The sequence below is a fragment of the Rutidosis leptorrhynchoides genome, chromosome 7 (assembly GCF_046630445.1).
Source record: "Rutidosis leptorrhynchoides isolate AG116_Rl617_1_P2 chromosome 7, CSIRO_AGI_Rlap_v1, whole genome shotgun sequence".
Lineage (NCBI taxonomy): Eukaryota > Viridiplantae > Streptophyta > Magnoliopsida > Asterales > Asteraceae > Rutidosis > Rutidosis leptorrhynchoides.
Genome location: NC_092339.1, coordinates 114,162,204 through 114,306,382, shown reverse-complemented (window position 1 = coordinate 114,306,382; position 144,179 = coordinate 114,162,204). Strand labels below are relative to the sequence as shown.

General features: G+C 35.3%; 1 long non-coding RNA gene across 2 annotated transcripts; it reads left to right on the top strand.

Moving 5' to 3' along the window:
- The first annotated feature begins 127,683 nt into the window (after positions 1–127,683).
- LOC139858421 (uncharacterized) lies at positions 127,684–130,622 on the top strand. Of its 2 annotated transcripts, none has more exons than XR_011762945.1 (3): positions 127,684–127,706; positions 129,801–129,858; positions 130,377–130,622. It is a non-coding gene; the product is annotated as an uncharacterized lncRNA (long non-coding RNA). The 2 variants fall into 2 exon arrangements; XR_011762944.1 differs by lacking the exon at positions 127,684–127,706 and adding an exon at positions 128,767–128,912.
- Positions 130,623–144,179: the final 13,557 nt, after the last annotated feature.

Here is a 144,179-nt window from a genome sequence, read left to right as displayed (position 1 = left end):
GTACAACGAGAAATAAAAATGTACAATGAGAGTTTGGTGGCATTTGGAATCTAGAGAGAGAGAGTGTTTTTGTTAACCAAAAAATACATACAATAAACTCTAACTCAACACACCTATTTATACTCAAAAAAATATACTATGCAATATCTATAATAATAATAAAATTATCATCCAATTATTACTTTTATAACATGAACTAATAATTTGTTAATATTTATTTGTAACATATGAGATTATCTCATCAATGTAACCTTTTACACAATTGGAAAATATCATCAACTTTAAAGATCTGTATTACATTGACACTATCATCAATTAACAATCTCATCATCTGTACACTATTATTTTTAATACACTTACTGGTACGATTGCATATATAACATTCACAGTATCTGTTGTATATATGAGTTTCGAAATCGAATTTCTGAGAGTCGTGTAATCACTTTCAGATCAAAGTATTTCGATGATACTATCGAAATCTTCAATCGGATAAAACTCAGAATTTTGAACAATGAATCTTTATTTTTGTGTGTGTGTGTGTGTGTGTGAATTTGAAAACATACCAGATATTAAATAACCAAAAACGGGGTTTATAACTGTCGAATAGCAGTTCCTTCTACAACTGCCGAATGGCAGTTTCAATAACTGCTAAAAAGAGGTTCAAAACCGGGCTTTTTATTTTGGGTCAAACTGGGTCAAAAACGAATTTTAACACATTTTTAATAAAGCAATGTTAACTCAAATAAAAAATTTCCAAGCTGACCCAGCCAGGGGCTCTGCCCCTTGGACCCCGCCAGGGGTTGCCACCCCTTGGACCACGCTATCGGGGGCGCTGCTCCCGAACCCCCGTCATAATCAAGATAAGTTCAAACAAGTGTGCACTCTACATTTTCCCGAACTTGTTCGATATTTATCAAGATTATATTGGTTAACAAATTAATTCTATTACACTTAAATCATATTGGTGACACAAATCACCAAGACTATCTTCATTATAAAATAAGAACATCAGATGAACAATAATTAAGTATTCAAATTCTTCAACATGAAGGAAATATTATTACGACATAAGTTAGGGTATAACTAATTATATTATTTAAAATAGTGGACAACACTAAATCAATGCTAGATACGTAAGTGAAATACAGAATAGTCCGTTAGCATGAAACGAAAACGAAGGCCTTATGGTGTTGATCTCACTTCAGTTTGGTAACAGATATTAACATTAGTGATCATGCATATTTTTACCACAGGGTTAAATATGCCTGCTCAATAAGTAGAGGGGTTTAAGGATCTTAGAACGTGGCTCTCTGGTCTAACTACCGTGAATAACCCTGGCCGACATGATGATGTCGGCGGGGTGGCCAAGTGATTAAGTCCACCTCCGATAACGGTCGTCGATCAAGAGGCCCCAAATAAGGTCGTAGGTACTAGCTTACGAAAGACTAACCTGTTAATCTTGAAAAAATGCCGAATGATGCTTTTGTATCGTAGGTGATGGTTACGTAATATGCTGTGTCTCGTAGGTGATGATTAGGGTTTGTATTTATAGGCAAACCCTAATTCTAGAACCGTCCCAGATCATAATAACCTCATCCATAACTGACTCTCCCGAATCACGGATATAATTATGGAAAAGGTATTTACTTGACAGCTAAGCAACCGCTGTACCGAGAACAAAGGAATCAGATACAATCCGCATACCGCATAGCGCACACAAGCACACGCATACGCACACTATTAAGCGCCCGCATGCATATGAGGTGCGCATGCGGGTTGCGGGATCATAATGTCCCTCCAGTTTGATGTTATATGACGCAAGACACATGACATCAAACTTTTAAGCGGAAAAAACAAGAAAACGGCTAGCATTCAATGTTCCGCGTGCGTTTCGAGGTCATTTAATGCCTGTCACTGTCGCAGAAGACCATTCGGCTGACAAGACATAAAGTGGCAGTTGGCATGTGCGTGTCAGCCACGCCCTCATAGGTAACCATACCCATCTGACATCCTCACGCGCACTCAAAATGCTAACCGTTGATCGCTGAACACGTGTACAGCCACGATAAACCCATTCCAACCCATGGCTCCAAATCGTCTCTATAAATAGCCCCAAATCACACACATTTCCATTTTTCTGCTTCAAGCTTCCTCAATACGCTGCTACATTCAATTCCGATCAAATCCTAAATACTCCGGCCACCGTCTAAAGGTTAGTGATTCTCCAACCATTCTATAGAAAATGACTAAGGCTAACGAAACTTATGTAGATAGTGTCAGATCGATTATAGAGCAGAAACATATTAACCACTTAGTTAAACAATACCCGCCGTTAGCAAAATACAATCCGGTGCCACCCTTGCCCAATCAGCGTGCTCACGAGCCACCGGAGAAAAAGGTGGACATCTACGAACATGCGTTCAAGCATGGTAACTTTAGGGTTCCCCCATCCGACTTCTTCCTAGGCGTATTAGATCACTTCAGAGTGGGATTAGGACAACTACACCCTTATGCCATAGGCAAAATATTTCTGTTTGAAATGTGGTGCGCCGCACTCGATAGGGTTCCGTTGGTTAAAGTTTTCTGTCATCTATACCGCTTAGCCAATCACCACAAATCCTGGTTCACCTTCTTTGCCCGTCAAAATTTCACCAAAACCCCAAAGTCAAATGCGGGTAACTGGAAAGAAACTTTCTTTTTCATTGACCAAACTGTAGTTGGTACCGCTTTTCCGCAAACGCTTATATGGTGCGAGAAGGTGAAAAAGGATGTGAACAAAACCCCGGTCCTCGATGACGAGGAAACAAAGCTGTTAGCGGAGTGCGCTAACGCACAGCTGGTGCACCGGTCATACGGGAACGTGATGTTGCGGCTAGGGAAGATATCCGCACATTGGCCATGGGAGGATGTGCGTCCAGCCATAGTCGGACCGGATGGAAAGGGTAGGAATAGTATAATCACGTACTAACAACAGTTTGCTATTTATGTATTCTAACGCATGCGTGCATGTTTGCAGAGATGAAGATGAAGAGAGTACTGACTGCGGAGGAGATTGCGGGCATCGCCTTCCGCAAACAGAATGTGAACCAGCCGTTAGAGCAGGAGAAGACTGGCGAGAATGCACCTGCCACCTCCGGCAATAAGCGCAAGGCCGCCGAAGCCTCCCAATCCCAACAGAAGAAGAAGAAACTCACTCCCAAACAGAGGGAGGACAAGCGGAACGACAACTTCGTTCCCATCGAACCCCGTTCTGCGGATCTACCTCCCCCATCTTCTGGCAAGAGTTCTGCTTGCGCGCATACCGCACATTTAAGTTTGCATTTATTTAACCATTTATGAATACGCAGGGCATGCTGAAGAGACTCATCACACCCCATCGCGGGTCATTCCGGACCTCGAAGCTACTGCCGAGTCAAAGGATAAGACGATAGACCTGGACTCCGAGTCTACACCAACCCCGCCACACGGTAGCTTTCGATTGACGAACCTGGCGCAACTCACCCAGTCATCTGCGGAAAACGCCGCAGAGCAATCCGCCTTCCTCCAACAAATCTTCCCTGCTGAGTTCCGCAACCAACTAGCCGCACTGCCTTTTAATCAGGCGCTCAACGCCTTCATCCAAAACGGCCTCGTCTTTTTTGGCATGGTTGCGAATCAAGCCCGCCGTTCCACTAACTTGTATCAAGTGACCGTGCGGAAAGAAACAGAGCTAGGGCTGCTGCAAGTGGGGGTTGATCAGGTGAAGAAAGACAGGGACGCCGCAGAAGAAGCGCGCAAGGCGGTGGAGTTAACCGCGGCGGAAACCAAAACTGCACTGATTGAAGAGGGAAAGAAAAGCCGCGAGCTGGTTGGGGCGGTTGACCAGTCCAAGGGGGAGGCGGAGCGCCTGCGGGTGGAGCTAGAAAGGGTGACGAGGGAAAAGAATGACGCGGTTACAGGTCGCGAGCTAGCGGAGGCGGACTTGACAAAACTCCGCACCGCTCTTCCTACCATTGCGCAGAAGGTAATGGATTTCGAGCCTGTGTCCGACAAGTTCAACGCCTATGTTGACGCGGTTAAAGACCACGAAATCAACAAGGCAGTGCTAGAGGTGATCCAAGCCTGCGGGCTCACACCGCCGTACCCCGACGTCGTGCAGAAAAAATTGAAGGAGGGTACGGCTGCGGTGCTTATGGAAGCGGAAGAAGCCATCACTGCCATCCCGATCCCCCTAATTAATGCATTTGCCACGGACCCTAATATGTCGATTGATAGGTTCCTCAAGGAGGAGTTTTAGTTTGTTGTAATAGTTTTCGCCGTAAGTCCTATGCTTAGGCAGGCAATTGTAAATACAATTTTTGAGCCATAGGTCCCGTGATGGGCAGGCGTTTAAAACAATTACCATTTGTGTAACAACTTAATTTGATGTATATATATATTTCTGTTATGCATGCGTAGTGTGTTTATTTGTTTATATATCGCGAATCAAAACAAAAGGTGAACCGCATGCCCATGCGCATAGTTAACCAAAACTCATGCGTATGCGGATGGTACTGCGTAAAATAAACCAATACTTTAACAATTTACCTTTAACAATTTAGACTCAGAAGCTACTGCGTTTTTGCTTTGTCATGTACTAGAGGTGCACGGTAGCTGTATGGTAAGCAACGCAACCAAAAAATAAGCCAATGTCTTTATGCTTAAGAGTTCCTCAAGCAAACCAATGCGAGAGTAATTACACACAAGCAAACCAATGTTTGTAATTTTTTAAGTCGACTTTGCAGCCATCTAGTCTGCGTGGCGCTTGGCTAGGGGAAAACCAATTCCCTTTGCCTGTCGTTAGCGTCTAGCCTTGTAACCAAACATGCTTCTGCCGCATGGGGGCTAGAGGACACCCCTTAAGTAGGCAGGAACCGCATACAAAAAAGATTTAAACAACAAAAGTATGCGCGAGTAAATATTTAATTGGCATTAATCACAATTACAACCGCGACACATCCAAACGGTCGGAAATTACATAGAAAAAATAATGTGCTACAATAAACTGGAGTGATCAGGTCCACCTAGCTACATATAACATTTTTTCAATAACGTCGCATGCCAAGTGCGTTTTACAGGTTTTCCATCTAATGTCTCGAGATGGTACGCCCCGGTATTGTTTGCCTTCGCTACCCTGTATGGACCTTCCCAACGGGGGCCCAGTTTCCCAGTATCCTCGGCATGACTTGCGTCGTTCTGACGCCAAACCAAGTCACCGCACTTGTAAGAGCGCGAACGCACACGCTGATTATAGTACTTTGCAATTTTTTGCTTTTTATTTGCTTCGTTGACAGCCGCAGAGAGTCTGCGCTCTTCCAGCAAATTAAGATTTTCCCGCAAAGCTTCAGAGTTATTTTGCTCATCAAAATTTTGTATGCGGAACGTTGGTACACCAATTTCTACGGGTACAAAAGCTTCTGATCCATAGACCAAACTGAACGGGGTCTCACCAGTGCTTGCTTTGGGTGTTGTTCTATGCGCCCATAAAACCTTCGGTAGTTCATCCACCCAACTAACGCGACCATGACCCAACCTAGCTTTGATTCCAGCTACTATATCCCGGTTGGTGACTTCGCACTGGCCATTCGCCTGCGGATGCGCAACAGATGTAAAAGTTTGCTTAATATTAAGCTCCGCGCACCAGCTGCGAAAAGGGTCACCCGCGAACTGCGTACCGTTATCACTAACAATTTCGTTTGGTATACCAAATCGACAGACGATGTCTTCCCATACAAAATTTCGTACCCTTTTTCCTGAGATTGCTGCCAGCGGTCTCGCTTCAACCCACTTTGTGAAATAGTCGATTGCAACAATCAAGAATTTGATGTTTCCTGCGTGTGCAGAATGTGCGTAAGGTACTGCTGTGAGTAACATGTTTAGAAAATAAATGATAAAATTACCTCGGCCTTTTGGGAATGGTCCGACTATGTCGATTGCCCATTTACAGAATGGCCACGGTGAGGAGACTGGTATCATTGGATGCGCAGGTGCTCTGCTAATAGGTGCATGTATTTGGCATGATTCACATTGCTTAACTATGCGCGCAGTATCCACGTACATGGTGGGCCAATAATATCCTAGCCGCATTATTTTTGACACAATGGACCTGTGCCCCGAATAGAGTGCGCATGCACCCTCATGCACTTCGCGTACAACTTCCTCCGCCTCTTTCGGGCCAATGCACCTTAAGTGCGGTCCCAAATAATTCTTTCGATATAGGACGTCACCCTCAAGGGCATACAGCGGTGCCTTAACGCGGACTTTCTTTGCATCAGCGGAATCCGCAGGAGAAGTGCCATCCCGCAGAAAAGCCACGATGGGCGTCATCCATGTTGAGCTTGATTCCTCAACTGGTGCCACTAAAGGCATCATAACAATGGATTTCGCATTGAGTTCTTCTATTAGAACTTTCTTCCCCATATGATCAAAAGCCAATGCAGCCAGTTTGCTTAGCGCATCCGCTTTCTTATTTTGCCCACGCATTACGTGGGAGATTTGAAAAGCTTCAAACTGGTCAGCGAGGTTGTGAACAAGCGATAGATATTGCTGCATGGCTATGTCATGCGCTTCGAAATCTCCGCTGACTTGACTGCATACTAGCTTTGAATCCACATATGCGTGCAAAATTTTAACATTTAACTTATGCACAATGCGCATACCTGCTGACAGAGCCTCATACTCTACTTCGTTGTTCGTAACATAAAAATTAAACCGCAGTGCGTATGTATGCTCTTCGCCATCCGGGCCTGTTAAAATTACACCCGCACCTGCACCAGATGTGCTGCACGCACCATCGGTGTACAATTCCCATGGTGACAAAGTTGGTGCAGGTGGATCCAGATGTTCTGCTGATGCCTCGACATCCGCAGGTAATTCTGCTAGGTAATCAGCAAGTATTTGACCCTTAACCGCACTGCTCGAAGAAAAATTTATTTCATGTTCTCCTAATTCAACTGCCCACTTAGCCATTCGGCCAGAAATCTCCGGCTTGTATAACACCTGAAAGAAAATTGATTGCGTTAGTCAATGCGGTAACCCCGGTCATTGCCGCAAAGCAGGTGTTTACCAACCTGTTTGATTGGTTGATCAGTTAGGACCACGATTGGATGTGCTTGAAAATATCGGCGCAAACGCCGCGCCGTATGGACCAGCGCATATACAAGCTTTTCTATCGGTGAGTAGTTTACTTCGCTTGATGTCAGCGTCTTGCTTACGAAGTAGACCGGCATTTTCGTCTGAGAAAAACCTCAGTCATTAAGTTTCTGCGAAATAAATAAAGTATGTAAATTAACGGATTACCTTTTCGCGATCCGCGATGAGAACTGAACTGACAGCTTCCTTCGATGCCGCGAGGTACAACGTTAGCGTTTCTCCTGATACTGGCGCAGTAAGTGTTGGTAATTCCGCAAGTACCTTTTTCATCTCCTGAAAGGCTGATTCTGCTTCCTGAGTCCATACGAAGTCTTTTTTCTTCAAACAATTTTTCAGTGTTGAAGAATGGTAACTGTCGCTCTGCGGCTTTCGACAAAAACCATGTGATAGCCGCAAGCTTCCCAGTTAGACTCTGCACATCTTTCTTTGTCTTCGGAGATGGCAAATTATCAATGGTTTCAATCTTTTTGGGATTGGCCTTGATACCCCGCGCTGTCACCACATGACCTAAAAACTTGCCTTCCTCTTCCCCAAAACTACATTTAAGCGGGTTAAGCTTCATGTTGATCCTGCGCAAAGATGCAAACGTTTCCAGGATGTCCGCGAGCATGTCTTCTTCGGTGTTACTTTTAATTACCAAGTCGTCGACGTACGCTTCAAGATTTCTACCGATTTGGTGCTTGAATGCTGCATCAATTACACGATGATAGGTCGCGCCAGCATTCTATAAACTAAAAGGCATCTTCGTGTAACAATAAATACCCTGCGGCGTATGAAAAGCAGTCTTGTCCTCATCTTCCGCAGCCATTAAGATTTGGTGATAACCCTTGTATGCGTCCAGAAAACACTTGTACCTAAATCCCGATAGTGATTCTACCTTCCAGTCTATCTCCGGGAGAGGGTAGTTGTCCTTAGGACATGCCTTATTAATGTCCTTGAAATCAACGCACATTCGCCAGTTACCGTCAGCCTTTTTTACCAACACAGAATTTGCAACCCACGTCTGATAACGCACTTCCCGCAGAATGTTTGCTTTGACAAGGTTGTCCACCTCTGCGCACAACCAATCACTGCAGTTTAGGGCCATATGCCGCTTCTTTTGCCTAACGGGTGTCAATGATGGATTAACGTTTAACTTATGTTCAGCAATATCCCGCGGAACCCCGGTCATGTCTGACTCGCGCCATGCGAAAATATCTGCGTTAGCTGACAGTATTCCATACAACTTGCCCTTCGTTTCGGCTGACAAGCCTGCGCCGATTTTAATTCGCTTATCCGGATGCAAGTGATTTGCTATTACTGCACAGTTTGCAAGTTACTCTCCTACGCTAGGAGCGCTTACAGACGCGACAGAGCCACACAGCTCGGTTGCTTGATGTGACGCAACTGTGGCAACGCCTCCTACTGTGGGAAACTTAATCAAACCATGCACTACCGATGGGATGATGTTGAAACGCCGTATGAAGTTTCTCCCTAGTAGTGCGTTATATCGTGAAGTTGAACGAACCACATAAAAATCGACCAATTCATGCCTGATCATCTGCGGGTTCCTGTCATCCGCAAGCTCTATCATTAATTCTATCCGGCCTAGCGGCCACGAGTTTTCTCCAGAAAACCCTGATAGCGTAATATCAGGCTGGCGTAACTGCGCGTTGACTTCTGCCGGAAGGAAACAATAACAATGCTCATACATAATATCGACACCGCTGCCAGTGTCAACATGCATGCGCTTAATCTGGATTCCGCAATCAGGGATGAGACACTTGATGATAATGGGCTTATTAATAGAATCAATTGACATTACAGGAGGGAAAGTGATTGGGAGAAGCTCCCAATCCTGGTGATCATTGTACTTTCTCCGCTGGCTGATTTTCTCTGCGTCAACCATGTTAATGGTTAAGTCAGCATTTTTCGCTTTGTCAACTTTCTGCCACGCGAAAGTCTTAGACTTCGAAGCCTCTTCTGCGGCCTTTCCCTTGTCCTTTTTAGGTGGTTTTAGATGATCCAATTTGCCCGCGCGAAGCGCTTCCAGAACCCGTTCCATCAATTTTTTACACCGATTGGTGTCGTGACCATAATCGTCATGAAATTCACAATACTTTGTTTTTCTTATATCGCTTATCAAATTCTGTAAGCGGAGTTGGAACCGCAAAGGTTGCGCATACCGGTTCAGTTGCCAAAATTTCTTTTGGCGTTTTAGACAAACTTTTGAGTAGCGCATAGTTCTGATTATTGATGCCGCGCTGATTGTTGTTTCGATAATTGCCATTTGATTTCCCTTTATCATTCCTGATAGGACCACCGCTAGGATACCTTCCGCGAGAGTTGTTACCGCGATTTTGATCGCGCGAACGATCATCGTCGTCCTTCCTCTCGTTGCGTGAGCTAGCTGTTGGGATGTCATTATCTTCGCCACTCCGCATATAGTCGTGGCATTCATTAAGCGCCTCAGCATAAGTTGTTGGGACTGTATGGCGCAGACGCCTTACCAGTGTTGGATGACGTTCTGAGTTTATACCATGTATGAGTCCGGAAATCTGTTGCTCTGGTTTGAGATCTGGTATGCGCAGACACTCGTTAGTATATCTTGTGAGAAATTCACCCAAAGATTCCTTGGACTTCTGCACGATGTCATGGCATTCAATGTGAGTGAGCTTGCGTGGTCTCTGATTCTGATATTGCAGTAAAAACTTTGTGCGCAGATCCATAAACCCGGCAATACTACCCGCCGGCAACTTATTAAACCACTCACGAGCAATACCCTGTAGTGTCATAGGAAATATCTGACATGCAATCGGATCCACCCAGCCTTGAGTGCGCATTGCGCCTTCGAAACGCTGTAAAAAATCATCTGGATCGGTCAGGCCATTGTAAGTACCCAACGTGCTAGGTATCTTTGGTGCTGATGGAAACGGGTATGCGGATATATGCGGAGAAAACTTGTCAAAGGTAGTTGGTAGCTCGAAGGGTGGTTTAACAGGATCCCCTTTCAAGTTTGCAAAGAAACGCTTCATCATGTCATGAACAAAGTCAGGTTGTGAAAATAAGTGAACCATATCAGGAGGTGCGGCCTACATGAATTGACTTGCAAGATTTGCCTGCCCTTGAACATTTTGCCAAGGTTGACCCTGCATCTGCGGATATAACCAAGGCTGCTGCGTTGGAAAAGAGGGATAACTTGAAGACGCAGAGTACACAGGTGGTTGTAAAGGAAGCGAAACCTGTGACGCGGATATCTGCGAAACCTGGGATACACACTTAAAAGCCCAACTGTATGCGCTGTGCTTTGCTGCTGTGCTGTTATCGGCCCCCAATGAGAGTTTGCATCTGGGATGACACCAAACCCCCAACTATTAAGTAACGCCTGCGCATCCGCAGGAGTTAAAAATTGTGAAACTGGGCGGGGTGGTTGCCAAGGTTGCAACGGTGTAAATGACGAATTCTGCTGAATGCTCTGCGTATGCAGAGGTATTGAAACAGTGGTACTGTAAATAGGTACCTGGCCGCAGCAAACCACATGCGGCCCCGTTGTTCCACCGCTAGTGCTTGCCAAGATGACCCTTGGATCCATTGACGAAAAGTCCAGCTGCGTGGTTGTGACTGGTGAGTTTGCTCTTGGCGGTGTAATCCCGTCTGAATATATCGGCTTGTACCTCTGAAAGGGTTCGCCAGATATAGGTGGAGGGTACATCGTGTACCCCGCCTAAATAGCCGCCTCCGTAGTCATAACCGGTATCTGTTGACTACCAGATGGTGCGTTTTGAATATCTGTTTGGGTATGTTCCGATGATTCCTCGGAAGTCATGAAACTGTTAAAGAAAAAAAATTCAAAAATTTTGTAAATAACGAGTCATACAATTCAAAACCTTAAAAGAAAAAGCAATTAAACAGTCTTGAATTAATTCGGCTCTCAATGAAAGCACCACTTGATCATGCATATTTTTACCATAGGGTTAAATATGCCTGCTCAATACGTAGAGGGGTTTAAGGATCTTAGAACGTGGCTCTCCGGTCCGGCTACCGTGAATAACCCTGGCCGACATGATGATGTCGGTGGGGTGGCCAAGTGATTAAGTCCACCTCCGATAACGGTCGTCGATCAAGAGGCCCCAAATAAGGTCGTAGGTACTAGCTTACGAAAGACTAACCTGTTAACCTTGAAAAGATGCCGAATGATGCTTTTGTATCGTAGGTGATGGTTACGTAATATGCTGTGTCTCGTAGGTGATGATTAGGGTTTGTATTTATAGGCAAACCCTAATTCTAGAACCGTCCCAGATCATAATAACCTCATCCATAACTGACTCCCCCGAATGACGAATATAATTATGGAAAAGATATTTACTTGACAGCTAAGCAACCGCTGTACCGAGAACAAATAAATCAGATACAATCCACATACCGCATAGCGCACACAAGCACACGCATACGCACACTATTAAGCGCCCGCATGCATATGAGGTGCGCATGCGGGTTGCGGTATCATTAATTAGATCATTGATTATGTAGTATATTATGTTTAGAAGTTAGTATAATATTTACCTTCACAATCAAAACGAATGACGATCGTCTAAACATAAACACAGTTCTTGCTTGGTATTGATGTAGGATTAATGTGCAAGGTACAACATATAACTATATGGCCAACCTCATTTGAGCCTTCGGTGAAATGTCCCGTTCATATTGATTATAAACATTCCATATTAATTGATTTCGTCGCGAGGTTTTGACCTCTATATGAGACGTTTTTCAAAGACTGCATTCATTTTTAAAACAACCATAACCTTTATTTTATCGATAAAGGTTTAAAAAGCATTACGTAGATTATCAAATAATGATAATCTAAAATATACCGTTTATACACGACCATTACATAATGGTTTACAATAAGAATATATTACATCGAAAATAAGTTTCTTGAATGCAGTTTTTACATAATATCATACAAGCATGGACTCCAAATTTTGTCCTTATTTTAGTATGCAACAGCGGAAGCTCTTAATAATCACATGAGAATAAACATGCTTAAAACGTCAACAAAAATGTTGGTGAGTTATAGGTTTAACCTATATATTATCAAATCATAATAATAGACCACAAGATTTCATATTTATAACACATCTCATATCAGGCTTTTCGCAAACTGCATAGAGATAAAAATCATTCATATGTTGAACACCTGGTAACCGACCTTAACAAGATGCATATAGAATATCCCCATCAATCCGGGACTCTCATCGGATATGATAAATCGAAGTACTAAAGCATCCGTAACTCGGATGAGGCTTGTTGGGCCAAATAGATCTATCTTTAGGATTCGCGTCAATTAGGGGCCATTTCCCTAATTACTAGGCTACCAAGCTAAAAAGGGTCATATTCGGTTCGATAATCCAACATAGAAAGTATTTTCGATTACTTGGGTCTATTTTGTAAAACATTTATAAAATCGTATGTATTCTCATCCCAAAAAAATAATAGATTTTAAAAGTGGGACTATAACTCACTTTCACAGATTTTTACTTCGTCGGGAAGTAAGACTTGGGCACTGGTCCATTCACGAACCTATAACAAATATATACATATATATTAAAATATGTTCAAAATATATTTACAACATTTTTAATACGTTTTAATGTTTTCAGTTTATTAAGTCAGATGTCCTCGTTAGTAACCTACAACTAGTTGTCCACAGTTAGATGTACAGAAATAAATTGATATATATTATTGATGTTATGCGAGGTGTATAAAAAATAGTTTATATTTTACTAGGAAAAACTATTAAATACGATACAATTTTACACAAGATATTTATTTATTTATAGAATGGATATACTTAAACCTTGCTACAACACTTATAGGCAGTGTACCTAATCGTACAGTAGTGTAGTTTTTAGTAAGTCCGGTTCGTTCCACAGGGAAATCTTTAAACAAAGCTCAACGCTATATTAATTTACTTTTATAAAAATACAAACATATATATAAGTAATATTATTATTATAAAGGGGGGTTTTTACCGTTTAATGACCGGTTTGTCGATTTTAAAACTTTAGTCGCAGTTAAAACCTAATGTAAAATATTAAATAAATAAAAGACTTAATTTAAAGCGTAAAGTAAATAACGATAATGAAATTGCGAATAATAAAAGTGCGATAAAATAAACTTGCGATAATTAAAAAGTACGATAATTAAAAGTGCGATTAAATAACAATAAATAAAAGTGCGATAATTAGAAGTGCAATTAAATATAAAATAAAGGAAATTAAATATGAAATAAAAGAATTATGCTTATTTAAACTTCCGTAATCATGATGTTTGACGTGTTGATTTTAGTTTTATGCCCATGGGTTAATTGTCCTTTGTCCTGGATTATTTAATATGTCCGTCTGGTTTTCGTCCATAACAGTCCATCAGTCATAAATATAAAGTGCGAGTGTCCTCGTCAAATTATTATTATACCCGAAGTTAAATATTCCAACTAATTGGGGATTCGAATTGTAACAAGGTTTTAATACTTTGTTTAATGAATACACCAGGTTATCAACTGCGTGTAAACCAAGGTTTTACTACTTTGTTAACAATTACACCAATTACCCTTGAATGTAATTTCACCCCTGTTTTAATTATTCTAGTGGCTATTAATCCATTCCCGTGTCCGGTTAAATGAACGATTATTCGTACATATAATTACCCCGCCCATCGTGTCCGATTGAGTGTATATGGTAATTTATAGGGACGCCCAATTGTAAATCTTTATATTAACATTAACAAACTATCATTTAGTTAAACAAATATAAAGCCCATTAATAGCCCATAGTCTAATTTCCACAAGTGTCGTTCTTTTGTCCAAACCCCAATTATGGTACAAAGCCCAATTACCCAATTTTAGTAATTAGCCCAACATCATGATTACTTTGTTTTAAATAAGCATAATAATAACTTAGCTACGAGACATTAATGTAAAAAGGTTGAACATAACTTACAATGATTTAAAAATAGCGTAGCGTTACACGGACAGAATTTCGACTTACACCCTTACAATATTCGCTAACATACCCTTATTATTAGAATTATAATTATAATTATAATTCTAATATAAATTATATATATATATATATATATATATATATATATATATATATATATATATATATATATATATATATATATATATATATATATATATCGTATATATGAGAGAAGAGAGAAATAGATTATTGAATTGCGATCAGAATTTGGTTGCTTTTATAGGAAAAGTCGAATTTTGGGGCTCCGCGACTCGCGGCAAAATCCTCTTCAAACTCCGCGAGTCGCGGAGAATGAATTTACAGCTCACACCCTTGGAGTCTTTCTCTGCCGACGGTTTTATAATATATATATATAATATATATATAATTAATATAATTAATTATATATTATATTATATTTATATGCCTAGTTAACTTGTAATTTTTAGTCCGTTGCGTCGAGCGTTAAGAGTTGACTCTGGTCCCGGTTCCGGATTTTCGAACGTCCTTGCGTACAATATTATATTTTGTACTTTGCGTTTTGAATCTTGTACTCTTGTAATTTCGAGACGTTTCTTATCAATAATTGGAACCTTTTTGATTGTCTTTTGTTCTTTTGAGCTTTTTGGTCGTTTGCGTCTTCAATTCGATTAATCTGTCTTTTGTCTTCACCTTTTATTATTTAAACGAATATCACTTGTAAATAGAACAATTGCAACTAAAAGCTTGTCTTTTTTGAGGAATAATGCTATGAAATATATGTTCGTTTTTAGCATTATCAAATATTCCCACACTTGAGCGTTGCTTGTCCTCAAGCAATATTGTCTTGAAATACTAGAATCACTTCTTTATTCTTCACACTTTGTACATCAGTGATTTCTATACGGCGGTATAAACAATGGTAGTAACGATATGGTTTACAGTCCCACATGACTATAAAAAATTTAGATCCATTAAGGAAATTGGATCTTTATGAAAACATTTGATCTTTTGAAAATTAAATCTAGTTTTTTACCCTAGATAAGTTTTCCAGAATAACCCTTTACCGATGTTTGCAAAATATTTTTGTGGGTTTGGTGGGTTTCAGATTTGAAAATTTTAGCTCAAAACTTGCGGTTTTGTGTCACCCACTTGCTAACCTTGTATTTGGAAAGCAACACGTCTAGTTTACTTGTCCCGTATATTTCCTTTCGGTAAACTACCGTCCGGTTGAAAGGAAAGCGTTGAACAAGCAACTGTTAAGGCAATGTCCCCTGACATGCTTTTAATTATGGTCTATAACGTGTCGGACGCAATTACTATCCTTGGTAGGAGCAATAGTAAAGCTCACCCTTATAATTTTTCGGTATGGCACAAGGTCCTGTCTTTGACCACTATGCAACCACCGTTCTTACGGTTGACACCCGATTTAGTTCAGGTGACCTAATGAATTCCAGGTGAATTCCTAGGATTTTACGTTCAATGGTAATGAACGTATTGAAAATAGGGTTTTCAGAAAACAAATCGGTTTGTAATTTTGATCAAAATATTTTCTCGTTCAAGCTCGAGTTTAGATATCATTGAATTCCATGAGTTTGTAATTCTCAATCTTTAAGGTCAATCTCTAGGATTGAGTAATATCAGTCTTAAAAGCTGATTTTTAATCTTTAAGGAGATTATCCTTTCTGGGGATCTGATTCATTAGTCTTATCAAGCTAATTTGCACGGTGCCCCCCCATTGTACGAGATAAATCCTTCTCATGGTTAGGATAAATCTGACCACATGGCGACCCTGTTTAATGCTGAGGTCCGTGGATTTCCTGCTGATTTTAGTGATGACTTTTCTAGATTTTTCGTCAACCTACAGCTGGTCTGGACGACAACTTCATGACCTAAATCAAGAAGCGCGTTTCTTTTTCGGAAGACTTTACTTCCTTTTAATGATGGAATTGATTCATCATGTAGATCCATCTCTTCTTTTCTTTCATTGGGTAAAACAGTTTAGTTTAGTTCAAAGCAAAAGTATTTTCAGTTATTTGTTACAGATATATGTGACATATGTTTAAAATAACTTGGTAAATTTTCTCACACTTGGCTTTTATTTTCCTTTTTATCGTCCTCTATTCCATTTTAAATGAATTTTAACATTTTAGTTTGTTTCTCAATTTATGTCCTTTCCGAGGTAACAATAATTTCGGTGTTAAAACCTAGTTTTATCGTTCATAAATATGTATAAACATAATTTGAATTCATTTAATTGAAAATTTTGAAAAATTTTACTAGAATTGGGTAGTCAGTATATAAGACTAGGGCTGTTCTTTTTTATCAGAGAGCACTAGATTCTAATACAACTACTGCTTTACTAGTATTTTTAATGGTAACCAAGTGTTTAAGATAAAAATTTTAAAATCCGAAAGAATTTAACCCCTTCCCACACTTAAGATCTTGCAATGCCCTCATTTGCAAGAAATCAGTAACAATTTAAATTATTGAGGGTGATTTGTGTGAAAATGATTAAATTTTTACCAAAGTTTCCAAATATATTGGCGTTTGTTTGCTGAATGATAAATGGTGCACATCATTTGTTCATTCCGTCTTGTTGTTATTTTACATATATTTTGCATCTTGTCGTCAAAATTAGTTGCTTTTGCTGAACTTAATGCCAGTCTTTGAAAATGCGTTGTTTTACCCTGTTGTGTACATAAGATAAACTGCAAACATATATACATATTTTTGAAGTTTGGTATATTACCCCACATTCAAAAAATTATTAAAATCTAAGAATAAAAGTTAGATAATTATAAAAATGATTACAATATTAACAAAAGTATTAAACGTATCAATAATTACAAATTACAAAATAAAAAAATAAAAAAAATAATAAGTATACTAAGGATGATATTGGTACCAATAGGGGTTCCAGGCATAACCATAAGTGCTATAGAATGCTTCGGCAGGGTCATACGTAGGATATGGTGGCTGCATCTCTATAGACCAAGGAGGGAAGATGGGTTTCGGTGTAGGAATATAGTTTCTACCTATATGTTGGCAATGAGCTATGATTTGGTTCTTATGAACTTTCCAATCTTCAAATGCTCTCTGTCTAGCATTTTCGTATTCCTGAGAAGCTATAAACCTATGCATTTCTTGCATCTCATTCCCCCCTCCTACATTACCTTGCTGCTGGTTTCTCTCCACCTGTGGATGTCTACCATGGTATCGTACTGCGGCGTTATTTCGCCTCTTCAAAACTTTCGCACCATGGTATACATTTAAACCTATAGTATCGCGGGGTTCTGGTTCTTCTACTAATAATTCCCCCCGACTTATATCCACACCGAGATATTCACCAATCAAAGTAATAAAAATACCACCTCCTATTATGCTATGTGGTCGCATCCCCCGAACCATAGCTGATAAATAATAACCCACACAATATGGTATACTTACAGCGCTTTGTGGGTCTCGAATACACATATGGTAAAACAAATCCTGTTCATTTACTTTTTCCTTGTTCTTACCCCTTTGTGTAATCGAATTAGCTAAAAACCTATGTATCACTCTTAATTCGGCTCTATCTATATCCAAATAAGAGTAATTTACCCCTTTGAAACGGTGATGGCTTGTCATTTGACTCCACACACCGTGTGTATCAAAATTTTCATCTATCTTTCTACCGTTTAGTATCAATCCTCTACAATCGGCAGACGCTAACTCCTCAGGCGTATATATACGTAAAGCCTGAGCCATGTCCAGTAAAGACATGTGGCGCATCGAACCGCCTAACAAAAATCTAATAAAAGAACGATCGGTTAAACTAGCTACCCGATCATTCAACTCTATACTACATAACAATTCTTCACACCATACTTTATATACAGGTCTACGTATGGTGAATAAATGTACCCAGTCATTAAAAGAAGAATTACCATACCTCTGTACAAGTAATTCCCTAATTGGCCCGGCCAATTCTACAGCTTCTAAGGGTCCCCATTCTATGACCCTCGGTACCTCAACAACCTTAGAATGAAGAGTATGCAAACCCCTTTGATATTTTGGATAATCTATCCAAAGTCTGTCAAATCTCAGGTTCGGGTGCAACTCTTCCAAGTGCAAATCGGAAAAGGTCATGACTGGATGAGGTATATCCTGCTTGTAGTAGTTATCCACCTCCTGTTGTTCCAAATTCTCAGCAGGAGCATTGCGGGCTTGGGATGAAGATTCACCCCTTTCATTCTGCAAAACGCATCAAACACAATTTTTGTGCATCCAAATATGCATTAGTGTCAGCAAAATCATCAATCAAAATAATTACAATGACATTATCAATTTATATCAAACTTAAGCTCATTTTCACATTTTTATCAAATCTACACTTTTTCAAATAAGCATATACGAAAATGTTCGCCAAGTTCATAAGCATTCAACTCAAATAACATGTCAAAATAATCATTACTAGCAATCAAACAAGTCTCAAATGGCATTATCTTTCAAAAATCAAGTTCATGAATTTTAGACTTGAAAAAGTCCACTTTATTTCTCAAAATCATGTTTAGGCTCAAAGTTTGGATCATTTAACTACCTAGACATGTTACACTACTTATTTTAGCAACAATTCATGATAAAAATCGGCCATAACCTGTTTATATCAAAAAGCCCCAAATTTGCTCAAGAACACAAACCCTAGATTATTTAAAATTTGAAGTTTAAGGCTTCTAATCATGTTAAACAGCATCAATCTAGGTTATACAAGCATAATACATAAACAATTTAAGTCTAATTAAACTAAAAAGCATCAAAATCAATTTGGGGAAAAAATAGCTCAAGAACACCAAATTTCGGATTAAATGGTGTTTAGGTGTAGAAATTTACCGTTTTTCTTGAGTAATTCTTAGATAGCATCCTTCTCAAAAAAATTTGGTGATTAACGGTTAAAAATTGTGATTTTGGGGGTGTTTTTGGATGGTTTTTCGGAGTCTTTTTTCGCTGTGTTTTTGAGTTTGTGGAGTGTGAAACTGAGCTGTTGCAGCTCTTATTTTTTTTTCTGTAATCCGACTCCTCCACGAGTCGCGGGGATTTACCCTCCAAACTCCGCGAGTCGCGGAGTTTGGTATATATATATATATATATTTTTTTTTATAATCATTAACTTATTAAAACAATTAAGTAATTAATTTTAAAATTTTGTTTCCCTTGTTATTTAGGACGAGGTCGTTTCGGATCGATGTCCTAGTCCGTCCTTCGACAAAATTTTAAAATTTGTCTTTTTGTAGCGATTGTTTTAAAAGCTAAGATTTTTGGGTTTTTTCAATGTTTTTGGCATACTTTAATTCAATAAGATTAAAAATAATGATAATAAAAGTTCTCGTCCCTCCCTCGGGTAAAGCAATTTCGGTTCAAAGACCTAGTCTTCAACTTACGACGAATTTTAAAAATCATATTCTTAACTTAATGAGATAAAGTAAATTTTTGTTTTTAAATTCACACAACTTAAATATAAAATTCAAAATTATTATTAAAAATTCACACCAAACTTAAAATTTAAAATGCATAAAATTAAGAATTTATATTTTAAAAATTAAAAGTTCACACCAAACTTAATTTAAAAATTCAAAAATTCATATCAAACTTATATTAATTTTTCAAATATTTACAATTTTAAATATATTGTTTTTATAAAGTTTACAATATTAATTTAAGATTGAAATATTAATTTTAAAAACATGGTAAAAATAAAATTAAAAATCTTTTTGTCTTTTTATCCCACTTTAATCAATCAAATATTATCAAAAATATGCGCCCCTCTTTTCGGTAAAGTAATTTCGGTTCCAAGACCTAATTTAACTCATGACGAATTTTTGAAATATTTTGGGTTGATTGATTAAAGATATTTATACCTTAAGAATAAACGTTAAATTTCGCAGTGATGTAATAAATTTTTGAATGATATCAATAATTTCGGTCGCCAAACCTAATTTTATTCAATACCAATTTAATACTTTTTAGCGAACAAATTAGCGTTTATTATCAAAAGGTTAAAAATAAAAATAAAAATAAAAACTGTACAGACATACCTGTGAAATAGATTTCTTAGTTATATGATCTATCCCATTCATAAGATAGTCGGTTTAATTGGTTTTCCATGGCTACATAGGCGTAACCTCGAGCATTCAGTATCTTTTCTTCTAAACATATGAACGGCCCGTCTCTGCATAAAGTAACAAATTCGGTATTTGAATAGGTTTGATTATTTGAACATTTACCTCCATGTGACCATTTTCCGCATTTGTGACATCGTTCTAGGTGTCGTGCTCTTCTTTTCGCTGCGGATTTTGATTTTCCTTTACCAAATTGTAACTTATTATCTTCGCATCTGGATTCTTTTCTAACTCCGTCCATTCTTTCTCTTATTACTGATACTATTTCACTCGGGAGTATGTCATTATTACGTTTAGTGATCAAAGCGTGTAGCATTAGACCATGGTTTAGTTCACAGGCAGTCTTCATTTTGTAAAAACCTAAAAAAAATAAAAATTCAGAATGGGGGGAGAAGACTAGTTCTTTAGGGTCTGCTAGGGAAAGACCATTCAGGTTCCATTTTCGAGAACTACACGAAAACAGACAATCTAACTCTAACAGAAATACATATTATCCTTTAAAGACTTGGTTCTCCCCACACTTAGTTAGCTGTGGTGTCGAAATTGTGATTAACTTCGTTGTCGACTTCCATCGGACCATGTATGTAATGTTTAACTCTGTGACCATTAACTTTAAATTCAATCCCATTTGAATTTATTAATTCTATCGTTCCGTATGGGAAAACTCTTTTGACTATGAATGGTCCAGACCATCTTGATTTCAATTTTCCAGGAAATAGCTTGAATCGTGAATTGAAAAGAAGAACTCTGTCTCCTTCTTTAAATTCTTTTGAACTTCTGATTCTTTTATCATGCCATTTCTTCGTTCTTTCTTTATAGATTAACGAATTTTCGTATGCTTCATGTCTTAATTCTTCTAATTCGTTTAGTTGACTTAATCGTAGACGTCCAGCTTCATGTAAATCAAGATTACATGTCTTCAAAGCCCAAAATGCTTTGTGTTCAATTTCTACTGGAAGATGACATGCTTTTCCATAAACAAGTCTAAAAGGTGTGGTTCCAATTGGAGTTTTGTAGGCTGTTCTAAAAGCCCAGAGTGCATCCTCCAATTTAATGGACCATTTCTTCGGATTTGATCCTACGGTTTTCTCTAGAATACGTTTTAAAGCTCGGTTGGTATTTTCAACTTGTCCACTTGTTTGTGGATGATATGCGGTGGAGATTTTATGAGTTACTCCATATCTTTTAAGAACTTTCTCAAGTTGATTATTACAGAAATGAGTACCCCGATCACTTATTAAAGCTTTCGGTGTTCCAAACCTTGCAAAAAGACGTTTTAAAAAGTTGACTACAACTCGTGCATCGTTAGTTGGGAGAGCTTGTGCTTCCGCCCATTTAGATACATAATCAATGGCTACGAGTATATATAGATTATTATGAGATTTTGGAAATGGACCCATAAAGTCAATACCCCAAATGTCAAATACTTCACATACTTGGATGACATTTTGTGGCATTTCATCACGTTGACTTATTTTTCCGGCCCTTTGACATGCATCACAGGATTTGCAAAGAAGGTGTGCGTCTTTGTAAATTGTAGGCCAATAGAATCCAGCTTCATAAACTTTTCTTGCTGTTAGTTGAGGCCCATAATGCCCTCCTGTTGGTCCTGTGTGACAATGGTTTAAAATTTTACTAGCTTCATCTCCAAATACACATCGGCGTATTATTCCATCGGGACAACTTTTAAACAGATGTGGATCTTCCCAGAAATAGTGTTTTATATCACTGAAGAATTTCTTTCGTCTTTGGTACGATAATCCTTTTTCAAGGAATCCACAAACTAAGTAGTTTGCATAGTCTGCAAACCATGGGATTTCTTTATAATCTATCTTCAATAGATATTCATCAGGAAAGTTGTCTTGTATGGCCGATTCATTTAGAACTTCTAACTCAGGATTTTCAAGACGAGAAAGATGATCAGCGGCGAGATTTTCTGCTCCTCTTTTATCTCGGATTTCAATATCAAACTCTTGTAAGAGTAAGATCCAACGGATTAATCTTGGTTTAGCATCTTGTTTTGAAAATAGGTATCTAAGAGCAGAATGGTCGGTATAGACCACCGATTTTGCTAGAACGAGATATGATCGAAATTTGTCAAAAGCAAAGACAATAGAAAGGAGTTCTTTTTCAGTAGTTGTATAGTTTGTTTGTGCTCCTTGTAACGTCTTACTAGCATAATATATAGGTTGAAATCGTTTTTCAATCCTTTGTCCTAAAACGGCTCCCATTGCAAAATCACTTGCATCGCACATTAGTTCAAATGGTAGATTCCAATTTGGTGTTATCATGATTGGTGCATTAGTGAGTTTCTCTTTAAGAATATTAAAAGATTTGATACACTCATCTGAAAAGATGAATGGCGCATCCTTTTCTAGGAGTTTATTCATAGGAGTGGCAATTTTAGAAAAATATTTTATGAAACGTCGGTAAAAACCGGCATGCCCTAGAAAACTCCTAACTCCTCTAATATTGGTGGGATGTGGAAGTTTAGCAATTACATCTACTTTAGCTCTATCCACTTCAATTCCTTCTTTTGAAATTTTATGTCCAAGAACGATGCCTTCTTTGACCATGAAATGGCATTTCTCCCAATTAAGTACTAGATTTGATTTTTCGCATCTAATTAGCATTCGTTCCAGATTAACTAGACATGATTTAAATGTATCACCGAAGACTGAAAAGTCATCCATGAATACTTCCATGCATTCTTCTATCATGTCGTGAAAAATCGCCATCATACACCTTTGAAAGGTTGCAGGGGCGTTGCAAAGTCCAAATGGCATGCGTTTGTAAGCAAAAGTACCATAAGGGCACGTGAATGTGGTTTTCTCTTGATCTTCGGGTGCTATTGAAATTTGAAAATATCCGGAAAATCCATCTAGAAAACAATAGTAACTATTTCCGGCTAATCTTTCCAACATTTGATCTATGAAAGGTAAGGGAAAGTGATCTTTTCTGGTGGCGTCATTTAATTTTCTATAATCAATACATACACGCCATCCTGTTACAGTCCTAGTAGGAATAAGCTCATTTTTCTCATTTGTAATGACAGTCATGCCACCCTTCTTAGGTACGCATTGAACTGGGCTTACCCATGGACTATCAGAGATTGGATAAATTAAACCTGCATCTAGCAGTTTAATAATCTCTTTCTTAACTACATCTTGCATATTAGGATTTAGTCTTCGTTGGCGTTGCACATACGTTTTATGACCTTCTTCCATAAGGATTTTATGTGTGCAATACGAAGGACTTATTCCTTTAATATCATGAATCTTCCATGCAATGGCTGGTTTATGAGCTTTCAACACAGAAATGAGTTGTGATTTCTCATTTTCAGTAAGAGAAGACGATATTATTACAGGTAATTCAGATTCACCATGTAAATAAGCGTATTCCAAATGGTTTGGAAGTGGTTTTAACTCTAATTTCGGAGGTTCTTCTATCGATGATTTATATCGATATCTGTCTTCTTCTTTTAGCATTTGAATTTCTTCTGTTGTTGGTTCATATCCATTAGCTATAAGTGTAGCTAACATTTCAGCTTCATCAATTGGTTCATTACCTTCTCCTAAAGAACATTCTCCTGTTCCTTGTAATTCTGGAAATTCTTCTAATAATTCTGCATGTGCATCTATAGTTTGAATATAATAACATGTATCATCTGCAGATTGTGGTTGTTGCATTGCTCTATCAACTGAAAAGGTAACACTCTCATCCTCTATACTTAGGGTCAGTTTCTTACCGAACACGTCTATCATTGCTTTAGCCGTGTTTAAGAATGGTCTTCCTAATATGAGAGGAACTTGAGAATCTTCTTCCATGTCCAAAACAACAAAATCTACTGGAAATACTAAAGTACCAACTTTAACTAGCATGTTCTCCATTATCCCTCTAGGATATTTTATTGATCTATCGGCTAGTTGTATGCTTATTCTGGTTGGTTTCAATTCTCCAAGGTCTAGTTTAGCGTATAGTGAATACGGCATTAGATTTATACTAGCACCTAAGTCTGCCAATGCTTCTATTGAACTAAGACTACCCAGAAAACATGGAATTGTGAAACTTCCTGGATCAGATAATTTTTCTGGTATCTTATTCAACAGCACTGCTGAACAATTAGCATTCATAGTAACAGCCGAGAGTTCTTCCATTTTCTTTCTATTTGAGATTAGATCTTTCAAGAATTTAGCATATCTTGGCATTCCTGAAATCACATCAATGAAAGGAAGATTTACATTTATCTGTTTAAACATATCCAAGAATTTGGATTGCTCGGCTTCAAGTTTCTCTTTCTTCATTTTACTCGGGTAAGGAAGTGGTGGTTGGTATGGTTTAACATAAGGTTTATCCTTAACTGTGTTATTTTCATTAACCTTTTCAACTACCGGTTCTTTTTCCTTATCTTGATCAGGTTGTGGTTCTTGTGGAGTAGGAATAGTTTCATCAGAAGTTACAGGTATTTCAGGTGGTTTAAGTGTTGTACCACTTCTTGTGGTAATAGCTTTAGCTGTTTCATTCCTGGGGTTAGCATTTGTATCACTAGGTAGACTTCCCGGTTTTCTTTCACCTATTAACCTTGCTAGGTTACTCACTTCTTGTTCCAGATTTTGAATAGAAGCTTGTTGATTTCTAAATGCTTGAGCATTTTGTTCATTGGTTTGTTTCTGAGATGTGAAAAACTGCGTTTGAGTTTCAACTAGCTTCGTCATCATATCTTCTAAATTCGGCTTTTTATCATCGGTTTGTTGTGGTGGTTTGTTTTGAAAATTAGGTCTTTGCTGATTATAAGTATTATTGGATACTTGTTGATTGCTAGGACCTTGTTGGTTGTTGTATGGAATATTTCGGTTATAATTCTGGTTTTGATTGTAAATCGGTCTTGGCGGTTGATAATTATTCTGATAATTATTTCCAGGCCTTTGGTTTATGTATGAAATATTCTCTCTTTGTTCCATTGTTAATTCAATACTGAGACAATCTTTTGTCAAATGTGGTCCTCCACACTGCTCACAACTAATTCGTATTGAGTGAATATCTTTAGTCATCTTTTCCATTCGTCTCTCCACAGCATCTATCTTTGCGGAAATGGAATCTAAGTCATGGCTAGAATCGGCTCTAGCTGCTTTAGATGATCTAATGATGTCTTTTTCTTGGTGCCACTCATGTGAGTGGGAAGCAGTATTATCAATAATTTTGTAAGCATCAGTTTCGGTTTTCTTCATAATAGAACCACCAGCTGCTATATCTATGTCTTTTCTTGTAGTGATGTCGCATCCTTGGTAGAATATTTGTACTATTTGACAGGTGTCTAAACCATGTTGCGGACATCCTCTTAACAACTTTCCATATCTTGTCCACGCCTCATATAGAGTTTCATTTGGTTTATGTGTGAACGTAACAATTTCTGCTTGAAGTCTTACGGCTTTAGATGCAGGAAAGAATTGTTTAAGAAATTTGTCAACTAAAATGTCCCATGTATCGATCGCCCCTTCAGGCAACGATTCCAACCAATCTTTGGCTTCTCCCTTTAAAGTCCAGGGAAATAACATGAGATATATCTGTTCATCCTCCACTTCTCGGATTTTAAATAGTGTGCAGATCCTATTAAAGGTACGTAGATGTTCATTTGGATCTTCCTTCGGCGTACCACTAAATTGGCATTGATTAGTCACCATGTGTAAAATTTGTCCTTTGATTTCATAATCTGGCGCATTAATGTCTGGATGAGTAATTGCGTGACCTTGGCCAGTGCGTTTAGCTCTCATTCGGTCTTCCATACTTAAAGGTTCCAGATTCTCCATAATTGAATTTGTTGAATCGGTATCACTAGATGATTCTGATTTAATGGTTCGTTCCTCAACAATCTCTGTTTGAATGATTGGTGGTTCCGGAGGAAAGTTTAGTGGTTCAGGATCTACGAACCGTTCCTGAATATTCTCCGGATTCTCAATTGTGATGTTGGGTTCAAAAAATGGATTATCGGAAATTTGAACTGAAGTACTTGGTCTACTGGATGACGATTCTAAAGAAAAATCAACGGCGGTTATATTTGCTAAATGTCTTGATCTAGTTACAGGTGGTGAACGTACAAAAGGTGGTGAACGTCTTGCTCGGTGCATTCACTGAATATCCTATTAGTTTTTAAAAGGAAAGAAAAATTATAATAAGTTATCCAATTAATAGACTTTTCTGATTTTGCCCACGTTTCGAATAGCCAAAAGATGCAGCAGAGGGGCAGGATTCGTTTGGTCTCAATATAATTGAGGACTGTTTGGCTCCAATAACCCGGTCCACGTACAAATCCAACTATTACTACGAACCAGAAAATTTTGATGTCTATCAATTTAACCACTTAAAATAAATTTTCGTAATTTTAAGAAATTTAGATAAGAAGTAGAATAAAAATCTATGTCCTAAAAACTAGAATAGCGAGAAATAAGAGAGAAAAAAAAGTTCGTCGAAAAAGGTCGAAAAACGAAAAAAAATGGTTGAAAAATAAAAGGTGACGGAAAAAATAAAAGAAACTTATAAAAACTTAAAAATAGTTGACTAACCTAACCTTATTACTACAACTAACTTAAAATTATAATCGCAAATTGAAATTACTAATTGGAATGATAATTGATACATAGTAAAAGGTGTCTAAAAAAAATATTAAAGCTTACAGGAAAAATTAAATACCAAATGGAAATAACTTAAAAAGAAACTAAAACTTAAAAAGGCGTCGCAAAATTCTAAAGCACCTAAATCTTAGTCTAAAGAAAAAGCACTTAAGGAATTCTACGGCAAAGCCTAAAAATCTAGGAGTAAAAATAACTATAGCAAAAACTAAGTTTAAAATTAATTATGAGCTAAAAATACAAATATTACGCTACAATGATTAAAAAGGGACAAAATATAAAAATATATAAAAAGTTGTAAAAAGTACAATTTTTATAAAAATATTATTTTTATATTATTTATTTAATAAAACTACTAATTTTACAATTTAATTGAACTTATTAATACTAAATACATAAATTAAATAAAAAGTAAAAGTTAAAGTAAAATTAATTATAATAATAATAATAATAATAATTGGGGTTTAATAATAATTAATTAATAATTACCGTAATAAATGCTGAATTAGGGCTTCTGTTCGTGTGTCAGGTACCCTCCGCGAGTCGCGGTATTTATTGCATCAAACTCCGCGAGTCGCGGGGTTTCAAATTTCAGCTGACAGCTTATAATTTCAACGCGTTTTTTTTCTTTATTTATTTATTTTTTTTTTATTTTCTGTTTTCTGTTTTTTCTATATATAAAAGATATTTAATAAAACTTATATTTTTATAAATTAAAATAAGAATAAAGAAACTTATAAAACTTAAATATTTAAAAAAAATACTTATATTTTTGTTTTTCTTTTTATATTTTTGAATAATTAACACGTATTTTTACAAAAACGAATTTTTAATAGAAGTAAGCTAAATTTTTTTTTTTTTTTTTTATATTAGCGTTCCGCTTCCGGCTTTTAAGAGATTTCCCCGGCAGCGGCGCCAAAAATACTTGATGTTATGCGAGGTGTATAAAAAATAGTTTATATTTTACTAGGAAAAACTATTAAATACGATACAATTTTACACAAGATATTTATTTATTTATAGAATGGATATACTTAAACCTTGCTACAACACTTATAGGCAGTGTACCTAATCGTACAGTAGTGTAGTTTTTAGTAAGTCCGGTTCGTTCCACAGGGAAATCTTTAAACAAAGCTCAACGCTATATTAATTTACTTTTATAAAAATACAAACATATATATAAGTAATATTATTATTATAAAGGGGGGTTTTTACCGTTTAATGACCGGTTTGTCGATTTTAAAACTTTAGTCGCAGTTAAAACCTAATGTAAAATATTAAATAAATAAAAGACTTAATTTAAAGCGTAAAGTAAATAACGATAATGAAATTGCGAATAATAAAAGTGCGATAAAATAAACTTGCGATAATTAAAAAGTACGATAATTAAAAGTGCGATTAAATAACAATAAATAAAAGTGCGATAATTAGAAGTGCAATTAAATATAAAATAAAGGAAATTAAATATGAAATAAAAGAATTATGCTTATTTAAACTTCCGTAATCATGATGTTTGACGTGTTGATTTTAGTTTTATGCCCATGGGTTAATTGTCCTTTGTCCTGGATTATTTAATATGTCCGTCTGGTTTTCGTCCATAACAGTCCATCAGTCATAAATATAAATTGCGAGTGTCCTCGTCAAATTATTATTATACCCGAAGTTAAATATTCCAACTAATTGGGGATTCGAATTGTAACAAGGTTTTAATACTTTGTTTAATGAATACACTAGGTTATCAACTGCGTGTAAACCAAGGTTTTACTACTTTGTTAACAATTACACCAATTACCCTTGAATGTAATTTCACCCCTGTTTTAATTATTCTAGTGGCTATTAATCCATTCCCGTGTCCGGTTAAATGAACGATTATTCGTACATATAATTACCCCGCCCATCGTGTCCGATTGAGTGTATATGGTAATTTATAGGGATGCCCAATTGTAAATCTTTATATTAACATTAACAAACTATCATTTAGTTAAACAAATATAAAGCCCATTAATAGCCCATAGTCTAATTTCCACAAGTGTCGTTCTTTTGTCCAAACCCCAATTATGGTACAAAGTCCAATTACCCAATTTTAGTAATTAGCCCAACATCATGATTACTTTGTTTTAAATAAGCATAATAATAACTTAGCTACGAGACATTAATGTAAAAAGGTTGAACATAACTTACAATGATTTAAAAATAGCGTAGCGTTACACGGACAGAATTTCGACTTACACCCTTACAATATTCGCTAACATACCCTTATTATTAGAATTATAATTATAATTATAATTCTAATATAAATTATATATATATATATATATCGTATATATGAGAGAAGAGAGAAATAGATTATTGAATTGCGATCAGAATTCGTTGCTTTTATAGGAAAATTCGAATTTTGGGGCTCCGCGACTCGCGGCAAAATCCTCTTCAAACTCCGCGAGTCGCGGAGAATGAATTTACAGCTCACACCCTTGGAGTCTTTCTCTGCCGACGGTTTTATAATATATATATAATATATATATAATTAATTATATATTATATTATATTTATATGCCTAGTTAACTTGTAATTTTTAGTCCGTTGCGTCGAGCGTTAAGAGTTGACTCTGGTCCCGGTTCCGGATTTTCGAACGTCCTTGCGTACAATTTTATATTTTGTACTTTGCGTTTTGAATCTTGTACTCTTGTAATTTCGAGACGTTTCTTATCAATAATTGGAACCTTTTTGATTGTCTTTTGTTCTTTTGAGCTTTTTGGTCGTTTGCGTCTTCAATTCGTCGAATCTGTCTTTTGTCTTCACCTTTTATTATTTAAACGAATATCACTTGTAAATAGAACAATTGCAACTAAAAGCTTGTCTTTTTTGAGGAATAATGCTATGAAATATATGTTCGTTTTTAGCATTATCAATTATCTTGAATCAATCCACGACCCAGTGTATACACGTCTCAGGCTAGATCACAACTCAAAGTATATATATTTTTTGGAATCAACCTCAACCCTGTATAGCTAACTCCAACATTACTGCATATAGAGTGTCTATGGTTGTTCCAAATAATATATATACATGGGTCGATATGATATGTCAAAACATTTGCATACGTGTCTATGGTATCCCAAGATTACATAATATATTAGAATACATGTAATATAATATAAGTTAGCTAGGATATGATTAATATAGATTTGTTACCAATTTTCACGTAGCTACAACAACAAAAATTATCCAATCTTGTTTTACCCATAACTTCTTCGTTTTAAATTCGTTTTGAGTGTTTCAAGTCGCTATGGTTTCATATTGAACTTAAGTTTATGAATCTAAACAGAAAAAGTATAAGTTTATAGTCGGAAATACAGGTTACAAGTCGTTTTTGTAAAGGTAGTCATTTCAGTCGAAAGAACGACGTCTAGATGACCATTTTGGAAAACATACTTCTACTTTGAGTTTAACCATGATTTTTGGATATAGTTTCATGTTCATAAGAAAAATCATTTTTCCAGAAGAACAACTTTTAAATCAAAGTTTATCATAGTTTTTAATTAACTAACCCAAAACAGCCCGCGGTGTTACTACGACGGCGTATATCCGGTTTTACGGTGTTTTTCGTGTTTCTCGGTTTTAAATCATTAAGTTAGCATATCATATAGATATAGAACATGTGTTTAGTTTATTTTAAAAGTCAAGTTAGAAGGATTATGTAACGACCCTGGATTTTCCAACGTTAATTTATTAATAATTGTTATTATTAATACGTGAGATAAAACGAATGTATGTTATTACATTTACATGTCGCCATGATTGCCCGAACTTGACTTTAATTGCTCGAAACGTCTTTGTGACACCCGAGACTTACACGAATAATATTTTTAAATATTATTTACATTCATGATTGATTTTATTAATCATTTTAATTAACTAAGGTTATTAGTTAATTACTTGGGCCTTTACTAGTACTAATGGACTTTTATTGGATTCATTTGTTAATTACATACAACTTGGGCTTTTAATTGAACATGGGCTTATAAAGCCCACCCTACACCCTTAAGTGGACTAGTTAGCCCATACATACATGTAAGTATCATTTTAAGAATGAACTAGTTGTTTAAGGAGACTTGGAATCTAGTTACTCCTTAATCCCCATGCATGCACCTCATTTAACTAACTTTTGTAAGCTTTTCATGCTAGTAACCAACAAACATTTCCCTCCCTCTCCCCTCTCCCAATGCCGTCGGCCTTTGTGGCCATTTAGTGGTGTTTTATTTTTTATTTTACACTACATACTCACTAGTATTCATTTTACTCTTTCATTCAAACACACACACAAACACTTACACCATTTTCTCTCAAACTTTCTCTCATTTTCTCTCATCTTGTAAGTAATATGAACAACTTTTCTCTCTTCTTTCCCTTGCTTAAAACCGAACCAAACACACTCATCATCATCATTTTTGTTTGTTGTTTTGTTACTTGATCTTAATTGTAGCTTACTTACTTATTATTGTTGTCATTACTTACATGTCTTCAAGAATCAAACTTACTAGTTTCATTCTTCAATTATCTTGTTCTTGCAAGACATACAAGAACAAAACTCTTTAGTTTATGTTCTACATTTAATGCTTCCAAAGATTTAGAGTTCATGTGTTGCAAATCATACTTGTATATCATGTTAGTAAACTTTAAAGTTTACTTTCTTAAAGATCAAACTTTGGTTTGAATCTTTAAAGTATGAACAAACCATGAACTAATTACTTGTTTACTTAGTTTATTTCTTCATAGTATACACTTTAATTTCTTGTTTGTTGGTTGTGATTGGTCAAATGTTACTAGTTAACTTTGATCTCATTAATCTTGAACTAAAAGTAACTTTAAAAGTTCAAGAACATGACTTTTTAATTATAACTTTGTACACTTATATTAGATCTAGACTTTTGAGTCTTGGATCTTCAAGATCAAACTAAGAACGATGTTCTACAACTTAAGATCTTGATTTTATAAGTTCATTTTCAAGTTTGTAACTTATTATTAGTTTTAAAGTTCATGTATGTGTTAGATCTAAGACTTTGATGTAACTTTGGTTCAACAAACTTCATACAACTCTTAAGTGAGTTGTGCTTCATGTCTTAGACTTACACTTGGGTTATGATGGTCAAACCATGGTAAAGATGATGTAAACACATCAATGAGTTGTACACGTGAAGCTATAGGCATCAAGGATGAGAACCATGATGAACATCAAGCACCAAACTCACCGGAACCCATTTTTATTCTACTTACTTTCCGAGTCATACTATACCGCTACTTTATCATTGTGAGTTATAGCATTCCCTTTTTACTTTAACTTATTTTGGGAACTGAGAATACATGCGGATTTTATGTTTTACATACTAGGCACGAGTACTTAAATTTATATATGTGTGGGTTATACAACGGCATAAACATTCCCTTTAGCTCGGTAACGTTTAATCATTGGTTTTTGAACCGTGAACATGAATCTTAGATATGGATCCATAGGGTTTGACATCCCCACTCGGGCTAGTAGCGCTAGCATTTAACGAGTGTTTAATACTTCGTAGACATACGCACTTGCCAAGTGTACTTTCAGGGGGTATAAACGTTAAGTTAGTTACCAAGTGCCCACGGTTAACATATACTTTATCATACTGTTTTGAAACGCTCTTTGTAGCACTAAAATCTCGTGGCCTACCTTACATACTGTTATACTTAAACTATAGCTCACCAACATTTGTGTTGATGTTTTTAAGCATGTTTTTCTCAGGTGCTTGAGGTTAGCTTCCGCTGTGTACTATTTGTGCTGTAGACACCCGCTGCTTAGAGTTGTTATCACATGAACTACTTTATTTTGCATTCAAACATTAGTACTTTTGAACTATAACTTGTAACGACCGTTGTGGTCACATACACTTATTATTTGCTTCTACGTAGTGAAGCATGCTTTTGGATTGTAAAACATTCGATGTTGGTTTAGATATCACTTTATTTATGAATGCAAACTCTTTTTGAAATCGCATATAGTACTTAACCTTGTAATGATCCTGTTGTTGATGATTCGTACACGATGGTTTTGTACGGGGCATCACATTTGGTATCAGAGCATTGGTTGTAGGGAATTAGGTTGCATTAGTGAGTCTAAGACCGACCCGAGTATGATTCACTAATAGGACTAATCTACAACTTGCTAGTTTACGTGTTTCTGCTGAACTTACTGCATGCTGCTGTTTACTTTTACTGCTATATGCCGTATACTATTACATGATTTCACTACTGCATGCTATTATCTGCTTTCGATTGCATGATACTTGTCGTTATTGCCATGCTACTTATTGTTATACATGATTTAAACTGTTGGCCTAATACGTGCTTGCTTTATGACTTACTGACATGGAAAATTTATTTTTCCTTGTTCAGATGTCAGATGTTCCACCTGCTATCATTTTGGGCAGTTTAGACTCTTCAGCTACCCCACCTACCACCGTTGCCGATCCACCGATCCCGATACGCACGAGTGACCCCGGCGCTTCATCTTCCGGGACTAGTAGCCAGCCGCCTGCACCAGTGGCTACTATTGACGAACACGTGGACCCTACAGAGATTCCAGCTCCGTCTGCTCCCGGATTCTCGGAGTCACAGTCCCGCATCGGTGGTGTTGTGATTCCTGCGGAGTTCGGGGAAGGGCCATTCCGTAACCATATGTGCATGCCGTGCCGACGCGCTCCAGATGGACGTTTAGTGCCGATTCCGCCATTCAGATACAGACAGATTGAAATGTCCCGTTCTTATTGATTAAAAACGTTCCATATTAATTGATTTCGTTGCGAGGTTTTGACCTCTATATGAGACGTTTTTCAAAGACTGCATTCATTTTAAAACAAACCATAACCTTTATTTCATCAATAAAGGTTTAAAAAGCTTTACGTAGATTATCAAATAATGATAATCTAAAATATCCTGTTTACACACGACCATTACATAATGGTTTACAATACAAATATGTTACAACAAAATAAGTTTCTTGAATGCAGTTTTTACACAATATCATACAAGCATGGACTCCAAATCTCGTCCTTATTTAAGTATGCGACAGCGGAAGCTCTTAATAATCACCTGAGAATAAACATGCTTAAAACGTCAACAAAAATGTTGGTGAGTTATAGGTTTAACCTATATATATCAAATCATAATAATAGACCACAAGATTTCATATTTCAATACACATCCCATACATAGAGATAAAAATCATTCATATGGTGAACACCTGGTAACCGACATTAACAAAATGCATATATAAGAATATCCCCATCATTCCGGGACACCCTTCGGATATGATATATATTTCGAAGTACTAAAGCATCCGGTACTTTGGATGGGGTTTGTTAGGCCCAATAGATCTATCTTTAGGATTCGCGTCAATTAGGGTGTCTGTTCCCTGATTCTTAGATTACCAGACTTAATAAAAAGGGGCATATTCGATTTCAATAATTCAACCATAGAATGTAGTTTCACGTACTTGTGTCTATTTTGTAAATCATTTAAAAAACCTGCATGTATTCTCATCCCAAAAATATTAGATTTTAAAAGTGGGACTATAACTCACTTTCACAGATTTTTACTTCGTCGGGAAGTAAGACTTGGCTACTGGTTGATTCACGAACCTATAACAATATATACATATATATCAAAGTATGTTCAAAATATATTTACAACACTTTTAATATATTTTGATGTTTTAAGTTTATTAAGTCAGCTGTCCTCGTTAGTAACCTACAACTAGTTGTCCACAGTTAGATGTACAGAAATAAATCGATAAATATTATCTTGAATCAATCCACGACCCAGTGTATACGTATCTCAGTATTGATCACAACTCAAATTATATATATTTTGGAATCAACCTCAACCCTGTATAGCTAACTCCAACATTCACATATAGAGTGTCTATGGTTGTTCCGAAATATATATAGATGTGTCGACATGATAGGTCGAAACATTGTATACGTGTCTATGGTATCTCAAGATTACATAATATACAATACAAGTTGATTAAGTTATGGTTGGAATAGATTTGTTACCAATTTTCACGTAGCTAAAATGAGAAAAATTATCCAATCTTGTTTTACCCATAACTTCTTCATTTTAAATCCGTTTTGAGTGAATCAAATTGCTATGGTTTCATATTGAACTCTATTTTATGAATCTAGACAGAAAAAGTATAGGTTTATAGTCGGAAAAATAAGTTACAAGTCGTTTTTGTAAAGGTAGTCATTTCAGTCGAAAGAACGACGTCTAGATGACCATTTTAGAAAACATAATTCCACTTTGAGTTTAACCATAATTTTTGGATATAGTTTCATGTTAATAATAAAAATCATTTTCTCAAAATAACAACTTTTAAATCAAAGTTTATCATAGTTTTTAATTAACTAACCCAAAACAGCCCGCGGTGTTACTACGACGGCGTAAATCCGGTTTTATGGTGTTTTTCGTGTTTCCAGGTTTTAAATCATTAAGTTAGCATATCATATAGATATAGAACATGTGTTTAGTTGATTTTTAAAGTCAAGTTAGAAGGATTAACTTTTGTTTGCGAACAAGTTTAGAATTAACTAAACTATGTTCTAGTGATTACAAGTTTAAACCTTCGAATAAGATAGCTTTATATGTATGAATCGAATGATGTTATGAACATCATTACTACCTTAAGTTCCTTGGATAAACCTACTGGAAAAGAGAAAAATGGATCTAGCTTCAACGGATCCTTGGATGGCTCGAAGTTCTTGAAGCAGAATCATGACACGAAAACAAGTTCAAGTAAGATCGTCACTTGAAATAAGATTGTTATAGTTATAGAAATTGAACCAAAGTTTGAATATGATTATTACCTTGTATTAGAATGATAACCTACTGTAAGAAAAAAAGATTTCTTGAGGTTGGATGATCACCTTACAAGATTGGAAGTGAGCTAGCAAACTTGAAAGTATTCTTGATTTTATGTAACTAGAACTTGTAGAATTTATGAAGAACACTTAGAACTTGAAGATAGAACTTGAGAGAGATCAATTATATGAAGAAAATTGAAGAATGAAAGTGTTTGTAGGTGTTTTTGGTCGTTGGTGTATGGATTAGATATAAAGGATATGTAATTTTGTTTTCATGTAAATAAGTCATGAATGATTACTCATATTTTTGTAATTTTATGAGATATTTCATGCTAGTTGCCAAATGATGGTTCCCACATGTGTTAGGTGACTCACATGGGCTGCTAAGAGCTGATCATTGGAGTGTATATACTAATAGTACATACATCTAAAAGCTGTGTATTGTACGAGTACGAATACGGGTGCATGCGAGTAGAATTGTTGATGAAACTGAACGAGGATGTAATTGTAAGCATTTTTGTTAAGTAGAAGTATTTTGATAAGTGTATTGAAGTCTTTCAAAAGTGTATAAATACATATTAAAACACTACATGTATATACATTTTAACTGAGTCGTTAAGTCATCGTTAGTAGTTACATGTAAGTGTTGTTTTGAAACCTTTAGGTTAACGATCTTGTTAAATGTTGTTAACCCAATGTTTATAATATTAAATGAGATTTTAAATTATTAAATTATCATGATATTATCATGTATGAATATCTCTTAATATGATATATATACATTAAATGTCTTTACAACGATAATCGTTACATATATGTCTCGTTTAAAAATCATTAAGTTAGTAGTCTTGTTTTTACATATGTAGTTCATTGTTAATATACTTAATGATATGTTTACTTATCATAGTATCATGTTAACTATATATATATCCATATATATGTCATCATATAGTTTTTACAAGTTTTAACGTTCGTGAATCACCGGTCAACTTGGGTGGTCAATTGTCTATATGAAACATATTTCAATTAATCAAGTCTTAACAAGTTTGATTGCTTAACATGTTGGAAACATTTAATCATGTAAATATCAATCTCAATTAATATATATAAACATGGAAAAGTTCGGGTCACTACAGTACCTACCCGTTAAATAAATTTCGTCCCGAAATTTTAAGCTGTTGAAGGTGTTGACGAATCTTCTGGAAATAGATGCGGGTATTTCTTCTTCATCTGATCTTCACGCTCCCAGGTGAACTCGGGTCCTCTACGAGCATTCCATCGAACCTTAACAATTGGTATCTTGTTTTGCTTAAGTCTTTTAACCTCACGATCCATTATTTCGACGGGTTCTTCGATGAATTGGAGTTTTTCGTTGATTTGGATTTCATCTAACGGAATAGTGAGATCTTCTTTAGCAAAACATTTCTTCAAATTCGAGACGTGGAAAGTGTTATGTACAGCCGCGAGTTGTTGAGGTAACTCAAGTCAGTAAGCTACGGGTCCGACACGATCAATAATCTTGAATGGTCCAATATACCTTGGATTTAATTTCCCTCGTTTACCAAATCGAACAATGCCTTTCCAAGGTGCAACTTTAAGCATGACCATCTCTCCAATTTCAAATTCTGTATCTTTTCTTTTAATGTCAGCGTAGCTCTTTTGTCGACTTTGGGTGGTTTTCAACCGTTGTTGAATTTGGATGATCTTCTCGGTAGTTTCTTGTATAATCTTCGGACCCGTAATCTGTCTATCCACCACTTCACTCCAACAAATCGGAGACCTGCACTTTCTACCATAAAGTGCTTCAAACGGCGCCATCTCAATGCTTGAATGGTAGCTGTTGTTGTAGGAAAATTCTGCTAACGGTAGATGTCGATCCCAACTGTTTCCGAAATCAATAACACATGCTCTTAGCATGTCTTCAAGCGTTTGTATCGTCCTTTCGCTCTGCCCATCAGTTTGTGGATGATAGGCAGTACTCATGTCTAGACGAGTTCCTAATGCTTGCTGTAATGTCTACCAGAATCTTGAAATAAATCTGCCATCCCTATCAGAGATAATAGAGATTGGTATTCCATGTCTGGAGACGACTTCCTTCAAATACAGTCGTGCTAACTTCTCCATCTTGTCATCTTCTCTTATTGGCAGGAAGTGTGCTGATTTGGTGAGACGATCAACTATTACCCAAATAGTATCAAAACCACTTGCAGTCCTTGGCAATTTAGTGATGAAATCCATGGTAATGTTTTCCAATTTCCATTTCGGGATTTCGGGTTGTTGAAGTAGACCTGATGGTTTCTGATGCTCAGCTTTGACCTTAGAACACGTCAAACATTCTCCTACGTATTTAGCAACATCGGCTTTCATACCCGGCCACCAAAAATGTTTCTTGAGATCCTTGTACATCTTCCCCGTTCCAGGATGTATTGAGTATCTGGTTTTATGAGCTTCTCTAAGTACCATTTCTCTCATATCTCCAAATTTTGGTACCCAAATCCTTTCAGCCCTATACCGGGTTCCGTCTTCCCGAATATTAAGATGCTTCTCCGATCCTTTGGGTATTTCATCCTTTAAATTTTCCTCTTTTAAAACTCCTTGTTGCGCCTCCTTTATTTGAGTAGTAAGGTTATTATGAATCATTATATTCATAGATTTTACTCGAATGGGTTCTCTGTCCTTCCCGCTCAAGGCATCAGCTACCACATTTGCCTTCCCCGGGTGGTAACGAATCTCAAAGTCGTAATCATTCAATAATTCAATCCACCTACGCTGCCTCATATTTAGTTGTTTCTGATTAAATATGTGTTGAAGACTTTTGTGGTCGGTATATATAATACTTTTGACCCCATATAAGTAGTGCCTCCAAGTCTTTAATGCAAAAACAACCGCGCCTAATTCCAAATCATGCGTCGTATAATTTTGTTCGTGAATCTTCAATTGTCTAGACGCATAAGCAATCACCTTCGTTCGTTGCATTAATACACAACCGAGACCTTGCTTTGATGCGTCACAATAAATCACAAAATCATCATTCCCTTCAGGCAATGACAATATAGGTGCCGTAGTTAGCTTTTTCTTCAATAACTGAAACGCTTTCTCTTGTTCATCATTCCATTCAAATTTCTTCCCTTTATACGTTAATGCAGTCAAGGGTTTTGCTATTCTGGAAAAGTCTTGGATGAATCTTCTGTAGTAACCAGCTAGTCCTAAAAACTGGCGTATGTGTTTCGGAGTTTTCGGGGTTTCCCACTTTTCAACAGTTTCTATCTTTGCCGGATCCACCTTAATACCTTCTTTGTTCACTATGTGACCGAGGAATTGAACTTCTTCCAACCAAAATCCACACTTTGAAAACTTAGCGTACAATTCTTCCTTCCTCAATACTTCTAACACCTTTCTCAAATGTTCACCGTGTTCTTGGTCATTCTTTGAGTAAATAAGTATGTCATCAATGAAAACAATGACAAACTTGTCAAGGTATGGTCCACACACTCGGTTCATAAGGTCCATGAACACAGCCGGTGCATTAGTTAAACCAAACGGCATAACCATAAACTCGTAATGACCGTAACGTGTTCTGAAAGCAGTCTTTGGAATATCATCTTCTTTCACCCGCATTTGACGATACCCGGAACGTAAGTCAATCTTTGAATAAACAGACGAGCCTTGTAGTTGATCAAATAAGTCGTCAATTCTCGGTAGTGGGTAGCAGTTCTTGATGGTAAGTTTGTTCAACTCTCGGTAGTCGATACACAACCTGAATGTACCATCTTTCTTCTTGACAAACAAAACAGGAGCTCCCCACGGTGATATGCTTGGTCGAATGAAACCACGCTCTAAAAGTTCTTGTAATTGGCTTTGCAGTTCTTTCATCTCGCTGGGTGCGAGTCTGTAAGGAGCACGAGCTATTGGTGCAGCTCCTGGTACAAGATCTATTTGAAATTCAAAGGATCGATGTGGTGGTAATCCCGGTAATTCTTTCGGAAATACATCGGGAAATTCTTTTGCAATGGGAACATCATTGATGCTCTTTTCTTCAGTTTGTACTTTCTCGACGTGTGCTAGAACAGCATAGCAACCTTTTCTTATTAGTTTTTGTGCCTTCAAATTACTAATAAGATGTTGCTTCGTGTTGCCCTTTTCTCCGTACACCATTAAGGGTTTTCCTTTTTCTCGTATAATGCGAATTGCATTTTTGTAACAAACGATCTCTGCTTTCACTTCTTTCAACCAGTCCATACTGATTATCACATCAAAACTCCCTAACTCTACTGGTATCAAATAAATCTTAAATGTTTCGCTAACCAGTTTAATTTCTCGATTCCGACATATATTATCTGCTGAAATTAATTTACCATTTGCTAATTCAAGTAAAAATTTACTATCCAAAGGCGTCAATGGACAACTTAATTTAGCACAAAAATCTCTACTCATATAGCTTCTATCCGCACCCGAATCAAATAAAACGTAAGCAGATTTATTGTCAATAAGAAACGTACCCGTAACAAGCTCCGGGTCTTCCTGTGCCTCTGCCGCATTAATATTGAAAACTCTTCCGCGGCCTTGTCCATTCGTGTTCTCCTGGTTCGGGCAATTTCTAATAATGTGACCCGGTTTTCCACATTTATAACAAACTACATTGGCATAACTTGCTCTGACACTACTTGCTCCGCCATTACTCGTTCCGACACCATTTGTTCCTTTCGTTCTATTAACCCCTGGTCCGTAGACCTCACACTTTGCCGCGCTATGACCATTTCTTTTACACTTGTTGCAAAATTTGGTGCAGAACCCCGAGTGATACTTTTCACACCTTTGGCATAGCTGCTTCTGATTGTTGTTATTGTTGCGGTTATTATTGTTGTTGGGATGATTGTTGTAGTTGCTGTTGTTGTTGTTGTTGGGCCGTTTGTTGTAGTTGCGATTGATGTTGCGATTGTTGGGATGATTGTTGCGATTATTGTTGTAATTGCTGTTGTTGTTGTATTGGTGATTCTTATCACCATTTTCCTCCAACTTTCTTTTGACTTGCTTCACATTGGCCTCTTCAGCAGTCTGTTCTTTAATTCTTTCTTCAATCTGGTTCACTAGTTTGTGAGCCATTCTACATGCCTGTTGTATGGAGGCGGGCTCGTGTGAACTTATATCTTCTTGGATTCTTTCCGGTAATCCTTTCACAAATGCGTCGATCTTCTCTTCCTCATCTTCGAATGATCCCGGACACAATAGGCACAATTCTGTGAATCGTCTTTCGTATGTGGTAATATCAAATCCTTGGGTTCGTAACCCTCTAAGTTCTGTCTTGAGCTTATTGACCTCGGTTCTGGGACGGTACTTCTCGTTCATCAAGTGCTTGAATGCTGACTACGGTAGTGCGTACGCATCGTCTTGTCCCACTTGCTCTAGATAGGTATTCCACCATGTTAACGCAGAACCTGTGAAGGTATGCATAGCGTACTTCACTTTGTCCTCTTCAGTACACTTACTTATGGCAAACACTGATTCGACCTTCTAGGTCCACCGTTTCAATCCGATCGGTCCTTCGGTTCCATCAAATTCCAAAGGTTTGCAGGCAGTGAATTCTTTGTAGGTGCATCCTACACGATTTCCTGTACTGCTAGATCCAAGGTTATTGTTGGTATGTAGTGCAGCCTGTACTGCGGCTATGTTTGAATCTAGAAAAGTACGGAATTCCTCTTCATTCATATTCACGGTGTGTCGAGTAGTCGGTGCCATTTCCTTCAAAATAGTCAAATGGAACAAGTTAATCATACAAAATATTAAGAGTAGTTAATAGTATTTTGTAGCATAATATGAACTCATTTATAAAAGCTTTTTCTTCATATTAGCGTTTTATAAGTTTAAATTCGGGTAGTACCTACCCGTTAAGTTCATACTTAGTAGCTAATATACAATTCAACTACTACAATTCTATATGAAAAACTGATTATAATAATATTTCGCGTTCAAACTTTTACACAATATTTTACAAACTTACAATACCGCTTATTTTACATATAGCATGAAATATAGCACACAATAAATTTGATACAAGATGGTTGTGAAGATAATTCTAGCTAGTACACAAGTCGTTCAGCAAAGGAAATAAAGACACGTAATTCATACGTCCAGAAACAAGTCATGCATTCTGGTTTTATTAGGATTACTTCCTATCCTTGGTCTTGTGGAACATAACCGTTATGGTCGTTGATAAGACAGCGTGTTGTAACGTCGTCAAAGGGACGAGGGTTACGTAATGTCCAACAGTCCCGTAACAATCTAAAAACCTCATTTCTTACCTCAATTACCGACTCCGTCACTTGTGGGAACATTTTGTTTAATAGTTGTAGCCCGATGTTCTTGTTCTCATTTTGGTGAAAAGCGAACATTACTAATCCGTAAGCATAACATGCTTCTTTATATTGCATGTTAGCCGCTTTTTCTAAATCACAAAGTCCAATATTCGGATATATTGAGTCAAAATAATTTCTTAACCCATTGCGTAAAATAGCATTTGGGTTCCCCGCAATATATGCGTCAAAGTAAACACATCGTAACTTATGGATTTCCCAATGTGATATCCCCCATCTTTCGAACGAAAGCCTTTTATAAACCAAGGCATTCTTAGAACGTTCTTCGAATGTCTTACAAACTGATCTCGCCTTAAATAGTTGTGCCGAAGAATTCTGACCGACTCTAGACAAGATTTCATCAATCATGTCTCCGGGTAGGTCTCTTAAAATATTGGGTTGTCTATCCATTTTGTGTTTTTATACTGTAAAATAGACAAGAGTTAGATTCATAAAAAAAATACTTATTAATACAAGCAATTTTTACATATATCATAAAGCATAAGCACACTATATTACATATATTACACCACACGAATACAACTATCTTATTCCGACTCGCTTGTTTCTTCTTCTTCGGTTTTGGTTCGTTTTGCCAAGTTTCTAGGGATATATGATGTTCCCCTAATACGAGCCGTTGTTTTCCACATTGGTTTAGAAAAACCTGGCGGTTTAGAGGTTCCCGGGTCATTGTTACAACTTAAGGACTTCGGGGGTTGACGATACATATAAAGTTCATCGGGGTTGGAATTAGATTTCTCTATTTTTATGCCCTTTCCCTTATTATTTTCTTTTGCCTTTTTAAATTCAGTTGGGGTAATTTCTATAACATCATCGGAATTCTCGTCGGAATCCGATTCATCGGAGAATTGGTAATCCTCCCAATATTTTGCTTCCTTGGCGGAAACACCATTGACCATAATTAACCTTGGTCGGTTGGTTGAGGATTTTCTTTTACTTAACCGTTTTATTATTTCCCCCACCGGTTCCGATTCTTCTTCCGGTTCCGACTCTTCTTCCGGTTCCTCTTCGGGAACTTGTGAATCAGTCCACGAATCATTCCAATTTACATTTGACTCTTCATTATTATTAGGTGAGTCAATGGGACTTGTTCTAGAGGTAGACATCTATCATATAATATCAAACGCGTTAAGAGATTAATATATCACATAATATTCACATGTTAAAAATATATAGTTTCCAACAAAATTTGTTAAGCAATCATTTTTCAAGTAAACACGGTCGAAGTCCAGACTCACTAATGTAGTGACCCGAAATTTTCCATGTTTATATATATTAATTGATATTGATATTTACATGATTAAATGTTTCCAACATGTTAAGCAATCAAACTTGTTAAGACTTGATTAATTGAAATATGTTTCATATAGACAATTGACCACCCAAGTTGACCGGTGATTCACGAACGTTAAAACTTGTAAAAACTATATGATGACATATATATGGATATATATATATATATATAGAACATGATACTATGATAAGTAAACATATCATTAAGTATATTAACAATGAACTACATATGTAAAAACAAGACTACTAACTTAATGATTTTTAAACGAGACATATATGTAACGATTATCGTTGTAAAGACATTTAATGTATATATATCATATTAAGAGATATTCATACATGATAATATCATGATAATATAATAATTTAAAATCTCATTTGATATTATAAACATTGGGTTAACAACATTTAACAAGATCGTTAACCTAAAGGTTTCAAAACAACACTTACATGTAATGACTAACGATGACTTAACGACTCAGTTAAAATGTATATACATGTAGTGTTTTAATATGTATTTATACACTTTTGAAAGACTTCAATACACTTATCAAAATACTTCTACTTAACAAAAATGCTTACAATTACATCCTCGTTCAGTTTCATCAACAATTCTACTCGTATGCACCCGTATTCGTACTCGTACAATACACAGCTTTTAGATGTATGTACTATTGGTATATACACTCCAATGATCAGCTCTTAGCAGCCCATGTGAGTCACCTAATACATGTGGGAACCATCATTTGGCAACTAGCATGAAATATCTCATAAAATTACAAAAATATGAGTAATCATTCATGACTTATTTACATGAAAACAAAATTACATATCCTTTATATCTAATCCATACACCAACGACCAAAAACACCTACAAACACTTTCATTCTTCAATTTTCTTCATCTAATTGATCTCTCTCAAGTTCTATCTTCAAGTTCTAAGTGTTCTTCATAAATTCCAAAAGTTCTAGTTTCATAAAATCAAGAATACTTTCAAGTTTGCTAGCTCACTTCCAATCTTGTAAGGTGATCATCCAACCTCAAGAAATCTTTGTTTCTTACAGTAGGTTATCATTCTAATACAAGGTAATAATCATATTCAAACTTTGGTTCAATTTCTATAACTATAACAATCTTATTTCAAGTGATGATCTTACTTGAACTTGTTTTCGTGTCATGATTCTGCTTCAAGAACTTCGAGCCATCCAAGGATCCGTTGAAGCTAAATCCATTTTTCTCTTTTCCAGTAGGTTTATCCAAGGAACTTAAGGTAGTAATGATGTTCATAACATCATTCGATTCATACATATAAAGCTATCTTATTCGAAGGTTTAAACTTGTAATCACTAGAACATAGTTTAGTTAATTCTAAACTTGTTCGCAAAAAAAAGTTAATCCTTCTAACTTGACTTTTAAAGTCAACTAAAAACATGTTCTATATCTATATGATATGCTAACTTAATGATTTAAAACCTGGAAACACGAAAAACACCGTAAAACCGGATTTACGCCGTCGTAGTAACACCGCGGGCTGTTTTGGGTTAGTTAATTAAAAACTATGATAAACATTGATTTAAATGTTGTTATTCTGAGAAAATGATTTTTATTATGAACATGAAACTATATCCAAAAATTATGGTTAAACTCAAAGTGGAAGTATGTTTTCTAAAATGGTCATCTAGACGTCGTTCTTTCGACTGAAATGACTACCTTTACAAAAATGACTTGTAACTTATTTTTCCGACTATAAACCTATACTTTTTCTGTTTAGATTCATAAAATAGAGTTCAATATGAAACCATAGCAATTTGATTCACTCAAAACGGATTTAAAATGAAGAAGTTATGGGTAAAACAAGATTGGATAATTTTTCTCATTTTAGCTACGTGAAAATTGGTAACAAATCTATTCCAACCATAACTTAATCAACTTGTATTGTATATTATGTAATCTTGAGATACCATAGACACGTATACAATGTTTTGACCTATCATGTCGACACATCTATATATATTTCGGAACAACCATAGACACTCTATATGTGAATGTTGGAGTTAGCTATACAGGGTTGAGGTTGATTCCAAAATATATATAGTTTGAGTTGTGATCAATACTGAGATACGTATACACTGGGTCGTGGATTGATTCAAGATAATATTTATCGATTTATTTCTGTACATCTAACTGTGGACAACTAGTTGTAGGTTACTAACGAGGACAGCTGACTTAATAAACTTAAAACATCAAAATATATTAAAAGTGTTGTAAATATATTTTGAACATACTTTGATATATATGTATATATTGTTATAGGTTCGTGAATCAACCAGTAGCCAAGTCTTACTTCCCGACGAAGTAAAAATCTGTGAAAGTGAGTTATAGTCCCACTTTTAAAATCTAATATTTTTGGGATGAGAATACATGCAGGTTTTATAAATGATTTACAAAATAGACACAAGTACGTGAAACTACATTCTATGGTTGAATTATTGAAATCGAATATGCCCCTTTTTATTAAGTCTGGTAATCTAAGAATTAGGGAACAGACACCCTAATTGACGCGAATCCTAAAGATAGATCTATTGGGCCTAACAAACCCCATCCAAAGTACCGGATGCTTTAGTACTTCGAAATTTATATCATATCCGAAGGGTGTCCCGGAATGATGGGGATATTCTTATATATGCATCTTGTTAATGTCGGTTACCAGGTGTTCACCATATGAATGATTTTTATCTCTATGTATGGGATGTGTATTGAAATATGAAATCTTGTGGTCTATTATTATGATTTGATATATATAGGTTAAACCTATAACTCACCAACATTTTTGTTGACGTTTTAAGCATGTTTATTCTCAGGTGATTATTAAGAGCTTCCGCTGTCGCATACTTAAATAAGGACAAGATTTGGAGTCCATGCTTGTATGATATTGTGTAAAAACTGCATTTAAGAAACTTATTTTGTTGTAACATATTTGTATTATAAACCATTATGTAATGGTCGTGTGTAAACATGATATTTTAGATTATCATTATTTGATAATCTACGTAAAGCTTTTTAAACCTTTATTGATGAAATAAAGGTTATGGTTTGTTTTAAAATGAATGCAGTCTTTGAAAAACGTCTCATATAGAGGTCAAAACCTCGCAACGAAATTAATTAATATGGAACGTTTTTAATCAATAAGAACGGGACATTTCAGTTGGTATCAGAGCGTTGGTCTTAGAGAACCAGAATTTTGCATTAGTCTATCTTATCGAGTTTGTTAGGATGCATTAGTGAGTCTGGACTTCGACCGTGTTTACTTGAAAAATGATTGCTTAACAAATTTTGTTGGAAACTATATATTTTTAACATGTGAATATTATGTGATATATTAATCTCTTAACGCGTTTGATATTATGTGATAGATGTCTACCTCTAGAACAAGTCCCATTGACTCACCTAATAATAATGAAGAGTCAAATGTAAATTGGAATGATTCGTGGACTGATTCACAAGTTCCCGAAGAGGAACCGGAAGAAGAGTCGGAATCAGAAGAAGAATCGGAACCGGAAGAAGAATCGGAACCGGATGAAGAAATAGAACCGGTGGGGGAAATAATAAAACGGTTAAGTAAAAGAAAATCCTCAACCAACCGACCAAGGTTAATTATGGTCAATGGTGTTTCCGCCAAGGAAGCAAAATATTGGGAGGATTACCAATTCTCTGATGAATCGGATTCCGACGAGAATTCCGATGATGTTATAGAAATTACCCCAACTGAATTTAAAAAGGCAAAAGAAAATAATAAGGGAAAGGGCATAAAAATAGAGAAATCTAATTCCAACCCCGATGAACTTTATATGTATAGTCAACCCCCGAAGTCCTTAAGTTGTAACAATGACCCGGGAACCTCTAAACCACCAGGTTTTTCTAAACCAATGTGGATAACGACGGCTCGTATTAGGGGAACATCATATATCCCTAGAAACTTGGCAAAACGAACCAAAACCGAAGAAGAAGAAACAAGCGAGTCGGAATAAGATAGCTGTATTCGTGTGGTGTAATATATGTAATATAGTGTGCTTATGCTTTATGATATATGTAAAAATTGCTTGTATTAATAAGTATTTTTTTTTATGAATCTAACTCTTGTCTATTTTACAGTATAAAAACACAAAATGGATAGACAACCCAATATTTTAAGAGACCTACCCGGAGACATGATTGATGAAATCTTGTCTAGAGTCGGTCAGAATTCTTCGGCACAACTATTTAAGGCGAGATCAGTTTGTAAGACATTCGAAGAACGTTCCAAGAATGCCTTGGTTTATAAAAGGCTTTCGTTCGAAAGATGGGGGATATCACATTGGGAAATCCATAAGTTACGATGTGTTTACTTTGACGCATATATTTCGGGGAACCCAAATGCTATTTTACGCAATGGGTTAAGAAATTATTTTGACTCAATATATCCGAATATTGGACTTCGTGATTTAGAAAAAGCGGCTAACATGCAACATAAAGAAGCATGTTATGCTTACGGATTAGTAATGTTCGCTTCTCACCAAATTGAGAACAAGAACATCGGCCTACAACTATTAAACAAAACGTTCCCACAAGTGACGGAGTCGGTAATTGGGGTAAGAAATGAGGTTTTTAGATTGTTACGGGACTGTTGGACATTACGTAACCCTCGTCCCTTTAACGATGTTACAACACGCTGTCTTATCAACGGCCATAACGGTTATGTTCCACAAGACCAAGGATGGGAAGTAGTCCTAGTAAAACCAGAATGCATGACTTCTTTCTGGACGTATGAATTATGTGTCTTTATTGCCTTTGCTGAACGACTTGTGTACTAGCTAGAATTATCTTCACAACTATCTTGTATCAAAGTTATTGTGTGCTATATTTCATGCTTTATGTAAAATAAGCGGTATTGTAAGTTTGTAAAATATTGTATAAAAGTTTGAACGCGAAATATTATTATAATCAGTTTTTCATATAGAATTGTAGTAGTTGAATTGTATATTAGCTACTAAGTATGAACTTAACGGGTAGGTACTACCCGAATTTAAACTTATAAAACGCTAATATGAAGAAAAAGCTTTTATAAATGAGTTCATATTATGCTACGAAATACTATTAACTACTCTTAATATTCTGTATGATTAACTTGTTCCATTTGACTATTTTGAAGGAAATGGCACCGACTACTCGACACACCGTGAATATGAATGAAGAGGAATTCCGTACTTTTCTAGCTTCAAACATAGCCGCAGTACAGGCTGCGCTACATACCAACAATAACCTTGGATCTAGCAGTACAGGAAATCGTGTAGGATGCACCTACAAAGAATTCACTGCCTGCAAACCTTTGGAATTTGATGGAACCGAAGGACCGATCGGATTGAAACGGTGGACCGAGAAGGTCGAATCGGTGTTTGCCATAAGTAAGTGTACTGAAGAGGACAAAGTGAAGTACGCTACGTATACCTTCACAGGTTCTGCGTTAACATGGTGGAATACTTATCTAGAGCAAGTGGGACAAGACGATGCGTACGCACTACCGTGGTCAGCATTCAAGCACTTGATGAACGAGAAGTACCGTCCCAGAACCGAGGTCAATAAGCTCAAGACAGAACTTAGAGGGTTACGAACCCAAGGATTTGATATTACCACGTACGAAAGACGATTCACAGAATTGTGCCTATTGTGTCCGGGAGCGTTCGAAGATGAGGAAGAGAAGATCGACGCGTTTGTGAAAGGATTACCGGAAAGAATCCAAGAAGATATAAGTTCACACGAGCCCGCCTCCATACAACAGGCATGTAGAATGGCTCACAAACTAGTGAACCAGATTGAAGATAGAATTAAAGAACAGACTGCTGAAGAGGCCAATGTGAAGCAAGTCAAAAGAAAGTGGGAGGAAAACGGTGATAAGAATCACCAATATAACAACAACAGCAATTACAACAATAATCGCAACAATTATCCCAATAATCGCAACATCAATCGTAACTACAACAAACGGCCCAACAACAACAACAACAACAACAGCAACTACAAAAATCATCCCAACAACAATAATAACCGCAACAACAACAACAATCAGAAGCAGCTAGCCAAAGGTGTGAAAAGTATCACTCGGGGTTCTGCACCAAATTTTGCAATAAGTGTAAAAGAAATGGTCATAGCGCGGCGAAGTGTGAGGTCTACGGACCAGGGGTTAATAGAACGAAAGGAACAAATGGTGTCGGAACGAGTAATGGTGGAGCAAGTAGTGTCGGAGCAAGTTATGCCAATGTAGTTTGTTATAAATGTGGAAAACCGGGCCACATTATTAGAAATTGCCCGAACCAGGAGAACACGAATGGACAAGGCCGCGGAAGAGTTTTCAATATTAATGCGGCAGAGGCACAGGAAGACCCGGAGCTTGTTACGGGTACGTTTCTTATTGACAATAAATCTGCTTACGTTTTATTTGATTCGGGTGCGGATAGAAGCTATATTAGTAGAGATTTTTGTGCTAAATTAAGTTGTCCATTGACGCCTTTGGATAGTAAATTTTTACACGAATTAGCAAATGGTAAATTAATTTCAGCAGATAATATATGTCGGAATCGAGAAATTAAACTGGTTAGCGAAACATTTAAGATTGATTTGATACCAGTAGAGTTAGGGAGTTTTGATGTGATAATCGGTATGGACTGGTTGAAATAAGTGAAAGCAGAGATCGTTTGTTACAAAAATGCAATTTGCATTATACGAGAAAAAGGAAAACCCTTAATGGTGTACGGAGAAAAGGGCAACACGAAGCTACATCTTATTAGTAATTTGAAGGCACAAAAACTAATAAGAAAAGGTTGCTATGCTGTTCTAGCACACGTCGAGAAAGTACAAGCTGAAGAAAAGAGCATCAATGATGTTCCCATTGCAAAAGAATTTCCCGATGTATTTCCGAAAGAATTACCGGGATTACCCCCACATCGATCCGTTGAATTTCAAATAGATCTTGTACCAGGAGCTGCACCAATAGCTCGTGCTCCTTACAGACTCGCACCCAGCGAGATGAAAGAACTGCAAAGCCAATTACAAGAACTATTAGAGCGTGGTTTCATTCGACCAAGCACATCACCGTGGGGAGCTCCTGTTTTGTTTGTCAAGAAGAAAGATGGTACATTCAGGTTGTGTATCGACTACCGAGAGTTGAACAAACTTACCATCAAGAACCGCTACCCACTACCGAGAATCGACGACTTATTTGATCAACTACAAGGCTCGTCTGTTTATTCAAAGATTGACTTACGTTCCGGGTATCATCAAATGCGGGTGAAAGAAGATGATATTCCAAAGACTGCTTTCAGAACACGTTACGGTCATTACGAGTTTATGGTCATGCCGTTTGGTCTAACTAATGCACCAGCTGTGTTCATGGACCTTATGAACCGAGTGTGTGGACCATACCTTGACAAGTTTGTCATTGTTTTCATTGATGACATACTTATTTACTCAAAGAATGACCAAGAACACGGTGAACATTTGAGAAAGGTGTTAGAAGTATTGAGGAAGGAAGAATTGTACGCTAAGTTTTCAAAGTGTGCATTTTGGTTGGAAGAAGTTCAATTCCTCGGTCACATAGTGAACAAAGAAGGTATTAAGGTGGATCCGGCAAAGATAGAAACTGTTGAAAAGTGGGAAACCCCGAAAACTCCGAAACACATACGCCAGTTTTTAGGACTAGCTGGTTACTACAGAAGGTTCATCCAAGACTTTTCCAGAATAGCAAAACCCTTGACTGCATTAACGCATAAAGGGAAGAAATTTGAATGGAATGATGAACAAGAGAAAGCGTTTCAGTTATTGAAGAAAAAGCTAACTACGGCACCTATATTGTCATTGCCTGAAGGGAATGATGATTTTGTGATTTATTGTGACTCATCAAAGCAAGGTCTCGGTTGTGTATTAATGCAACGAACGAAGGTGATTGCTTATGCATCTAGACAATTGAAGATTCACGAACAAAATTATACGACGCATGATTTGGAATTAGGCGCGGTTGTTTTTGCATTAAAGACTTGGAGGCACTACTTATATGGGGTTAAAAGTATTATATATACCGACCACAAAAGTCTTCAACACATATTTAATCAGAAACAACTGAATATGAGGCAGCGTAGGTGGATTGAATTGTTGAATGATTACGACTTTGAGATTCGTTACCACCCGGGGAAGGCAAATGTGGTAGCCGATGCCTTGAGCAGGAAGGACAGAGAACCCATTCGAGTAAAATCTATGAATATAATGATTCATAATAACCTTACTACTCAAATAAAGGAGGCGCAACAAGGAGTTTTAAAAGAGGGAAATTTAAAGGATGAAATACCCAAGGGATCGGAGAAGCATCTTAATATTCGGGAAGACGGAACCCGGTATAGGGCTGAAAGGATTTGGGTACCAAAATTTGGAGATATGAGAGAAATGGTACTTAGAGAAGCTCATAAAACCAGATACTCAATACATCCTGGAACGGGGAAGATGTACAAGGATCTCAAGAAACATTTTTGGTGGCCGGGTATGAAAGCCGATGTTGCTAAATATGTAGGAGAATGTTTGACGTGTTCTAAGGTCAAAGCTGAGCATTAGAAACCATCAGGTCTACTTCAACAACCCGAAATCCCGGAATGGAAATGGGAAAACATTACCATGGATTTCATCACTAAATTGCCAAGGACTGAAAGTGGTTTTGATACTATTTGGGTAATAGTTGATCGTCTCACCAAATCAGCACACTTCCTGCCAATAAGAGAAGATGACAAGATGGAGAAGTTAGCACGACTGTATTTGAAGGAAGTCGTCTCCAGACATGGAATACCAATCTCTATTATCTCTGATAGGGATGGTAGATTTATTTCAAGATTCTGGCAGACATTACAGCAAGCATTAGGAACTCGTCTAGACATGAGTACTGCCTATCACCCACAAACTGATGGGCAGAGCGAAAGGACGATACAAATGCTTGAAGACATGCTACGAGCATGTGTTATTGATTTCGGAAACAGTTGGGATCGACATCTACCGTTAGCAGAATTTTCCTACAACAACAGCTACCATTCAAGCATTGAGATGGCGCCGTTTGAAGCACTTTATGGGAGAAAGTGCAGGTCTCCAATTTGTTGGAGTGAAGTGGGGGATAAACAGATTACGGGTCCGGAGATTATACAAGAAACTACCGAGAAGATCATCCAAATTCAACAACGGTTGAAAACCGCCCAAAGTCGTGTTTAAAGTTGCACCTTGGAAAGGCGTTGTTCGATTTGGTAAACGTGGGAAATTAAATCCAAGGTATATTGGACCATTCAAGATTATTGATCGTGTCGGACCAGTAGCTTACCGACTTGAGTTACCTCAACAACTCGCGGCTGTACATAACACTTTCCACGTCTCGAATTTGAAGAAATGTTTTGCTAAAGAAGATCTCACTATTCCATTAGATGAAATCCAAATCAACGAAAAACTTCAATTCATCGAAGAACCCGTCGAAATAATGGATCGTGAGGTTAAAAGACTTAAGCAAAACAAGATACCAATTATTAAGGTTCAATGGAATGCTCGTAGAGGACCCGAGTTCACCTGGGAGCGTGAAGATCAGATGAAGAAGAAATACCCGCATCTTTTTCCAGAAGATTCGTCAACACCTTCAACAGCTTAAAATTTCGGGACGAAATTTATTTAACGGGTAGGTACTGTAGTGACCCAAACTTTTCCATGTTTATATATATTAATTGATATTGATATTTACATGATTAAATGTTTTCAACATGTTAAGCAATCAAACTTGTTAAGACTTGATTAATTGAAATATGTTTCATATAGACAATTGACCACCCAAGTTGACCGGTGATTCACGAACGTTAAAACTTGTAAAAACTATATGATGACATATATATGGATATATATATATAGTTAACATGATACTATGATAAGTAAACATATCATTAAGTATATTAACAATGAACTACATATGTAAAAACATGACTACTAACTTAATGATTTTTAAACGAGACATATATGTAACGATTATCGTTGTAAAGACATTTAATGTATATATATCATATTAAGAGATATTCATACATGATAATATCATGATAATATAATAATTTAAAATCTCATTTGATATTATAAACATTGGGTTAACAACATTTAACAAGATCGTTAACCTAAAGGTTTCAAAACAACACTTACATGTAACGACTAACGATGACTTAACGACTCAGTTAAAATGTATATACATGTAGTGTTTTAATATGTATTTATACACTTTTGAAAGACTTCAATACACTTATCAAAATACTTCTACTTAACAAAAATGCTTACAATTACATCCTCGTTCAGTTTCATCAACAATTCTACTCGTATGCACCCGTATTCGTACTCGTACAATACACAGCTTTTAGATGTATGTACTATTGGTATATACACTCCAATGATCAGCTCTTAGCAGCCCATGTGAGTCACCTAACACATGTGGGAACCATCATTTGGCAACTAGCATGAAATATCTCATAAAATTACAAAAATATGAGTAATCATTCATGACTTATTTACATGAAAACAAAATTACATATCCTTTATATCTAATCCATACACCAACGACCAAAAACACCTACAAACACTTTCATTCTTCATTTTTCTTCATCTAATTGATCTCTCTCAAGTTCTATCTTCAAGTTCTAAGTGTTCTTCATAAATTCCAAAAGTTCTAGTTTCATAAAATCAAGAATACTTTCAAGTTTGCTAGCTCACTTCCAATCTTGTAAGGTGATCATCCAACCTCAAGAAATCTTTGTTTCTTACAGTAGGTTATCATTCTAATACAAGGTAATAATCATATTCAAACTTTGATTCAATTTCTATAACTATAACAATCTTATTTCAAGTGATGATCTTACTTGAACTTGTTTTCGTGTCATGATTCTGCTTCAAGAACTTCGAGCCATCCAAGGATCCGTTGAAGCTAAATCCATTTTTCTCTTTTCTAGTAGGTTTATCCAAGGAACTTAAGGTAGTAATGATGTTCATAACATCATTCGATTCATACATATAAAGCTATCTTATTCGAAGGTTTAAACTTGTAATCACTAGAACATAGTTTAGTTAATTCTAAACTTGTTCGCAAAAAAAAGTTAATCCTTCTAACTTGACTTTTAAAATTAACTAAACACATGTTATATATCTATATGATATGCTAACTTAATGATTTAAAACCTGGAAACACGAAAAACACCGTAAAACCGGATTTACGCCGTCGTAGTAACACCGCGGGCTGTTTTGGGTTAGTTAATTAAAAACTATGATAAACATTGATTTAAAAGTTGTTATTCTGAGAAAATGATTTTTATTATGAACATGAAACTATATCCAAAAATTATGGTTAAACTCAAAGTGGAAGTATGTTTTCTAAAATGGTCATCTAGACGTCGTTCTTTCGACTGAAATGACTACCTTTACAAAAATGACTTGTAACTTATTTTTCCGACTATAAACCTATACTTTTTCTGTTTAGATTCATAAAATAGAGTTCAATATGAAACCATAGCAATTTGATTCACTCAAAACGGATTTAAAATGAAGAAGTTATGGGTAAAACAAGATTGGATAATTTTTCTCATTTTAGCTACGTGAAAATTGGTAACAAATCTATTCCAACCATAACTTAATCAACTTGTATTGTATATTATGTAATCTTGAGATACCATAGACATGTATACAATGTTTCGACCTATCATGTCGACACATCTATATATATTTCGGAACAACCATAGACACTCTATATGTGAATGTTGGAGTTAGCTATACAGGGTTGAGGTTGATTCCAAAATATATATAGTTTGAGTTGTGATCAATACTGAGATACGTATACACTGGGTCGTGGATTGATTCAAGATAATATTTATCGATTTATTTCTGTACACCTAACTGTGGACAACTAGTTGTAGGTTACTAACGAGGACAGCTGACTTAATAAACTTAAAACATCAAAATATATTAAAAGTGTTGTAAATATATTTTGAACATACTTTGATATATATGTATATATTGTTATAGGTTCGTGAATCAACCAGTAGCCAAGTCTTACTTCCCGACGAAGTAAAAATCTGTGAAAGTGAGTTATAGTCCCACTTTTAAAATCTAATATTTTTGGGATGAGAATACATGCAGGTTTTATAAATGATTTACAAAATAGACACAAGTACGTGAAACTACATTCTATGGTTGAATTATTGAAATCGAATATGCCCCTTTTTATTAAGTCTGGTAATCTAAGAATTAGGGAACAGACACCCTAATTGACGCGAATCCTAAAGATAGATCTATTGGGCCTAACAAACCCCATCCAAAGTACCGGATGCTTTAGTACTTCGAAATTTATATCATATCCGAAGGGTGTCCCGGAATGATGGGGATATTCTTATATATGCATCTTGTTAATGTCGGTTACCAGGTGTTCACCATATGAATGATTTTTATCTCTATGTATGGGATGTGTATTAAAATATGAAATCTTGTGGTCTATTATTATGATTTGATATATATAGGTTAAACCTATAACTCACCAACATTTTTGTTGACGTTTTAAGCATGTTTATTCTCAGGTGATTATTAAGAGCTTCCGCTGTCGCATACTTAAATAAGGACGAGATTTGGAGTCCATGCTTGTATGATATTGTGTAAAAACTGCATTCAAGAAACTTATTTTGTTGTAACATATTTGTATTGTAAACCATTATGTAATGGTCGTGTGTAAACATGATATTTTAGATTATCATTATTTGATAATCTACGTAAATCTTTTTAAACCTTTATTGATGAAATAAAGGTTATGGTTTGTTTTAAAATGAATGCAGTCTTTGAAAAACGTCTCATATAGAGGTCAAAACCTCGCAACGAAATCAATTAATATGGAACGTTTTTAATCAATAAGAACGGGACATTTCAACTAATGCATCCTAACAAACTCGATAAGACACACTAATGCAAAATTCTGGTTCTCTAAGACCAACGCTCGGATACCAACTGAAATGTCCCGTTCTTGTTGATTAAAAACGTTCCATATTAATTGATTTCGTTGCGAGGTTTTGACCTCTATATGAGACGTTTTTCAAAGACTGCATTCATTTTAAAACAAACCATAACCTTTATTTCATCAATAAAGGTTTAAAAAGCTTTACATAGATTATCAAATAATGATAATCTAAAATATCCTGTTTACACACGACCATTACATAATGGTTTACAATACAAATATGTTACAACAAAATAAGTTTCTTGAATGCAGTTTTTACACAATATCATACAAGCATGGACTCCAAATATCGTCCTTATTTAAGTATGCGACAGCGAAAGCTCTTAATAATCACCTGAGAATAAACATGCTTAAAACGTCAACAAAAATGTTGGTGAGTTATAGGTTTAACCTATATATATCAAATCATAATAATAGACCACAAGATTTCATATTTCAATACACATCCCATACATAGAGATAAAAATCTTTCATATGGTGAACACCTGGTAACCAACATTAACAAGATGCATATATAAGAATATCCCCATCATTCCGGGACACCCTTCGGATATGATATAAATTTCGAAGTACTAAAGCATCCGGTACTTTGGATGGGGTTTGTTAGGCACAATAGATCTATCTTTAGGATTCGCGTCAATTAGGGTGTCTGTTCCCTAATTCTTAGATTACCAGACTTAATAAAAAAGGGCATATTCGATTTCGATAATTCAACCATAGAATGTAGTTTCACGTACATGTGTCTATTTTGTAAATCATTTAAAAAACCTGCATGTATTCTCATCCCAAAAATATTAGATTTTAAAAGTGGGACTATAACTCACTTTCACAGATTTTTACTTCGTCGGGAAGTAAGACTTGACCACTGGTTGATTCACGAACCTATAACAATATATACATATATATCAAAGTATGTTCAAAATATATTTACAACACTTTTAATATATTTTGATGTTTTAAGTTTATTAAGTCAGCTGTCCTCGTTAGTAACCTACAACTAGTTGTCCACAGTTAGATGTACAGAAATAAATTGATAAATATTATCTTGAATCAATCCACGACCCAGTGTATACGTATCTCAGTATTGATCACAACTCAAACTATATATATTTTGGAATCAACCTCAACCCTGTATAGCTAACTCCAACATTCACATATAGAGTGTCTATGGTTGTTCCGAAATATATATAGATGTGTCGACATGATAGGTCAAAACATTGTATACGTGTCTATGGTATCTCAAGATTACATAATGTACAATACAAGTTGATTAAGTTATGGTTGGAATAGATTTGTTACCAATTTTCACGTAGCTAAAATGAGAAAAATTATCCAATCTTGTTTTACCTATAACTTCTTCATTTTAAATTCGTTTTGAGTGAATCAAATTGCTATGGTTTCATATTGAACTCTATTTTATGAATCTAAACAGAAAAAGTATAGGTTTATAGTCGTAAAAATAAGTTACAAGTCGTTTTTGTAAAGGTAGTCATTTCAGTCGAAAGAACGACGTCTAGATGACCATTTTAGAAAACATACTTTCACTTTGAGTTTAACCATAATTTTTGGATATAGTTTCATGTTCATAATAAAAATCATTTTCTCAGAATAACAACTTTTAAATCAAAGTTTATCATAGTTTTTAATTAACTAACCCAAAACAGCCCGCGGTGTTACTACGACGGCGTAAATCCGGTTTTACGGTGTTTTTCGTGTTTCCAGGTTTTAAATCATTAAGTTAGCATATCATATAGATATAGAACATGTGTTTAGTTGATTTTAAAAGTCAAGTTAGAAGGATTAACTTTTGTTTGCGAACAAGTTTAGAATTAACTAAACTATGTTCTAGTGATTACAAGTTTAAACCTTCGAATAAGATAGCTTTATATGTATGAATCGAATGATGTTATGAACATCATTACTACCTTAAGTTCCTTGGATAAACCTACTAGAAAATAGAAAAATGGATCTAGCTTCAACGGATCCTTGGATGGCTCGAAGTTCTTGAAGCAGAATCATGACACGAAAACAAGTTCAAGTAAGATCATCACTTGAAATAAGATTGTTATAGTTATAGAAATTGAACCAAAGTTTGAATATGATTATTACCTTGTATTAGAATGATAACCTACTGTAAGAAAAAAAAGATTTCTTGAGGTTGGATGATCACCTTACAAGATTGGAAGTGAGCTAGCAAACTTGAAAGTATTCTTGATTTTATGTAACTAGAACTTGTAGAATTTATGAAGAACACTTAGAACTTGAAGATAGAACTTGAGAGAGATCAATTAGATGAAGAAAATTGAAGAATGAAAGTTTTTGTAGGTGTTTTTGGTCGTTGGTGTATGGATTAGATATAAAGGATATGTAATTTTGTTTTCATGTAAATAAGTCATGAATGATTACTCATATTTTTGTAATTTTATGAGATATTTCATGCTAGTTGCCAAATGATGGTTCCCACATGTGTTAGGTGACTCACATGGGCTGCTAAGAGCTGATCATTGGAGTGTATATACTAATAGTACATACATCTAAAAGCTGTGTATTGTACTAGTACGAATACAGGTGCATACGAGTAGAATTGTTGATGAAACTGAACGAGGATGTAATTGTAAGCATTTTTGTTAAGTAGAAGTATTTTGATAAGTGTATTGAAGTCTTTCAAAAGTGTATAAATACATATTAAAACACTACATGTATATACATTTTAACTGAGTCGTTAAGTCATCGTTAGTCGTTACATGTAAGTGTTGTTTTGAAACCTTTAGGTTAACGATCTTGTTAAATGTTGTTAACCCAATGTTTATAATATTAAATGAGATTTTAAATTATTAAATTATCATGATATTATCATGTATGAATATCTCTTAATATGATATATATATATACATTAAATGTCTTTACAACGATAATCGTTACATATATGTCTCGTTTAAAAATCATTAAGTTAGTAGTCTTGTTTTTACATATGTAGTTCATTGTTAATATACTTAATGATATGTTTACTTATCATAGTATCATGTTAACTATATATATATATATCCATATATATGTCATCATATAGTTTTTACAAGTTTTAACGTTCGTGAATCACCGGTCAACTTGGGTGGTCAATTGTCTATATGAAACATATTTCAATTAATCAAGTCTTAACAAGTTTGATTGCTTAACATGTTGGAAACATTTAATCATGTAAATATCAATCTCAATTAATATATATAAACATGGAAAAGTTCGGGTCACTACACAGATGATGGCCGCTCATGGACAACCAGTTCAGCCACCCGTGTCACCACCACATGATTCTGATGATTCTTCATCCGATGACTCCTCTACAGATGACTCCAGTGACTCCGATGAAGAGAACCTTGATGACGTACCTATACAGGTACCCTCCACCCCGCCGAAGAAGCGGTACCGTCATTCCAGGGGTGAATGGAGATCGTGCTTTCACTGACGCTTTTGGTCGGCGTCGGAGGGTTATTGCCTGTAAACGGCTTGTGCCGTACCCTGCCGACCCACAGATACGTAAGGTTCCCCGTTACGTACTGACTATTTCTTGAGCCGGGACATCTGCACCCCGTTTCGTGCGGTCTGCACCATCCGCTCCACCGGCCCCACCTGCACCACCAGTACCGCCAGCCCCACCAGCTCCCACTGTCGAGGAATTGACAAGGGAGGTGGGAATCCTCCGAGCTCGGGTTACTGAGCTCGAGGAGCAGTTGGCTCAGGTTTTAGACATCCTACACCCACCTTCACCATAGAACTTTTGTATTTAGATTTCGTAATGTAATCTAGTTGTAGTTTTATGTTTCACTTATGTATTGTACGAACTTATTCATGATGTATGAAACTTATTATTAATGAATGGAAACTTTGTGATGTTACTTTTTGCACAAGTGTTCTTTCTACGTTACTGTATGGTGTTTTGCGGTACTTGTATCAACTTGCGTTTCTTAATTAACATGTGTTGTGCTGTTTACATGTTGGTTGTTATATACTATATTATTATATATTGAATGCTGGATTTTGACTTGAGTCAAAATGTTTGTATAGAACACCATGGCTAACGGTCGATCCACACCTACTGCTGCTCAAATTGAAGAGATGATCCAAGAACGTGTAGCCGCAGCCATTGCGAAAATGCAACCCCAAGCTCTACCGCCACCGCCACCACCACCGGTTATTCAACCCGTTCGAAATGGGTGTACTTACAAAGAATTCCAGAGCTGTAAACCACACAACTTCAGTAGAACCGAGGGACCGGTTGGTCTCACCAGATGGTTCGAGAAACTTGAATCAGTATTCCGAGTTAGCAACTGTTCGGAGGACAACAAAACCAAATTTGCTTCTTACACGCTGTCTGACGGCGCACTCACGTGGTGGAACACAATTGCACAGGCACAAGGCATTGATGAGGCGCATGCTACGCCATGGGAGGAATTCAAAGCAGCTATGATTGATGAGTATTGTTCGAGAACCGATATCCAGAAGATGGAAATGGAGTTCATGCAGTTAAAGGCCGTTGGGAACGACCTTGATGGTTACAACAGGAGATTTTTGGAACTAGCTCTTATGTGTCCGACAATGGTCACCCCGGAATTCAAGCGGATGGAAAGGTACTTCTGGGGACTCCCTAAGAGCATTAAGGGAAACGTCACCTCATCCAAACTACCAAATGTTCCCGAAGCGATGCGCATGTGATAATGCTAAAAACGAACATATATTTCATAGCATTATCCCTCAAGAAAGACAAGCTTTTAGTTGCAACTGTTCTATTTACAAGTGATATTCGTTTAAATAATAAAAGGTGAAGACAAAAGACAGATTCGACAAATTGAAGACGCAAACGACCAAAAAGCTCAAAAGTACAAAATACAATCAAAGAGGTTCCAATTATTGATAAGAAACGTCTCGAAATTACAAGAGTACAACATTCAAAACGCAAAGTACAAGATATTAAATTGTACGCAAGGACGTTCGAAAATCTGGAACCGGGACCAGAGTCAACTCTCAACGCTCGACGCAACGGACTAAAAATTACAAGTCAACTATGCACATAAATATAATATAATATTTAAATAATTCTTATATTTATTTATATATTATATTTATTTAATTAAAACATCGACAAACAAGAAAACAAGAATTTTGAGCTGTCACCTACCACCATGCGATCGCATGGCATGGAGGCACAAAAGCCATGCGATCGCATGGCCAACTTTTTCAGTTCACAGGCCTATAAATTTCGAGCTTTGGTGCACCATATATCCATATCTTTCTCTCCATCTCGTAAACATATATATAAATATATATTATAATTTTAATTTTAATTTTAATTTTAATTCTAATAATAAGGGTATGTTAGCGAATGTTGTAAGGGTGTAAGTCGAAATTCTGTCCGTGTAACACTACGCTATTTTTAATCATTGTAAGTTATGTTCAACCTTTTTAATTTAATGTCTCGTAGCTAAATTATTATTATGCTTATTTAATCCGAAGTAATCATGATGTTGGGCTAAAAATATTAAAATTGGGTAATTGGGCTTTGTACCATAATTGTGGTTTGGACAAAAGAATGACACTTGTGAAAATTAGACTATGGGCTATTAATGGGCTTTATATTTGTTTAACTAAATGATAATTTGTTAATTTTAATATAAAGATTTACAATTGGACGTCCCTATAAATAACCATATACACTCGATCGGACACGATGGGTGGGGTATTTATATGTACGAATAATTGTTCATTTAACCGGACACGGGAATGGATTAATAGTCACTAGAATTATTAAAACAGGGGTGAAATTATGTACAAGGACACTTGGCATAATTGATAACAAAGTATTAAAACCTTGGGTTACACGAAGTCGATAACCTGGTGTAATTATTAAACAAAGTATTAAAATCTTGTTACAGTTTAATTCCCCAATTAGTTGGAATATTTAACTTCGGGTAATAGGATAATTTGACGAGGATACTCGCACTTTATATTTATGACTGATGGACTGTTATGGACAAAAACCAGACGGACATATTAAATAATCCATGACAAAGGACAATTAACCCATGGGCATAAAACTAAAATCAACACGTCAAACATCATGATTACGGAAGTTTAAATAAGCATAATTCTTTTATTTCATATTTAATTTCCTTTATTTTATATTTAATTGCACTTCTAATTATCGCACTTTTATTTATTGTTATTGTATTTAATTGCACTTTTAATTATCACAATTTCATTATCGTTATTTACTTTACGCTTTAAATTAAGTCTTATATTTATTTTTAATATTTTACATTTGGTTTTAACTGCGACTTAAGTTTTTAAAATCGACAAACCGGTCATTAAACGGTAAAAACCCCCCTTTATAATAATAATATTACTTATATATATATATATATATATATATATATATATATATATATATATATATATATATATATTGTATTTTTATAAAATAAAACTAATATAGCGTTAAGCTTTGTTTAAAGATTTTTCCCTGTGGAACGAACCGGACTTACTAAAAACTAAACTACTGTACGATTAGGTACACTGCCTATAATTGTTGTAGTAAGGTTTAAGTATATCCATTCTCTAAATAAATAAATATCTTGTGTAAAATTGTATCGTATTTAATAAGTTTTTCATAGTAAAATATAATCTATTTTATACCCCTTAGCTTTGACATCAAGTATTTTTGGCGCCGCTGCCGGGGATCAATTTCTTACTTAAACGCCGGAAGCGCAACACTAATATAAAAAAAAAAAACTATTATTTAAGTTTACTTTTATAAATAAAAAAAATACGCTTTTGTAAAAATACGTTTTAAATATTCGAAAATATAAAAAGAAAAACAAAAATATAAATATTTTTAAGAGTTTGTAAGTTATATAAAAATTTTCTTTATCTTTATTTTATAAAAATATAAGTTTTATTTAATTTATATAAATATATTACATATTTTTTTTTTAAAACAGCAAAACAGAAAAAAAAAAATAAAAAATAAAAACACTCGAGTCCAAGTACTGTAGCAGCCCAGTGTCTGGCCCGAAACCCTAGCCCATACGATCGCATGGCCGGGTAGCTTAGAACTCATGCGATCGCATGAGCCCTGCAGACACGCCACATTTGACTGAAAACTGCAATCATTACGGTTTTATTATTAATTATTTATATAAACCCTAATTAGGTTATTCTTAATTTATTAATTAGTCATTAGTTTTTATTTAATTTGTATTATTTAGTTATATTAGTTTAATTAAATTATAAATTTAATACTTTTATAAAATAAATAATCTAAAAATAATATTTTTATAAAAATTGTACTTTTTACAACTATTAGTATATTTTTATATTTTGTCCATTTTTAATTGTTTTAGCGTAATTTTTGTATTTTTCGCTCGTATTTAGTTTTAAGATATAATTTTTGCCATAGTTATTTTTATATCTAGAATTTTAGGCTTTGCCGTAAAAATCCCTTAAGTGCTTTTTCTTTAGACTAAGATCTAAGTGCTTTAGAATTTTGCGTCCTTTTTAAGTTTTAGTTCCTTTTTAAGATATTGCCATTTGGGATATAGTTTTACTTGTAAGCTTTAATATTTTTAGATGCAACTTTTAGTTTTTAGTTTCTTTTTAAGTTTCAACGCGCTACTTTCTTATTTTTATTTTTCGACGCCTTTTACCTATGTATCAATTATCACTCCAATTAGTAATCTCAATTTGCAATTTTAATTTTAAGTTAGTAATAGTAATAAGGTTAGGTTAGTCGAGTTTTTTTAAATTTTATAAGTCGCTCTTTTGCTTTTCTTTTTCGACCTTTTTCGACGCGCTCTTTTTCTTTCTTATTTCTCGCTATTCTAGTTTTAGGACATAGATTTTATTCTACTTCTTATCTAAATTTCTTAAAATTACGAAAATATATTTTAAGTGGTTAAATTGATAGACATCAAAATTTTCTGGTTCGTAGTAATAGTTGGATTTGTACGTGGATCGGGTTATTGGAGCCAAACAGTACTCAATTATATTGAGACCAAACGAATCCTGCCCCTCTGCTGCATCTTTTGGCTATTCGAAACGTGGGCAAAATCAGAAAAGTCTATTAATTGGATAACTTATATAATTTTTCTTTCCTTTTAAAAACTAATAGGATATTCAGTGAATGCACCGAGCAAGACGTTCACCACCTTTTGTACGTTCACCACCTGTAACTAGATCAAGACATCTAGCAAATATTACCGCCGTTGATTTTTCTTTAGAATCGTCATCCAGTCGACCAAGTACTCCAATTCTAATTTCTGATAATCCATTTTTTGAACCCGACCTCACAATTGAGAATCCGAAGAATATTCAGGGACGATTCATAGATCCTGAACCATTAATTTTTCCTCCGGAACCACCAATCATTCAAACAGAGATTGTTGAGGAACGAACCATTAAATCAGAATCCTCTAGTGATTCAGATTCAACAAATTCAATTATGGAGAATCCGGAACCTTTAAGTATGGAACCCGAATGAGAGCTAAACGCACTGGCCAAGGTCACACAATTACTCATCCTGACATTAATGCGCCAGATTATGAAATCAAAGGACAAATTCTACACATGGTGACTAATCAATGCCAATTTAGTGATGCGCCGAAGGAAGATCTAAACGAACATCTTCGTACCTTTAATAGGATCTGCACACTATTTAAAATAAGAGAAGTGGAGGATGAACAGATATATCTCATGTTATTTCCCTGGACTTTAAAGGGAGAAGCCAAAGATTGGTTGGAATCGTTACCTGAAGGGGCGATTGATACATGGATGTGTTAGTTGAAAAATTTCTTAAACAATTCTTTCCGGCATCTAAAGCCGTAAGACATCAAGGAGAAATTGTTACGTTCACACAGAAACCAAATGAAACTCTATATGAGGCGTGGACAAGATTTGGAAAGTTATTAAGAGGATGTCCGCAACATGGTTTAGACACCTGTCAAATAGTACAAATATTCTACCAAGGATGCGACATCACTACAAGAAAAGACATCGATATAGCAGCTGGTGGTTCCATTATGAAGAAAACCAAAACTGATGCTTACAAAATTATTGATAACACTGCTTCCCACTCACATGAGTGGCACCAAGAAAAAGATATCGTTAGATCATCTAAAGCAGCTAGAGCCGATTCTAGCCATGACTTAGATTCTATTTCCGCAAAGATAGATGCTGTCGAGAGACGAATGGAAAAGATGACTAAGGATATTCACTCATTACGAATTAGTTGTGAGCAGTGTGGAGGACCACATTTGACAAAAAATTGTCTTAGTATTGAACTAACAATGGAACAAAGAGAGAATATTTCTTACATAAACCAAAGGCCTGGAAATAATTATCAGAATAATTATCAACCGCCAAGACCGATTTACAATCAAAATCAGAATTATAACCGAAATATTCCATATAACAACCAACAAGGTCCTAGCAATCAACAAGTATCCAATAATACTTACAACCAGCAAAGACCTAATTTTCAAAACAAACCACCACAAACCGATGATAAAAAGCCGAATTTAGAAGATATGATAACGAAGCTAGTTGAAACTCAAACGCAGTTTTTCACATCTCAGAAACAAACGAATGAACAAAATGCTCAAGCATTTAGAAATCAACAAGCTTCTATTTAAAATTTGGAACAAGAAGTAAGTAACCTAGCAAGGTTAATAAGTGAAAGAAAACCGGGAAGTTTACCTAGTAAAACAAATGCTAACCCCCGGAATGAAACAGCTAAAGCCATTACCACAAGAAGTGGTACAACACTTAAACCACCTGAAATACCTGGAACTTTTGATGAAACTATTCCTAATCCACAAGAACCACAACCTGAACAAGATAAGGAAAAAGAACCGGTAGTTGAAAAGGTTAATGAAGATAAAACAGTTAAGGCTAAACCTTATGTTAAACCATACCAACCACCACTTCCTTACCCGAGTAAAATGAAAAAAGAAAAACTTGAAGCCGAGCAATCCAAATTCTTGGATATGTTTAAACAGATAAATTTAAATCTTCCTTTCATTGATGTGATTTCACGAATGCCTAGATATGCTAAATTTCTGAAAGATCTAATCTCAAATAGAAAGAAAATGGAAGAACTCTCGGCTGTTACTATGAATGCTAATTGTTCAGCAGTGCTGTTGAATAAGATACCAGAAAAATTATCTGATCCAGGAAGTTTCACAATTCCATGTTTTCTGGGTAGTCTTAGTTCAATAGAAGCATTGGCAGACTTAGGTGCTAGTATAAATTTAATGCCGTATTCACTATACGCTAAACTAGACCTTGGAGAATTGAAACCAATAAGAATAAGCATACAACTAGCCGATCGATCAATAAAATATCCTAGAGGGATAATGGAGAACATGCTAGTTAAAGTTGGTACTTTAGTATTTCCAGTAGATTTTGTTGTTCTGGACATGGAAGAAGATTCTCAAGTTCCTCTCATATTAGGAAGACCATTCTTAAACACGGCTAAAGCAATGATAGACGTGTTTGGTAAGAAACTGACCCTAAGTATAGAGGATGAGAGTATTACCTTTCCAGTTGATAAAGCAATGCAACAACCGCAATCTGCAGATGATACATGTTATTATATTCAAACTATAGATTCACATGCAGAATTGTTAGAAGAATTTCCAGAATTACAAGGAACAGGAGAATGTTCTTTAGGAGAAGGAACTGAACCAATTGATGAAGCTAAAATGTTAGCTACACTTATGGCTAATGGATATGAACCAACAACAGAAGAAATTCAAATGCTAAAAGAAGAAGACAGATATCGATATAAATCATCGATAGAAGAACCTCCAAAATTAGAGTTAAAGCCACTTCCAAACCATTTGGAATACGCTTATTTACATGGTGAATCTGAATTACCTGTAATAATATCATCTTATCTTACTGAAAATGAAAAATCTCAACTCATTTCTGTGTTGAAAGCTCATAAACCAGCCATTACATGGAAGATTCATGAAATTAAAGGAATAAGTCCTTCGTATTGCACACATAAAATCTTTATGGAAGAAGGTCATAAAACGTATGTGCAATGCCAACGAAGACTAAATCCTAATATGCAAGATGTTGTTAAAAAAGAAATAATTAAACTGCTAGATGCAAGTTTAATTTATCCAATTTTTGATAGTCCATGGGTAAGCCCAGTTCAATGCGTGCCTAAGAAGGGTGGCATGACTGTCATTACAAATGAGAAAAATGAGCTTATTCCTACTAGGACTGTAACATGATGGCGTGTATGTATTGATTATAGAAAATTAAATGACGCCACCAGAAAAGATCACTTTCCCTTACCTTTCATTGATCAAATGTTGGAAAGATTAGCCGGAAACAGTTACTATTGTTTTCTTGATGGATTTTCCGGATATTTTCAAATTCCAATAGCACCCGAGGACCAAGAGAAAACCACATTCACGTGCCCTTATGGTACTTTTGCTTACAAACGCATGCCATTTGGACTTTGCAACGCCCCTGCAACCTTTCAAAGGTGCATGATGGCGATTTTTCACGACATGATAGAAGAATGCATGGAAGTTTTCATGGATGACTTTTCAGTCTTCGGTGATACATTTGAAATATGTCTAGTTAATCTTGAACGAATGCTTATTAGATGCGAACAATCAAATCTAGTACTTAATTGGGAGAAATGCCATTTCATGGTTAAAGAAGGCATCGTTCTTGGACATAAAATTTCAAAGGAAGGAATTGAAGTGGATAGAGCTAAAGTAGATGTAATTGCTAAACTTCCACATCCCACCAATGTTAGAGGAGTTAGGAGTTTTCTAGGGCATGCCGGTTTTTACCGACGTTTCATAAAAGATTTTTCTAAAATTGCCACTCCTATGAATAAACTCCTAGAAAAGGATGCTCCATTCATCTTTTCAGATGAATGCATCAAATCTTTTAATATTCTTAAAGAGAAACTCACTAATGCGCCGATCATGATAACACCAAATTAGAATCTACCGTTTGAACTTATGTGCGATGCAAGTGATTTTGCAATGGGAGCCGTTTTAGGACAAAGGATTGAAAAACGATTTCAACCTATATATTACGCTAGTAAGACATTACAAGGAGCACAAACGAATTACACAACTACTGAAAAAGAACTCCTTGCTATTGTCTTTGCTTTTGACAAATTTCGTTCATATCTCTTTCTAGCAAAAACGGTGGTCTATACCGACCATTCTGCTCTTAGATACCTATTTTCGAAACAAGATGCTAAACCCCGATTAATCCGTTGGATCTTACTCTTACAAGAATTCGATATTGAAATTCGAGATAAAAGAGGAGCAGAAAATCTCGCTGCTGATCATCTTTCTCGTCTTGAAAATCCCGAATTAGAAGTTCTAAATGAATCGGCCATACAAGACAACTTTCCTGATGAATATCTATTGAAGATAGATTATAATGAAATACCATGGTTTGCAGACTATGCAAACTACTTAGTATGTGGATTCCTTGAAAAAGGATTATCATACCAAAAACGAAAGAAATTCTTCAGTGATATAAAACACTATTTTTGGGAAGATCCACATTTGTTTAAAAGTTGTCCAGATGGAATAATACGCCGATGTGTATTCGGAGATGAAGCTAGTAAAATTTTAAACCATTGTCACACAGGACCAACAGGAGGGCATTATGGGCCTCAACTAACAGCAAGAAAAGTTTATGACGCTGGATTCTATTGGCCTACAATTTACAAAGACGCACACCTTCTTTGCAAATCCTGTGATGCTTGTCAAAGGGCCGGAAAAATAAGTCAACGTGATGAAATGCCATAAAATGTCATTCAAGTATGTGAAGTATTTGACATTTGGGGTATTGACTTTATGGGTCCATTTCCAAAATCTCATAATAATCTATATATTCTCGTAGCCATTGATTATGTATCTAAATGGGCGGAAGCACAAGCTCTCCCAACTAACGATGCACGAGTTGTAGTCAACTTTTTAAAACGTCTTTTTGCAAGGTTTGGAACACCGAAAGCTTTAATAAGTGATCGTGGAACTCATTTCTGTAATAATCAACTTGAGAAAGTTCTTAAAAGATATGGAGTAACTCAGAAGTTCAAAAGAATTTAAAGAAGGAGATAGAGTTCTTCTTTTCAATTCACGATTCAAGCTATTTCCTGGAAAATTGAAATCAAGATGGTCTGGACCATTCATAGTCAAAAGAGTTTTCCCATACGGAACGATAGAATTAATAAATTCAAATGGAATTGAATTTAAAGTTAATGGTCACAGAGTTAAACATTACATAGATAGTCCGATGGAAGTCGACAATGAAGTTAATCACAATTTCGATACCACATCTAACTAAGTGTGGGGAGAATCAAGTCTTTAAAGGATAATATGTATTTCTGTTAGAGTTAGATTTTCTGTTTTCGTGTAGTTCTCGAAAATGGAACCCGAATGGTCTTTCCCTAGCAGACCCTAAAGAACTAGTCTTCTCCCCCCATTCTGAATTTTTATTTTTTTTAGGTTTTTACGAAATGAAGACTTCCTGTGAACTAAACCATGGTCTAATGCTACACGCTTTGATCACTAAACGTAATAATGACACACTTCCAAGTGAACTAGTATCAGTAATCAGAGAAAGATTGGACGGAGTAAGAAAAGAATCCAGATACGAAGATAATAAGTTACAATTTGGTAAAGGAAAATCAAAATCTGCAGCGAAAAGAAAAGCACGACAGCTAGAAAGATGTCACAAATGCGAAAAATGGTCACATGGAGGTAAATGTTCAAATAATCAAACCTATTCAAACACCGAATTTGTTACTTTATGCAGAAACGGACCGTTCATATGTTTAGAAGAAAAAACACTGAATGCTCGAGGTTACGCCTATGTAGCTATGGAAAACTAATTAAACCGACTATCTTATGAGTGGGATAGATCGTATCACTAAGAATACTATCTCACAGGTAAGTCTGTACAGTTTTTATTTTTTATTTTTATTTTTAACCTTTTGATAATAAACGCTAATTTGTTCGCTATAAAGTATTAAATTGGTATTCGATGAAATTAGGTTTGGCGACCGAAATTATTGATATCATTCAAAAATTTATTACATCACTGCGAATTTTAACGTTTATTCTTAAGGTATAAATATCTTTAATCAATCAACCCAAAATATTTTAAAAATTCGTCATGAGTTAAATTAGGACATGGAACCGAAATTACTTTACCGAAAAGAGGGGCGTATATTTTTGATAATATTTGATTGATTAAAGTGGGATAAAAGCCAAAAAGATTTTTAATTTTATTTTTACCATGTTTTTACAATTAATATATAATTATTAATTTAATATTGTAAACTTATTTAAAATTATAAATATTTGAAAAATTAATATTTTTAATATAAGTTTGTATGTATAAAAACAAAAATATAATTTAAGTTTGGTGTGAATTTTTTTTTTGCATTTTAAATTTAAGTTTGGTGTGAATTTAAAACCAAAAATTTACTTTATTTCTCTAATTTAAAAATATGATTTTTAAAATTCGTCGTAAGTTGAAGACTAGGTCTTTGAACCGAAATTGCTTTACCCGAGGAAGGGACGAGAACTTTTATTATCATTATTTTTAATCTTATTGAATTAAAGTATGCCAAAAATATTAAAAAACCCAAAAATCTTTACTTTTAAAAATCGCGCTTTGATTTGACAAATTTTAAAATTTTGTCGAGGGACAGACTAGGACAACGATTCGAAATGCCCTCGCTCCTAAAGGAAAACAAAATTTTTAGAATTTTATTAATTATATGTTTTATAAAGTATAAGGTTTTACATATAAAAAAAAAAAGCTGAAAGTACTCTAGCCGGCACCCCATGCGATCGCATGGGGTTTGCACTTGGAACCCATGCGATCGCATGGAGACCAAATGCAGGCCAGACTCAAAACAGACAGCGAGCTGTGTTCTTTACCACTTCACACACACATACACGAAAAATACCTCAAATCTTCACCAAATTTCATCATTTTTCCACCGTAATTTGTCATTTTTCTTGCTCTAATCATGCCTAGATTCTCATTCTTCAGCAAAATGGTAAAAATTACACCCCTAAACTCATAAATTTGCTAGTTTTTGTGATAATTACCAATATTTTACCTAATGCAATTTTGTTAATTTCTAGTGTAATTAGTGTTAAATTATTAGTATTTAATGCATGTATAACCTAGATTGATGCTATTTAACATGATTTGAAGCCAAAACTTCAAAATTTTTAGAAATCTAGGGTTTGTGTTCTTGAGAAATTTGGGGCTTTTTGATATAAACAGGTTATGGCCGATTTTTGTCATGAATTATTGCTAAATTGAGTAGTGTAACATGTTTAGGTAGTTAAATGATCCAAACATTGATCCTAAACATGATTTTTTGAGATTAAAGTGGACTTTTTAAGTCCAAAATTCATGAACTTGATTAATTTGATGTAATTGCCATTTGAGACTTGTTTAATTATTAGTAATGACTATTTTGACATGTTATTTGAGTTAAAAGCTTATGAACTTTGTATACATTTTCATATGTGCTTATTCGAAAAGTGTAGAATTGTGAAAAATTGTAAAAATGTGTATAAGTTTAATTTTGATTTAACATGTTATAGTGATTGTTTTAAGTTGTTATTTTGCTAACACTAATGCATATTTGGATGCACAAATTTTGTGTTTAATGTGTTTTGCAGAAAGCCGATACGGGAGGTTCAGGAGCATCATCATCTAGACGACCAGCACCAGCACCAGAACCAGAACCAGAAATGCAACACGAACAAGAACCACAACAAGAACCACAACAACAGCCTGATCAGCACATACCTTATTATGATCCGGTATAGTTTGTTGATGAATTCATAGTATTCCCAATGAGGCCGCCAGTAGAACTCCCAACGATTCCTGAGCACACTCTGCATCCTAATCTGAGATTTGATAGGAGATGGAGAGATTACGAGACATATCAAAGGAACAAATTCAAATTGGTAACAAAAAATGTAGAGGTGCCAAGGGTAATCGATTGGGTTCCTTTGGAAACGGTCCATCTAGCTGACCGTGTTAGACAGCTTTTAGTTCAAAGGTATGGCAGTTCTTCTTTTACAGATTGGGAACGTCTTTTCACCATTCGTAGACCTGTATATAAGGAATGGTGTGTTGAGTTGATGAGTACTGTATCACTTGATACAAATATAGTTAGAATAGATGATAGAAGATTTATTAGGTTTATCCTTGGCGGTAGGATGTACAGAATGTCTATGCTGGACATGGCCAGGGCTTTACAGATATATACTCCTGGTGAGTTGCTACTACCCGATTGTACAAACTTGATTCATTATGGTGAAAGGGTAGATATCAACTTTGACGCTGACGCCATTTGGAGGCGTATGTCACATTTTGATGTTTTTACACGAGCAGGAGGACACTCCTATACACATATTGACAGAGCCGAGCTTCGTATTATTCATAGATTTTTGGCTAACTCGATTACACATAGAGGTCATAATAAAGAAAAAATTACCTTACATGATTTATTCTACCTAAAGTGTATTCGGGATCCTAGAAGCTTTGTCAATATCCCTTACTGTGTTGCTTTTTATTTATCTAAAATGGTAGAGGGAATGCATGACGGGAGTATAATAGGAGGAGGTATTTTTGTTACTCTCATTGGAGAGTATTTAGGTGTTGATAGGAACCAAGGGGGTCCATTACAGCTTTGTAGAGAACAGGTTGAGCCCTTAGGATTGAAAGTTTATGTGGGTGCTAAGGTATTGAAAAGTAGACGTAACCAGGCAGTACCCTATGAGGGACCTCATCCACAGGTAGAAAGGGGCTCAGACGAGGAAATGGAGGAAGCGGAAGACATTAGGGATGTCTTTCGAGATGCTATTCTTGACGTCCACGTTCGCATAGATGAGGAATCAATGATGGACGCGGCCAGACATAGTATGTATGAGCAATGGAACTCCGAGCGAGTATACGATGATTATAGGTGACGCCAACACGATAGCTGGTTAGTTCATCAGCACCAAATCATGAGCCAGCTATCATATCAGGTACCAAATAACTATGTACCTACTCGACCTGCTTATTTTCCGCCACACAGCCCCGATATCCGACCACCCTTTAACCGGTATGACTATAACCAAGCCTATCAGAACACCTATAACCAACAATGGAACCCACCTGATGAGATGAACTGGAACCCATATCCAGACTGATTTAGTTCTATTTGGTTATTTTTATGATTGTTATGTTTTTATCTTTTGATTTTTTCATGTTTAAACTTATGTTATTGGATATATTTGTGTAATTTTTATCATTTTTATTATTATTGTGTACTAATATTTCACATTTAGAATTTGAAAGTGGGATATTAAGTCCCATTTCAAATTGTCATGCATGTTTATATTTGTATGTATGTATATTGTCGATTGTACAAAACAGGGTAAAACAGCGCATTTTCAAAGACTGGCATTAAGTTCAGCAAAAGCTAGTTTTGACGACAAAACGAAAAACAAATGTGATGTAACAACAAGAAGGAATGAACAAATGATGTGCACCATTTATCATTCAGCAAACAAACGCCAATATGTTTGGAAACTTTGGTAAAATTTAATCATTTTTCTACGCTAATCACCCTCAATAATTTAAATTGTTACTGATTTCTTGCAAATGAGGGCATTGCAAGATCTTAAGTGTGGGAAGGGGTTAAATTCTTTCGGATTTTTAAATATTTTGCTTTAAACACTTGGTTACCATTAAAAATACTAGTAACGTAGTAGTTGTATTAGAATCTAGTGCTCTCTGATAATAAAGAACAGCCCTAGTCTTATATACTGACTACCCAATTCTAGTAAAATTTTTCAAAATTTTCAATTAAATGAACTCAAAATCATGTTTATACATATTTATGAACGATAAAACTAGGTGTTAACACCGAAATTATTGTTACCTCGGAAAGGACATAAATTGAGAAACAAACCAAAATGTTAAAATTCATTTAAAATGGAATAGAGGACAATAAAAAGGAAAATAAAAGTCCTTTTTAGCGAAAAATTACCAAGTTATCTTAAACATATGTCACATATTTCTGTAACAAATAATTGAAGATACTTTTGCTTTGGACTAAACTAAACAGTTTTACCCGATTTACTGTAATATATTTGAAAGAAAGATGAATCTACACGATGAATCAATTCCATCGTTAAAAGGAAGTAAAGTCTTCCGTAAAAAAAACGCGCTTCTTGATTTAGGTCATGAAGTTGTCGTCCAGACCAGCTGTAGGTTGACGAAAAATCTAGAAAAGTCATCTCAAAAATCAGCAGGAAATCCACGGACCTCAGCATCAAACAGGGTCGCCATGTGGTCAGACTTATCCTAACCATGAGAGGATCTGTCTCGTAAAATGGGGAGGGCGCCGTGCAAATTAGCTTGATAAGACTAATGAATCAGACCCCCAGAAAGGATAATCTCCTTAAAGATTAAAAATCAGCGTTTAATCCTGATATTACTCAATCCTTGAGATTGACTTTAAAGATTGAGAATTACAAACTCATGGAATTCGATGATATCTAAACTCGAGCTTGAACGAGAAAATATTTGGATCAAAATTAAAACCGATTTGTTTTCTGAAAACCCATTTTTCAGTGCGTTCATTACCATTGAACGTAAAATCCTAGGAATTCACCTGGAATTCATTAGGTCACCTGAACCAAATCGGGTGTCAACCGTAAGAACGGTGGTTGCATAGCATGGTCAAAGACAGGACCTTGTGCCAGACCGAAAAAATTATAAGGGTGAGCTTTACTATTGCTCCTACAAAGGATAGTAATTGCATCCGACACGTTATATACCATAATTAAAAGCATGTCAGGGGACATTGCCTTAACAGTTGCTTGTTCAACGCTTTCCTTTACAACCGGACGATAGTTTACCGAAAGATAATATTCGGAACAAGTAAACTGGACGTGTTGCTTTCCCAATACAAGGTTAGCAAGTGGGTGGCACAAAACCGCAAGTTTTGGGCTAAAATTTTCAAATCTGAAACCCACCAAACCCACAAAAATATTTTGCAAACACCGGTGAAGGGTTATTCCCGAAAACTTATCTAGGGTAAAAGCTAGATTTAATTTTCAAAAAGATCAAATGTTTTCATAAAGATCCAAATTCCTTAATGGATCTAAATTTTATAGTCATGTGGGACTGTAAACCACATCGTTACTACCATTGTTTATACCACCGTAAAGAAATCACTGATGTACAAAGTGTGAAGAATAAAGAAGTGATTCTAGTATTTCAAGACTATATAGCTTGAGGACAAGCAACGCTCAAGTGTGGGAATATTTGATAATACTAAAAACGAACATATATTTCATAGCATTATCCCTCAAGAAAGACAAGCTTTTAGTTGCAACTGTTCTATTTACAAGTGATATTCGTTTAAATAATAAAAGGTGAAGACAAAAGACAGATTCGACAAATTGAAGACGCAAACGACCAAAAAGCTCAAAAGTACAAAATACAATCAAAGAGGTTCCAATTATTGATAAGAAACGTCTCGAAATTACAAGAGTACAAGATTCAAAACGCAAAGTACAAGATATTAAATTGTACACAAGGACGTTCGAAAATCCGGAACTGGGACCAGAGTCAACTCTCAACGCTCGACACAACGGACTAAAAATTACAAGTCAACTATCCACATAAATATAATATAATATTTAAATAATTCTTATAATTATTTATATATTATATTTATTTAATTAAAACGTCGACAAACAAGAAAACAAGAATTTTGAGCTGTCACCTACCACCATGCGATCGCATGGCATGGAGGCACAAAAGTCATGCGATCGCATGGCCAACTTTTTCAGTTCACAGGCCTATAAATTTCGAGCTTTGGTGCACCATATATCCATATCTTTCTCTCTATCTCGTAAACACACACACACATATATATATATATATATATATATATATATATATATATATATATATATATATATATATATATATATATTATAATTTTAATTTTAATTTTAATTTTAATTCTAATAATAAGGGTATGTTAGCGAATGTTGTAAGGGTGTAAGTCGAAATTCTCTCCGTGTAACGCTACGCTATTTTTAATCATTGTAAGTTATGTTCAACCTTTTTAATTTAATGTCTCGTAGCTAAATTATTATTATGCTTATTTAATCCGAAGTAATCATGATGTTGGGCTAAAAATATTAAAATTGGGTAATTGGGCTTTGTACCATAATTGTGATTTGGACAAAAGAACGACACTTGTGGAAATTAGACTATGGGCTATTAATGGGCTTTATATTTGTTTAACTAAATGATAATTTGTTAATTTTAATATAAAGATTTACAATTGGACGTCCCTATAAATAACCATATACACTCGATCGGACACGATGGGCGGCGTATTTATATGTACGAATAATTGTTTATTTAACCGGACACGGGAATGGATTAATAGTCACTAGTCACTAGAATTATTAAAACAGGGGTGAAATTATGTACAAGGACACTTGGCATAATTGATAACAAAGTATTAAAACCTTGGGTTACACGCAGTCGATAACCTGGTGTAATTATTAAAAAAAGTATTAAAATCTTGTTACAGTTTAATTCCCCAATTAGTTGGAATATTTAACTTCCGGTAATAGGATAATTTAACGAGGATACTCGCACTTTATATTTATGACTGATGGACTGTTATGGACAAAAACCAGACGGACATATTAAATAATCCAGGACAAAGGACAATTAACCCATGGGCATAAAACTAAAATCAACACGTCAAACATCATGATTACGGAAGTTTAAATAAGCATAATTCTTTTATTTCATATTTAATTTCCTTTATTTTATATTTAATTGCACTTCTAATTATCGCACTTTTATTTATTGTTATTGTATTTAATTGCACTTTTAATTATCGCAATTTCATTATCGTTATTTACTTTATGCTTTAAATTAAGTCTTGTATTTATTTTTAATATTTTACATTTGGTTTTAACTGCGACTTAAGTTTTTAAAATCGACAAACCGGTCATTAAACGGTAAAAACCCCCTTTATAATAATAATATTACTTATATATATATTTATATTTTTATAAAATAAAACTAATATCGCGTTAAGCTTTGTTTAAAGATTTTTCCCTGTGGAACGAACCGGACTTACTAAAAACTACACTACTGTACGATTAGGTACACTGCCAATAATTGTTGTAGCAAGGTTTAAGTATATCCATTCTCTAAATAAATAAATATCTTGTGTAAAATTGTATCGTATTTAATAAGTTTTTCATAGTAAAATATAATCTATTTTATACCTCTTAGCTTTGACATCAGCATGGCGCATACTTTAATGAATCAAATAACCATCGATGAACCGGAGAAAACTAAATCTGAAGCGGGTACTAGTGAGAAACGCAAATGGGATAACCACAACAACAACAACAGGGGAAGAAACTATGAACAGAACCCGGCGAAACGACATGAGGGTTTCAGAGGAAACAACAACGGTGGAAACCTCAACCCCAACAACAACACCAACTCCAACCCGAACTACAAAGGAACCTTACCACAATGCAAGAGGTATTACAAACACCACACTGGGTATTGCAATGTTGTCTGCGAGAAATGCCAACGGGCTGGACATATCGGGAAAGACTGCAAGGTCACCACTTTGAATGGGAAGCCGAACACCAATGGACCGAAGAAGTGCTACGAATGCGGACTGACGGGCCATTTCAGAAATGTGTGCCCAAATAAGCGAAAAGACGGAGGACCACCCCGTGGTAGAGCTTTTAATGTTAATGCAAGGGATGCACGCGATAACCCCGATTTGGTGACAGGTATATTCAAAATCAACAATCTTTTAGCTTCTGTCTTGTTTGATATTGGTGCGGATAGAAGCTATGTATGTAGACATTTTTGCGATAAGATTAATTGGTCGTTAGTCCCGTTAAAAGAGAGTATGCTTGTCGAGGTCGCCAATGGAAAACTTGAAAAAGTTGACCATATTAGTCGAGGAGCTATTATCAACATAGCTGATGCAGATTTCGAAATTGATTTGATACCCATCAAACTGGGAAGTTTTGACGTGATCGTCGGTATGGATTGGTTGAGCAAGATAAGGGCTGATATTATCTGCGGAGATAAAGCACTTCGCATACCACAAGGAGATGGCGAACCACTGATTATCTATGGAGAAAGATGTACCTCAAAGCTGAACCTCATTAGTTGCGTGAAAGCACAAAAGATTATGAAGAAAGGACGTTTTGCTGTCCTAGCACATGTGAAAGCGGTAGAAACTGAGGTAAAGAGCGTGAATGACGTTCGAATTGTGAACGAATTTTCTAATGTCTTCCCAGAGGAATTGCCTGGATTACCGCCGCAGAGAGCAGTAGAGTTTCAGATTGATTTAGTGCCAGGAGCTGCACCTGTAGCTCGCGCACCTTATAGACTCGCACCTTCCGAGATGCAAGAATTACAGAGTCAACTACAAGAACTACTTGACCGTGGATTTATACAACCAAGCTTCTCGCCTTGGGGCGCACCTGTGTTGTTTGTGAAGAAGAATGATGGATCCTTCCGTATGTGTATCGACTACCGTGAGCTCAACAAATTCACTATCAAGAATCGGTATCCTCTTCCACGAATTGACGATCTTTTTGATCAACTACAAGTATCGAGCGTTTACTCAAAGATCGATTTGCGATCCGGTTATCACCAGTTGAGGGTGAAGGAAAGTGACGTGATGAAAACTGCATTCAGGACCCGTTATGGTCATTATGAATTTCTCGTGATGCCATTCGGTTTGACAAATGCACCTGCCGTGTTCATGGACCTCATGAATCGTGTCTGCAAGCCGTACTTGGATAAGTTTGTTATTGTCTTCATAGATGATATCCTCATCTACTCTAAGAGCGAAGAAGAACATGAGCAACACCTCCGACTAGTACTTGAACTCTTGAGATAAGAGCAACTTTACGCCAAATTCTCCAAGTGTGAATTTTGTTTGAAGGAAGTACAATTTCTGGGTCATGTTGTGAGCGACCAGGGTATCAAAGTTGATCCCGCCAAGATTGAAGCCATCAGCAAGTGGGAGACCCCCACTACTCCAACTCATATTCGCCAATTCCTAGGTCTCGCTGGTTATTACCGAAGATTCATCGAAGGATTTTCTCTAATTGCGCGTCCTTTAACCGCGCTGACTCACAAGGGCAAGAAGTTCATTTGGGAACCCACACACGAATCAGCATTTCAAATTTTGAAGAAGAAGTTAACCACCGCACCTATCCTATCGCTTCCCGAAGGCAGTGACGATTTCGTTGTTTATTGCAATGCTTCAAAGAGTGGTTTTGGTTGTGTACTGATGCAACGATCAAAGGTTATTGCCTATGCCTCCCGCCAATTGAAGATTCACGAGCGGAACTACACTACTCACGATCTTGAACTTGGAGCCGTTGTCTTTGCACTCAAATTGTGGAGACACTATTTGTATGGAACTAAGAGCACTATTTTCACCGATCACAAGAGTCTCCAGCACATCTTCGATCAGAAGCAACTGAATATGAGACAGCGTCGATGGATCGAGATGCTCAACGACTACGATTGTGAACTCCGTTATCACCCTGGCAAGGCCAATGTTGTAGCTGACGCTTTAAGCCGAAAGGAGAGGACGGCACCTCTTCGTGTTAGGGATCTGAATATCACCATCCGTTCGAACCTCAACAGCCAGATCAGAGTAGCCCAAGATGAGGCTCTCAAGGAGGGTAATATATCTCATGAACATTTGAACATACTTGTTTCTCGATTCGAGGTTAGGGAGTCTGGACTCCGATGTTATGCCGGAAGAATTTGGGTACCTCTTTATGGAGATCTACGAAACCTGATACTTAATAAAGCACACAAATCGAGATATTCGATTCATCCTGGAGCAGGCAAAATGTACCACGACCTTAAAGAACAGTATTGGTGGCCAAATCTTAAGAAGGACGTTGCGACTTATGTTGGTAAGTGTTTGACTTGCTCGAAGGTTAAAGTCGAGCATCAGAGACCTTCTGGTTTACTTCAACAACCAGAAATCCCACAATGGAAGTGGGAACGGATAACAATGGATTTCATTACTAAGCTTCCAAAGACGGTGGGCGGATACGATACCATTTGGGTTATTGTTGACCGCCTTACCAAATCTGCACACTTCCTAGCGATGAAGGAAACTGATACGATGGAAAGACTTGCTCAATTATACATTAAGAAGGTTGTATCACGACACGGTGTACCTTTATCGATCATCTCCGATCGCGATCCCCGTTTTGCCTCTAGATTTTGGCGTTCTTTGCAAGAAGCCATGGGAACTCGTCTTAACATGAGTACTGCTTATCATCCTCAGACTGACGGGCAAAGTGAACGAACGATTCAGACGTTGGAAGACATGTTGCGTGCATGTGTCATTGATTTTGGAAAGGCCTGGGAAAGGCATTTGCCACATGCCGAATTCTCGTACAACAACATTTATCACTCGAACATTAATGCTGCGCCTTTTGAAGCATTGTATGGCCGTAAGTGCCGATCACCTATTTGTTGGGCCGAAGTAGGCGAAAAGAAAATCACCGGACCCGAGGTAGTCCATGAAACAACGGAGAAGATTGCTCAGATTCAAGCTAGACTTAAGACTGCCCGCGATCGTCAAAAGAGTTATGCTGATCTTAAACGTAAAGACTTTGAATTCAACATTGGTGATCGTGTAATGTTGAAGGTTGCACCTTGGAAAGGTGTGATCCGTTTTGGAAAACGTGGAAAGTTAAACCCACGATACATTGGTCCTTTTGAGATCTTGGAACGTGTTGGACCCGTTGCTTACCGATTGGATCTACCAGCACAATTGAGCTCAGTTCATCCTACCTTCCACGTGTCAAACCTGAAAAAGTGTCTTGCTGCACCCGAACTTATCATACCATTGGAAGAACTTACAATTGATGATAAACTCCACTTTGTGAAGGAACCTGTTGAAATTATGGATAGTGAGATCAAAACTTTGAAACGCAACAAGATTCCGATCGTCCGAGTACGATGGAATGCCAAACGAAGACCTGAGTTAACTTGGGAGCGAGAGGATCAAATGATGCGGAAGTATCCTCACCTTTTCCCAACTCCTCCATCTACCTCAGCTTAAATTTCGGGACGAAATTTTCTTTAACAGGTGGGTAATGTAACGACCCTGGATTTTCCAACGTTAATTTATTAATAATTGTTATTATTAATACGTGAGATAAAACGAATGTATGTTATTACATTTACATGTCGCCATGATTGCCCGAACTTGACTTTAATTGCCCGAAACGTCTTTGTGACACCCGAGACTTACACGAATAATATTTTTAAATATTATTTACATTCATGATTGATTTTATTAATCATTTTAATTAACTAAGGTTATTAGTTAATTACTTGGGCCTTTACTAGTACTAATGGACGTTTATTGGATTCATTTGTTAATTATATACAACTTGGGCTTTTAATTGAACATGGGCTTATAAAGCCCACCCTACACCCTTAAGTGGACTAGTTAGCCCATACATACATGTAAGTATCATTTTAAGAATGAACTAGTTGTTTAAGGAGACTTGGAATGTAGTTACTCCTTAATCCCCATGCATGCACCTCATTTAACCAACTTTTGTAAGCTTTTCATGCTAGTAACCAACAAACATTTCCCTCCCTCTCCCCTCTCCCAATGCCGTCGGCCTTTGTGGCCATTTAGTGGTGTTTTAATTTTTTTTTACACTACATACTCACTAGTATTCATTTTACTCTTTCATTCAAACACACACACAAACACTTACACCATTTTCTCTCAAACTTTCTCTCATTTTCTCTCATCTTGTAAGTAATATGAACAACTTTTCTCTCTTCTTTCCCTTGCTTAAAACTGAACCAAACACACTCATCATCATCATTTTTGTTTGTTGTTTTGTTACTTGATCTTAATTGTAGCTTACTTACGTATTATTGTTGTCATTACTTACAAGTCTTCAAGAATCAAACTTACTAGTTTCATTCTTCAATTATCTTGTTCTTACAAGACATACAAGAACAAAACTCTTTAGTTTATGTTCTACATTTAATGCTTCCAAAGATTTAGAGTTCATGTGTTGCAAATCATACTTGTAAGTCATGTTAGTAAACTTTAAAGTTTACTTTCTTAAAGATCAAACTTTGGTTTGAATCTTTAAAGTATGAACAAACCATGAACTAATTACTTGTTTACTTAGTTTATTTCTTCATAGTATACACTTTAATTTCTTGTTTGTTGGTTGTGATTGGTCAAATGTTACTAGTTAACTTTGATCTCATTAATCTTGAACTAAAAGTAACTTTAAAAGTTCAAGAACATGACTTTTTAATTATAACTTTGTACACTTATATTAGATCTAGACTTTTGAGTCTTGGATCTTCAAGATCAAACTAAGAACGATGTTCTACAACTTAAGATCTTGATTTTATAAGTTCATTTTCAAGTTTGTAACTTATTATTAGTTTTAAAGTTCATGTATGTGTTAGATCTAAGACTTTGATGTAACTTTGGTTCATCAAACTTCATACAACTCTTAAGTGAGTTGTGCTTCATGTCTTAGACTTACACTTGGGTTATGATGGTCAAACCATGGTAAAGATGATGTAAACACATCAATGAGTTGTACACTTGAAGCTATAGGCATCAAGGATGAGAACCATGATGAACATCAAGCACCAAACTCACCGGAACCCATTTTTATTCTGCTTACTTTCCGAGTCATACTATACCGCTACTTTATCATTGTGAGTTATAGCATTCCCTTTTTACTTTAACTTATTTTGGAAACTGAGAATACATGCGGATTTTATGTTTTACATACTAGGCACGAGTACTTAAACTTATATATGTGTAGGTTATACAACGGCATAAACATTCCCTTTAGCTCGGTAACGTTTAATCATTGGTTTTTGAATCGTGAACGCGAATCTTAGATATGGATCCATAGGGTTTGACATCCCCACTCGGGCTAGTAGCGCTAGCATTTAACGAGTGTTTAATACTTCGTAGACATACGCACTTGCCAAGTGTACTTTCAGGGGGTATAAACGTTAAGTTAGTTACCAAGTGCCCACGGTTAACATATACTTTATCATACTGTTTTGAAACGCTCTTTGTAGCACTGAAATCTCGTGGCCTACCTTACATAATGTTATACTTAAACTATAGCTCACCAACCTTTGTGTTGACGTTTTTAAGCATGTTTTTCTCAGGTACTTGAGGTTAGCTTCCGCTGTGTACTATTCGTGCTGTAGACACCCGCTGCTTAGATTTGTTACCGCATGAACTACTTTATTTTGCATTCAAACATTAGTACTTTTGAACTATGACTTGTAACGACCGTTGTGGTCACATACACTTATTATTTGCTTCTACTTAGTGAAGCATGCTTTTGGATTTTAAAACATTCGATGTTGGTTTAGATATCACTTTATTTATGAATGCAAACTCTTTTTGAAATCGCATATAGTACTTAACCTTGTAATGATCCTGTTGTTGATGATTCGTACACGATGGTTTTATACGGGGCATCACAGATTAACTTTTGTTTGCGAACAAGTTTAGAATTAACTAAACTATGTTCTAGTGATTTCAAGTTTAAACCTTCGAATAAGGTAGTTTTATATATATGAATCGAATGATGTTATGAACATCATTACTACCTCAAGTTTAGTAGGTAAACCTACTGGAAGTGACAAGAAATGATCTAGCTTCAAAGGATCTTGGATGGCTTGAAAGTTCTTGAAGCAGAATCATGAAACGAAAACAAGTTCAAGTAAGATTATCACTCGAATTAAGATAGTTATAGTTATAGGAATTGAATCAAAGTTTGTACATGAGTATTACTTTGATTTAGAATGATATCTTACTGTAACAACAAGAATTTCTTGAGGTTGGATGATCACTTTACAAGATTGGAAGTGAGCTAGTAAACTTGGAAGTATTCTTGATTTTATGAAACTAGAAATTGTAGAATTTATGAAGAACACTTAGAACTTGAAGATAGAACTTGAGAGAGATCACTTAGATGAAGAAAATTGAAGAATGAAAGTGTTTGTAGGTATTTTTGGTCGTTGGTATATGGATTAGATATAAAGGATGTGTAATTTTATTTACATGTAAATAAGTCATTAATGATTACTAATATTTTTGTAATTTTATGAGATATTTCATGGTAGTTGCCAAATGATGGTTCCCACATGTGTTAGGTGACTCACATGGGCAGCTAAGAGCTAATCATTGGAGTGTATATACCAATAGTACATACATCTAAAAGTTGTGTATTGTACGAGTACGAATACGGGTGCATACGAGTAGAATTGTTGATAAAACTGAACGAGGATGTAATTGTAAGTATTTTTGTTAAGTAGAAGTATTTTGATAAGTGTCTTGAAGTCTTTCAAAAGTGTATGAATACATATTAAAACACTACATGTATATACATTTTAACTGAGTCGTTAAGTCATCGTTAGTCGTTACATGTAAATGTTGTTTTGAAACCTTTAGGTTAACGATCTTGTTAAATATTGTTAACCCATTGTTTATTATATCTAAAGAGATGTTAAATTATTACATTATCATGATATTATGATATATTAATATATCTTAGTATGATATATATACAGTTAAATGTTGTTATAACGATAATCGTTACATATATGCCTCGTTTCAAAATTCTTTAGTAGTATTGTTTTACATATGTAGTTGATTGTTAACACACTTAATGATATACTTAATTATCATTTTATCATGTTAAACATAGTGTATCAATATCTTAATATGATTCATATGTATTTAGTAAGACGTTGTTATAACGATAATCGTTATATATATCGTTTCGAGTTTCTTAATTCAATAAACTCATTTTTATATATATCACTCATTGTTAATATACTTAGTGAGATACTTACTTATCATAATCTCATGTTAGCCATATATATATCCATATATATATATCATCATGTAGTTTTTACAAATTTTTAACGTTCGTGAATCGCCGATCAACTTGGGTGGTCAATTGTCTATATGAAGCATATTTCAAATAATCAAGTCTTAACAAGTTTGATTACTTAACATGTTGAAAACATTTAATCATGTAAATATACCAATTTCATTTAATATATATAAACATGGAAAAGTTCGGGTCACTACAATACCTACCCGTTAAATAAATTTCGTCCCGAAATTTTAAGCTGTTGAAGGTGTTGACGAATCTTCTGGAAATAGGTACGGGTATTTCAGCTTCATTTGATCTTCACACTCCCAGGTGAACTCGGGTCCCCTACGAGCATTCCATCGAACCTTGACGATCGGTATCTTATTTTGCTTGAGCCTTTTAACCTCACGATCCATTATCTCGATGGGTTCTTCATTGAATTGTAGTTTTTCATTGATTTTAATTTCGTCTAAAGGAATAGTGAGATCTTCTTTGGCTAAGCACTTCTTCAGATTCAAGACGTGAAAGGTATTATGTACATTGGCGAGTTGTTGAGGTAATTCAAGTCGGTAGGTTACTGGTCCGACACGATCTAAAATCTTGAATGGTCCAATGTATCTTGGATTTAGTTTCCCCCGTTTACCAAATCGAACAACGCCTTTCCAAGGCGAAACCTTAAGCATGACCATCTCCCCAATTTCAAATTCTATATCTTTCCTTTTAAGGTCCGCGTAGCTCTTTTGTCGACTCTGAGTAGTTTTCAACCGTTGTTGAATTTGGATGATTTTCTCTGTAGTTTCTTGGATTATCTCCGGACCCATAATCTGTCTATCCCCCAATTCATTCCAACAAATTGGAAATCTGCACTTTCTACCATAAAGTGCTTCGAAAGGTGCCATTTCGATACTCGAGTGGTAACTGTTGTTGTAGGAAAATTCTGCTAATGGTAGATGTCGATCCCAACCGTTTCCAAAATCAATAACACATGCTCATAGCATGTCTTCAAGAGTCTGTATCGTCCTTTCGCTCTGCCCATCGATTTGTGGATGATAGGCAGTACTCATGTCTAGACGAGTTCCCAATGCTTGTTGTAATGTCTGCCAAAACCTTGAAACAAATCTGTCATCTCTATCAGAGATAATATAGATTGGTATTCCATGTCTAGAGACAACTTCCTTCAAGTATAATCTCGCCAACTTCTTCATTTTATCATCTTCTCTCATTGGCAGAAAGTGTGATGACTTGGTGAGACGATCGACTATTACCCAAATAGTATCATAACCACTTGCAGTCCTTGGCAATTTAGCAATGAAATCTATGGTAATATTTTCCCATTTCCATTCTGGGATTTCGAGTTGTTGAAGTAGACCTGATGGTTTCTGATGTTCAGCTTTGACCTTAGAACATGTCAAACATTCTCCTACGTATCTAGCAATATCGGCTTTCATACCCGGCCACCAAAAGTGTTTTTTGAGATCTTTGTACATCTTCCCCGCTCCGGGATGTATTGAATATCTGGTCTCTCACATCTCCAAACTTTGGTACCCAAATTCTTTCAGCTCTATACCGGGTTCCGTCTTCCCGAATATTAAGATGTTTCTCCGATCATTTGGGTATTTCATTCTTCAACTTTCCTTCTTTTACAACTTCCTGTTGCGCCTCTTTTATTTGAGTAGTAAGGTTAGTACGAATAATTATATTCATAGCTTTTACCCGCATTGGTTATCTGTCCTTTCTACTCAAAGCATCGGTTACCACATTTGCCTTCCCTGGGTGATAACGAATCTCGAAATCGTAATCATTCAATAACTCAATCCACCTACGCTGCCTCATGTTCAGTTGTTTCTGATTAAATATATGTTGGAGACTTTTGTGGTCGGTATATATGATACTTTTGACCCCATATAAGTAGTGCCTCCAAGTCTTTAATGCAAAAGCAACAGCGCCCAATTCCAAATCGTGAGTCGTATAATTTTGCTCGTGAATCTTCAATTGTCTGGACGCATAAGCAATTACCTTCGTTCGTTACATTAATACACAACCGAGGCCTTGCTTTGAGGCATCACAATATATCACAAAATCATCATTCCCTTCAGGCAATGACAATATAGGTGCCGTAGTTAACTTTTTCTTCAACAATTGAAACGCTTTCTCCTGCTTATCCTTCCATTCAAATTTCTTCCTTTTATGCGTTAATGCAGTCAAAGGTTTTGCTATTTTGGAAAAATCTTGGATGAACCTTCTGTAGTAACCAGCCAATCCTAAAAATTGGCGTATATGCTTCGGAGTTTTCAAGGTTTCCCACTTTTCAACGGTTTCAATCTTTGCCGGATCCACTTGAATACCTTCTTTGTTCACTTTGTGACCGAGGAATTGAACTTCTTCCAACCAAAATGCACAATTTGAAAACTTAGCGTACAGTTTTTCTTTCCTTAACAACTCTAGCACTTTTCTCAAATGTTCTTCGTGCTCTTGATCATTCTTTGAGTAAATAAGTATGTCATCGATAAAAACAATGACAAACTTGTCAAGGTATGGTCCATACACTCGGTTCATGAGGTCCATGAACACAGCTGGTGCGTTAGTTAACCCAAACGGCATAACCATAAACTCGCAATGACCGTAACGCGTCCTGAAAGCAGTCTTTGGAATATCATCCTCCTTCACCCGCATTTGATGATACCCAGAACGTAAATCAATCTTCGAATAAACTGACGAGCCTTGTAGTTGATCAAATAAGTCGTCGATTCTTAGTAGTGGATAACGATTCTTGATGGTAAGTTTGTTCAACTCTCGGTAGTCGATACACAACCTGAATGTACCATCATTCTTTTTGACAAACAAAACAGGAGCTCCCCATGATGATGTACTTGGTCGTATAAAACCACGCTCTAAAAGTTCTTTTAGTTGGCTTTGGAGTTCTTTCATTTCACTGGGTGCGAGTCTGTATGGAGCACGAGCTATTGGTGCAGCTCTTGGTACGAGATCTATTTGAAATTCAACAGATCGATGTGGAGGTAGTCCCCGTAATTCTTTCAGAAATACATCGGGAAATTCTTTTATGACGGAAACATCATTGTTGTTCTTTTCTTCGGGTTTGACTTCTTCGATGTGTGCTAGAACGGCATAGCAACCTTTTCTTATTAGTTTTTGCGCCATCAAATTACTAATAAGATTTAGCTTCGCGTTGCTCTTTTCTCCGTACGCCATTATAGGTTTTCCTTTTTCTCGTACAATGCGAATTGCATTTTTATAACATACGATTTCCGCTCTCTCCTTTTTCAACTAGTCCATGCCGATTATCACATCAAAACTCCCTAACTCTACTGGTATCAAATCAATCTTAAACATTTCGCTAACCAGTTTAATTTCTCGATTCCGACATATTTTATCTGCCGAAATTAATTTACCGTTTGCTAATTCGAGTAAAAATTTATTATTCATAGGCGTCAATGGACCACTTAATTTAGCACAAAAATCTCTACTCATATAACTTCTATCCGCACCCGAATCAAATAAAACATAAGCAGGTTTTTCATCGATAAGAAACGTACCCGTAACAAGCTCCGGGTCTTCCTGCGCTTCTTCCGCATTAATGTTAAAAACTCTCCCACGGCTTTGCCCATTATTATTTCCCTAGTTTGGACACGCAGTTTTGTAGTGACCCTTCTTTCCGCATCCAAAACAAATAATGTGGGCATTACTTGTTCCTTTACCGGATGGTCCATAAATTTCACACTTCGTTGTATCATGACCCTTTCTATTACATTTAGTACATGTTGCTGGACAAAAAGTAGTTGGATGGTACCCTTCACACCTCAGACACGGAATTTTCTGATTTTGATTACCAGTGTTGTTATTGAGATTGTTGTTGGGATTTTTGTTGTTGCGATTAGTATTATTGTTGGGTTGATTGTTATAGTTGTTGTTGTTGGAATGGTTTTTGTTGCGTTTGTTGTTGCGAAAAATGGTGCGATTGTGGTTGTGATTGTGGTGTTGATTGTTGAAATTGTGACTCTTGTCATTGGGTTCTTCCCACTTTCTCTTGACTTGTTTTATTTTGGCCTCCTCGGCCGCCTGCTCTTTAATCCTTCCCTCGATCTGGTTTATAAGTTTGTGAGCCATTCGGCTTGCCTTTTGCATTGAAGTAGGCGCGCTTGAACTCACATCCTCCTGAATTCTCTCTGGTAACTCCTTTACAAACGCATCGATCTGCTCTTCTTCATATTCGAACACTCTTGGGCACAATAAACACAACTCGGTGAATCATCGTTCGTATGTGGTGATATCGAATCCCTTCGTTCGTAATTCTCTAAGCTCTGTCTTGAGCTTATTGACTTCGTTTCTGGGACGGTACTGCTCGTTCATCAAATGTTTGAATGCTGACCACGGTAGTGCGTAAGCAGCATTTTGTCCCACTTGTTCGAGATATGTATTCCACCATGTTAACGCAGTACCTGTGAAGGTATGCGTGGCATACTTTACCTTATCTTTCTTAGCACATTTGCTTATAGCAAACATAGATTCGACCTTTTCGGTCCATCGTTTCAGTCCTACTGGTCCTTCAGTTCCATCGATTTCCAGAGGTTTACAGGCAGTGAAAGCCTTGTAGGAGCATCCTACACGGTTTCCTGTGGAGTTAACTCTACTGCTAGACCCTGAGTTATTGTTGTTTTGCATTGCAGCCTGTACTGCGGCTATATTTGCTGCAAGGAAAGTACGGAAATCTTCCTCACTCATGTTCAAGTTCTGACGAGTAGTCGGTGCCATTTCCTTCAAAAATAGCCAAAAGAATTAAGTTAATCATATAGAATATTAAGAGTAGTCAATAGTATTCCGTAGCATAATATGAACTCATTTATAAAAGCTTTTTCTTCATATTAGCATTTTATAGGTTTTAATTCGGGTAATACTTACCCGTTAAGTTCATACTTAGTAGCTAACATACAATTCAACTTCTACAATTCTATATGAAAAACTGATTATAATAATATTTCACATTCAAACTTTTATACAATATTTTGCAAACTTACAATACCGCTATTTTACATATAGCATGAAATATAGCACATAAAAACTCTGATACAAAACAGTTGCGAAGATAATTCTAGTTAATACGCAAGTCATTCAACAAAGGCAATAAAGACACGTAATTCATACGTCCAGAAACAAGTCATGCATTCTGGTTTTACTAAGACTACTTCCCATCCTTGGTCTTGTAGAACATAACCGTTGTGACCGTTGACAAGACAGCATGTTGTAATGTCGTCAAAAGGACGAGGGTTTCGTAATGTCCAACAGCCCCGTAATACTCTAAAAACCTTATTTCTCACCCCAACTACTGAATCCGTCACTTGTGGGAAGGTTTTATTTAAAAGTTGCAATCCGATGTTCTTTTTCTCACTTTGGTAACAAGCGAACATCACTAATCCGTAAGCATAACATGCTTCTTTATGTTGCATGTTAGAAGCTCTTTCTAATTCACGAAATCCTATGTTGGGATATGTTGAGTCAAAATAGGTTCTTAACCCGTAGCGTAAAATTGCATTTGGGTTCCACGCATTTAATGCTTTAAAGAAAACACGGCGTAACTTACAGTCTCCCCAATGTGATATAACCCACCTATCAAAGGAAAACCTTTTATAAACTAAGGCATTTCTGGAAAGTCTTTCAAATGTTTGACAAGTTAATTTTGCCATAACTAATTGTGTTGATGAATTCTGACTGACTCTAGACAAGATTTCATCAATCATATCCTCTGGCAGGTCTTCTAAAATATTCGGTTGTCTACCCTTAACGTCCATTTTGTGTTTTTTATACTGTAAAAATAGACGAGGTTAGATTCATAACAATACAAGCAATTTTTACATAGAACATGAAAGTACAAGCACACTACAATACATATAATACACAACATGATTACAACCCTCTAATCTGAATCACTGGTTTCTTCTTCTTCGGACTTGGTTCGTTTTCCTAATTTTCTAGGAATATATGGTATTCCTCTAATACGAGCCGTCGTTTTCCACAGTGGTTTAGAAAAACCTGGTGGTTTAGAGGTTCCCGGGTCATTGTTACATTTTAGAAAATACGGATGTTGCCGATACATATAAAGTTCATCGGGGTTCGAATCGGATTTCTCTATTTTTATACCTTTTCCCTTATTATTTTCTTTCGCTTTATTAAATTGGGTCGAGGTAATTTCTATAACATCATCGGAATCCTCATCGGGATCCGATTCATCGGAAAATTGGTAATCTTCCCAATATTTTGCTTCCTCGGCAGAAACACCATTGACCATTATTAACTTTAGTCCGTTGGTTGAAGATTTTCTTTTATTTAATCGATTTACTATAGGTATCAATATTTCTTCCTCAACCTCTTCTTCTTCCGGTTCCTCCTCTTCCGGTTCCTCATCTTCCGGTTCCTCTTCTTCCGGTTCCTCTTCAGGAATTTGTGAATCATCCTAAAATATATTCGACTCTTCATTATTATTAGGTGAATCGATGGGATTTGTACTAGTGGTAGACATCTATCACACAATATCAATCACATTAAGAGGTTAATATATCACATAATATTTACATGTTAATAATATATAGTTTCCAACAAAAGTGTTAAGCAATCGTTTTTAAAGAAAACACGGTCGAAGTCCAGACTCACTAATGTATCCTAACAAACTCGATAAGACACACTAATGCAAATTTCTGGTTCTCTAAGACCAACGCTCGGATACCAACTGAAATGTCCTGTTCATATTGATTATAAATGTTCCATATTAATTGATTTCGTCGCGAGGTTTTCATCTCTATATGAGATGTTTTTCAAAGACTGAATTCATTTTTAAAACAACCATAACCTTTATTTTATCGATAACGGTTTAAAAAGCATTACGTAGATTATCAAATAATGATAATCTAAAATATACCGTTTACACACGACCATTACATAATGGTTTACAATAAGAATATATTACATCAAAAATAAGTTTCTTGAATGCAGTTTTTACATAATATCATACAAGCATGGACTCCAAATGTTGTCCTTATTTTAGTATGCAACAGCGGAAGTTCTTAATAATTACCTGAGAATAAACATGCTTAAAACATCAACAAAAATGTTGGTGAGTTATAGGTTTAACCTATATATTATCAAATCATAATAATAGACCACAAGATTTCTTATTTATAACACATCTCATATCAGGCATTTCGCAAACTGCATAGAGATAAAAATCATTCATATGTTGAACACCTGGTAACTGACCTTAACAAGATGCATATATAATATCCCCATCATTCCGGGACTCTCATCGGATATGATAAATCGAAGTACTAAAGCATCCGTAACTCGGATGAGGCTTGTTGGGCCAAATAGATCTATCTTTAGGATTCGCGTCAAATAGGGGCTATTTCCCTAATTCTTAGGCTACCAAGCTAAAAAGGGGCATATTCGGTTCGATAATCTAACATAGAAAGTATTTTCGATTACTTGTGTCTATTTTGTAAAACATTTATAAAATCACATGTATTCTCATCCCAAAAAAATAATAGATTTTAAAAGTGGGACTATAACTCACTTTCACAGATTTTTACTTCGTCGGGAAGTAAGACTTGGCCACTGGTCGATTCACGAGCCTATAACAAATATGTACATATATATCAAAATATGTTCAAAATATATTTACAACATTTTTAATACGTTTTAATGTTTTAAGTTTATTAAGTCAGCTGTCCTCGTTAGTAACCTACAACTAGTTGTCTACAGTTAGATGTACAGAAATAAATCGATATATATTATCTTGAATCAATCCACGACCCAGTGTATACATGTCTCAGGCTAGATCACAACTCAAAGTATATATATTTTTTGAAATTAACCTCAATCCTGTATAGCTAACTCCAACATTACTGCATATAGAGTGTCTATGGTTGTTCCAAATAATATATATATATATATATGGGTCGATATGATATGTCAAAACATTTGCATACGTGTCTATGGTATCCCAAGATTACATAATATATTAGAATACATGTAATACAATATAAGTTAGCTAGGATATGATTAATATAGATTTGTTACCAATTTTCACGTAGCTACAACTAGAAAAATTATCCAATCTTGTTTTACCCATAACTTCTTCGTTTTAAATCCGTTTTGAGTGTTTCAAGTTGCTATGGTTTCATATTGAACTTAAGTTTATGAATCTAAACAGAAAAAGTATAAGTTTATAAAGGTAGTCATTTCAGTCGAAAGAACGACGTCTAGATGACCATTTTGAAAAACATACTTCTACTTTGAGTTTAACCATGATTTTTGGATATAGTTTCATGTTCATAAGAAAAATAATTTTTCCATAAGAACAACTTTTAAATCAAAGTTTATCATAGTTTTTAATTAACTAACCCAAAACAGCCTGCGGTGTTACTACGACGACGTATATCCGATTTTACGGTGTTTTTCGTGTTTCCCGGTTTTAAATCATTAAGTTAGCATATCATATAGATATAGAACATGTGTTTAGTTAATTTTAAAAGTCAAGTTAGAAGGATTAACCTTTGTTTGCGAACAAGTTTAGAATTAACTAAACTATGTTCTAGTGATTTCAAGTTTAAACCTTCGAATAAGGTAGTTTTATATATATGAATCGAATGATGTTATGAACATCATTACTACCTCAATTTTAGTAGGTAAACCTACTGAAAGTGACAAGAAATGATCTAGCTTCAAAGGATCTTGGATGGCTTGAAAGTTCTTGAAGCAGAATCATGACACGAAAACAAGTTCAAGTAAGATTATCACTCGAATTAAGATAGTTATAGTTAAAGGAATTGAATCAAAGTTTTTATATGAGTATTACCTTGATTTAGAATGATATCTTACTGTAAACAACAAGAATTTCTTGAGGTTGGATGATCACTTTACAATATTGGAAGTGAGCTAGTAAACTTGGAAGTATTCTTGATTTTATGAAACTAGAACTTGTAGAATTTATGATGAACACTTAGAATTTGAAGATAGAACTTGAGAGAGATCACTTAGATGAAGAAAATTGAAGAATTAAAGTGTTTGTAGGTATTTTTGGTCGTTGGTATATGGATTAGATATAAAGGATGTGTAATTTTGTTTACATGTAAATAAGTCATGAATGATTACTAATATTTTTGTAATTTTATGAGATATTTCATGCTAGTTGCCAAATGATGGTTCCCAGATGTGTTAGGTGACTCACATGGGCTGCTAAGAGCTAATCATTGAAGTGTATATACCAATAGTACATACTTCCAAAAGCTGTGTATTGTACTAGTACGAATAAGGGTGCATACGAGTAGAATTGTTGATGAAACTGAACGAGGATGTAATTGTAAGCATTTTTGTTAAGTAGAAGTATTTTGATAAGTGTCTTGAAGTCTTTCAAAAGTGTATGAATACATATTAAAACACTACATGTATATACATTTTAACTGAGTCGTTAAGTCATCGTTAGTCGTTACATGTAAATGTTGTTTTGAAACCTTTAGGTTAACGATCTTGTTAAATGTTGTTAACCTATTGTTTATTATATCTAAAGAGATGTTAAATTATTACATTATCATGATATTATGATATATTAATATATCTTAGTATGATATATATATACAGTTAAATTTTGTTACAACGATAATCATTACATATATGCCTCGTTTCGAAATTCTTAAGTTAGTAGTATTGTTTTACATATGTAGTTCATTGTTAACACACTTAATGATATACTTAATTATCATTTTATCATGTTAAACATAGTGTATCAATATGTTAATATGATTCATATGTATTTAGTAAGACGTTGTTTTAACGATATTCGTTATATATATCGTTTCGAGTTTCTTAATTCAATAAACTCATTTTTATATATATCACTCATTGTTAATATACTTAGTGAGATACTTACTTATCATAATCTTATGTTAACCATATATATATCCATATATATATCATCATGTAGTTTTTACAAATTTTTAATGTTCGTGAATCGCCGATCAACTTGGATGGTCAATTGTCTATATGAAGCACATTTCAAATAATCAAGTCTTAACAAGTTTGATTGCTTAACATGTTGAAAACATTTAATCATGTAAATATACCAATTTCATTTAATTTATATAAACATGGAAAAGTTCGGGTCACTACATTCGGGGTCACACACATATACACCGAGACGTCAAATAAAATATATATATGATGTATATATATTACTCAAGTAACAAAATAGTAAATTGAAATTAATTCATTTACTATTCATATGAATAGTAAATGAATCGAAATTAATTAATTTACTATTCATATGAAAGCGACATGATAAAAATTATTAATTATAAGTTACATAACATACCCCTGAAGTATTTGAGAAATACGACTTTATGATACATATATTTGGTAATTTGAATTCATGGGTTCATTAAAAAAGGTTCACGGGTGTTTTGAAAAAAATATCTATATATATTGTACCAAATTAATTCATATCTCATTCTTCTTTCGATGAACTAAAAATTTTGATTTCATAATATTAACCAAAGGTTGATTAATATTACTTGGGTTTGGACTAGCATCCATTGATGGTCATTTGAAGTGTAGTGTGGACTATCCAAAGATACGGTCATACTTTTGATCGTAAGTTTCTCTCCGTCTCATCAATTTCTCCAAGAAAGGTATATCGTCAACTCCTCTTTTGTTTTTCATTCATGACAATTATTATGGTGTAACTGGATCATTGGGAAATATTAATCGTGTGCATGTTTCATTAAATAAGCGTATATTTAATTTTATAAAATTTCGTTCATAAAATAATAAAATATTATTATTTTAACTATCCGTTGCGATAATCTGACTAAAAGTACACACGATTTTCCAACAGTGGTATCCGAGCCACTTTTACACCATCTTAATTGTCGCGTGATTTTTTTTTTAGATTTAGCTTTGTGGTGAATTAGTAACAGTCAAAACCTTTATGGTTTTGAAAGTCAACTTTGTTGATTACCTCATGACGCACAAATAAGATCTGGAAAAAAATCACTGTTATAAATTTTGAATTTATTTGTTTTGCTTGAATATTTATTATAATTGTTGATTGTTTTATTCCATGGTTATACACATGCATTGTAACCATGGACATGCCATATTTAAGTTTTAATAATGTAGTTATTAAAATTGTAATTGCACACATAGCTCATAATGCCCCGACCTATGTATGATTGTTGTGATTGTTGATTACGGCAATATTATGTCATGTTGATTATTTGTATTATTAAAAAGGCCATTTTGAAGCCAAAATTGTATTATATTTATTTTTCATTTTCATAGTATTGTATTTAAGTTTATTTCAATTTGTAAAAGTACTAGTTTAGTTGTATTTTCAAATTTAAATAAATGTAACAAGATGAAGATTGAAGATAAAATACAACATGCTTTTGGCTTAGAAGATGGCGAACAGGTCAAGTTGACAACGATGGCGTTTGTCAAGTTTTCACTTGATTCTTGAATCAAGTGGGAGCTACGATATTGCCCTTAGTTTGACCTCTTGATCCCATGTCAGCTCATGGGATCAAGCATAGGATTTTTGGGCTAGGCTATGTGTGTGTGATGCATGGTATGGTTGTGTTTTTATTTTTACGCATTTATATTTAATTGATGATTATAATATATGCTAAATGTTTTTGATGAAAACATCAAATAAAACTAGTAACGAGTTTCAAAGGTTAAAATTGATAATTTTAAAAAGTTAAACTCTAATGAGTTTAAAGCTAAATATTTTTTAAAAACTTAAATAATATACATATATGGGCGACATCTTTTAAAACTGTTTTAAAACGATACACGTTTGTGTATTTGTTACTTTTATATATAAAATAAAATAACAAACTAGACGCATAAACATGATCGACATATATAAAACTGGTTAAAATGATTTTTTTAACAAATAGTGTAGCGAATCTTGTGTGCATGCATTATTCGTTAACACAAACATTTTCAAAATACCCGTCAAATTTAAGTCATGCCATCCAATGAGCTTGCAAACACTCCTCGTTATTTTTTGATTACGGTGAGATCTAATCGAATTATAGCCACGAGGTGGATTTTCAGTTACGAGTGAGACTAAGCTGAATTTCCACTGTTTTCAAATTGGACGACTTAATCGTATTCACGGTGAGACCCGAGTTCGAGGTAAGGATGGGATAAACATGCCAGTAGATAATAGTGGTTTGTTGAACTACACATATTTCTAGGTCCCATAATGATCTAAGAGTTGCACTTGTGATGCAATTGGTAACCGCTACCTACCAATAGACTCTATAACTGCTAGCTGATCAACAGATGTAGTTATGGAACCTCTATGTGGATCTTAGGCTTTCGTAAATTAATTGTTTTCAAATATATTAAAACCTGGGTAGTTAATTTATTAAAGTAAAATATCAAAAATACTAAAATTGAATCTTGTTCTTTTGTAGATGTCAAACAATCAAAACGTAAACCAAAATAACCTCCGTTCTTTGTTGGAGAAGGAGAAACTCAATGGTTCAAACTTCCTCGATTAGTACCGTAACCTGAGAATTGTTCTCAAATTTGAAGGGAAGTTGAACAAAATTGAAGAACCCTTACCCGAAGCTCCTCCTGAGACAGCTACTGCTGCTCAAAAGAATGTTTATCAGAAGTTGTTTGATGAGCAAGAGAAGATAGCTTTAATCATGCTTGCTAGTATGACTTCTGACCTCCAAAAGGAAATGGAAGATCGTACAACATATGATATGATGACTGAGCTGAAAAATATATTTCAGAAATAGGCTAGTCAAGAGTTATATGAAACTTATAAGCTTCTTCAAACATGCAAAATGGAGGAGAGTCAATCAGTGAGCTCTCATGTCTTAAAAATAAAAAGCTACATTGACCGATTAAAAAAATTTGGAACTACCTTGCCGCCTAACTTGGCTGTGAACACAGTTTTGGTTTCACTACCAAAATCGTATCACCAATTTGTGATGAATTACAATATGCAAGGTTGGGAGAAATCTCTTGCAGAGGTGCACTCGATGCTCAAAACTGCGGAACAAGATATTCCATATAAGGTTTCCAATCCAGGTGTCCTGATGATTAGGGATGGTAAGGTAAGAAAGAATAAGCCAAAAACTTGGGGAAAAGGAAAAGGCAAGTCAATTGCTAAGAAGAAAATTCCACCACCTCCCAAGAAAGAAAACCCAGCGAAAGACGCCGAATGTTTTCACTGTGGAAAAGTTGGTCACTGGAGGAGGAACTGTCCTTCCTACCTATATGAGTTGAGAAAAGGCAAAGCTGGCCAGACCAGCAAATCAGGTATATTTCATATACAATTATATACTTTTTCTAGTAATTCCTGGATTTTTGATACTGACTGTGGTAATCACATCTGTAACAATATACAGGGAATGAGAAGAAGTAAGAGACTGAAGAACAACACACTAGACTTAAGAGTGGGCAATGGGGCTCGAGCTGCTGTCGAAGCTATTGGCACCTATGAGCTTACTCTACCTAGTGGTCTTATTGTTTTGTTGGAACAATGTCATTATGCTCCTAGTATTACGAGCAATGTAATTTCAGTTTCTCTTTTGAAAGATGTTGGTTTTGAGCTTACATTTACGCACCTTGGTATTTCAGTTTCTAAGAATAATGTATTTTATTTTAATGCTATTCCACGTGATGGTATTTTTAAAATTGATATGCATGGTGTGATTTCAAATAATAATTCTGTATATACCTGTACTGCCAAACGAGTTAAGCAAGACTTGAATAATACTGATAGTGTTCCAAATGAACATATATTTAGTAGCAATATCGTTCCAATATGTAAAGTTTTTAAATGTAATTTCCTTATTTTTAGTTGTAATAGTTAAATAAATAAGTGCGAAGACGAAAGACGCAAATCGCTCAAAAATGAAGATTTAAAGACAAAAACGAAGATTTGAAAGACCAAAACGTCCAAAAAGCTCAAATGTACAAGATACAATTAAAAAGGTTCAAATTATTGATGAAGAACGTCTAAAAATGACAAGAGTACAAGTTACAAAACGCAAAGTACACGATATAAAATAGTACGAAAGGACGTTCAAAAATCCGGAACCGGGACATGAGTCAACTCTCAACGCTCGACGCAACGGTGTAAAAATTACGAGTCAACTATGCACAAGAATAAAATATAATATTTAAATAATTCATAATAAGAATAATATTAAATAATAAAAAGTTGTTAATTGAGCATAGTTCAGGGGTCATAAATGAAAATTCAAATTTATAATTTGCCTATAAAAGGCAATGTTTTCGTTCAGTTTTAGATATACCTTTTCAATGAAAAAAATCTATCTCTCTCTCCATATGTAACGTATTATATATTTATAATATTAATTTTAATTTTAATTTTAATAATAATTTAAATTATGCTTTAGTTTAGTTATGTAACAAATGATTTACGGGTTTTAAGTCAGAACTCTGCCCGTGTAATACTACGATATTAATACCCACTGTAAGTTATGTCTTTCCTTTTTAATTTAATGTCTCGTAGCTAAGTTATTATTATGCTTATTTAAAACGAAGTAATCATGATGTTGGGCTAATTACTAAAATTGGGTAATTGGGTTTTGTACCATAATTGGGGTTTGGACAAAAGAACGACACTTGTGGAAATTAGACTATGGGCTATTAATGGGCTTTATATTTGTTTAACTAAATGATAGTTTGTTAATGTTAATATAAAGATTTACAATTGGGCGTCCCTATAAATTACCATATACACTCAATCGGACACGATGGGCGGGGTATTTATATGTACGAATAATCGTTCATCTAACCGGACACGGGAATGGATTAATAGCCACTAGAATAATTAAAACAGGGGTGAAATTATGTACAAGGACACTTGGTATAATTGATAACAAAATATTAAAACCTTGGGTTACACTCAGTCGACATCCTAGTGTAATTACTAAACAAAGTATTAAAATCTTGTTACAGTTTAAGTCCCCAATTAGTTGGAATATTTAACTTCGGGTATAAGAATAATTTGACGAGGACACTCGCACTTTATATTTATGACTGATGGACTGTTATGGACAAAAACCAGACGGACATATTAAATAATCAAGGACAAAGGACAATTAACTCATGGGCATAAAACTAAAATCAACACGTCAAACATCATGATTATGGAAGTTTAAATAAGCATAATCCCTTTAATTTCATATTTAATCGCACTTTTATTTATTGCACTTTAATTTCTGTCATTTAAATTATCGTCATTTACTTACTCTTTAAATTAAGTTTTAGTTTTTTTTATATTTTACATTAGGTTTTAATTGTATTTTAAGTTTTAAAAATCGACAAACCGGTCATTAAACGGTAAAAAAACCCCCATTTTATAATAATAATACTACTAGTACATATATATTTTTGTATTTTTACAAATATTGTGTGTAAAAAATATAGCGTTAAACTTCACGAGCTCCCTGTGGAACGAACCGGACTTACTAAAAACTATACTATAATACGATTAGGTACACTGCCTATAAGTGTTGTAGCAAGGTTTAAGTATATCCCACTCAATAAATAAATAAATAACTTGTGTAAAATTGTAGCATATTTAATAGTATTTCGCACTAAAATAATACTATTTCGTACCCTCACGCTACATCATCAAGTTTTTGGCGCCGCTGCCGGGGAGCACTAAAACGCTATATTTTTAATTTATATTTGCAAAAATATAAAAAAAAAAAAAAAACGTAAAAAAAAAAAACGTAAAAAAAAAAAACAAAAACGTAAAAAAAAAAAAATTATTTTAAGTTTTATTACCTTTAGATTTTTAGACTCAGTCACAACTTTTAGTATTAAGTTTAGTTTTGCCATAGTTATTTTCATTTTTAGATTTTTAAGCTTTGCCGTAAAATCCCTTAAGTGCTTATTCCTTAGACTAAGTTTTAGGTGCTTTAGAATTTTACGACGCCATTTTTCGCGCTATTTTCTTGTTTTTATTTTTCGACGCGTTTACCTATGTATCAATTACATTTCCAATTAGTGATCTCCATTTGTAGCTTTAATTTTAAGATAGTGATCGTTATAAGGTTGGATTAACCGCGTGTTTACAAACCACTCTTCGTCTTTTTCATTTTTCGACACTTTTCGACGCGCACTCTTTTTCTCTCTTATTTCTCGCCATTCTAGTTTTTAGGACTTAGATTTTTTTTTCTACTTCTTCTCTAAATTTCTTAAAATTACGAAAATTTATTTTAAGTGGTTAAATTGATAGACATCAAAATTTTCTGGTTCGTAGTAATAGTTGGATTTGTACGTGGACCGGGTTATTGGAGCCAAACAGTACTCAATTATATTGAGACCAAACGAATCCTGCCCCTCTGCTGCATCTTTTGGCTATTCGAAACGTGGGCAAAATCAGAAAAGTCTATTGATTGGATAACTTATATAATTTTTCTTTCCTTTTTAAAAACTAATAGGATATTCAGTGAATGCACCGAGCAAGACGTTCACCGCCGGTCATACGTTCACCACCTGTAACTCGATCAAGACATTGTTTAACAAATATCGCCGCCGTTGATTTTTCTTTAGAATCGTCATCTAGTCGACCAAGTACTCCAATTCAAATTTCCGATAATCCATCTTTTGAACCCGATTTCATAACTAAGAACCCGGAAGATATTCAAGGACAATTCCAAGATCCTGAACCCCAAACCGTTAAATCAGAATCCTCTAGTAATTCGGATACAACAAATCCAATCATGGAAAATCTAGAACCTCTAAGTATGGAAGAACGAATGAGAGCTAAGCGCACTGGCCAAGGTCACGCCATTATTAAACCAGAAGTTAATGCTCCAGATTATGAAATTAAAGGACAAATCCTACACATGGTAACTAATCAGTGCCAATATAGTGGTAAGCCGAATGAAGACCCAAACGAACATCTTCGTACGTTTAATAGGATCTGTACACTATTCAAGATCCGAGAAGTGGAAGACGAACAAATTTATCTCATGTTATTTCCCTGGACTTTAAAGGGAGAAGCCAAAGATTGGTTAGAATCGTTACCTGAAGGGGCAATTGATACATGGGATGTTTTAGTTGAAAAATTTCTTAAACAATTCTTTCCGGCATCTAAAGCCGTGAGACTTCAAGGAGAAATTGTTACGTTCACACAAAAGTCAAATGAAACTCTATATGAGGCGTGGACAAGATTTGGAAAGTTGTTGAGAGGATGTCCTCAACACGGTTTAGACACTTATCAAATAGTACAAATATTCTACCAAGGTGTCAACGTTGCTACACGAAAAGACATCGACATAACAGCTGGTGGTTCCATTATGAAGAAAACCGCAACTGAAGCTTACAAAATTATTGATAACACAGCCTCCCACTCTCATGAGTGGCACCAAGAGAAAGATATATATCGTTCATCTAAAGCGGCTAGAGCCGATTCTAGCCATAACTTTGATTCCGTTTCCGCAAAAATAGATGCTTTCGAGAGACGAATGGAAAAGATGAATAAAGATATTCACGTAATACGAATTAGTTGTGAGCAATGCGGTGGACCACACTTAATGAAAGACTGTCACATTGAACAAACGATGGAACAACGTGAGAATGTTGTCTACATGAACCAAAGGCTGGAAAATAGTTATCAGAATAATTATCAACCGCCAAGGCCAAACTTCAATCGAAATCAAAACATTCTTTACAATCCAAAAGGACCCGACAATAACTCGTATAACCAACAAGGTCCGAATAACCAACCAACTCAAAACAACACTTTCAATCAACAAAGACCTGGCTTGTATAAACCACCACAACAAACCGAAGAGAAAAAGTCAAATCTGGAAGAAGTGGTATTTAAGCTAGTTGAATCTCAAACACAATTTATTGAAACTCAAACTCAAACGAATGAGAGGTTTGATCAGTCATTAAGAACTCAACAAGCTTCCATTTTGAATCTAGAAAAACATGTAGGTACTCTTGCTAGCATGATGAGTGAGAGGGAACAAGGAAAGCTACCGAGTAATACTGAAGTAAATCCTCGGAATGAGAATGTTAATATGGTGTCAACAAATTCTGAAAAACCAGCACCAGAAGATGGGAAGATTTTAGATGTGAGTAACAATGAAGAAGTTACACCACCACCACCACCACCCGAGTATGTAAAGCCAGTGGTGACACCATACAAACCACCCCTCCCGTTTCCAAGAAAAGGAGTTGAGTATGAGCAAGTAATAGGTAATAAAGATTGTGATACCTCTGGAAAGAAGAAGAAGAAGAATAAAAAAGTGCAAGAAACAAAAACAGTAGAAGTAAACCCGGTGAAGACAGTTCCACCAAATCCTCCACCTAGGGTAGGTGATCCGGGTGAATTTATTGTTCCTTGTCTACTTAGTGACTGTGTCATGTATGATGCACTAGCAGATTTAGGTTCAAGTGTGAGTGTTATGCCTCTTTCATTATATAAGAGATTAGGTGTAGGTGAGTTAACTCCAACGGATATGAGTGTTCGACTCCTTGATCAAACCATTAAGCACCCAGTTGGAATTGCTGACAACCTACCCGTTCAAGTAGGTAATTTAACCTTTCTAGTTGAATTTATTGTCATTGACATAGAAGAGGACCTAAACATTCCTCTAATTTTAGGTCGACCATTCTTTGCGTCCACCAGGGCGTTATTTGATGTAAGAAATGGTAGAATGACACTTAGTAGTGATGACAAATCAATCACCTTTATGATTCGAAAGACTAAATCTCCACCAACCAAAACCGTTGAACCAGCAAAAACGATTGGTAAGAACCATGTTGTTTTACCAACTCCAACGGTAATACTTAGCAATAATGAAACGCCTAAGTGTGGGGAAAATGAAGTAACACCTAATGATGACATGATAACAAAGAACCCCGTTGTTGATACGAAATTAAATGATCCCGTTATTAATAGTTCAATGAAGAAACTTATTAAACGGATTCGCGATGCTAGAACCAAGGGGAACTTTAAGTTATGTAACCGGTTAGTATCCAATCTATCACCTAAAGAAAAGGAGAAACTAGTTGAAATTGTGGATATTACACAGGAATCCGACCAATGGCTTAAAGAAAAAGTCACGGATATGCAAGTTGATTATGGACCAAGAGAAATTAACGATGAAGTTAATCACAATTTTGACACCACGGCTACCTAAGTGTGAGGAGATTCAAATATTCTAAAAAGAAAATGCTGTTTGGAGTTAGTTGTTCTGTTCTCGTGTAGTTCCGAGAATGGAATCCGATTGGTCTTTTCCGCTAGCAGACACTAAAGAACTAGTTTTCTCCCCCCATTCTGATTTTTTTTTTATTTTGTAGGTTTTATATGAAATTAATATGCTTTTTAAATTTAAGTTTTGTGTGAATTTAAAAACAAAATTTACTTTATTTCATTAAGTAAAAAAATGATTTCTAAAATTCGTCGTGAGTTGAAGACTAGGTCGTTGAGCCGAAATTACTTTACCCGAGGGCGGGGCGAAAAATTTTGTCATCATTATTTTTAATTTTATTGATTTAAAGTATGCAAAAAAAAAAAAAAAATATTTGATTTTATAAATTTTTGAACGTGGGGTAATAAACCCAACTTTAAAAATATGTATATATGTTTGTATTTTATCATGTAAACAACATGGTAAAACAACGCACTTTCAAAGACTAACATTAAGTTCAGCAAAAGCTACTGATTTTGACGACAAGATGCAAAACAACAAATGTGATATAATAAATGAAGGAATGAACGATGAGGCGAGCCATCTATCATTCGACGAGCTTTGTAATTACAAACTGGGTATTTTTAATCACTTTCCTACACTAATCACCCTCATGAATTTATAATTATAGTCTGATTTCATGCAAATGAGGGCATTGCATGATCTCAAGTGTGGGGAAGGGTTATAAATTCTCTCGGGTTTATACTTGGCTTATTTTCTAAATATTATGAAAATTTTAAAATTTTTTAACTAAATGAATTCAAAATCATGTTTATACATATTTATGAACGATAAAACTAGGTGTTAATGCCGAAATTATCGTTACCTCGGAAAGGACATAAATTGAGAAACACCCTAAAACGATTGAATTCATTTAAAATGGAATAAAGGAGAATAAAAAAAGCAAAGAAAGAAACTAAGTGTGGGGAGAATGTACCAAGTTATTCAATTAAAAACTATCTATCACATGTTTCTGTAAAGTTATTGCAGGTACTTTTGTTTTGGACGATTTTAATCAGTTTTACCCGATTTACTGTAAGAAAGATGGATCTACACGATGAATCAATTCCATCATTAAAAGGAAGTAAAGTCTTCCGAAAAAGAAACGCGCTTCTTGATTTAGGTCATGAAGTTGTCGTCCAGACCAGCTGTAGGTTGACGAAAAATCTAGAAAAGTCATCTCTAAAATCAGCAGGAAATCCACGGACCTCAGCATCAAACATGGTCGCCATGTGGTCAGATTTATCCTAACCATGAGAAGGATTTATCTCGCACAATGGGGGGGCACCGTGCAAATTAGCTTGATAAGACTAATGAATCAAATCCCCAGAAAGGATAATCTCCTTAAAGATCAAAAATCAGCTTTTAAGACTGATGTTACTCAATCCTAAAGATTGACCTTAAAGATTGAGAATTACAAACTCATGGAATTCAATGATATCTAAACTCGAGCTTGAACGAGAAAATATTTTGATCAAAAATAAAACCGATTTGTTTTCTGAAAACCTATTTTCAATGCGTTCATTACCATTGAACGTAAAATCCTGAGAATTCATCAGAATTCATTAGGTCACCTGAACCAAATCGGGTGTCAACCGTAAGAACGGTGGTTGCATAGCATGGTCGAAGACAGGACCTTGTGCCAGACCGAAAAATCATAGGATGATCTTTACTATTGCTCCTACCAAGGATAGTACTAGCATCCAACACGTTAAAAGACCATAATCATCTGCATGTCATTAGACATTGCCTTAACAGTTTCTTGTTCATCGCTTTCCTTTACAACCAGACGGTAGTTTACCGAAAGGTAATATACGGAACAAGTAAACTGGATGTGTGCTTTCCGATACCGGGATAGCAGTGGATTACACGAACCTAAAAGTTTTTAGCCAAAATATTGATCCACAAATATATTTTGCAACACCGATGGTGGATCAAATCAGAAAACTTATCTAGGGTAAAAGCTAGATTGAATTTTTAAAAGATCAAATGTTTTCATAAAGATCCAATTTCCTTAAGGATCTAAATTTTTATAGTCATGTGGGACTGTAAACCGCCTTTCAAATGTGCACTTTGCTTTGGAAACCGAAAGTAAATCGGCTATTTGATTGCAAGTTTCGTTGACCTAAACCCAAGGCAACTGTGGATGACACACCCACCTTTAACCATCATTACTGTCATTGTTTATACCGCTATATCAAAATCACTGATGTACAAAATGTGATGAATAAAAAAGTGATTCATGTATGTTTTTATTTCAAGTTCTGTATTGCTTGAGGACAAGCAACGCTCAAGTGTGGGGATATTTGATAGTGTTCCAAATGAACATATATTTAGTAGCAATATCGTTCCAATATGTAAAGTTTTTAAATGTAATTTCCTTATTTTTAGTTGTAATAGTTAAATAAATAAGTGCGAAGACGAAAGACGCAAATCGCTCGAAAATGAAGATTTAAAGACAAAAACGAAGATTTGAAAGACCAAAACGTCCAAAAAGCTCAAATGTACAAGATACAATTAAAAAGGTTCATATTATTGATGAAGAACGTCTAAAAATGACAAGAGTACAAGTTACAAAACGCAAAGTACACGATATAAAATAGTACGAAAGGACGTTCGAAAATCCGGAACCGGGACATGAGTCAACTCTCAACGCTCGACGCAACGGTGTAAAAATTACGAGTCAACTATGCACAAGAATAAAATATAATATTTAAATAATTCATAATAAGAATAATATTAAATAATTAAAAGTTGTTAATTGAGCATAGTTCAGGGGTCATAAATGAAAATTCAAATTTATAATTTTCCTATAAAAGGCAATGTTTTCGTTCAGTTTTAGATATACCTTTTCAATGAAAAAAATCTATCTCTCTCTCCATATGTAACGTATTATATATTTATAATATTAATTTTAATTTTAATTTTAATAATAATTTAAATTATGCTTTAGTTTAGTTATGTAACAAATGATTTACGGGTTTTAAGTCAGAACTCTGCCCGTGTAATACTACGATATTAATACCCACTGTAAGTTATGTCTTTCCTTTTTAATTTAATGTCTCGTAGCTAAGTTATTATTATGCTTATTTAAAACGAAGTAATCATGATGTTGGGCTAATTACTAAAATTGGGTAATTGGGCTTTGTACCATAATTGGGGTTTGGACAAAAGAACGACACTTGTGGAAATTAGACTATGGGCTATTAATGGGCTTTATATTTGTTTAACTAAATGATAGTTTGTTAATATTAATATAAAGATTTATAATTGGGCGTCCCTATAAATTACCATATACACTCAATCGGACACGATGGGCGGGGTATTTATATGTACGAATAATCGTTCATCTAACCGGACACGGGAATGGATTAATAGCCACTAGAATAATTAAAACAGGGGTGAAATTATGTACAAGGACACTTGGTATAATTGATAACAAAATATTAAAACCTTGGGTTACACTCAGTCGACATCCTGGTGTAATTACTAAACAAAGTATTAAAATCTTGTTACAGTTTAAGTCCCCAATTAGTTGGAATATTTAACTTCGGGTATAAGAATAATTTGATGAGGACACTCGCACTTTATATTTATGACTGATGGACTGTTATGGACAAAAACCAGACGGACATATTAAATAATCACGGACAAAGGACAATTAACCCATGGGCATAAAACTAAAATCAACACGTCAAACATCATGATTATGGAAGTTTAAATATGCATAATCCCTTTAATTTCATATTTAATCGCACTTTTATTTATTGCACTTTAATTTCTGTCATTTAAATTATCGTCATTTACTTACTCTTTAAATTAAGTTTTAGTTTTTTTTTTATATTTTACATTAGGTTTTAATTGTATTTTAAGTTTTAAAAATCGACAAACCGGTCATTAAACGGTAAAAAAAACCCCCTTTTATAATAATAATACTACTAGTACATATATATTTTTGTATTTTTACAAATATTGTGTGTAAAAAATATAGCGTTAAACTTCACGAGCTCCCTGTGGAACGAACCGGACTTACTAAAAACTATACTATAATACGATTAGGTACACTGCCTATAAGTGTTGTAGCAAGGTTTAAGTATATCCCACTCGATAAATAAATAAATAACTTGTGTAAAATTGTAGCATATTTAATAGTATTTCGCACTAAAATAATACTATTTTGTATACACCCCCTACGACATCAAATACCTATCTATGGCATTATCATCTTGGTCATATAAACAAACAACGCATTTCAAAACTCAAATCTGATGGGCTTTTGGAATCAACTGGCTCTGAGTCATTTGATGTATGCAAGTCATGTTTATGTGGAAAGATGACAAAGGCTCATTTCTCCGGTTTAGGTAAGAGAGCTGAAGATCTTTTAGGACTAATACATACTGATGTGTGTGGCCCTTTTAGAACTATGTCTAGAAATAGTGAATCATACTTTGTTACATTTACTGACGATTATAGTAGATATGATTATGTTTACTTGCTGAAACATAAACATGAAGTTTTTGAAACATTCAAAATCTTCCAAAATGAAGTAGAGAATCAACTTGGAAAGACCATTAAAGCCCTTCGCTCTGATCGAGGAGGGGAATATATGAGTCAAGAGTTTTTGGACCACCTGAAGAATCGTGGGATTCTCTCACAGTTCACTCCACCTTACACACCACAACACAATGGTGTGTCGGAGCGGAGGAATCGAACTTTACTTGATATAGTTCGATCTATGATGAGTCTAACTACTCTGCCGATGTCTTTTTGGGGTTATGCATTAGAGTCTGCTGCACGCATACTCAATATGGTTCCAACCAAGAAGGTAGAAAATACACCATATGAGTTATGGCATGGAAAGAGTCCTAAGTTGTCTTATTTGAAAGTCTGGGGTTGTGAAGCGTATGTGAAACGTGACACTTTAAACAAGTTAGAACCCAGAGGTATCAAATGTCACTTTGTGGGATACCCAAAGGAAACAATGGGTTACTACTTTTACTACCAAGCTGAAAACAAAGTTTTTACTGCTCGGTTTACTGAATTCTTTGAAAGAGATCTTCTCTTACAAGAAGTCAGTGGGAGTAAAGTAGATCTTGAAGAAATTCAAGAATCACAAAGTAACATACCTTTTGAAGGCACTAGCCAACCACACGTTGAAGATGAACACACTGTTGGTGAGCCAGAACGTGTTGCACCTGTAATTCGTAGATCTAGTAGAACTCCTCATCAATCTGAGAGGTTAAATCTTCTGATTAATTCAGATGAATCTCATCTAGGGGATTATGATAAACCCTCTAGCTACGGTGAAGCCATATCAGATCCAGAATCTGACAAATGGCGAGATGCTATGAAGACAGAGATGCAGTCCATGAAAGATAATCAAGTATGGGACTTGATTGATCTTCCACCCAATTGCAAAACAGTGGGGAGTAAATGGGTCTTCAAGAAGAAGGCTGACATGGATGGTAATGTAAACACCTTTAAGGCTCGGTTGGTGGTAAAAGGTTATACTCAAACTCAAGGAATTGATTATGAGGAAACTTTTTCACCAATCGCGAGCATTAAATCAATTAGAATACTTATTGCCATAGCTGCTTTTCATGATTATGAAATATGACAAATGGATGTCAAAACCGCTTTCCTAAATGGCGACCTAAGCGAGGACGTATATATGGTTCAGCCGGAAGGGTTTGTGAATCCTAAGCATCCTACTAAAGTATGCAAGCTTCTAAAATCTATTTATGGATTAAAGAAAGCATCCAGGAGCCGGAATCTTAAGTTTGATCAGAAAATCAAAGAGGTTGATTTTTCTCAAAACTAAGATGAGCCCTGTGTTTACATTAGAGCTAGTGGGAGCAAAGTTGTCTTCTTGATCTTGTATGTTGATGACATACTACTTATTGGAAATGACATTCCAACTTTGCAAGATGTCAAATCTTGGCTTGGAAAATGTTTTGCTATGAAAGATCTTAGAGAAGCTAAGTATATTCTTGGAATCAGGATCTATAGAAATAGATCCAAAAGGTTTATTGGTTTGAGTCAAAGTACATACATTGACAAAATCTTACGAAGATTTAACATGCAAAACTCCAAGCGCGGAGCATTGCCCATGCAAAAGGGCATAACCTTGAGCAAGTCTCAAAGTCCTATCACACCTAATGAGATAAGACGAATGAAATGTGTTCCGTATGCTTTGCTATAGGATCCATTATGTATGCCATGTTATGTACTAGAACTGATGTCTCGTTAGCCTTGAGTTTGACAAGTCGTTATCAACAGAATCCAGGTGAAGAACATTGGATTGCTGTTAAGAGCATTCTTAAGTATTTGCGGAGAACTAAAGATATGTTTTTGATTTACGGTGGTTTGGAAGAAGAGTTGAGTATTAGATGTTATACAGATGCTAGTTTCCAAACTGATCGAGATGATTCTCGATCCCAGTCAGGGTATGTCTTTGTCATGAATGGCGGGGCAGTTGATTGGAGAAGCTCAAAGCATAGCACAGTTGCACATTCTACAACGGAAGCAGAATACATTGCTGCCTCAGAAGCTGCTCAAGAAGCTGTCTGGATTAGGAAGTTTATTGCTGAACTCGAAGTAGTTTCCAGCATTGAATCCCCAGTGAAAATGTACTGTGATAATTCAAGTGCTATTATACTTGCAAAAGAATCACGTGTATGTAAAGGTAGCAGACACATTCTTCGAAAGTTTGACTACATTCAAGAAGTCGTTGAGAGGAATGATATTAGTATTCTTAAGGTTCATACAGATGATAATGTGGCTGACCCGTTCACGAAGCCCATGACACACAACAAGCATGATGATCATGCTAGTAGTATTGGACTTCGTTATGCTGCTGATATTTTTAATTTGTAATTTAGTATTTGGATATTTTTTGGAACATTAAACAGTTTTATCATAATGAATTGATATATTGATGGTATGATCGTTTTCATATATATCACTGTATTCTATATTAGCATGTTTAATCCATGAGTAATTGTTGATTATTCAAAATCTCCATAAATCAATCATGTTATGGGAATAACATGAATTAAGATTAATATGAATGTTGGTTATATTTATTGATGATAAATAATTAACTTGTAGAGACCAAATTCATATGTATTCATTGATGATGAATGTTGGAATGACCCAACCAAGATATCACTACATGGATTGTTGTCAGTAGTGAATTTTTATAGTGATTATGTCTTTATGTCCTTAGACTTGAGATGCACGCCGGTTTCGATGTGTGGAATATTGTACTTTGATATGGTTAAATGCTGTCCTAAATAAGGCTGTAATAAAGGCCATTATTGGGTATAATGTAAAGCTCGTGAGAGACACGTGTATGCAATATAGAATTTGTTCCTCCAAAATGTTTGGAGTTAGATACTTTTGAGCTCCTCGATGAATGAATAAGATATTTGTGTGGCCGTACCCAGATGTAATTAAGATGATACTTAATTAATTTGGTGGTCTAATTCAGTTCTAAGATCGAGAAATAAAATTGTTAAACAAATGAGAATGACCAATGATCCATATCTCAAGTTTAACTAAGTTATCTGAAACAAAAGGACGAATGACATTTAACACTTACTACAAGCAGTTCTGAGAAACTACCCTCACATGAATTTGGGGACAATGACATGTTGCTAGACGGTATCCATTGTTTGTATAGTTACTTGTTGTTGTACCATACACAAGTGGGAGTCTGTAGGATTAATGTGCAAGGTACAACATATAACTATATGGCTAAATTTATTTGAGCCTTCGGGGTCACACATATATACACCTAGACGTCAAATGATGTATATATGATGTATATATATTACTCAATTAACGAAATAAACTAATACACTTAGTTCTAATTAATTAGTTAATTGGTTAATTAATTAATTAATCATGATGATTTTGGAATCTGATTTTCAAAGATATATGTATACAATATTTATGTTAGTGGATGAAATCATGGAAATTATTCATACCTAACAAATATATTACGGAGTAATATATCTTTGGTGTTTGGTTTTACAAGTCGACAAAGCAAAAGCAAAAGTGAGTTTGATTACAATATTTCCACTACTACTATTTCCACTACATTGTGCTAGTTTAATTCTTAAACTAGAGATATAAAAGAAAGGGACAACCAAACTTGAAAAATACAATTCCTTTTGCTTTCTCTACCGCAAGTAAAAGGAAATCACAAACTCATTCTTTTCAACAAGAAGAAAAATTGATAAGCTCCGTATTCTTATTTCACTCAATTAATCAAGAGTTGATTAATTTGTTACTTGGGATTTGGACTAGCATCCGTTGACAGTCGTTTAAAGTGTAGTGTGGACTATCCAAAGAGACTGTCATACTTTTGATCGTGAGTTTCTCTCCATCAACCCAGTTCTACAAGAAAGGTATATCATTAACTCCTCTTTTATTTTATATTCATGACAATTATTATGATGTAACTGGATCATTGGGAAAGATTAATCGTGTGCGTGTTTCATTAAATAAGTGAAAATTTAATCTTGTTAAATTTTGTTCATAAAATAATAAAAGATTATTATTTTAACTATCCGCTGCGTTAATCTGTTTTGGTAAAAGTACACAGTATTTTCGAACAGTTTAGTAGAAGGAAAATATAGTAAGTAAAATATTATATGTGAAAGAATTAAACCTGTGATTTATACGGTCCGCAACACTTCTTTGTACACTACATTCTTTGTCAGAGTAGATCGCTGCCATTCTCGTATAATATGATCAGCTTCAACCTTTTTTTGGTAGTAACACGAGAAACAGCTACGTACAACTATCTGTGAGTAAATATGGGCTTATATAGATATAATTTGACATTCGACAATGATTGTCCCCACTCTTGTTAATCGTCATTGCAAAGCAAACGACAACAAGAGATTAGGATCGTTGGAATTTAACTCCAATATTTTTTCTCGGTAGGTGCAATCATCATGTAGTGACCTGAACTTTTCCATGTTTATATATATTAATTGAGATTGATATTTACATGACTAAATGTTTCCAATGTGTTAAGCAATCAAACTTGTTAAGACTTGATTGATTGAAATAGGTTTCATATAGAGAATTGACCACCCAAGTTGACCGGTGATTCACGAACGTTAAAACTTGTAAAAACTATACGATGACATATATATGGTTATATATATAGTTAACATGATTTTATTATAAGTAAGTATCTCATTAGGTATTTTAACAATGAGTTATATACATAAAAATGAGACTATTAAATTAAGAAACTCGAAAACGATATATATAACGATTATCGTTATAACAACGTCTTACTAGGTACATATGAATCATTTAAGATATTGATACACTTGGTTAATTATGTTAAATGATAAGTAAATATATCATTAAGTGTATTAACAATGAACTACATATGTAAAAATAAGACTACTAACTTAATGATTTCGAAACGAGACATATATGTAACGATTATCGTTGTAACGACATTTAACTGTATAAATATCATACTAAGATGTATTATATATCATAATATCATGATAATGTAACAATTTAACATCTCATTTGATATAATAAACAATGGGTTAACAACATTTAACAAGATCGTTAACCTAAAGGTTTCAAAACAACATTTACATGTAACGACTAACGATGACTTAACGACTCAGTTAAAATGTATATACATGTAGTGTTTTAATATGTATTCATACACTTTTGAAAGACTTCAAGACACTTATCAAAATACTTCTACTTAACAAAAATGCTTACAATTACATCCTCGTTCAGTTTCATCAACAATTCTACTCGTATGCACCTGTATTCGTACTCGTACAATACACAGCTTTTAGATGTATGTACTATTGGTATATACACTTTAATGATCAGCTCTTAGCAGCCCATGTGAGTCACCTAACACATGTGGGAACCATCATTTGGTAACTAGCATGAAATATCTCATAAAATTACAAAAATATGAGTAATCATTCATTACTTATTTACATGAAAACAAAATTACATATCCTTTATATCTAATCCATATACCAATGACCAAAAACACCTACAAACACTTCCATTCTTCAATTTTCTTTATCTAATTGATCTCTCTCAAGTTCCATCTTCAAGTTCTAAGTGTTCTTCATAAATTCCATAAGTATAGTTTCATAAAAATCAAGAATACTTCCAAGTTTGCAAGTCTACTTCCAAGCTTTCTAATCCATTCCAAGTAATCATCTAAGATCAAGGAACCTTTATTATTTACAGTAGGTTATCTTTCTAATTCAAGGTAATATTCATATTGAAACTTTGATTCAAATTCTACAACTATAACAATCTTATTTCGAGTGAAAATCTTACTTGAACTGTTTTCGTGTCATGATTCTGTTTCAAGAACTTTCAAGCCATCCAAGGATCCTTTGAAGCTAGATCTATTTTTCTAATTTCCAGTAGTTTTATCCAGAAAACTTGAGGTAATAATGATGTTCATAACATCATTCGATTCATACATATAAAGCTATCTTATTCGAAGGTTTAAACTTGTAATCACTAGAACATAGTTTAGTTAATTCTAAACTTGTTCGCAAACAAAAGTTAATCCTTCTAACTTGAATTTTAAAATCAACTAAACACATGTTCTATATCTATATGATATGCTAACTCAATGATTTAAAACCTGGAAACACGATGAACACCATAAAATCAGATATACGCCGTCGTAGTGAAACCGGGGGCTGTTTTGGTTTGGATAATTAAAAACTATGATAAACTTTGATTTAAAAGTTGTTCTTTTGGGAAAATAATTTTTCATATGAACATGAAACTATACCCAAAAATCAAGGTTAAACTCAAAGTGGAAGTATGTTTTCTAAAATGGTCATCTAGACGTCGTTCTTTCGACTGAAATGACTACCTTTACAAAAATGACCTGTAACTTATATTTCCAACTATAAACCTATACTTTTTCTATTTAGATTCATAAAATAGAGTTCAATATGAAACCATAGCAATTTGATTCACTCAAAACGGATTAAAAATGAAGAAGTTATGGGTAAAACAAAATTGGATATTTTTTGATCTTTTTAGCTACGGGAAATATTTAACAAATCTATACAAATCATATCCTAGCTAACTTATATTATATTATACATGTATTCTAATATATTATGTAATCTTGGGATACCATAGACACGTATGCAAATGTTTTGACATATCATATCGACCCATGTATATATATTATTTGGAACAACCATAGACACTCTATATGCAGTAATGTTGGAGTTAGCTATACAGGGTTGAGGTTGATTCCAAAAATATATATACTTTGAGTTGTGATCTAGCCTGAGACGTGTATACACTGGGTCGTGGATTGATTCAAGATAATATATATATCTATTTATTTCTGTACATCTAACTGTGGACAACTAGTTGTAGGTTACTAACGAGGACAGCTGACTTAATACACTCAAATCTTTAAAACATAATAAAAATGGTTGTAATTATATTTTGATCATATTTTGATATATATGTACATATTTGTATAGGTTCGTGAATCGATCCGTGGTCAAGTCTTATTTCCGAGGAAGGGAATATCTGTGAAAGTGAGTTATAGTCCCACTTTTAAAATCTAATATTTTTGGGATGAGAATACATGCAAATTTTATAAATGATTTACAAAATAGACACAAGTACGTGAAACTACATTCTATGGTTGAATTATCGAAATCGAATATGCCCTTTTTTATTAAGTCTGGTAATCTAAGAATTAGGGAACAGACACCCTAATTAACGCGAATCCTAAAGATAGATCTATTGGGCCTAACAAACCCCATCTAAAGTACCGGATGCTTTAGTACTTCAAAATTTATATCATATCCGAAGGGTGTCCCAGAATGATGGGGATATTCTTATATATGCATCTTGTTAATGTCGGTTACCAGGTGTTCACCATATGAATGATTGTTATCTCTATGTATGGGATGTGTATTGAAATATGAAATCTTGTGGTCTATTGTTACGATTTGATATATATAGGTTAAACCTATAACTCAACAACATTTTTGTTGACATTTAAAGCATGTTTATTCTCAGGTGAATACTAAGAGCTTCCGCTGTTGCATACTAAAATAAGGACAAGATTTGGAGTCCATGTTTGTATGATATTGTGTAAAAACTGCATTCAAGAAACATATGTCGATGTAATATATTTCTATTGTAAACCATTATGTAATGGTCGTGTGTAAACAGTATATTTTAGATTATCATTATTTGATAATCTACGTAACGTTTTTAAAACCTTTATTGATAAAATAAAGGTTATGGTTGTTTTAAAAATGAATGCAGTCTTTGAAAAACGTCTCATATAGAGGTCAAAACCTCACAACGAAATCAATTAATATGGAACGTTTATAGTCAATATGAACGGGACATTTCAGTTGGTATCCGAGCGTTGGTCTTAGAGAACCAGAAAATTTGCATTAGTGTGTCTTATCGAGTTTGTTAGGATGCATTAGTGAGTCTGGACTTTGACCGTGTTTTCTTTAAAAATGATTGCTTAACATTTTTGTTGGAAACTATATATTATTAACATGTAAATATTATGTGATATATTAATCTCTTAACATGTTGGATATTGTGTGATAGATGTCTACCTCTAGCAAAAATCCCATTGACTCACCTAATAATAACGAAGAGTCGAATATATATTGGCAAGATTCACAAGTTCCCGAAGAACCGGAAGAAGAGGAAACGGAACAGGAAGAAGAGGAACCGGAAGAAGAGGAACCAGAAGAAGAGGAACCGGAAAAAGAAGAGATTCCGGAGGGGGGAATAGTAGGTACCACATAAAACCGCTCAAATAAAAGAAAATCCTCAACCAATGGACCAAAGTTAATAATGGTCAATGGTGTTTCCGCTAAGGAAGCAAAATATTGGAAAAATTACCAATTTTCCGATGAATCGGATCCTGATGAGGATTCCAATGATGTTATAGAAATTACCCCGACCCAATTTAATGAGGCAAAAGAAAATAATAAGGGAAAAGGCATCAAAATAGAGAAATCTGATTTCGACCCCAATGAACTTTATATGTACCATCAACACCCGTATTTTCAATATCATGACAATAACCTGGGAACCTCTACACCACCAGGTTTTTCTAAACCAATGTGGAAAATGACGACTCGTATTAGAGGAACATCATATATCCCTAGAAGATTAGGAAAAAGAACCAAGTCCGAAGAAGAAGAAACCAGTGATTCAGATTAGAGGGGTGTGAGCATGTTGTGTAATAAATGTATTGTAGTGTGCTTGTACTTTGATGTTCTATGTAAAAATTGCTTGTATTGTTTGTTTTTACGAATCTAATCCTTGTCTATTTTACGGTATAAAAACAAAATGGACATTAAGGGTAGACAACCGAATATTTTAGAAGACCTACCAGAGGATATGATTGAGGAAATCTTGTCTAGAGTCGGTCAGAATTCATCAGCACATTTAGTTATGGCGAAATTAACTTGTCAAACATTTGAAAGACTTTCCAGAAATGCCTTAGTTTATAAAAGGCTTTCCTTTGATAGGTGGGGTATATTACATTGGGGAGACTTTAAGTTACGCCGTGTTTTCTTTAAAGCGTTAAATGCGGGGAACCCAAATGCAATTTTACGCTACGGGTTAAGAATCTATTTTGACTCAACATATCCCAACATAGGATTTCGTGAATTAGAAAGAGCTTCTAACATGCAACATAAAGAAGCATGTTATGCTTACGGGTTAGTGATGTTCGCTTCTTACCAAAGTGAGAAAAAGAACATCGGATTGCAGCTTTTAAATAAAACTTTCCCACAAGTGACGGATTCAGTAGTTGGGGTGAGAAACAAGGTTTTTAGATTATTACGGGGCTGTTGGATATTACGAAACCCTCGTCCTTTTGACGACATTACAATATGCTGCCTAGCTAATGGTCATAACGGTTATTTTCCACAAGACCAAGGATGGGAAGTCGTCTTAGTAAAACCAGAATGCATGACTTGTTTCTGGACTTATAAATTACGTTTCTTTATTTTCTTTGCTGAACAACTTGCGTATTAACTAGATTTATCTTCAAAACTGTCATGTATCATAGTGTACTATATTTCATGTTATATGTAATATAGCGAAGTTGTAAGTTTGAAGAATATTTGTATGTGATATATTATTATAATCAGTTTTTCATATGGAATTGTAGTAGTTGAATTGTATATTAGCTACTAAGTATGAACTTAACGGGTAGGTAGTACCCGAATTTAAATTTATAAAACGCTAATATGAAGAAAAAGCTTTTATAAATGAGTTCATATTATGCTACGAGATACTATTGACTACTCTTAATATTCTGTATGATTAAATTGTTTCATTTGACTATTTTAAAGGAAATGGCACCGACTACTCGACACACCTTGAATATGAGCGAAGAGGAATTTCGTGCCTTTCCTGCTTCAAACATAGCCGCAGTACAGGCCGCGCTACATACCAACAATAACTCTGAATCTAGCAATACAGCTAACGGCGCAAGAAATCGTGTAGGATGCTCCTACAAGGAATTCACTGCCTGCAAACCTTCAGAATTTGATGGGACCGAAGGACCAATCGGATTAAAACAGTGGACCGAGAAAGTTGAATCGGTGTTTGCCATAAGTAAGTGTGCTGAAGGAGATAAAGTGAAGTACGCTACGCATACCTTCACAGGTATTGCGTTAACATGGTGGAATACCTATCTAGAGCAAGTGGGACAAGATGCTGCTTACGCGCTACCGTGGTCAGCATTCAAGCACTTGATGAACGAGAAGTACCGTCCCAGAACCGAGGTCAATAAGCTCAAGTCAGAACTTAGAGGGTTACGAACACAGGGATTCGATATTACTTCGTACGAAATACGATTCACATAATTGTGCCTATTGTGTCTGAGAGCGTTCGAAGATGAGGAAGAGAAGATCGACGCGTTTGTGAAAGGGTTACCGGAGAGAATCCAAGAAGATATAAGTTCACACGAGCCTGCCTCCATACAAAAGGCATGTAGAATGGCTCACAAACTAGTAAACCAGATTGAGGGAAGAATTAAAGAACAGGCGGCCGAAGAGGCCAACGTGAAGTTAGTCAAAAGAAAGTGGGAGGAAAACGGTGATCAGAGTCACCAAAACAACAACAACTATCCTAACAATCGCAACATTAATCGCAACTACAACAAATGGCACAACAACAACAACAACAACAACAACAACAACAACAACAACAACAACAACAACAACAACAACAACAACAACAACAACAACAACAACAACAACAACAACAACAACAACAACAATCATCCCAACAACAATAACAACCGCAACAACAACAACAACAACAACAACAACAACAATCAGAAGCAGCTATGCCAAAGGTGTGAAAAGTATCACTCGGGGTTCTGCACCAAATTTTGCAACAAGTGTAAAAGAAATGGTCATAGCGCGGAGAAGTGTGAGGTCTACAGACCAGGGGTTAATAGAACGAAAGGAATAAATGGTGTCAGAATGAGTAATGGCAGAGCAAGTAGTGTCGGAGCAAGTTATGCCAATGTAGTTTGTTATAAATCTGGAAAACCGGGTCACATTATTAGAAATTGGCCAAACCAGGAGAACACGAATGGACAAGGCCGCGGAAGAGTTTTCAATATTAATGCGGCAGAGGCACAGGAAGACCCGGAGCTTGTTACGGGTACGTTTCTTATTGATAATAAATCTGCTTACGTTTTATTTGATTCGTTGCAGATAAAAGCTATATGAGTAGAGATTTTTGTGCTAAATTAAGTTGTCCATTGACGCCGTTGGATAGTAAATTTTTACTCGAATTAGCAAACGGTAAATTAATTTCAGCAGATTATATATGCCGGAATCGAGAAATTAAACTAGGTAGCGAAATATTTAAGATTGATTTGATACCAGTAGAGTTAGGGAGTTTTGATGTAATAGTTGGCATGGACTGGCTGAAGGAGATGAAAGCAGAGATCGTATGTTACAAAAATGCAATTCGTATTGTACGAGAAGAAGGAGAACCCTTAATGGTGTATGGAGAAAAGGGCAACACGAAGCTACATCTTATTAGTAATTTGAAGGCACAAAAACTAATAAGAAAAGGTTGCTATGCTGTTCTAGCACACGTCGAGAAAGTACAAACTGAAGAAAAGAGCATCAATGATGTTCCTGTCTCAAAAGAATTTCCCGATGTATTTCCGAAAGAATTACCGAGACTACCTCCACATCGATCTGTTGAATTTCAAATAGATCTTGTACCAGGAGCTGCACCAATAGCTCGTGCTCCTTACAGACTCGCACCCAGCGAGATGAAAGAACTGTAAAGCCAACTGCAAGAACTATTAGAACGTGGTTTCATTCGACCAAGCACATCACCATGGGGAGCTCCTGTTTTGTTTGTCAAGAAGAAGGATGGTACATTTAGGTTGTGTATTGACTATAGAGAGTTGAATAAACTTACCATCAAAAACCGTTATCCACTGCCGAGAATTGACGACTTATTTGATCAACTACAAGGCTCGTCGGTTTATTCGAAAATCGATTTACGTTCTGGATATCATCAAATGCGAGTAAAGGAGGATGATATTCCAAAAACTGATTTTAGGACGCGTTATGGTCATTACGAGTTTATGGTTATGCCATTTGGATTGACTAACGCACCAGCTGTGTTCATGGACCTTATGAAACGAGCTGTGTTCATCGATGACATGTTATTTACTCAAAGAATGATCAAGAGCATGAAGAACATTTGAGAAAAGTGCTAGAAGTATTGAGGAAAGAAAAACTGTACGCTAAGTTTTCAAAGTGTGCATTTTGGTTGGAAGAAGTTCAATTTCTCGGTCACATAGTGAACAAAGAAGGTATCCAGGTGGACCCGCCAAAGATCGAAACCGTTGAAAAGTGGGAAATCCCAAAAACTCCGAAGCATATACGTCAATTTTTAGGATTGGCTGGTTACTACAGAAGATTCATCCAAGATTTCTCCAAAATAGCAAAACCCTTGACTGCATTAACGCATAAAGGAAAGAAATTTGAATGGAAGGATGAACAAGAGAAGGCGTTTCAGTTATTGAAGAAAAAGTTAACTACGACACCTATATCGTCATTGCCTGAAGGGAATGATGATTTTGTGATTTATTGTGACGCATCAAAGCAAGGTCTCGGTTGTGTATTAATGCAACGAACGAAGGTGATTGCTTATGCGTCTAGACAATTGAAGATTCACGAGCAAAATTATACAACTCACGATTTGGAATTGGGTGCTGTTGTTTTTGCATTAAAGACTTGGAGGCATTATTTATATGGGGTCAAAAGTATTATATATACCGACCACAAAAGTCTCCAACATATATTTAATCAGAAGCAACTGAATATGAGACAACGCAGGTGGATTGAACTGTTGAATGATTATGATTTTGAGATTCGATACCACCCGGGGAAGGCGAATGTGGTAGCTGACGCTTTGAGTAGAAAGGACAGAGAACCTATACGGGTAAAATCTATGAATATAATTATTCGTACTAACCTTACTACTCAAATAAAGGAGGCGCAACAGGGGGTTGTAAAAGAAGGAAAGTTGAAGAATGAGATACCCAAAGGATCAGAGAAACATATTAATATTCTGGAAGATGGAACCCGATATAGGGCTGATAGAATTTGGGTACCAAGGCTTGGAGATGTGAGAGAAATGGTACTTAAAGAAGCACATAAAACCAGATATTCAATACATCCCGGAGCGGGGAAGATGTATAAAGATCTCAAGAAACACTTTTTGTGGCCGGGTATGAAAGCCGATATTACTAAATATGTAGGAGAATGTTTGACGTGTTCTAAGGTCAAAGCTGAACATCAGAAACTATCAGGTCTACTACAACAACCTGAAATCCCGGAATGGAAATGGGAAAATATTACCATGGATTTCATTACTAAATTGCCAAGGACTGCAAGTGGTTATGATACTATTTGGGTAATAGTTGATCGTCTCACCAAGTCAGCACACTTCCTGCCAATGAGAGAAGATGACAAAATGGAGAAGTTCGCGCGATTGTATTTGAAGGAGGTTATCTCCAAACATGGAATACCCGTCTCTATTATCTCTGATAGGGATGGTAGATTTGTTTCAAGGTAATGGCAGACATTGCAACAAGCATTGGGGACTAGTCTAGACATGAGTACTGCCTATCATCCACAAACTGATGGGCAAAGTGAAAGGACGATACAAACGCTTGAAGACATGCTACGAGCATGTGTTATTGATTTCGAAAACAGTTAGGATCGACACCTACCGTTAGCAGAATTTACCTACAACAACAGTTATCATTCTAGTATTGAGATGGCGCCGTTTGAGGCACTTTATGGTAGAAAGTGTAGGTCTCCGATTTGTTGGAATGAAGTGGGGGATAGACAGATTACGGGTCCGGAGATAATACAAGAAACTACCGAGAAAATCATCCAAATTCAACAACGATTGAAAATCGCCCAGAGTCGACAAAAGAGCTACGCGGACAGTAAAAGAAAAGATATAGAGTTTGAAATTGGAAAAATGGTCATGCTTAAGGTTTCACCTTGGAAAGTCGTTGTTCGATTTGGTAAACGGGGGAAACTAAATCCAAGGTACATTGGACCATTCAAGATTATAGATCGTGTCGGACCAGTAGCTTACCAACTGGAGCTACCTCAACAACTCGCGGCTGTACATAACACTTTCCACGTCTCGAATTTGATGAAATGTTTTGCTAAAGAAGATCTCACTATTCCATTGGACGAAATCCAAATCAATGAAAAACTTCAGTTCATTGAAGAACCCGTCGAAATAATGGATCGTGAGGTTAAGAGACTTAAGCAAAACAAGATACCGATTGTTAAGGTTCGATGGAATGCTCGTAGAGGACCCTAGTTCACCTGGGAGCATGAAGATCAGATGAAGAAGAAATACCCGCATCTATTTCCAGAAGATTCGTCAACACCTTCAACAGCTTAAAATTTCGGGACGAAATTTATTTAACGGGTAGGTACTGTAGTGACCCGAATTTTCCATGTTTATATATATTAATTGAGATTGATATTTACATGACTAAATGTTTCCAACGTGTTAAGCAATCAAACTTGTTAAGACTTGATTAATTGAAATAGGTTTCATATAGAGAATTGACCACCCAAGTTGACCGGTGATTCACGAACGTTAAAACTTGTAAAAACTATACGATGACATATATATGGTTATATATATAGTTAAAATGATTTTATTATAAGTAAGTATCTCATTAGGTATTTTAACAATGAGTTATATACATAAAAATGAGACTATTAAATTAAGAAACTCGAAAACGATATATATAACGATTATCGTTATAACAACGTCTTACTAGGTACATATGAATCATTTAAGATATTGATACACTTGGTTAATTATGTTAAATGATAAGTAAATATATCATTAAGTGTATTAACAATGAACTACATATGTAAAAATAAGACTACTAACTTAATGATTTCGAAACGAGACATATATGTAACGATTATCGCTGTAACGACATTTAACTGTATAAATATCATACTAAGATATATTATATATCATAATATCATGATAATGTAACAATTTAACATCTCATTTGATATAATAAACAATGGGTTAACAACATTTAACAAGATCGTTAACCTAAAGGTTTCAAAACAACATTTACATGTAACGACTAACGATGACTTAACGACTCAGTTAAAATGTATATACATGTAGTGTTTCAATATGTATTTATACACTTTTTAAAGACTTCAAGACACTTATCAAAATACTTCTACTTAACAAAAATGCTTACAATTACATCCTCGTTCAGTTTCATCAACAATTCTACTCGTATGCACCCGTATTCGTACTCGTACAATACACAGCTTTTAGATGTATGTACTATTGGTATATACACTCCAATGATCAGCTCTTAGCAGCCCATGTGAGTCACCTAACACATGTGGGAACCATCATTTGGCAACTAGCATGAAATATCTCATAAAATTACAAAAATATGAGTAATCATTCATGACTTATTTACATGAAAACAAAATTACATATCCTTTATATCTAATCCATATACCAACGAACAAAAACACCTACAAACACTTTCATTCTTCAATTTTCTTCATCTAATTGATCTCTCTCAAGTTTCATCTTCAAGTTCTAAGTGTTCTTCATAAATTCCATAAGTATAGTTTCATAAAAATCAAAAATACTTCCAAGTTTGCAAGTCTACTTCCAAGCTTTCTAATCCATTCCAAGTAATCATCTAAGATCAAGGAACCTTTGTTATTTACAGTAGGTTATCTTTCTAATTCAAGGTAATATTCATATTCAAACTTTGATTCAATTTCTACAACTATAACAATCTTATTTCGAGTGAAAATCTTACTTGAACTGTTTTCGTGTCATGATTCTGTTTCAAGAACTTTCAAGCCATCCAAGGATCCTTTGAAGCTAGATCCATTTTTCTAATTTCCAGTAGTTTTATCCAGAAAACTTGAGGTAATAATGATTTTCATAACATCATTCGATTCATACATATAAAACTATCTTATTCGAAGGTTTAAACTTGTAATCACTATAACATAGTTTAGTTAATTCTAAACTTGTTCGCAAACAAAAGTTAATCCTTCTAACTTGACTTTTAAAATCAACTAAACACATGTTCTATATCTATATGATATGCTAACTCAATGATTTAAAACCTGAAAACACGATGAACACCATAAAATCAGATATACGCCGTCGTAGTGAAACCGGGGGCTGTTTTGGTTTGGATAATTAAAAACTATGATAAACTTTGATTTAAAAGTTTTTCTTCTGGGAAAATAATTTTTCATATGAACATGAAACTATATCCAAAAATCAAGGTTAAACTCAAAGTGGAAGTATGTTTTCTAAAATGGTTATCTAGACGTCGTTCTTTCGACTGAAATGACTACCTTTACAAAAATGACTTGTAACTTATATTTCTGACTATAAACCTATACTTTTTCTGTTTAGATTCATAAAATAGAGTTCAATATGAAACCATAGCAATTTGATTCACTCAAAACGGATTTAAAATGAAGAAGTTATGGGTAAAACAAGATTGGATATTTTTTGATCTTTTTAGCTACGGGAAATATTTAACAAATCTATACAAATAATATCCTAGCTAACTTATATTATATTATACATGTATTCTAATATATTATGTAATCTTGGGATACCATAGACACGTATGCAAATGTTTTGACATATCATATCGACCCTTGTATATATATTATTTGGAACAACCATAGACACTCTATATGCAGTAATGTTGGAGTTAGCTATACAGGGTTGAGGTTGATTCCAAAAATATATATACTTTGAGTTGTGATCTAGCCTGAGACGTGTATACACTGGGTCGTGGATTGATTCAAGATAATATATATATCTATTTATTTCTGTACATCTAACTGTGGACAACTAGTTGTAGGTTACTAACGATGACAGCTGACTTAATACACTCAAATCTTTAAAACATAATAAAAATGGTTGTAATTATATTTTGATCATATTTTGATATATATGTACATATTTGTATAGGTTCGTGAATCGATCCGTGGTCAAGTCTTATTTCCGAGGAAGGGAATATCTGTGAAAGTGAGTTATAGTCCCACTTTTAAAATCTAATATTTTTGGGATGAGAATACATGCAAATTTTATAAATGATTTACAAAATAGACACAAGTACGTGAAACTACATTCTATGGTTGAATTATCGAAATCGAATATGCCCCTTTTTATTAAGTCTGGTAATCTAAGAATTAGGGAACAGACACCCTAATTAACGCGAATCCTAAAGATAGATCTATTGGGCCTAACAAACCCCATCTAAAGTACCGGATGCTTTAGTACTTCAAAATTTATATCATATCCGAAGGGTGTCCCGGAATGATGGGGATATTCTTATATATGCATCTTGTTAATGTCGGTTACCAGGTGTTCACCATATGAATGATTGTTATCTCTATGTATGGGATGTGTATTGAAATATGAAATCTCGTGGTCTATTGTTACGATTTAATATATATAGGTTAAACCTATAACTCACCAACATTTTTGTTGACGTTTAAAGCATGTTTATTCTCAGGTGAATACTAAGAGCTTCCGCTGTTGCATACTAAAATAAGGACAAGATTTGGAGTCCATGTTTGTATGATATTGTGTAAAAACTGCATTCAAGAAACATATGTCGATGTAATATATTTCTATTGTAAACCATTATGTAATGGTTGTGTGTAAACAATATATTTTAGATTATCATTATTTGATAATCTACGTAATGTTTTTAAAACCTTTATTGATAAAATAAAGGTTATGGTTGTTTTAAAAATGAATGCAGTCTTTGAAAAACGTCTCATATAGAGGTCAAAACCTCGCAACGAAATCAATTAATATGGAACGTTTATAATCAATATGAACGGGACATTTCACATCATTCATGATATGTATATAAGGTTACCACAAAATGACCTGTAATGATGCGAACTTCAATTGTATGGTCCGCCATCCTCTCAACCAATAGTCGTGTACCATTACATAATCCTTTCGATTGATCCATGTTACGAAGTAACATTAGAAGTACCCCACGCTTCAAACTTATCTTATGATTAAGCACACCAGGGACTTTGTGACCATTCAAGATCTCATGAGAGTATAGTTGTTGTGCAAAACTGTCATTCTCCTCATTGGGTGTAAGACTTATTTTTTTATGATTATTTATACGTTGTCATCTGAAAGTTTGTTCTAAACGTGTACTATGTGTTATTTTTTTTTTCTTTCTATCAACTCTATTTTTTTTTCTTTTTTTTTTTTATATCTTTAATCGATACCAAGCATGTGAAAGTAATTTACTTGATGTATTTGCTATAATCAAATACCAAACATTATGTACTTACTATTTGCAATTTTTTATTTTAACTAGAATTTTTTAATCTAACGACATCACAAGTAACAAATATTTAATTGTTTTATTAAACGCCTATGTATCACCAGTGGCGAATCTAGGATGAAAACTCAATGGAGTCTTAATTTATTCTTTTTTAACAAAATACCCTTCATAATTAGCACTTCTTTACCCTCAAAAACCATAAATACTGCAAATATATGAGGTCTCGTAGTTAAATTTTGTGGTGTCATGTACGATTTTGATGCCATTTCATGATAAAAAAAAATTTAACATAGTGGAGTCATGGGACCCCATGACCCACTGTAAACTCGCCACTGTGTATCACACGCGCTCTAAGCGTATACGCAATTACTTTGATCTTTTCATTTGTAGTTGCACTCTTTTACTTTAACAATACTATTAATTTTGAACTTGATAATAACTAATCTTTTAATTTATATTTTATGTACCGTACATTACACGGGTTAAAAACATATACAAAGCGTATAACCAATTACTTAGATCTTGTCATTTGTAGTTGCACTCTTTTACTTTTGTAACACCCTGGTTATGAGCTTAAATGAAATAGGTATATTGTGTTATTTTATTATTATAATTTAAATATGATATTTAAATTATGAGTAATTTAAATGATTTAATTATAAGGAGTGAAATAATAAATTATGTGTCGATAATTTATTATGTGAACTTATGAATGCGCTAGTGGCAATGGTCATAGAAATATCTGTTTTAGTGATTTGGGCTTCGTTAGGACTGCTTAACGGAAGCATCGTGTTTAGGTAATGGATAATAAACCTAATAAATTAAGTGTAATGTAAGGTAAGGCGGTTACTTTGTGGCTAAGTACTCGTGGGTTCTTATCTATAATTTATCATTTTATCTATTATGTTTATTTGATTTATGCTAAACACATACGACACCCACCAGGGACCAACCAATTTGTTTTCACACTCCATGCCATCTTGTTATTTAATTCTTGAGATTAAATCAAGTATGTAATCTCGGTTCAGTATCCATTTGTTCCATTTTCTCAATTTAGTAACAAGAACACACACATAAATATATGGATGCACCATCGCACCCTTTATTTTGATATTTGATTTGTATAATGGATTGAGGCTGATTGATTCCAAGGATGAAAACAGCAACAAGGTGCATATATATATATATATATATATATATATATATATATATATATATATATATATATATATATATACATGATGTATATTTTAATTTGAGATATATATTTAAGAGTTTTGTTATAAATAAAGTAGTGATCAAATCTAGCTATATGTTGTTTATATGATAAAATTGATGGTGATTATAGCTTGGCTATGATATAAGTATGATTCGGCTATACTTGACTTGTGTTAAATTTGTATAAATGGTGATTTAAATTTTAGGGTTCATGTTGGTATAAATTTGGGGATTTTGGTACTTTTATCCAAAATCTTGTGTATAAGTGTTAGATCTTAGTGATTTTGGTTAAGGAATATGTGCATATATATTTGGTGTATTTCCGTGTGCTTTGATTTGGACCAAGAACCTTGAAATCGAGTTTTTAGGCATGAAATCACCAAATCAGCGAAGCTGATGGGGATACAGTGTTGCTCGAAAAAGTTGGTGCCCGAGAACAGTGCTCGAAAAACCGTAGTGCTCGAAAAGTTATAGTGCTCGAGAACCTGATGCTCGAAAACATTGAATTGCTCGAAAACATGATTGTGCTCGAGAATAGTGTTCGAAAACCTTTGGTGCTCGAGAACCTTATGGTGCTCGAAAACCTTGTCTGTTGTGTGAATATTTCTGTTGAATGTAAAATTGTGTTTCAATACTTGAATATATATTATTAACTTGGGATATTTGTGATGTTTCTCAGGTGATGAAGTGGAAGTGAAGACTCAGTAATATAAGACCACTGAGTTTTGCTGGTATCGGTAAGTGAGACTATCCTTTCGGATATTGTTATATAGTGCTAAGACAGTGTAGTGTCGTGCTATGATTAGTGATATGCTCCCAGTGACCAGGGATATGTATGATTAGATTGTGCCTTTAGTCGGTGACCAGTGACTGTGATATTATGTGATTATGTGTACACTCAGTGATCCCGTCGAGGTGTTGTGTGCGACAGAAGGGGTCAACCATTCCTAGCGGGGTGTCTTGTACGATAGGAATTGGGTTGGGTTCTTGTGTTACTGATGTGGTGGTATAGTGTGAATGACGAGTGTGTCACGTCTGGAAGACTATACCAGTGTTTCAGTATTAAGGACTATCGGTAAAGTAGCCCGATCAGCTAGTAGTTAATGGTCCGGCCATGCCGCCGGTCCTCTTGTGATCATTTCTGTGCTAGTGACCTAGTAGCCTGTGACTTGTGACCTTAAGCTGTGCTTAGAGCTTATAGCGATATCCTATTTGATATTTCCATTCACTTAGCGGTGCGCTAATTCCCCCACAGTGTCCTTTCTCTGCAGGTGACGTACAACATATTTTGGGATGGGTGTGGCAAGGATTGAAGTGATGTTTGACACACTTGATAACTCTGATGTTTTATATTATAGTCTGTAATCAAGTAACAGCAATTAAGTAACAGCAGAGATTTTGTGGGAGAGAACCCATAGAACTCACATATTGAGCTCAATCTGCACACAGATTGACCTTATCTGCACACAAATTGAGTTTAGTCTGTGAGTTCTCCGAGTTCTCTCTGGATCCATATATATATATATATATATATATATATATATATATATATATATATATATATATATATATATATATATATATATATATGACATCCACATGTATTTGTTTGTGACCCAAAGTCTAACATTAATTTAGCCAATTATTATATTGCACATAAATCATACTCTTCAAACACACATAGAAAATGTAATTGAGATAAGTTCTCTAGTATTATACGAAATTAACTCGTATACTATAAAAGTACAAACAATATTCTCATAAATAAAAATATTTCACTACATTATTTTTCACCAAAATCATCAATCTCATCACCTATGGATACACACACTTGATACAAGCTGTATCAAGAAAAAATATGGAAACATATTAGATACACAACAAATGTTCAATACTATTAAGTACAAATTAGTTTTTACTTAAAAGTAAGAAAGTATTTTATGTATGAATGAAAAATTAGAAAAAGTTGCAAGGATTCCATGAAATAAAAGTAACGTAATTAGGATCACATATTCATACATGTCAACAACTTTAAAGTTGAGATCAATATGAAAGACTTGATTTTGCAAAGTATTAGATTCAAAGCACGATTCATTCAGATGAATCTCCATACAATTAAGTACTCCACAAAAATGGTCGATAATGTGTTGCAACTAGTCCCTAGGATTAACTTTAGCCATACCAGCCTATTGGTGAATGACTCACTCTCCCTTAGGGGAGGTGAGGGTTCGATTCCCACTAGGTGAGGATTTTTCAAATAATTGGATCAAAAACCATTCTTATCGGGCCCAAATAATTTCTTGGTCCCACGCATGCGAAGATTGAAACAATGACAGTGCAGGTTCGTTTATCGGGCCTGGCATGCTGTGGTGAAATGGGTGATGGTGTTTCGCCAGGCTCCAGTGGGTTACCGGGGACCGCTGGATGGGTTGACAAAGTTAACACAGGGCTAACATATCCCTGCCGATATACATGTTTTTGAAAGAACAATGTTCTCTCCTATCCAATCATCATCGTAACAGGAAAAAAAAAAAAAAAACAAAAAAACAAAAAAAAAAAACTAGTTACATACATAAAATCAAATATAAAATGGACATTTATCCTACACATACTAAAAACCAGTGTTGTAAAAGTCGGGCGACTTGGCCGATGCGTCGGCCGATGCGTCGTTTGTTTGGGTTCTCCGTCCCGTTTTTTCTGAAAACGACTTAAAAGACGGTCAAAGCTAAAAGTTCGGTCAAAGTCTGTCAAAGACGGTCAAAGTTGGTCAAAAACGGTCAAAATCAGTCAAATTTTCGTCAAGATGTGATATGTTTTAAAATTAGGGTTTGTTTTCATTTTTTGGGCCGCTCTTTTCTCTGTGTCCTTACTGATTATGTACTCGGTAACATTAATTGAGTTTGAAGTCTGATTGTATTTAAATTCAAGTTCTTATTTAAGAAATTTATGGTACAGAATTAACTATTTTATACATATATAAATATATATTTAAGAAATTATTAATAAAGTCAACGTTGGTCAACGACCGATGCGTCCCCGACACGTCTCCGACTCGGCCGACGCGTCCTTTTTAGGTCTCGACCGATACGTTCCCGACTCGCGACTTTTACAACCTTGCTAAAAACCACGGAATTGTTGGTCATTTGTTCACCGTCAAAACCACAACAGTTTCAAGGCCTTTTCACACTTGCTTTTACATTCCCAACCCCCCAAACTTTAATCACCTTACAAAAACTATACCAAACTTCATGGGGTTAAAACGTTAATTCTCTCAATTAAAATAAAAACTCCACCCAAACGCTTCGACATCCCGTACCTTCCTCCTCGGTCCGAATTAAATTTCACCGACCACACCGTTAAACTCGAAATATTTTTATGAACAAAACGAAACTAACTACGTTCGAAACGGACAACTTTAAAAAAACGCTAAACACGACAGCCCGTATCTTCCCGCTCGCCGCGAGTTAAATTTTTTCGACAGCAGCGTCATTCTCGAAATAATTTTAGGAACAAAACGAAGAAAAAAAAACCGTTCGAAACGAACACTTTTTAAAAAACGCTAAACAAAACGACAGCACGTATCTTCCCGCTCGCCGCGAGTTAAATTTTTTCGACAGCATCGTCAGGCTCGATATAATTTTATGAACAAAACGATACTAGCTACGTTCGAAACGGACAAATTTTAAAAAACACTAAAGATGCGACACCAACAACGACGCATAACACATCAGCCGTTTTTTCTTCTGTAAATAAAACTGCGTTAAATATGAATACACCGGCCGAAAGTTCCCGCCGCATCGCGCGGTCCGACCCGGACTACTTTAATACATAAAAGAATGAATATAATTCATTTTACGGGTTCAACTCTACATAGTTAGAGCATAAAATGGAACAAAAGAAGAAAGAGCTAGACAATGCAAATGTTAACTTTGCCATTGATTATGTGAAACAATTCGTGTGACAATTCTATGAAATATAATATGTTTAGTTCTGATAAATAATTATCTACTTTTTTTTTTTTTACCTTCATAAGTGTTTCCATATCCATTCCTAGCATGAAATCAAACATTCATTGTATTCTTTGATATACTCATTACGATTACTATACTCATTACCTAAGATGAACCAAGCGCACTCTATATAATGTATGTAAAATTCACTAATTACTTCACATAATCAGAATGGCAACATTAACTCTCGCATTGTGCCTAGCCACTTTCTTATTTTTTCCTATTTTTTGCTCCAATTATGTAAATGGTGTAGAGGTAAAATAGATTATACGGAGTATATATATATAGTCTTCTATGTATGTATAAAATGTTCATTTTATATTGATTTATGTTTCTAAAATACATAAAAAGTGTGTGATTTTTGTTTTTATAATGATCAAATAGGCGAGAACATGGTGTTTGACGAGAACATGGTGTGTGGCTAAAGTTCACTCTACGGATCAACAATTGCAACACATTATTGAATAGTTGTGTGGAATACTTAATTGTGAGGAGATTCGACCAGGTGGATCGTGCTTTGAACCCGATAGTTTACAAAATTGTGCTTCATTTTCTATTGATCTCAACTTTAGAGTTGTTGGCATCTATGAATTTATGATCTTGATTTCGCTCCTTTTATTTCATGGAATCCTTGTAAGTTGTGTTTTCTAATTTTGTCATATTCACTCATAATCTATTTTTTACAAGTTATAACCAAGTGATCATTGTGGATTTAATCAGAGGCGGAGACAAGGGGGGACTGGTGGGTGCTCAGTCTCCCCCAATGCCTAAATAAAGTTTAAATCTCAATTGGATTTTATGCTCAAAAATTTATAAGTCTCTCTCAATGATCAAGTCCCAGTTATATTATTATGTCCAAATAAAAGTAAATTAATCGGCAAAAATTACCCAACACTCATATAATTTACAACCAGCAAATTATCACTTTCAAAATTAGTTTGTTTTATATTATTATTAACTAAAATTTATACATATAATATCTGTTAATCGAGTAAACCACCCTCAACTTCAAATTCTGGTTTCGCCTCTGGATTTGATTGCATTGAACATGTGTGATGTTTCTTTTGATGCAGCTCGTGGGACGTGTGCGTATCCGTAGGTGACGAGATGTGTGATTTTGATGGAGATTAATAATTGTGATGAAATATTTTCATTTATGAGAATAATGTTTGAACTTGTATGATATATGAGTTAATAAATATCGTTTGATAGTTTAAAACTCGTCCCAGTTACATTCTTTCCGTAGGTTCGAAGTATAAGATTTATGCACAATTACATTCTCTCTTCTTTGTTAACTAGTTCTTCATGAATTCTCTCTCTAGCACTATTCACAGGTTCGTTGTGCGACACGTGCCAGAATGGCTTCTTTTTCTATGGGTTTCTCATGGAATAAATAATTTTCGAAAATTGCGTGTAGCTAGGTTGTTTGGTAGCACCCTCCAAATATACAAGTGACGTCGGGTCATCCACTGTTAACACATTTGCGATTTGTACCAACAAGTAGAGATTAGTTTTAACACTGTCTAAACTGATTTCGTAACCTATTAACTAAAATAATGCTATTGTAAAAAGACTTTTCTGTTTAAATCAACCAAAAAATGTCACTAAATTTTCTTTTTGACAAAGTTAAAATAATTGTGTCAGCAAGTAGAAATCATTTTTTACAATGTCTAAACCAACTTCGTAATCTAATTAGTAAAACAGTGTAAATGTAAATAGACTTTTGTGTTTAAATCAACAAAGAAATGTCGACTAAATTGTTGAGAAAAGTGACACAGAATTATAGCAAACCGCTAGTAATACTTGAAATAATGACAATAAAGGAACACCAAGATTTAACATGGAAAACCCCAATAGGATAAAAACCACGGGCAAGAAAAGAAACGTTTCACTAATATGAATAATAGGAATTACACTTCTCTCTAATTACAAGGATAAGTACCAAGTTATATATCTCTTGTAATTAGGAGATTTATCACTTACTAATTCTCTATTAGACTACTAGAACACAAGAAGGAAGAATGTGTTGGGATGATTTGAATGTGTTTCTAATGATCTCTATTTATACTAGATGTAGAAGTGAATTGGTTTAGAATATAATGGTGTAAGTTAGCCACCATGAAACCAACTCCATTTGTGAATTCTAGTTTACCAAATGCAACATTGACCAACTCCAATTTATTTCAACAATCTACCACTTGAAGATTTGATTGAAGCTCAATCAATCTTCACACGATAATCCTTCCTTGCCAATGATGTTGCTTACGTTTTTGCTAGGCCGCATGAGGAACGGCACCAAACAAACTTGTCATGATTGATTGACTTTGTTAGAAAATCAGCTACATTGTCGCCAGTATGAATTTTCTGCATATCCACGGTTCCTTCTTCCACTTTCTCACGAACGAAGTGATACTGAACTCGTATATGCTTTGTCTTTGAATGAAATGCCGGATTCCTTGCAAGATGCAAGGCACTCTGGTTGTCACAAAATAGAGTGATATTCTTTTGTTTGTGCCCGAGTTCCTCCAACAACATTTTCAACCATACTGCCTCTTTAGTAGCTTGAGTAGCTGCTACATATTCTGCCTATGTTCTTGACGTGGCTATAACTGACTGCGGTTTTGAAACCCAACTTACTATTCCACCACAAAGTGTGAAAACATATGCAGTGGTAGATTTACTTTTATCGATATCGCCTGCATAATCTAAATCAACATACCCTTTGACAATAAATTCCGGTTCCCCATAACATAATGCAACATCTAAGATTCCCTTAATGTATTTAAGGATCCTCTTTACCGCATTCCAATGCTCTTTACCAGGATTCGCCATGTACCGACTAACTACTCCCACTGCATGTGCAATGTCTGGTCTTGTACATATCATTGCGAACATTAAACTTCCCACTGGTGATGCATACGGTACGCGAGACATCTCCTTTCTCTCGTATTCACTGCTAGGACACATAACGGAGGATAACTTGAGATTAGTAGGAAGTGAGGTTGAGATTGGCTTACTATCTTGCATATTGAAACGCTCCAAGATTTTCCTCAAATAATTCTTTTGAGAAAGCCAAATCTTCCTATTATCTCTGTCTCGGTTAATTTGCATCCCTAGAATCTTGTTTGCGGCACCCAAGTCTTTCATTTCAAACTCCCTAGCCAATTGAGCCTTCAGCTTATTAACACGATCTTTGTTGGGGTCTGCAACCAACATGTCGTCTACATATAACAGCAAAATGACAAAATCATTGTCCCCAAACCTCTTGAAATATGCACAAGGGTCTGCATAAAGTCTGTTATATTCCAGGCTCATTATGAAAGAATCAAATCTCTTGTACCAACATCTCGGCGCCTGTTTGAGACCATACAGAGATTTCTTTAACCTGCAAACCAAGTTCTTTTTTCCTTGTAGTTCAAAACCTTCTGGTTGAAGCATATAAATTTCTTCTTCAAGATTTCTATGAAGAAATGCAGTTTTCACATCTAGCTGCTCTAGATGCAAATCAAATGTAGCACACATCGCTAGAACTACTCGAATTGTTGTAAGTCGAACCACAGGAGAAAATATTTCATTAAAGTCCGTACCTTTTTTCTGAGCATATCCTTTAACCACCAGTCTTGCACGATACCGCTCCACTTGATCATCACCATTTCGCTTGATCTTATACACCCATTTATTTCCAATAGGTTTTCTACCTTTTGGCAATGGCACAAGTTCCCATGTTTTATTTTTATGAAGAGCTTCAATTTCTTCCTGCATAGCCGTCATCCACTGAGATGAATCTGAATGATTCAGTGCCTCACGAAGAGTTGTTGGCTCTCCTTCCTCTGTTAGAAGACAATATGCAACATTGCTTTCCATAATATAATCCGAGTGCCACCCTGGACGTTTTCGTTCCCGATTAGAAATACGAATCGCTGGAGCTTCATCAACGACTACTTGATTTTCATCGTGCTCTGGTACTGCTTCAGGAGAATCTTTATGAAATTCATTTCCAACCTGTATCGGTGTAGTTTCTATTGAAGTGCTAACATCTTTAAGATCTTTGTCTTCCGTAAAGACAACATCTCTGCTGATGACTACTTTGTGGGCAGTGGGGTCCCACAAACGATACCCCTTAACTCCATCAGCATACCCCAAGAACAAACACTTTCTGGACTTTGGATCCAACTTTGTCGTTTCTTGAGAATTTTACATTGCGTACACAGGACTTCCAAATACATGAAGGTCAGAATAATCAACTGGTTTTCCAGTCCACATCTCCATTGGTGATTTCAACTCAATTGCAGTTGATGGTGACCGATTTATCACATAACAGGCAGTACTTACTGCTTCTGCCCAGAATGATTTCCCCAAGCTTGCAGTTGCCAACATCGCCCTTGTTCTATCTAACAAGGTTCTGTTCATCCGCTCTGCCACTCCGTTTTGTTGAGGAGTGTATGCCGTCGTGAACTGCCTTTTGATACCCTCTTGTTTGCAGAACTTATCAAATTCATCACCAGTGTATTCTCCTCCATTATCAGTCCTTAAACACTTGATCTTTTTACCAGATTCAAGTTCAACCCGCGCTTTGTAAACTTTGAAAACTTCAAACCCATCTGCCTTCCTCTTGATTGGGTACACCCAACATCTCCTAGTGTAATCATCAATAAATGATACAAAATAATTTGCTCCTCCTAGGGATTGAACTGGTTCTTGCCACACATCAGAGTGAACCAATTCTAGAATCAATTTACTTCTAGAATTTGATGTGTTAAACTTCAGGCGATGCTGCTTGCTGATTACACAATGCTCACAGAAAGGTAGCGATACCTTTGTAAGACCAAGAATAAGATTTCTTTCAACGAGAATCTTCATACCTTGCTCAGACATGTGTCCAAGCGTTTGATGCAATGTCATAGCAACTTTATTACTTGAACTATTCAAAGCAACAGATGCTTCTGATTCCTGTACCGTCTCGCCTTTCAGAATGTATAAATTAGCACCCACCTTTTCTCCTTTCATAAGTACAACCGCGCCTTGCTTGATTATCATGATCTTCTCATGTATCACCATCTTACAACCAAAATCATCCAATTGTCCTAAAGATAATAAGTTCTTCTTCAAACCCTCCACGTGTTGCACACCTTGAATAGTACGAACTGTACCATCATGCATCTTCAAAATGATATCTCAAATTCCAATGATCTTTAGTTCATGATCATTACAACTGTATACAGATCCTCCTGAGATGCGTTCATATTGTTTGAACCATTCTCCTCTAGGGGTCATGTGAAAAGTAGCTCCTGAGTTAAATAACCAGACATCAACATATGTCTTTCTGCCTTCTTTTGCTACCACTGCCTCACTGTCTTCCCATTTTTTATCAGTGACTTCGGCGGAACGTCACTAAATTTTCTTTTTGACAAAGTTAAAATAATTGTGTCAGCAAGTAGAAATTTTTTTTTACAATGTCTAAACCAACTTCGTAATCTAATTAGTAAAACAGTGTAAATGTAAATAGACTTTTGTGTTTAAATCAACAAAGAAATGTCGACTAATTTGTTGAGAAAAGTGACACCGAATTATAGCAAACCGCTAGTAATACTTGAAACAATGACAATAAAGGAACACCAAGATTTAACGTGGAAAACCCCAATAAGGTAAAAACCACGGGCAAGGAAAGAAACGTTTCACTAATATGAATAATATGAATTACACTTCTCTCTAATTAAAAGGATAAGTACCAAGTTATATATCTCTTGTAATTAGGAGATTTATCACTTACAAATTCTCTATTAGACTACTAGAACACAAGAAGGAAGAATGTGTTGGGATGATTTGAATGTGTTTCTAATGATCTCTATTTATACTAGATGTAGAAGTGAATTGGTTTAGAAGATAATGGTGTAAGTTAGCCACCGTGAAACCAACTCCATTTGTGAATTCTAGTTTACCAAATGCAACATTGACCAACTCCAATTTATTTCAACATAAATTTTCTTATTAACGAAGTTAAAATAATGTCATTAATTGTTAGTGCATATTTAAAATCTCTAGTTGAATATTACTTTACTTTGTAATTCACTCATATTGTTTTAACTTTGTAATGGGACTTGTGACTTTTGAATGATTGATATTGTGTATGAATGTGATAATCAATAGTTAAATTGACCAGACAGTTGATTGACTGACAGAGTCATTCGATCGACGGAAGACACTGTTGGTTGACAGTGTAAGGTCGGTGTAAGTTGATCATCGATTGACTTAACCAGACAATCGAAAAATTGACCGAGTCAGTCGACCGACTGTCACTGCAAACAGTATATATATGGGTTACGGGTTTCTTTGTTATGTTATACACTCCCATATAACCCTAGTCGATTGTTATCGATTGTTATCGTTCTCAGACCTCCATCCCACCGAATAACACCTTCTAGGCATCGTTCTAATCTAGATTAAGGTCTAGGTTCGACTAATTTGGTCCCGTGAACAACCCGTTATTCGATTGAGTCTAGGTTTAGTGTTTTCCTCCTCCAGATCGAGTCTAGATTGATTCTAAAGTCCAGATATTTCGTCTACATTAACATTATGTCTTTTATTCTGCTAAGTGATTTATAAAATTAGTTAGACTTCTATGCAAAACAAGAATACATACATGCATAAAAATTTACAAATACGAAAATATATGCGTTAAATGATCGATCTCAAAAGAAACACAGCCTATCTTCTGCAAAAACCAAGAAAACTGTTGAAGTGCATAACTCATTGGAAAAGGTATCTTCTGCTTTGTTGTCTCAAAAAGTTAACAAGTGTGGTTCTAAAATAGTTGCTGAAGAGATCAAAAGGACCCTGTTTAAATCTTCTGATGGTGTTGAACCAGACAACTTGGCAAATGCAGATAAGATACAAACGACTCCCAATGGCTCTTTGCAACGTACACCTTACACCCTTAACCTTAATGATTATCCTACCCTATCTAATAATTTGCCAAACAACTCTTCCCATTCTCTTTCCAACCACTCTCCTAAAAATATTACGTGTACCAATAATGATGAAACCTTTGCTGCAAAATTAAAATCAAACCATCCCACTAACATTGAGCAAAATGAGCAATGTCAATGTCATGACAGTAATTGCAAAGCTGAATGTGAAAAACTCAAAGCAAGATGCATTCGGTTAGATTCCGCTGACGTCTCTTTCCTTCATATTAAGAACAAAGGCGGTAAGGATAAAGGTAAGGGCATCGAAGACAAGTGGGTTGATAATGTTCCAAATCTCTCTGGTATGTTCGATACTTCTAGTGAAATCCATCATGTTGTTGGCAATGATTCAAAAGTAAAGGATAACAAAGTCAGTCAAGTTCAATTTGGGGGTAAAAAGCTTTCTTTTATAGAAGAAATGGTCAAATTTGGTGAGTTTATGCAAAATATGACCGACGATGAGACTCCAACCTACAAATCTAAACCATGAGGATCGGAAACAAGTTAATAGGGCGAATGACGGTGTCAATGCAGTTTGTTGCCTGGTTTAGATTGGTTATGGCCGGTTTCAATTTGAGGTGTCGGCTTTTAAACAACTTCCTTCAATTCTTTCAAAGTTTTTCAAGGTTGGTCGTTTTGTAACGTCTTCGAGGTTTTGGTTCGTATTCCTTCACAATTACTACATCTTCTTCGGTGTTTTCGTATTTTCCGGCATAGCCTCGTTCAACATGATCTCAAAGTCAATTTAGAATCTAAAGCTCTCCTATGATTTAAGTGACTTAATTTTGCTCAGAGTATTGTTCAATGTATTCTTCTATAGTTTTTCGTTTCATTTCTTTTGGGCTTTTTAAGCCTCTTGCAGTGTAATTTTTCGGTTAGCTTCATTGTTTTGATGAAGTTTTTAATATATTAATTTTTCGCAAAAAAAAAAAAGAAACACAGCCTATAGAGTTAACAGAACTAGCAATGAGATCACTGTGAATCTGTAATGACTCAAACTATATTGTGTAAGACCCAAATATTTATTATACATAATGTATTTATGGTGTACGATGCGTGTATGAAGTGTACGTGTTGCTTGCTCGAACGTCGAAGGAAACTGGACGTTGTCCGAAGTGACAAGGTGTGTACGTATCTTTTCAACCCCAAATAAAGTTTGAATTGATGTTTCAAAGCCTTACCATTGGATATAATATCTTATTACGTTTCCAACGATATTTGATTCATCGAAAACGGAGTTACGGTCGAAAAGTTATGGCCAAAACAAGTTGCTGAAACCTGTTTTGGGCTCGACCACAATTTCCAGTTATTTGGAGCGGCGCTCCACCTTCTGGCGCGGCGCGCCGATTGCTGCAGAGGTAATTTTTAGCCTTTTTAAAAGGTTTAAATGAGGGGTTCTTTGGTCTTTTCAATTAGGGTCGGTTTGGGGTCATCAAGACTGACCTAGAACTCCATTGGAGCTCATTTCTCACCGACACAAACACTCCCATCCTCAAACCCTAGAGAGAGATTGAGTTCTAGTGAGAGAGAACTCCATTTGGAGAAGAAAGAGGTTGTTTCGGGTCAAACCTCAAGCATTAAAGTTGTTCTACTCGTCAACGGCATCATTTTGGCGGTATTGGTAAGTTCTAACTCCGAATTTCATTGTTGATTTTGCAATTCAAAGTTAGGGTTTGAACTTGATTTGTTGATAAACCCATTTAGACTCATGAAGTGGGTTTAGTGATGCTAGTAATCGGGTTTATTGTTAGTGTTGATGGATTTTGGGTTGGTGAATAAATTGGCCTTGATTAGGACTTGTAATTGGGTTTAATCACTAGGTTTAGTGATTATGGAAGTGTTGGAACACTTTTAGGTGTGTTGGTTGACTAATTTTGACTTTGGGTCAAAATTAGGGTTTGGTGATGATTATGACCCAATTGTCGAATTAATAAGGTTTATAAACTTAAAATGGATTAGGTTGAAGCATAGAACTGAGTTAAATATGTTTTGGTGTCAAAACTTGCTAATGGCGTGATATTGACTTCTTATGGGTCAAATTAGGGTTTAAGTGTCATTTTGGGCAAGATAGGTATTTAACACCTATGATGGGGTTTAATTGGCGTATTAAGACCATTCTCACTTGTGTTAGTGATTATTGGTTAATTTTGGGCGCGGTTTGTACTTGGAAGTGCATTTGGGTCAAATTTGCACTAAGTGTCAAATTGGGTTGGTTTGTAAATCCAATCTAAGTGTGTTGTTGAATTTGTGATAATGAAATAGGTACTTTCCATTGACGAGTTGCAGATTATTCGGTAGCATTCTTCAAGGCGACAAGGTGAGTGGAATAATTATATGTGTAGGTATATAATGTATCTATTTGTTGTAGCGTGAAATGTGTAGTGTCGAGGTGTTAAGACACCACGTTTCACGTGACGAGTGTAGCATCGAGGTGTTAAGATGCAACTCGGGTGTAGCATCGAGGTGTTAAGATGCCACCTAGGAGTGTAGTGTCGAGGTGTTAAGACACCACTCCGTAAAATAATGAGTGATGCATCGAGGTGTTAAGATTCCACTCGGGGTGATGTGCCGAGGTGTTAAGGTGCCACCCTAGGGGTTAGTGGTGCGAGGTGTTAAGTGCCCTAACGGATGTTACGAACACCGATGGCGTTTTCGCGAGCGCCGTTCCCTTGTACTATTGGTTAACCATGGTTATTTGTGTTGTAAGCGTATTATATTATTCGAGTTATATTCATATGCGGTTGTTATGCTAGCTTGTGGTATTGGAGATTTATAGCTTGTTATTGTGACGATAAGCTAAATGTGTATGCTAGCGTGTTTGCGGATTGGTGTGTAAGTGTATGCAAGTAGGTATAATTATATATGTATTCGTATAATTATTGCATTCACTAAGCTTTGCTTACCCTCTCGTTGTTTACTATTTTTATAGGTTAGGTTTTGGACAAGGGTAAGGGCATCGTTTTGGACTAGAGATGCCGCTTGATGCTAGGGGACGCTTTTGGCTTTAGTAGCTCTTGGAGTTTGACCGATAGTTGGGTAGTTTAATCCCAAACGCCATGCTCATTGTGTAGTTTGGAACTTAAACTTTTTGGTGGTCGAAACTCGTAAATTGTATTAAACTCGTAAAACGGCTGATGTGGGCCCCGCCTGTAAAACATTGATTTTATATTTGAAACAGGTTAGTTTTACACATTTGGATGTATGGTAAAAAGCGTTTCGTCTAAAAGTGTCGGGAACTAGTCAATCTTTTTCGCATTTTGAGACTTTCCGGACAGACCCGAATGGCGCGCCGCGCGGCCATACTGGCGCGCCGCGCCAGTTCACTGTGCAGCAATTTTTTTTTATTTTGTATTTTTCACGTGAGTTGTTCGCGGGTTGGTTTGGGTTGTTACAAGTGGTATCAGAGCATGGTCTAAGGGATTTAGGTGACTTGAGATAGGTGCCTAGACTTAGACTTTTGTGTGTGCTTAATTTGTTGTGGGACTTGTAGGATTACGGGTCGGAACGGGTTATAGTTAGTGCCTCGTTTGTAAGTGGACTAACGTTTATATTAGTAATGCGGATATTATTAATATATTATTGTGTTGTGATAATAATTCTCGCGTGTGATTTGTCGTGTAGAATTTGTTTGTGTTTGTTTATATCATCGAGCGGGGCGGTCGTTGTACTAACAAGTTGATACGGCGTGTATGCGTAATAAGGACTTGCAAACCTTATTACGGGTGCAAATCATGTCTAACAAGTTATGTACGACGAGTGTTTAGCAAGATGGAACGGTGTTGTGCGCATGGTTTACACGCTCGTGATCTAATCGTTTGCATTCCTTAGAATGAAAACGGAAGATGGATGTGGAACGAATGAGCTTATTCACGAAGGGAAGGATGAGTTAACGTTAAGGATTGAGGCAGAGTTCGAACGCTATATTTCGATTTTCGCCGACAAGGTTAAACAAGTTCTCCGAGACTCGTTCGAGGGAATAGTGACCGAGATGGTCCGAGACCAAGTGCCTAAGGTCGTGAAGGGAGAGTTAGAAAAGAGGTTTCCTAAACCTCAAGGTGTCGGTGACAAAGGAGCAACTATGGG